Source organism: Phycodurus eques, chromosome 4 (assembly GCF_024500275.1).
Source record: "Phycodurus eques isolate BA_2022a chromosome 4, UOR_Pequ_1.1, whole genome shotgun sequence".
NCBI classification, from domain to species: domain Eukaryota; kingdom Metazoa; phylum Chordata; class Actinopteri; order Syngnathiformes; family Syngnathidae; genus Phycodurus; species Phycodurus eques.
The window spans coordinates 21,863,996-22,008,174 of NC_084528.1; positions in this window are offsets into that span (position 1 = coordinate 21,863,996).

Genomic DNA, 144,179 nt, shown 5'->3' on the forward strand with positions numbered 1-144,179 from the left:
AGTGCGTTGACTCGTTTCCTGGCAGGGAGCCAGAGCGCCTTGTTCGCTTCCAGAGCGTTGGCACAGGTTGCACGATTCACATGCCAGCGCACCGTTGCATCAGCAATAATCTCTCAAAGCAAACAAGAGACGAGGAAAGGGGATCAGGGTTTTGTTAATAGAAATGCCTTTATACCAACACCTCCTCCCATCTTAACCACCTCCACGCCAAAACACTAGTATTATTCGAATGTCTCCCTGTGATATGCAAATGTTCCACTAATCCTTTATAGCAGTATCAACATGTATTGTCGGGATGGGACATCATGTCATGTATCATTTTATTTTATATCATGATACAGTATCAATAATAGACCTTTTCATAATGTTTAATAATAGGTGGCAGAACGCTGCTGACCTAAACTGAAATTAATGACAAAGGGGTTTCAGGTATAGGGTTACACCACCAAATATTCCCAATTTTTATTTTTTTAAATATTTCCTTTAAAAAAAAAAAAATGACAAAAATCTAAATTAGTCCAGTGGAACCTTTGGGTGAGGAGGATACATCGAGTGGATTTCGTAAATTGTTGTACAGAGAATATTGACTTCTATTAAAGGGACATAATGGGAACCTAACCTGCAGCATTGGTTTGTAGAAGACAATGTATTGCAATGTTTGGTGGGTTTGTCTTTGAGTAATTTAGCAATACATAATGGCGAGCCTGAGAGTCGTTGACCACACACTACCCATTTTAGCGTCAAAAGACCATGTCTGTGCGATTAATTTGAGGCACAGAAAAATCAACTAATTAGCTGGTGTTGGAATTTCCAGCACGTCTAATTTTGAATCAACTTACCTGTTGAAATGTAAATTACAGCCAGCGTTCCATCTCCGTTGAAGGTAAGTAAGGAATCAAAGCTTTTTGACTGACACTGTAAAACTAAGGCTAAAATCATTCATTCAAGCCATTTACCCTGTCTGCATAGTAATCAGGTAATACTGTATATCGATATAACCATGTAACTGAAAGAAGCAGTTGTCTTACAAATTCAGCAAGATATGAAGGAAATAAAAAAATATATAATTGAGCCAAAAATGTTTTATTTACGACAAATAATGTATCCTTTTGTTCATCTATCTATCCCAGCTACATATAATGACAGGCAGAACAACTTGTCTTCCTCTCGTTGGCGGAAGGTAAAAACTAACCTGTGTATTCACCTGTTGCCATTCAGACAAAAGAATTGTAGCTTTTTGTTCAAGAGTCCCGATTTCACGCTATGTCAATTTGTAAATTTAGACAAGATTGTCATTATTTCACTGTATATACTTTTTTATTTCAGTATGTTTTTGTTTGGTGGTGTGCTGTGAGATTTTTCCAATGTAAAATATGTTCCTTGGCTCAATAAATGTTGGGAAATACGGCTTCACATAAAGCAATGACACAGACATTTTTTAACTCTTAAATTGGCGTCCTCATTTTAATTTAACTGATTTCACTCAGTTTGGACAACCCTGCTTTATGTCGGTCTATTTGCACTTTAATAGGATTGAGAAGCCAGTGCTCCAATGCATTCAGGTTGAGGGAGTTTCAAATTAGTTGCTGCGTCTGAAATTGCATTCCTGACCTAAATATAGCCTTATTTGTTTTGTTTTCCCTAATATGCCCTCGCATCAAACAATAGAATACTAACCTACATAGAGAGTGCACACACGCTGCAGATGATTCAATAACGTCGCGAGGTACTCCTAGTGCATGAGATGAAGGCCAAATTAGCTGAGTTGTATAAGCAATTATTGGGGCACACTGTGTACCTAAGCCCCCCTAATAGGTATGTAGAGGAGGCATTATTCAATTAGATTGGCGGCGAGGCAAGCGGGCGCACGGGCGACAGTGCCGGTGTCTTCTCCTTATGAAACAACCTATTTAAGCTAAATCAACTCCCACTTAAGAGCAGCGGTAATAAGCGCATGGCGGCGCTTGCCGGCCCGCGGGGGCCCATCCGTCATGGCGTAATACGGGAGTCGGAATGAGTGATAATGCCTCGTCCTGCTCCAACGACTTAGCAGCCGCCGTCGCCATTGCTGCCGCCGCAGGAATAGCTCTTGCATGCAACAGATAATACACAGTGTGGATGATGTTTGTGTGGGACTGCAAGTCTGTGCTTTTTGACAGTTTACAAGAAATGCTCGTGTGCAAATACACAGGATCCTTGGTTTATGACAGTCCCGACATGCTGCTACTAATGGTAGTCAGTGTAGTCTACCATGCTTTCACAATTCACCAGTATTCCCTCACATTTATTATTGTGTTTAAAAGCCAAAATGTGAGTTTAATGCTTTGTTCTGCTTGTGCAAAGTGCTAGTGAGCATATTTGTTTGCCCATGTGTGATGTCACATCAGTTTGTGCTAGTGCTATTTATGCTAGTATACTAGTTAAGACTATTGAGCCTCACGTGAAGGTGTTTTGTTTTTGTCGAATAATTTAACGACATAATACAATTGTTTGTGTTCATGGGTTCATGACTGTGTACATCAGAGGTATCAAACTAATTATTGTCCCGGGCCGCATTGTAGTTATGATTTCCCTCAGAGGGCCGTTAGAACAGTGAAATGTTTAATCACCAAATCTTATTATTAGCATTACACAACTAAGTGAGGGACAACTAGTTTTGAAATCAGAAGACAAGGATAATAGTTTGTTCAAGTATTGTTTAAGTTACTGTAGAAGAAGGGTTTGGTAACAGAAAAATGCAATATCTCAACATTATTGTTTATTATTATGACAATTTGTAATTTGGGTACAGATTTTAGCAAAAATCACGGAAGTTGACGAGCATGATTTGCTTTCGCGGGCCACATAAAATGATGTGGTGGGCCTCATCTGGCCCCCGGGCCTTGAGTTTGACACCTATGGTGTACATGCTGGGTATATGGTGTAGGTGCTTTATGATCCTCTCTATTTTAGGTGCATTGCTGCCATCTTGTGGCATCTATATGCAATTACAAACCCGTTTTATGGGGGTGCCAATTACTTGTAGATTTTCACCATTCACAGCAGGGGTCAGGTCGACCCCTCTTCCCCTCGAATTGCGGGAGTTCACTCTACTTTGTGCAGTGTCAGTTACCCACGTAGTTTTCAGTTCATCGTTTTATCCAGGGTGTAGCCCCCCAAAAATGGACATAAGTGTTTTTCGTGCAATTGTATTGTTCCACTTTAATTATGACTTTACTACTGCATTAGCATAGAATAGTTATAGACTATGGCGTGTTCTGACTTACAACAGGTGTTTGATGCATGAATGGAACATTGCATTTCCTGGTCTAATGAAAAATGTATTCAAGCAGTCGCCTTCCTCATGCTGTTCACATATTGACATCACGAGACCAAGATGACAGCTAACAATTGATCAGCAGTACCTTGCCAATGGCTTCACACAGGATGTTCCCAGAGGGAAATGACCTCAGGGCTTACTGTCACAGACTGTCATAAGCAATTGTCAATAGAGAGTGGAAGAGTCACAGAAAGGACATTGAAGTAGACGTCCTTGGAAATGTTCACTGATCAAACACCTGTTGGGAATTTAGCCGTTCTGCCATTGTTGTTGTGTAAAAAGTAATCAAACATTGAGCAGTTAGACATGCGCATTCAAATTAGAAAAGGTCAAATTCAGTTCACCTTTAAAGGTTGTAGTGCATTTTAGGGTTGTCATGAAATTTCACTTCATACTCAAACGTCCCCTAACTTTTTGAAAGAAGTGTAATTTAATGATTAGAAAAGTGAATGTGAAAAGAAGCTAGACTAAACAACAGCATTGCACGTAGCAAAAAAATATTTCACAGTTGGTGTTGCATTGTATCCAGAAAGGGAACAAAATGGCAAACACAAAAGTGCTTCCATTCTGTGTAAACAGGAACACAATTAATTGCATTTAAAATGAAAGAAAAAGAAAGAACTGCAATTTGCTAAAGGTAAATTCGGCAAAAATGAAAGTCTCCCAAAAAAACAATATATATATTTTTATAAATCCTGTGTATACATCTTCAATTCTTTTTAGGAAAATTCAACATATTTAACGTTTCAGACAATATTGATATATTGTACGTGTCGCTAGCCCTGATGTCTGCCAGCCAGTAAGGCTGAGCTGTGCTGTATTTGTTTACAAAGTAGACGTATTGCAGAGAGATTTTTTGAGGAAAAAAGTTAACATCCTGAATGTGTGAATTCATGATAAATTACAGCCGTAGCATTCCTGAAAGAACCCTAAAAACCTCAGCAGCAAATGCAAACAGGGGAAAAGATGTTGACTATTTTCCGGTTTTGAATCATGAATAGCTAAATGAACAGATGAAAACAACAACAAAACAGGGACTGAATGGTGGGAACAGAGGAGGAGGAGGGAAGGGGGTGTGGGGGAGAAGGGTACCCAATGAGCGTCACGTTTGAAACGTTTGAGAAATTTCACGGGCATCTTTCTGTTTTTGTTGACGACGTATTTGTTTGCCGCATCGTGCTCCTTCTCTGCATGGCTCATCAGTGTGGCTGTTCATGGGTAATGACTCCCACTGTGGCAGGTCCCCTTTAAGGTTTAGGTACCCAATCTCCCCCACCCTGGTCACCCTCCTCCCCTCCTCATTCTGCAATGCATTATTCATGGTTTCACAATCAAATGAGGGAACAACGGTTGGTAGCACGAGACGTGGTGCATGGCTCTTCCTCTTCCAAAAGTCCCCCGAGGTGCCCCAGTCTGCTACCCCCCATCTACTACTCCCACCCCTCCTTGACAGTTTATTTGATGGGGTGTGGGGTCCAGACACATTGACTCAATCCCTCCATGCTGCGCTGTCCACCAGTGACCTCCCTTACCCTTTTGGGGTACTCATTACTTCCTGTTCATCGCCACGGGGTACACTCAAATTGTCTGGCACATTTTTTTTTTTTTTTTGGACAAGAGGTTGCTTCGACATCACTGGCAAGCTGTTAAACCTCTGAAGATCAGTGCCAGCTAATGCTACGTTTTAGATTACATGTATTGATTGTACCTTAATATGACAACCTCTTCAGGGGTCTTCTATTCTAACATGAACTAAAAAAAAAATACCGGTAAAAACAATAGAAACATGAAAGCTTTTTTTTCGCGCAAAATGACTGACTTCCCGCATAATTTTAGGCATGAGTCCTTGAGACTTTTTTTGTGCGTCCTGTTATGATAGTCAACGGGGTGGCGACCTTTAATACTCAAAAAGCTATTTGGACTGTCTCCCACGGAAAAAAACACTAGTAGCCCCAAGACCCTTTTGACATCGCAAGAGAGGATAATATTTATTTCTTTATTTTCCTGCATGTATAAGAAACTATTGTGTGCTGCATTTATTAAATCAATGAACTGCTACTGAGAACGCAAAACCTTATTCCTGGATGAAACCAAAACATTTTTAACTCTTAAAAAAGACAATTGGTTGAAGCTTACTTTCACATAAAATAGTGTATTTTTTTTATTTATCTATTATTCTTTCTTGTATTTATGAAATTAAAGCCAAACTTTAAGTGTCCACCTGCAGCGAACCCAAACTGCTGTTTCCTTTTGTGGTCTGTCATCATTTTATCGTGCGTGGAGCTCTTATACTTACTATTATACTTAACAATGTCAAACATATATTTGTAAAATAATAGCCAATTAAAATATTTATTTGACCTGGTGACATGATTTTCGCTCCTGAACCTCAGCGCAGCGTCGCCACATCTAGGCAATAAAACATTAGCTGTCATCTGTAAGGCTGTAAGTGATGCTTGTTTTTAATATCATTCATGTAGCATGTAGAATTCAAGCTACGTAATATATTCTTCATGTTTAGAACTAGGCAGCACGGTGGCCGACTGGTTAGCACATCTGCCTCACAGTTCAAATCCGGCCTCGCCTGTGTGGAGTTTGCATGTTCTACCCGTGCCTGCGTGGGTTTTCTCCGGGTGCTCCAGTTTCCTCCCACATCCCAAAAACGTCCATGGTAGGTTGATTGAAGACTCTAAATTGCCCGTAGGTGTGAATGTGAGTGCGAATGGTTGTATGTTTCAATGTGCCCTGCGATTAGCTGGTGACCAGTTCAGCGTGTACCCCGCCTCTCGCCCAGAGTCAGCTGAGATAGGCTCCAGGACGCCTGCGACCCTAGTGAGTGTAAGCGGTACGGAAAATGAATGAATATTAGAATTAAATTTGAAAAATAAACAAGCTAAAATAAAAACTAATTGGAAAATAAATGAGTATTGTTGAGTTGGTGAAGCCGCCCAGTTCCCAGCATACATTGCGCCTTGCAATGCTGAACTTTTGCTGTTCTAAGTACGTTAATCCTTTTCATCCATGTTTGTTACCAGTTGTTCGTTGAATGTGTAGCTTATTTAACTGTCTGGTTATGAATTACGTTTCACTTTGTTTTTATGAAACCCTGACTGTTGGTTGTGTGCAATACAATGACGTCCCGGTCAGTTCCGCAACAAACTAAGCATAGTTTAAAAATCGCTCAATGAAGTCTTCTATTTCTGTGCGGTAAAGGAGCTGTTGTTGTTTTGTAGGACTCAGCAGTTCCACAGCAGGAGGATGAAAGCGCATGCGGTCTCGTTGGGTGGGAGACCAATTCGAGAATTCTTGGGAAGTTTGGAAAAATTTGCCAGTTTCACAGATTGACCGCAAATTGTCAATTATAAGAGGATGCACGAAAAAGTCTTAGGACCTATGCCCTGAATTGAACTGGAATAGGAATCAAATAGATTCTCGGGCTTGTATTCTGAAAAATTACCGAAAAACTGCACAAAACCAGGCTTAAAAAACGGAAAAAAAAAAGTACTGGGGAATGTATTATTTAGTTTAATCAACATTATCTGCCAATAAAACAGGAAAATTTAAAACAAGTAAACATAGCTTGCCTCAAACCCCCCCACTGATGTCTTAAAATGAGTGTATTTATATTACCTACATCTATTGAAGTATGGTACTTATTTTGAGCTTAACTCACACATTACAGTAATAAAATCTGAATATGAACAAGTTGAAGTACTTTTAGATTTCTATGGGAAAGAAATGCATTACACAAATGAAAAGCTCTTATGCAAAAACTGCCTGGGAAAAATAGAACTATCTTGGCACACGAAGAACAAGAGTATTTTGCTTTGATTGGAGATACTTCATCTTGAGATTTTATATTCTGGAGGAAAGCAGGTATCCCAGCCAGATGGGCACTGCTAAATTGCAAAGCTGCTTTTTTTTCTTTCTTTCTTTTTTTTTTTTTTTTAACTCGGCCGTCTAATGTGGGCAAGAGTGGTTTCAAAACTTGAACATTTTGAGGATTCTTGGAAAGTTATAAAAATATATTAAAACATAATCTAATTGAAAGCAAGAACTTTATGGTGTATAGCTTAAAGCCACAGCCATATTCTCTGTCGGTGCGCAGATCACCTCAGCTTTCCCAGCCCAGAAATACCCCATTATGCTCCTCTTATTATCCTCATTACTGAGGCTGCAGGAGCGGCGCTTGCGTCCATCGCGGCTTTCTAATGCGGGGTCTAATGGTTCTGACCCGTGCGGGACACAGGTGGTCCCCAGAACTACCTTTGATTGGGTGCATTTATGAAGCCACTCTGGCGATGGAGAGGGTCCCGGTGAGTGGTTCGTGTGTGGAGAAGGATCCGTTCCCAAGGACGGGAATCTTGGCCCTGTGGCTGCAGCTTTGTTCTGTCTTATTGCCTCAATTAAAAAGGTTAATTTAGAGCGGGACCCCATTCAAATCTGTCATTAGCACCGCGCGCCCTAACCACGTGGGCTGAGAGTCACATTGGATCTCGCCATGCGATATTATTCTCATATTTTGAGAAAGATATTCTCACGTTACAATCATGAAATACTTAATATACTGTACAGGACAAAACTATGGATGAAATGTGATTTTAAAATAATTTTAAACTCAAACCTTTGCCTGAACGCCAAAACGTTATCTTGAAACTCTCACCCAGGTTTGCAACCCTAATTTGAAATCCTAACCTTTGCTTGAAACCCTTATCCTTAACTCTACTTCAAAACCTTGACTCTGGAATGAAACCCCAAATAAAACGCTCTCTTGAAACCGTACTTTGAAACCCTAAATCTGTCTTGAAACCCTATGTTGAGACCCAAACTGACTCCAACACTGTCCCGAAACCCTAATTTGTAACTTTCACTTGAAATCCTAACCCTGTCTTGAAACCTTACTTTCAAACCCTAACTGTGGCATGAAACGCTAACTTGAAATCCAAACCAGTCTTTAAACCTTACTTTCAAACCTTAACCCAGACTTGAAATCTTAATTTGAGACCGTAACCATGTTTTAAACCCTAATTTTGAACCCAAACCTTGTTATGAAACCCAAATCTTTAGCTTGAAACTCTAAACTTTGCTTGAAACCCTCACCCTGTCCTGAAACCTTACATTGAGATCCTAACTGTGGCCCTAAATGCTAATTTGAAACCCGAACCCTGTCTTAAAACTTACTTTGAAAGCTTAACCTTGTCTTGAAACCCTACTTTAAGACCCAAACACTGTCCTGACACAGTCAAGACTGTCACTAGAAATCCTAACCCTGTTTTGAAACCATACTTTCGGTCCCTAACTGTGGCCTGAAACGCAAACCGCTCGTAAAACCTTACTTAGATACATTAACCCAGTCTTGAAACCCTACTTTCAGACCATAACTGTGGCCTGAAACGCTAACATAAAATGAAAACCCATGTCTTAAAAACTTACTTTGAAACCATAACCCTGCCTTGAAACCCAAATTTGGATCCCTCACTTAAAGTCCCAATCCATGCCTTGAAACTTAACTTTAGCTTGAAACCCCCAACCCAGCCTTAAAACCCTAACTGTGTCCTGAAATCCTGATTACGAACCTTAACCTGTCTTAAAACCCTACTCTGCCACCCTCATTCAAAACACTAATCTCATATTGATATGTAATCTAAGCAATTCATCCTGCTATTTTAGTCCCACGCCCAGTATATACTGTACTTCTCCCCACACATTCGTTTACACACTAGAGCTGTTGCTTCTTTGCATCCCCACCATACAGCACACATTTATTATTCATGGCAATCAAATAAGTGAGCTGCTTGAAGAAAGTTAGTCTCTCTCTCTCTCGCTCTCTCTTTTTCTTCTTTCTCTACTCGCCACCTGCGTAGAATAGCTTTCATGGCGGCAAACACTGTGTGGCGGAGCGTTCGGCACCGGCAGCAGGCGCCGCTGCTGCCCGGCCGCCGTCCCGCCAGCCCTCCTTCCTCCCCCGTTTTGGGGAAATGAGCAATTCTCTCATTGTAATAATGCGCTTCTGTCATCTCCCCATTATCGGCGTGATAAAAGATGAAATATTCAGGGAGGCTGGCCTCCTAACCTGATCTGGGCGCGATATTGGGCCTGTGGAAAATGAGTTTTATCAGCTTTAATATACTCCTTGGCAGACTGACCCTTGAAATTAAACATTATTACAGAGCGGATATTTAAAAAAGCGGGGCCACAAATGACATCAAAATGAAAATATTAAGGAACATTACGGCTCCATCAAGTGGCGTTTCTCCCGCCTTCCCTCCTCTCTGCCCCCCACCTCAACCAACCATGATGCTCTTGGTGTCACTGTTATCTGTGTGCGTGTGTGTGCGCACGTTGGGCTGGCAGCGGAATAATAACAAATTCCGCCTGTCCCGCCCGCTTCATACGTCTGAATAAACTAATTATGGCTCCACGCGCTCATCACCTGCTTTATTGAGAATGCAGCGCAGAGGAACAGTGTGTTTGTTTGTACGTGAGTGTGTGTGTTTGTGTGTGTGTGTGTGTGTGTGTGTGTGTGAGAGAGAGAGTGTGTGTACGTGTGTGTCTGTGTTTGCATGCCAGGAAAATGGTAATAGTGCACAATCAAACCGGTGTTTGATGTGTACACGACACACAGCAAGTGATAGTCACGACTGTGTATGCTGTGCATACAGGACAGTAAGTACCATGAATTTAGTAGCATTTTGCACACAAAAGTGGACTGGTAAGAAGAAATATATTTGAATATATTATTTATATGTATTTTATTTGACTGATTTGATTTAGTATATTTTGATACCAACCCCAATTTTGTTATTTTTTGAAAACTGCAAACTTTACCCTTAACATTTGCTTAAAATGTTTACCCTGGCCTGAAACCCTAAAGTTCAAACCATAAACCTTCTTTGAAACTCTTCTTTATATCCCCAACTATGGCTTAAAACCTCATATTTTTCAAACTCTAATTCTGGATTATAACCTTAATTTGAACTCCGAACGCTCTTCTGTAACTGTACTTTGAAACTCTAAACTTAGTCAGTCCAGGGATCGAACGGGTATGAAATATTTAGTCATCACTATGTAATCATCCAGATAAACTAACACGTGGAGTGAGCTGTGTGTGTGTGTGTGTGTGTGTGTGTGTGTGTGTGTGTGTGTAGAGGAAAGTCATTTTCCCTAATCACTTTAAACATAAAACCCACAGATGTGCGCTTCCTCCTCAAATGCGCAGAAAGGTGACGTTTGTCCTGCGAAGTGTGCGCTGATTTGTCACTTTGTGACGGGGTGGTGGCGGCGGTGTATGAGCAATGCAATAAAAGGCGGAGGAGAGATGTGATTTGAATAGATTTCACAGGAAACGGGTCCTCAGGGCGGGAGTCGGATGAGTAAGCGGTGTCCCAGAGGAACGAATTAAAACTTTACTTTTGGTCACGGCGAAACCCCGCCAGTACGCCCCTTTCCCTCCCTTCTCATACTGCTACTTGGCTTATCATCTAAATGTGTGTGTGATGACTGATGTGTGTCTTTGCTCACGTGTGTGTGTACTGCCACGGAAAAGAAGCAGACTCCCCTTCACCCCGAGGTTCTAGGGGTACGCACACACCTCCCTCGACCAAGCCCAGATGAGTATTCACAGCAGCATGTCCCTCTTCCAATGGAAAACTAAGCATATCCACACACTGTTCTGTATAGATCTAAATTAGTGTCAGGGAGGAGTCGGCTCCCATCACAATGTAATAGCAATTTGCATAAAAAACTTTGTACTTTATTTAGGTTTGTTTATTTACTTAAAATGTTTCAAGTGAAGTTTAGGCGTTAGGGTTTCAAAGACGAGGATATGGTTTCAAATTGCGGTTTCAAGCCAGAGTTTGGGTTTCAATGTAGGGTTAGGGTCACAAGCAAAGGTTAAGGTTTCAAATTAGGGATTGAAGCCAGGTTTCAGGTGAGTCGTTTCGAGTGAAGGGGAAAGTTTGGAAATAGGGTTTCAAAGAAGGGCAACAGTTACAGTTTCAAATTAGGGATTTAAGACATGTTTAGGGTTTCAAATTAGGCTTTAAATCAAGAGTTAGTGTTTCAAAATATGGTTTTAAGCCAAAGTTAGGGTTACTGATGTCATTACTGTCAGTTTTTATAAAGTACAATATTATAGTGCTATTTTTCCTCATTAAAAAAACTTTTTAATTTATTTTTTTTCGGGGTAGGGGGCTGCAATGGATTAATGGCATTTTCATGAATTTCATTTTGTTGTTGTTGTTATGGGGTACAATTTCGAGGTACAATGAATTTATTCAATTTCAGAAAAAAGGGTGTCAAACTCATTTTAATTCAGAAGCCACATTTACCCCAGTTTGATCTCAAGTAGGCCGGACCAGCATATTTGTAGCCTCACAAGCTATAGATAACAATTCCCAATTTTTCCCTTTTTTGGTGCAAATAATAAATAAGCATATTTTCCAAATATACTCGTTATTATATATAAATATATACTATATGAAGTAGGCTTACTTTGCTCCTCAAATTTGTCATCTTTTAGACTTCACAAGGCCATCAATATCAGGTGTCAAATCTTGTATAGCAGCCAATTTCTGAATGTCATTTAAGTGGTAAGTGGTAATTTAAGTGGTTGTCAGTGCGCCCTGCAGTGGACAAAATTAGCAACAGTTTCTTTTATTGAAAAATTACAGTTAATGTGTTCTTCAAGTTTCACACTTTGCTGAAATTTTCCCCACGGGCTGGATTGAATCCCTTGACGGGCCGGTTCTGGCCGTACGTAACATAACGAAATGGTGTAACATAACAAAATGTGGAAAAATTGAAGTGTTCTGAATAGTTTCTGGATGCACTGTTTGTTTTAGTCAGGCACGCAGAGACGGGGGGCTTAAACCTTAAACCTTGCATTGTGTCAAATGTGTAGCTAAAGAAAAGCCTATATTATGAGGCCAAGCAAAGGCACAAAAACTGGGATAAAAGCGGGGAAAAGAGGAGGATAAATGGGAAAAGGAAAATGCGGGATAAACACCACGGGGGTTAGTCGCCAGGAGGGGAAAAACACAGCAGAGTGATAATGGTTTTCTCTATCCCTTCTCCCCCACTCTCCCTCTCTCTTTTTCCCTGCCACTTGATTCATTATGCTGATATACACACTATTTGCTTCCTGAGCGAGCCCCCCCCATTCGTAGAGCACACACACACACTGTGAAACACACGGCAAGGTGGCGGTGCGGCTGCCATAAATATAGCAAATGACACAGCCCGGCAGCTGAGCAAGGTCAGCCCGGGCCCGGGATGACAGTGCCGAGGGCGCTGCACCGAGCTCTTATTAGGAATGCACACGGAAAGCTCATTAGGACGGACCCCAGAGGCCCCTCCCCGCCACCCCTCCTCCCAAGCACACGCACACGCAAACATATAGAAACATTGATCCATTTACTGTTCAATTGCAAAGCGGCAGTCCACATTCACGCCGCTTCCGCTTTATTCCATTTTGGGTCTTTAAAGAGCTACAGAAAGCCAACGAAAAAGCATATGTTGGAGTACCCTACCTTAATGTCAGGGTTCAGTCTTTGATATTACCTCCGAACCTTGAAAATTGGACTTTTTTGGGGGACTCTGTAAATTGAGATGGCAATTAGGAGACGTGGCATCTGTAAAGCAGAAGTTCTTATGAAGGAACTCAAAGGAAAAGTGTTGATATTTGTCTCATGCAACATTCCAATAATGTACGTCAGCGTGTCTGTCGTAGGTGTAATTGTGTGTGTGTGTGTCTGTGTGTGTGTGGCAGGTTGACGCACATGTGTGTAGCAGGTATAATTGTGTGTGTGTTTGTGTGTGCGTGAACTGTAGACTTTAGAATTGTGTTATGGTTATTTGTGCCTGTAACCACCAGGTGTGCTTGTGTAGCAGTTACGGTACATGTGCGTGTGTGTGTGTGTGTAACAGGGAGACGTATGCGTATATTGCAGAGTCTGCGAGTGCGTGTAGCAGCTATGTTGTGTGCGTAACAGGTAGATATGTGTGTCTGTGTAACAAATGTGTTCATGCATGAGGTAGGTACTGTCGGTTTGTGTGTGTGTGTGTGTGTGTGTGTGTGTGTGTGTGTGTGTGTGTGTGTGTGTGTGAATTGCCAGTAGAATGTGAGTGCAAGTGAACAGAGAGTACTTGGCTCATGCTCTGGACATGCCTGAGAGACTCTGTGAGTGTTGCACCCACCCAACCCCAGCCCTTCCATATACCTCCCATCAAACACATGCTGGCACGCACGCACGCATGCATGCACTCTCTTGGCCATCCTATTCCTTCATTTCTCCTCCTCAATACATTTTTTTATTTAATCCTCATGGTACCTCCTGCAGAAATTGATTAAATCTATCAGTTCTATTCCCATCTCCCCTTGTGGGTTACAAACTTTATTGATCCCCAAGGATTTTTTGGGGAAAAGTTGAAAGCACCTCCACTGTGTGCCACCGTGCCCCTCTTTGCCACTACACACCGCATAGAAAATGCATTGAAAACTGATTGTCCCCCATGCCAACCTCCTCCCTCACCTCCCTCCTGCCCGGCCATGGGGCCGGCGGTTGTGGGTTGGAGGGGCGATGTCAGTCTGGCAGGCCCCGGGGCCCGTCAGGCGACTAGTGGGCTGTGACGGGCAGCAGCCCCGCATCCCTCTCCCCGCAGTCTGGCGCCCGCTGAGCCCAGCTTGCCAAAGTGACCTCGCTCAAACTGTGAGCGGGTACTAGAAGGAAAATAAATAATCATAAAATAAAAATCATCGTTCATGAAGCCAAAGTACTCCCTGGGGCTGCTAAATGGACAACGTGACGGCTGAATGGACTACAATGTGGGTACCCCTCACAGTACAATAATAATAGGCAAGTGCATTATTAATGGTTAACACAAAGTTGCTGACTCATGCTAGTAAGTGCCACAAATGTTACATGGCTTTGATCTATTTTGGTTGTGCAGCAATCTCATTGTGAGAAAATAAGGAGAAAATTCCTTTTTACTGCTTCCAAGGAGCAGGTTTATTCGCAAGATTACGCAAAAGTGAACAATCTCCTCAGCATTTTTTTTTTAAAGGGTGGGGGACCAAAAAAGAACCCAGTGCAGTCATCAATAATTGTTTCTGCATGATAGTGTTTAATAAAGTGGAGTCCAACCATAGCTTGAAAGTGGCTCTCAATCTGCACCCAGGTAGGCTTCCAAGTCATGGGCAGAGCAACGTGATACCATAATGTGAACGTGAAAGTGAGAACACGCTCAAGAAGCTGCTGTAGGCCAAAACTCACACCTGGACGCTCACGCCAAAACTGACTCCAACGCCTGACTTTACTCACTAGGCCACGCCCCATAGAGGCACACAAATACAGTAGTGCCTTGACTTACAAGTTTAATTCATTCTGTGGCCACACTTGTAACTCAAGACGTGTATCTCAAATCATTGTTTCCCATTGAACTGAATGGAGTGCTTTTAATCTGTTACAGCCCCACATTGTGTTCCTTCTGGTGTTCGGGTCTTGGCTACAATGGGGCAGTAAAATATAAAGACAAACAACAACAGTTTCACAACTTACTGAATAAGATGCAGTAGTATTAGTTGTTTTTTTTTCTTCCAGATGATTAAGAATATATGCCTCTGGGTATTGTTGTATCTTCTGTCTACATGTTGCTTCACTGTGTGTTCAAATATCCGTTATTTATAAGTTTCAGTAGCCCATCTATGTCATTTTGCATTGTGTGTTAGCATTAAGCTAGCGGATATTCCTAAAGCAATGCTGTTGTTGTTTTCAATACACATCTGCCAAACTTCTGCTCTTTTGAAGTGAGTTGAGTTTGATATTCATATCTCACAACTTTGCTCTCAAGTCAAAATAAAAAAGTTGGCCACTGTACTACGTGGCGCAGTTATTAGAATTTATGTTTGTATACAATATAGTGCGATTTAGAAAAACTAAAAAAACAGGCCCCCAAAAAAAGATGTTTTTTGGGGGCCTGTAAGGGATTAATAATCGTAATTTAAATAGAGAAAACTGATTTGATTCAAATAACTTTTCATAACGTGTCCCTTTCAACGCACTTCCTTCCTTTCCAAACAAGCAGTACAGCAGTCGTCGCTTTTTGGAAGTTCCTCTCCGTTCTCGAGGAGCTCGGAGGGAGGGGCGTCACAATACTGAAAATAAAAATTAATGTGGCAGGAAAGAGCCAGGTGCGCACTACACAATTTCCCCACCGCCGCCGCCATCTCTGGTGGCAAAAACACGAAACCGCCGCCCGTCCCCTGCATCCCTGAGAGGGGCATGCAGCGAGGTGACAGCATCAAGGAGGAGAGCTCACAGTTTGCTGTTTCCGCTCTTTGTTGCAAATTCTCCTGACTTCACATCCAGTTCAAGTACTCTTCGTGCCTAAAGTGTATGCGGTTGTGTGTGTGTGTGTATATGTGTATTCCTCGCAAGCCCTTATCCCCCCCCCCCCCCCCACCCCCCCAAGGTGCCCCGCCCCCTACCTCAGCCCTGCGGAGATGCGTCGGGGTCAGGGAATATGGGGAGAGGAACAGAGGGAGGCCGCACTCGACGACTTGAAAGGAATTCTAATGAGGCGGCGCCGGCACAGTCGCTCTCGCTGCTGCTGCTGCTGCCTATTCCCACGATAACAGGCCCCAAACCAATAGCTGCATTTGAAGTCCCCTCGTTTTTAGGGCTTTGAAAATGTTGCCAGTGTCTATTAGTGCGCTTCTTGTTGTTGTTTTGTTGACTGTCTGTTGTGTGTGTTTGCCTACCTTCCTCAGCAGAAACCGTCCCTGGAGCTGATTGGCTTTAAAGTCTACACCGAAAGGATGTAATTATTGTAAGCTATGACCACACTATATAATTTTTTAAAAGTAAAATATTGTATAATTACTGCAGTCCAGTGGTGTGCTTCCACTTTAATTAATATTAAGAGAAGCTTCACAAGTCGTGACCAGATGGAGGTAATTGTTTGTGTGCTGACAGAACTCACATTTGTTGAAATTCAAATTATTTCTTCCCCCCATTCAAATTGAGACACAGTAGTTGTGTTAACAATATTTTCCTCTGAACCAACTCAGTTTTTCATACCTGACCAAGTCTGTACCAGGACTCCAGTTAATTTTCCCCATTTCTTAAAAACATGAATGTCTCACACCTCAATTATATTGACAAGTTTAATCTATGTAGTAGCAGAAACCACAAATTTCCTCCTAAACTTCTGTTTTAAGAAGTATGTCCACCATTAGCAAGAATTGAGTTGAATTTACCCATTTTCTTCAAATGGATGCCTTACTTCAATTAAATGAATTGACAAATGAAGTCTTTACCGTTGCTGTTTCTTCCAGTACTTCTCAGTTTTCATACAATTTGTCCAACATTAGCAGGAATTCAGGTAATTAGCTCAATTTGTTAAAATATGAATGCCTCACCTCAATTAAAACAAATTGACAAATGTAAACACTGCAGTTGCAGAAACTACAATTTTCCTCCAACACAATTTTCATACGAGTGTCTCTTACAAGCAGGAATTCAGTCAATCAACCCAGCCAATCTCATCTGAATTAAATGCCAAATTTTTTCCTCACTTAAGAAATGTGTCTCTAATTATCTTCATGATGACATCTGTAAACTAAAGTTTGCAGTTTAACGATCAGGTGATGCTATATGTGACATGAACAAAAACTGCTGACATTTGACACGAAAGGAATGAGTTGTAATGTGTGATTTACATTTTTGGAAAGAAAGACTTGTAGAAATAAAGGCCTCCTTTCAAATGAATATCAGAAATTTCCCCAAATATTCCCACACTTTTGTACTTAGTTTTCTTGGTGGGTTAAAAAATACAATGATTTGGCCCTTTGCCATAATGATTAATAAATTTGGTAACAGTAACTGTCTGAAATTTGTACCGGTCTGTCTGATTTCAAATTTGACGTTTAAATCTATTATTATTTAAAATATTTTACCATTAATCTGTTTACAGTTTCATCCCTACTTACCTCAAATTAACACCCTGATATTTTCTCTTGGTGGGCAGAAACAATTCTATGTGCATTTGGAGAAATAAAGGCCTTCTTTCAAGTAAATGCCTTGCCTCTAGAAATGAAAAAGTATGAAATATTCCTAAAATATGCCATAGGCCACTTTGTAGGCCCATAAATACTTAATAATAATCATTATTCATCTAAGATATCCATGTACGCATGTAAATAAAATTCTTAAATACCATTCTAAAAATACTCCTTCTCAAATAAATGCCCTTGGTCCTCATTTGAGGAAAAATGGTATGTGTAAAAAAAAAAAAGTAATCACTCATCATGCAGCACACGAAGAGTGGCTAACCTGGCCATATTTGGACACTTGGTCACTTTAAAGGAAAATAAATTGGGTGATTATGGATGAGACGAGTGGGGTTTGCGCTTACTTAGCTCTCTGGATTAATTTTAATATCCACGACCTACCCACCAAATCCTACCCTCACCAAGCCCTTCTGTGCATGTGCACGCTTTTTGACAACCTCGGCATGCGTGTACAACAACGCCCCACGTGAACCCAAATGTCTTTTATTTGTCAGTCCGACGCCTTTTGCGCAGTCAACTGAGCGCGGCCGCATCTGGCCGCCCTGTTCGGATGGCTGACAGTGGCGCCTAAACTCGTCGAGCCCTCCCCTAGTTGCGGCGTGTAAACAGTAAATAATAAACAAGTGTGCTAATGCATTATTGAGGGAATACTTTCAGCAACTGGGACAGCATGAAACGTATACAACGCCCTCATCCCCCCCAACACAAATTTTCAAACTCATTATGGTTGGTGATGCATGTGTTGTTCAGGCTTTCATATTTCAACGTTTTTAACTTGAAAGTCTCATTTGTCGATGACCACAATGTATTTAAGAGGATGTTAGTGTTAGCTGCAAAGTTATTCAGCAAATATTCCTGCCCTGAACTTTGCAAAAGTTTTTTTTTTCTAATTTATTAATTTTTTAAAAACAATGTCCATAAAAGTGCATGGATCAGGATACATGGAGCCTCCCGCACCCCCCCCACCCCCACAAAAAAATGTTTTTTAATAAGTGAAAGTGGCACTTAATAATATTGTAATTGGTTAAAAAACATGGAGTAATGACATAATTTAATAGAATAATAGGATTGAACAGGTTGTGCATCATGAATTAATGATGCAGTCCAATTCATTGTGCTGCTCCTGGTGTGCCCACCATGGCCACTGGGAGGCAGCATTACAGTTTAATACAGTCATGCAGATACAAACACAGAAGAATAGTAATTCTACTACTACTGTAAGTGACTCAGTAAGATGCATTAATATTAGTCATTTTTTTGTAGGGGATAAACAATATATGCCCGTGAGTATTGTTATATTATATGTCTATACGTGTTGCTCCACCATTTGTGTTCAAAGATCTCTGGCTTGTAAGACTTCTACTATCGATGCTAACTGTTAGCATGTCAATAACATTTTGGAATGTTTGTTAGCATTAAGCTAACTGGACTTTCCTAAGGCAAAAATATGTGGTTGTTTTAAATACTTGTGTAATTCTGTTTGTTTTATGTTTAGTTTGACAGTAAACTTCCATTGGGAGTGGCATTAAACAGATTGAAGTCTCTTTTTTGATGAATTGTTCAATATTTACCAAACTGCGCTGGGTTGAATTGAATTCCCTACCACCATACAGCGCTCATATCTCACGGAAACCAATGTAGTGTTTTGATTTTGAGCGTACAGGGTTACTTCATTTGTGAAATATGCCAGATTAAAGCCAGTGTTAAAAACTGCTGCCCTTAGTGCATAACAAATGATACAGAAGAAAAAGAAAAATCGTAAATAAATGGATAACATGATTACAGTTGTCATTATTACTGTAATTCATTTAAGCGGTCCCCAACCTTTGTTGTATGCCATAAATCAGTTATATTCACATTTATGGTTTTATGTTGATAAAATAATTATTGGAAAAGTAAGTATTCTTCCTCTGTGACCCAGTATTACATGTGTCGGCCCAGTGGTTGTGGACCACCAGTTAGAAATAACTAATAGCTGTTTTTAAGCCTGATTGTTGGAGACTTGGGTAATGAAAATCTCCATAGTGGTGGCTTAAAATCCTTGTTGTAAAATCATCTATGCTACATTTAAAGTTCTTGCTTGATGCAGTTGTAGTCAGAATAATAGTCGTGTGTTTACAAAGCGAGAAGAGCTTATATTTCCATACACGCAAATGCATTGGGAATACTATTCATATCAAAACATGAAAGAACAACTCATCAGATGTGATATTTAAGTTTATGGACTTAATGCAACACAGATGTGAAGCTGTTGTCATGCATATGTATTGGAAAGACTTTACATTTTGTTACATATCCCAACTAGAAAGTTGAAAAATTATCAAATGTGTTATTCCTATTAAGTTGGTGGACTCCATGCAGCACAGATGTGAAACAGTTCTGTATTCACAACACAATGGTATTGGGAAGATTGAACATCCAATTGCAATTCCAAATATGAAGACAAATTGATCAGGTTTCTTATGCCTATGAAGTTGGCAGACTCCATGCAACACAGATGTAAAGCAGTTCTGTATTCCACGCACACAGATGCATTGGGAGCACAGCACATTGTATTCTAAATCAAAACATGGAAAAAAATGATCAGATTTATTATGCCTGTGAAGTTAGTCCATTTTACACAGCAGTTCTCTATTCCATCCATACAAGCAAATGTATTAGGAAAAGTGCACATTGCATTGCGTATCAAAAACAAAGACAAATTGATCAAATATGTTATTGTGGTCAAGTGAATGGACTCGGCGCAACACAGATGTGAATCACTTCTTTACTCCGTACAAACAAATGTATTGGCATCACCTGCACATACAATTCCAAATTAAAAAGCATTAAGGTAAATTGATCATGAAGTTGGTGATGTCTGTGCAACACAGATGAGAAGCTGTTCTGTATTTCCAAATGAAAACATGGAGACAAATTGATCTGATTTGCTATGCCTGTAAAGTTAGTGGACTCCATGCAACACAGATGTAAAGCACTTCTCTGTTCCATACACAAACATACAATAATCTTTAGGCTGTTAAAAAACATACCGGTGTTTTTCAAACTCAATTGACATTTAATTGTATAAGCACTTTCTAACAACTGCTTCACATCTGAGTTGCATGGCCAACTTGTGGCAACTGTGAGCTGCTATTCCAGCCCAGGACCATTATAAAGCATTCCACAGTTCCTTATGCATTTCTGACATTTTCAATTTTTACTACGACCTTTCTTTTGCATTCGTAAACAAACCTAATATGCAAAAAATATTAAAGTGACTTCACAAGTGTTCTCCACATACTACTTTCCCTACAAATAATTGCATATTGCTTCCCGTCTTGTCCCGAGCTATCATCAGAAGTGTGTTCAAAATTAGTCGTGTAGCACGAAGACTGTTAGCACACAAGCACAAAACAGCGGCAGCCCGACCTGCTGCCGAGCGTGTAAATGGAATATCCTCCTCCAGTGGCTTATTGAGCAGCATAATTACGTCGCACATATTGAATTCCGCTAATGTGCCAAAGGTAGCTCTTATTTAATACTGCAAACTCCCTGGAGGAGGGCTTTGGGAGGGTGATTTCGAGCACACATCTCCTCGCTTTGTAGCCCGGGCTGCTGCGTGCGTTAGAAATATGTCACTTGTAAATGTGGCAAAAGCGTACCTGGGACCCGAGTCATAATTCTGTGATGGTCGCCTGAACCAAATGTGATTATTTGGCCTTCAGCGTGCCATATATTCACGTGGTGACTCGTTCATTTCCAGGCATATAAAGCATTCCGGCTTTTGAGGAAAATTGATAAGGGATGCCAACCCTCTTCGATTTAGCTTGGAGGCTCCTGGAAAATCAGTCCAACTCCCGTAGACATTACGGCTGTCTAATAGAGCCTCCCGATTTACCAATACTATTGCACCCTTTGTGTGGAATTCAGATTGGATCTGCTTGCTGATGTAATTTATGAAGTAGTGTGCCAACTCGATACCTCACATATGTATCCGGACATGCTGACACCAGTTGGATTATTTGGCTGCATGGGTCAAGTGATACAATGGGGATATGCGTCATGGATTGCAAAAACAAAAAAAAAAAGAAAGTATGGAATCGGATGTTTTCAGATCGGAATCAGGTCTCCAATAGGTATTGGATCTCTGCAAATGCAGTGTAAACTTGACGCCATCGACATAAAAAAAAAAAAAAAACTCATCAAAAGATATCTGCTGTGAATCTAAACTATAGTACAGACAAGTAATTATTAATGTGTGGTAACTTTAATGGTGTGTGAATGAGTCACTGCCTAAGTACAGTTCCGTTGTACAGTATGTGACTTTAAAGTTCCATATTTGCATTTAGTCTTTGAGAAACTGTTTTTAAAGATTGAGTTACAGTTGGTAAAACAATGTATACTTCTGGGCAAAACATTATAATTGAATCATTAGAGTACTGTTATTTTGTTCTATATTTAAGTGCAGTGTTAATTTTCACTCTGTGCACAATGTTAAAGTGGCTTACAATAATATTAAATATGCTTTAGGAATAAAACCTCAGTCTCGTTTTTGAGGAACACTAGGCCTTCTGCTCTATAACGGTGGTACTTGGAGAGCAAAGTATTTTTTTCAGGTGGTACTTGGTGTCAAAAGTTTGAGAACCAAATGTGTAGACAATGAAATATAGTCTCAGTATGCTAAATTAGAGGTCTGTCCATCATTGAATAAGCAAATTGGAGATGGTAGACAGTGGAGTAATGTGGCGGTTACGCTCATTTAAATTAATAGGGGGTGTTGTTGGCCCAGGCCAACAAAATGCTAGGGCACGTCTCAGATATGTATTAATAATGTATTATTTTTACTTCTGTGTTGTAGCTGCCCAAATTATGAAGTTACTTATGTACAATTTGGTTGACTTTGAATTCAAGTTGTCCCATCAGTGTAAACACAGCCATATCGTAAATGTGTCACTTGAAATGTCTTTCCCCAAAAAATGGATTTCGGCATTAAATCTGATATTGAGCACTTGGACCTGTAGTGTAAATCCAGCCTTAAAATTCCAAACCTGAATATTGTCTTTAGTGGTACCGATGTATCTGTCAGGTACAGTATCGATACCTAAGCCATCCCATAATGGTACTGTAAAACCACCAATGACCACCGGCAATGAATTTATCGATTTCTGTTACCCATGTTGATAATTTCGCGCACTCTCAGTCATAGATGACCACCATCAAAGTGTCTGTAGTCTTCAAATTAATTTTCCAAAAAGAAGGCCTTAACGATCCTGAAATACGTCATTGATTGGTCCTACAAATGACACAATAAACCACATTCTTATATTTTCTTTTAAAATCTTTTTAAGGGACAAATGGGACAATTTTCTATTGAGATCAGAATGAGTATAGGTATTATATTTGTGTTTAGCTAGCAAATACAGTTGTGTTCAACCACCTCACAGGACAAATAATACTTCCAGTAGTATCAAAAATATTGTCCCCCAAATCAGCACATAGGTCGAGGTATTAATTAATATCTCACATTACTTGGAAAAAGAGTAGCTTAAATACTAATGTTACAAGACGGTTGTCAATTTTGCACGTTGTTCTGGTGCCCCTTTGGGACAAAGTCTTTATTGGTTATGGCTTGTACAAATCATTGAATGAAATTAGAAGAGATTAGGGGTGGCTATGTCTAATTTTCATGAAGGAACAATCACCATGTTTAGCCTGAGGGCTTGTTCTGTATATCATAAGATGTGTCTTTGGAGAGTAGTACTGACGTACGCCTGAAGATGGCAGCCAAAACCTAGTTAGTCGTGGAAGCTGCAGGCCTTTTTTTTTTTCTTTTCTTTTCTTTTTCTTTTTCTTTTTTTCCCAAACCATATTCCTCCATAGGTCAAATGTGGTTTTGTATTTATTGTAGGATCAGGCTTCAAGATGGCTGTGTGTTTGTTTCACTTAAAGCACATAAGTCAACATTGAAAAATGTACATTTAAGCCATGTCATGTTTAACTAGAATGCATATTCAGGCGTTTGTGTTAGCAGGCAAGATGGATGACATCTCAAAATTGAGGGTAATAGGTGGACAATGTTTCTTTTTATATATTTTTAGATTGATAGTGTACAGCGTCTGAAATGCAAACGGCTGCGTATATTAGAGAACAAAAGATAAATCTATGGTTTGGATTAAATACATTTGTTTTGTGTTCACTTTTTCTCAAGTTTTTTTAAGTTTAGTGTGGAAAAGATCACGCTAAATTGTATAAGAGCATCACTCCTTCATCATCTTAAGTCGAGATCGTGCACAATGACAATTTTGATGATTTTTAGGTCGAATATTACCCCTTTCAATTAAAGTCAGTAAAGGCCTGAAAATCTGATTACTCCAAAGCTCATCCTTCAAAATTTACTGCCATGTCTTGGCTGATTGTATTTTTTTTTAGTGGCAGTGCTCATTCAAAACAATGGCCAAACACAAAAAAAGTTACATTAAAGACAATATATACCTAACTATCCTGTGGTGCGATGTGTTTTGAGTTATTTTTACCCTCGACAAAATGCTCAGAAAGCAGTCTGCCAACGTAAATGTTTAATATTTACGATCAAAATCCGATGTTGGGTGGGTTCAATACAGAGCTCGGGAAAAGGAACAATCAGTCAATCAGGACACAAGCTGACTGAAACATAAGAAAAAAATTGTCAGGGTATCTACGGATTAAGTAAAAAATGAAAGGCTTAATTATCCTTAAAAATGATATTTATTCTTGGTTATCCTTAAAAATGCCTTGTTGGAGTCTTTATGTTTCGTTTGCAGTAGTTTCTGCCTGCAAGCTGTATGTTAAAATGAATAAACAAATAAAAATGTCTGATACTCCTGTGAACAGCAGTCTTAAATCTGATGAAAGTGCTGTAAACCTGCAGACGCCTGTACAATCTGCGTACAATGTACGATCTCTAAAGCGGGGTACATGTAGAGTATACCAATTTTTAACTTCTCAACCGATTGTTAAATTTTGAGGCCCAACACATGTCAAGGAGAAAAATGCATTCCTATTGCTCCTGTAGTGTGTAATTTACTACAGATGACCAACACAGCACATCACACACATACATATACGATACTTCCACTGACAGTTATTTTTGACACCACAGTCACTGAGTCCCTGTCTTGGCCGAAATCAGTTCTAAATGTTGAACATTGTTTTTCAACTGCTTTTTGAGCCGATTGGGGGAAAACATTATTCTTAACACACCCCACACCACAGGATCATCGGTCAGGATAATTTTTCAGACATCGGAGAATTGGGCCTTTCCTGACTTTGATTGCAAGAGAGGAAAATGCACAAATTCGGCCCTATGATCGGAATGCGTGTACACCACTTTATGATTGTCGGCCAGACCATTACCCGAGGGTTAGGGTTTACTCTTAACGCATCCCACGCCCAAAAAATAATCGTTTAAAGGATAATCTTTCAGAGACATAAGAGAATCCGGCCTTTGCTGGATTGGATCGGATCAGAAACGTTCAAATCATCGGTGTGTGTAGCCCGCTTTACACATTTTTAAAAAGATTTGAAGCATCTTTGCATGTGTAAGCCCCACTTCAGACAAAGGGGGATGGGCGGGGGGTAGCTGTGGAAACAATGGGAGGTTTGGGTAGACGGGGAGTTGGGAGGGGGTCGGGGGTGGTGTGTGAGTGAAAGGGGGGACACACCCAACAGATGAGGGGTGGCGAGAGAGACGGAGAGGTCACAGAGGGTGGCGATCTGGCGTTCTTTATCCGTGCAGGGAGTCTGGGTCATGTCTGCGCCGTCACGCTCCACCGAGGCATTATTGACTGCTCAAATTGATACCCCAACAATGAGTGCGGGCACCTCATACGCAGCCTGCGTTAGGGGAGGTGTGTCAAGGAGAAGCAGGGACGCACAAACTGCTGGTATTTTAATGCTAAGGACACAATGGGGTGGGCAGCTAAAAGAACACGTGGGAGGATGCCCCCCTGTGAAAGGGTCAGAGTAAGGGTGGAGGGGCCTCTTCCTGATCCAGATCAATAAATGAGAAGCCATGCACGTATAACAGAATCATTGCTCTCCTCAGGGCTCAAGGGGCTGTGATACTTTTATGCTTTGACACCTGTTGTCTCCATCCTGCTCAATCTCTAGCTGACTTTATCATAGCTGAGGAAGTCAAACACAATTTGGCTTCAGCCGTCATAAAACGTACAGGCAGTGTGCGTTTAAGTAACATTTTAACATTCAAGTTTAAAAAAACAACTTTGGGTCGAGCCAAACGGACAGTGCAAAATTGTAAAAAGTTATCATCATCACGAAAAGGTATGAAATAATGATAAGGTAATGAAATTCCTTGCCATTAGCTGCAAAACGTATTAAAAATGTAGGAAACACTGTTTCTACATTAGCTCTATTGATTTTTTTTTTCTTCTAGTTTTGCTGTGGAAGTTAATTCTCAGAGAAAAAAAAAACTGTGCAAAAAATAAATCAGTTTCAAAGCTTGTTTGGTAGCTAGCTACTAATGTTAGCAGTAGTACTCGGTATCTTATTTCCCGTAAATGTCAGCCTATGCTCTTATTCGTTCACATGGTCTTCTCTCAACAACCGACGTGGAGGTTGGTTTAAAAAAATAAATTAAAAAAAAACACAAAAAGTCAAACGCTGACGTAAACATTTATCTTTGGATGGTAGCGGAAGTGAACGTCTATGAAGTTAAAATGCCTTAAATGTTAAATAATTAAAACACTTGGCGATGTTCTTTTATGAAGGATCTTATTTACAAGTACATACATGTTCTGACAAAAGGGACATCTGTCCAAGAAAATGTTCACGTCTGTCGATTTTATTTTTATTTTTTATTTTTTCTCTCCCCTCTCCATATTTTCATTATCAGTTATGTTTGTTATGTTCTTCTATGCGTCTCATTCGTTCACATGCTCTTCTCTGAACAGACCTTGTTGAGTCTGGCGAAAAAGCTAATGTAAACATTCATTGTTGAATGCTAGCTGAACTTGACTCGGATGAAGCACGCTGACAGATTCGACAGCCATTTCTTTTATTTTCTTTCTCATTTAAAAAAAAAAACACTTATTCAGTATTCCAGTTTTAGGTAACGCTATCTTACTTATGTAAAAAAAGACACTCAGATTGTCAATGTGCATCCTTATCATCAATTACAATGCTTCTCCTTTGTCAAATATACACTGTGTTCCCTGTGTCTTAACAAGACTCCCCACCATTACCACCACTGACCCCCCCCGCTTCCTTCTTCAACTCTACCTCTTCTGTTGTACCCTCCTTTCATCTGCCCACGTGCAGTCATATTCACCAACTATTCACTGGCGACTCGATACAAACAGAGCAATTATTATCAGTCATGCTAATTCATCATTCGCGCGCTCATTCTTTCCTCTACTCTAGGGACCTCGCAATGGTGACAAACTTCCCCTTTTATTTTTATTTGGCCCTCTTGGAATTATTTATTCTTCTTCAGACAAATGAATACTTTTGGGGGGGCCTCAACATGCCTGAAAACTTAGTTTTATTTTGTTTTGGAAGTGTGTGTGTGTATCTCGGTGACCATATTTAGGGTTCACAAACATGACAAAACTCACTCAGAAGTGCCTCCTGGAAAGTTTAAAAAAAAAAAAAAAAAAAAAAGTCCCCAACACCTTTCTCATTGAAAATATGAAACTGGGTGGACATTCCCAAAATGGGACTGGAAGTTGGCCAAACTCCTGCCAGGAATTTCGCCCAAATGAGCCCAAATCGGACACAGATATCCTCAACAGATAAACAACGCTAAATCACAAACAGAGAGCGTGATTATTTTGATTTGCCATGAAGAAGGGGGCACAACAGGACACACGAAAGTGTCGGAAGGACTTATTCCCAGACTCGAACAGGAAGTTGGTCATTTTGGATTAAAGCAGATATGATATTGTGGGTGAATTCCAAGGCATTTGCCAAAATGAACAGGTATTGTAGACAAAAGAATGATGCAAGTTTGCAAAGGTTTTGAATTATTATTATTATTATTTTTTTACCAAAGTTAAAAGCCCCCCCCATGAGTTTCTCTTGTCAGCATGAAATGTCTATCATAATAGGATGGACGGAAATGTCTGCCTGGATTCGTACCTGAAATTGAAGAGGATGTTTTGGATTAAAGTAGACATTTTGGGTGCATTCCATGTGCTTGTACTTCAACAAACTCCTTCTAGAGATTTTGAGTTCCAATCGGACGCAGATATCCTCAACAGATAAACAATGCTAAATCATAAACAGAGAGCATGGCGTCGAAGTTCGATGATTATTTTGATGATTTGCCATGAAGAACGGGGCCCGTTCATCGCTTCTCTGTAGCTTTAATTATTATTATGATCATCATTATTATGACGATTTCATGGCCTGTTTAAAGATGTAACGCGGCCCACAAAGCAGTGCTTTTAATGACCAATTAACAGGAGCTCCTCGGAGCGCTGCGGCCTCGTGGAGGCTTTGCTAGAGTAAACAGGGGTGCGGGCGGCGTGGGGATTGGGGGTGGGGGGGGATGTTATCTTGTTACACGCATACAGTATAAGCATCCATGCATACACACCAGCAAAAATAAGCTTATTAGAGGAGCAGTACTGTTTACCAAAACCTTGAGAGTCAGTCATAAAAACTGACGGAAACTCTGACGAAATGGCGTGGAAGAGCGAGTAAATGAGCGGAGCCTGCATCATTAGCATTGCTCAATAATGTAGCTGGGGGGTAAGGACAGCAGCACTCAAGGCCACGGGGCTTTCTGAGAGGCTAATTTGGACTTCGTCTTGTTTACGTACTCCCACCCTCAAGACGACTGAACTCCTCGAAGGAAACAAACACAAATGAGTGGAGGCTCCTGACGAAATCATCCATGAGTGATCAAGTGTACGGCGAAACATGTCCGTAAGTGCCTTACTGCGCTAGCTTCTCCCTGCTGTCATAATTAGTAGAGAGAGGACCATTTCTGGGACACTTGAAAAAGCGTCATAACTGCCATTTACAAACCAAATCTTTACCAAATCGGGTAATGACGTCAATAGCCAATGATATCATTCATCCATCCATCTTCTAAACTGCTTATCCTCACTAAGGTCACAGGTATGCTGGAGCCTATCCCAGCTAACTGCGGGCAGGAAGCAGGCTACACCCTGAACTGGTCGCCAGCCAATCACAGGGCACATAAAAACAAACAACCATTCAAACACTCACGTTCATACCTACAGACAATCTAGTCTTCAATTAACCTACCATGCATGTTTTTGGGATGTGGAAGGAAACCGGAGTATCCGGAGAAAACCCACACAGGCACGGGGAGAACTTGCAAACTCCACACAAGGCGAGGCCGGGATTTGAACCTGGGTCCTCAGAACTGTGAGGCGGATGTGCTACCCAGTTGTCTACCGTGTCGCCCAATGGTATCATGATACAGATATTCTGTGGGAATTGATATTTTTCAAGAAAACTACTGTTAATGCTACTTATTAACATGACAAAGTATTTGATGACAGTGATTGTCTACAGTGTTGTCTACATACTACAACAGTATATATAGCAATATATATATATATAGCAAGAAAACGTCTTCTTTATATTCTATTTAATTACATAATTACTGTATGTTTTTGTAATTACAATATTTATAGTGGGATTTTTCGTATTAAAAACATATTACAAACTTTTTGGGGGGAAGGCTGGAACAGACCAATGTCATTTGCATTTATTTCAATGGAGAGAGATTGAGTGTTCTGGTATGTGAGTGGTATGATCTGTGTGTTTGAAGTTATGAATGTGTTAACTGAACAAATTAAACTCGTATCTCAAGGCACCAATGATGACAGGACACAATACATTGTGCACTGTATTGGATATATTGGAAGAAAATCAGCTACAGCAACATAACGATTCCTCGATTGAATTGCATCTCTTTTAGCTTTGGACTCCGACAAAAGAAGCAATGCTGCAAAGTTATGTATTGACTCTGATGACATAAAATGAGTTATATCTAACCTTGTTAGGCTCTGCAGTACAGTAAACAAATCCTGCTGTGATCAAACTTTGTTCCACGAACCTAACAATGCTTTGTACTGTCATTCCTGTAGCTCTTTACCTTTTTGCTAATCGCTAACCGGCGTTGTTTTGTGTACATATGCAAGCCTGCGTTTACATTCTCGTCACAGACGCTTAATCAGCACTCTGCATACGCACACACACACACCGACACCGTATTATCTTTCTGTCGAGGTGTTGGGGGTGATCAGACAACCCAGTTAATAGGACGTTGTGCGTTGATTGTATTTGTTTTCCATTTGTCTCTCGTCTTTTGAAGACGCCCGGCGGTAATTACGCCGCTAAGTGAAAGTGAAACGGGCGAGTCGCGGGTCGAGCGTCGTATGAACAACACATCGAGGATGACAAGAGGCTCTGTGGAACAATGCAGAGAAATGGTAATCCCCCATCACCGCCGCCTTCACAACCCACCCATTAGGAATATCCAATTGTAACAGCAAGACAAAAACAGAATAGGAAGGGAATAATACATGCGCGCCTGACTCATGCCAATGTATTTACCATAATGAAAGCATGACTTTTTCTGTTGAGGCGGCGGTGTGTGCGCGTTAATATTGTCAAACAAATAAAGGGGAGGTTTAAAAGCTCATTGGGAGGTTGTTAAGTGGGAGTAAGGAAGAGAAAAAGCACAGAAAATGACAGGAAATTTTAGTGTCACGATTGACAATCATTCGTCCCCATTCTGATTATGAAATGATAGATAAAAGTACAGTTAAAAACCTCCACAGTCGACACCTTGACATTGGTTCCCCACACGGCAGACGCAAGTGTGTGCGGCAAGTCGACTGCTGGCTTGTATTTGTGAAAGCAGAGCCCAGTGTGTAGGATTAAAAAAACAAAAACAAAAAACGAGCGACAGTCAACACATTTTAACTCGTAAAGGCAGCAGTTCATACACTGTGTTTATGTCGCATCAAAACCAAATGCCCCATCTTCATCGAGGAATCAAACGTCGGTTGTCAGGAGCTAATGATGTTAGCTAACGCTAATCGCAAATCTCATTGCGGCTTCGCTTAGCTTGCGCGAAACCACCACTGGCTAGTTCACATTATCAAATGATTGGCTAATTTAGTCCAGTGGGAGTGTTTTTTTTTTTTATGTCATAGAATAGAATATAATTTATTGTGACTATGCACATGTCCAATGAGCTTGAAAGCAGCTCCTTCTCCAGTGCAAGTACAAAATATATTTACAACAGAAGTTAAATAGTAATGCAAGAAGAAAATGAATAGAATTGTGGCCCAAGTGGGAGAGTTGCACAGCATACGGATTGTTGCACAAACACATGGAATATTGCACAGTACACAGACGTTCCGAATACATTTTAATATGGCACAGTGGGTAAATAAAAGTAGTGCAGAAATGCACAATTTTAGTTGGCAGGCAGACCCAACTATTTGTAGTACTATATACAAACAATAGTTAATCTATATGTCCCCGTTAAGTACGGTGTCAAGATAATGTAACGACTGTGAAATATAAATGTAATAAAGTTTAAATACAGTAAAGTAAAACTACTCATACTGGGGTGAAACACTGGTATTTGAGATGTAATATTTCTGCCTTCGAAGGTAGTAATATCAGAGCCGTAACACAGGCAGGATGTTGCCCGTGTGTAAGGGTATGCCACGATGCCGGGTGGGATGTTTTACAACTGGCAAGTGTTTTATACATCACACCAGATGCTGGCACTCATCTAATTGATTGGATGTTGTGTAAAAGTGCACACAGTTCACTTAATATTCCGCTTCACTGAGGTCCATCTTAAAGGCAAATGTTGGGTCTTCTGTAATGGCTGTGATGCGGTCCTTCTGCTGGATATCAAAATTGTCCAGCATGTCTTTTAAAAGATGTAGTATCAGCCTTCCAATGTTGTAATCAAGACTACGCCACAACAAATGATTAACATTTATTAATCTCATTGACTAGCGTGAAATAGCCAACTAACAGATGTGATATGCGATTGTGCAAACACAGCTGGAGCATGTTACTGCTCCACTTTTAATTAAATACCAAAGCAGTCAATGTTCGAGAGACAGAAGCTATTGACGGATATTGCGATAGGTTTTGATGGATGACTGCGTAATTATTGAACATGTATATGAAGAGGACATGGTATGCTTGTGTACTGGAAAGGAGTTCAATGTCACTGGTTTAGTATTTCCTGTGTTAATCAGCAGGCAAAAGAAAGCTGCAATGTGTAATATCATCAAATATGATTTACGAAATCTGAAGAAGTTCTGAAAAAGATACAAAGATGTGTCCTCAGGGGGGAACAAGGACCCCAAAGAACACTCCAAGAACCAGGACACTCAAGGAACAAGCTGGCTAAGAACCAAGACCCCCAAGAAAACCAAGACAACAAAAACTAAGAAGACAAAGTCACCAAAATGAACACATGAAAACTGAAGAAACCAAAAAAACAGTTCAACAAGAACCAAGAAATCAGGACACCAAGACAATGAGACACCAAAGATAAAAAGAACCAAAGAAGCCCAACAACCAAGGCACCAGCACACCAAGAATCAAAACCCCAAGAACAAAAACAAAAATAAAAACAAGACACCGAAGCGAACCAAGAAACTAAGAAAACAAAGACACTCATAAAGACTACAAAGATAACGATGAACAAAGACACCTCAGAGAACAAATGCAACAGGACATCCAATACACCAAGAACAACAAGAAAAAAAGAAATCTCGACACCAAGATACAAGACAACCAAGACACCAAGAAAAAACAAGATCCAAGACACCCAAGCGAATAAGACACCAAGAAACCAAGACACAGCAGGTTGGATGCAACCTGCTGTGTCTGGTTCTCCACTAATCGCCAGCCACTCTCTCCAGCAGTGACCTCCAGAATTTAGGAAATCGAATAACCCAAAATGAATCACTGCAAACATCAACCCAGAAAGTCATAAAAACGTATAAACCAGTTCTAACTCAATTTGTCAATTATTTTTGGGGAGATTCTTTTGGAGTGTCTGTTTTATTTGGAGCACTATTAAAATAAAACAGGACTTCCTTGATTCCTAACATGTGAACAGAGGATTGAGGCAGCTTGCAAATACGGAGTAAGACCCTTTATCTCCATCTCTTTCCTTGCATGTGCCTCTCTCTCTTCCTGGTCATGCTAATTGCTCCCAAGGTCAGAGTCTTGGAACCCCCCAACCTCCACCCCATTGCCTGCCCTGGCTTTGAATGGCATGTTTTGATCAGGTCTAATTTGATTGGTGGATGCCGTCTGCGGGGTGGATAGGGACGACGCTTTACAGCCCACTGCTTTTGATGTGTGTGTGTTTGATGCGAGTGTGTGTGTGTGTGTGTGTGTGTGAGCGGTATGTGTGTCAGGGCGATGCATGTCAGGTTATAAAGTGTCGGCGGATGAGAGTGTTACACGTCATCAGGGATGTGTTTTTTGAGCCGTGTCAGTGTGTGTACAGGCGTGTGTGTTGTGTCTGTGGGTGCGTTTGTATGTGTGTGTTCTAGAGTGTGCCTGTTGTCATGAGTGAGGGAGAGTTTTGAACCTGACGTGAAGCCCAAAGCAATAAGACGTGGCTTGAAGTGAGACTTCACGAATGCTCGTTGTCATACACACGAATAAACAGCATAAGTAGCAGATTCATAGTCTGCTTTAAAATGTCTCCTTGATTAAAACCACTGATACGTTGGATTTTGCAGCAATAGGCATAATAATCACTTAACCAAATAACCGATCGTTGAGGTTGGATTTACCCTACATGGTTCAAGTGACAACATTCCAAGTTTGCTTTCAATTGGCACAAGTTGGATATGCCTCATGGTATCTTAAATCGGAATCTGGCCTCTTCCAATTGTGGATGAAAATCCGATACCTATGAATGAATAAATAAATAAATAAATACAAAGAATCAATTTGTTTGTGTTTTTCCCAAAGGGCAAATCAAGGAATTTGTCCAATTTTGTGGTCGATATACAGTATTCTCTTGTTCTTTACCTCTACCAAGGAGGTTATGTTTCCATCACCAGCAGGATTATGCAATGAACATACGTTACCAATTTCTTCTAAACTGCAGTGTAGAAGTGAGGCATTGGCCAAGGAAAAACTGACTAAACCTTACTCATCTAACCTGTTTCCCTGAGTAGTTCTAAAATGTCCATGGGCTAATTTGCCCTACTGCGTATTTAGCTGTAAAAGGATTGAATAATTAAGAAAAAATACATATATACTTATGAAAATAACAAAAACAAGGCCAGCAGAACAAAATTTTGTAAAAATGTTCAAATATTTTAGTTTGGTTTTTACAGTTTAAAACGGCTCAAACTGTTCCACAACCAAACAGGAAGTATAAAGTTCCACTGCTGTTTATTTATTTATTTTTATTTTTTTTTGGTTTTGCTAATATCGTGAGATTTCCCTTGATCGAGCAGTGGAAAATAAATAACCTAAATGACACACTTCAATAATATCTATTAAATAAATCTATGAAAAATGGGGTACAATTTGGTGGTGAACCAAACTTTGTGTAGGTCTGTCCTCTACGAACAGCCATTTTAGTGTATTTAGCTTTCCATTTACTCAGAGTATGATGAGGTTCAATTTTGATTGGCTATTTCAACCCGCTGCAAAGAGTATTATTGGTTACATTGTGACGCAAATAAAAATGTCTTTCACATCAATTGTCCCATAAAATGTCTAAAAGTAGGCACGCTGTCATTAGCAATTTAGCTTGACGTCATAAATTATGCATCTTCATTTTTCGACTGGCAAAAAAAAAACAAAGTATTTACATCTCAGTGGGGGGAAAATGCAGCACCATGACTGATTTCTTTTCTCAACAATTATTTTAACATCTTTTATAATGTCCAAAATAGAACGTCGACTGTCAAATTGAGGACGCAGCAATTTAACTTACCTCCATGATGATTTGAATTTGTTTCTTTTTTTTATTTTTTCCCACCCGCCTCTGTCCTGTTGACAACTGTTCTTTTTTGAAAGTGATCACTTTGAAATTATCATTTTGCATTGCTCCTCACTTAAAGGAGACATTATGCTTTCCCCCCCCCACTCCCCCCACAATGAAAAACATTTCTCTGACATTCCTCGGGCAAAAATACACAAAGTATAAAGAACTACAGCAAAGTGAACATCCATTTGTAACACTGCTTGAAATGATAATTTTTTTGGGGGGGGGTCGGTTCTGTCTCATCCAAATGGGCACTGCTCACCCTGCCCCCCACGTTTAGTGCCCTTTCTTTGCCAGGAAGACATGGGGAGGAGCTGGGGGGTTGCGATCAGGAGAGCGACTACAACTAGACTATTCGAAGATCGATTGTATTTTCCCCCTTGGAGGGAGCACTTCGTCATCAAACTGTCGAATTACATTTGTCAATTAGTGTAGCGGATCAGTACATGTGGCACTTATACTGTTGCAGACATATCACCAAACATAAATAAACCCTCCCTCATGCCAAACACTTAACCTTTGATGTTATACCATCTAAAATGAATTAAAAATCCCTCAATTAATTAAAAATCATCAAATTTTGTTGTACACTGCCTTGACAATAATGATTGTAATATATAAAAAAAGAAATAGTGTGGATTGTTTGTTTTTAACATTGAATTTTTCCCCGCAAGGAGATTTAGCCAAATACTCAGCCACAAATTTTACATTTAATCCATGTAAAATTGTATTTAGCCAGAATATGCTATTTAATATGTTAAATGTCTTTTACATTTTTATTGAATTTGTCTATAATTGTCACATAGACAACTTTGGTGAACATTTCTGCCCCTCGGAAGCTTGCATTGTAAGCTAAAGCTAATCTGTGTAAACAGAAAGAATGAAATCAGGTCTAGCTAACAAGAGCTGTCCCCTGGTCTACTTGCCAATGTTATCCCCCACCCTCACCCTGTCCCCACCGGAGAGAACGTGAACTATGTACAGTAGGAAGTCGGTCGGGCGCATTTCTGGCGTCTTGACAACGGCACTGATCCGGCCCCGTTATGAGTGAGATTGATAGGGCCTGTGATCAGGGACGCAGCGCTTGCTCCTGCCGTTGCCGGCGAGATGGATCACATCACGCCCGGCGTGTCCTCCGCTTCCAGGATAAATGAACAGAGGGGGAATCTATCACTCCCTGAGAGGGAGGTAGTCAGGGGGTGTCAGAAGAAGACTTTTCTGACGAGGGGAAGTAGCAAGGTAGAAAAGTCGGGGATGGTGAGGTAAAATAGATGGAGGAAATGGCTACTGGGTTCTCCCTCTCCTCACAGGTTAGGTGTTGGGTGGGGGGCTGTTCTCATGTTGGGCTGTCAGCCTGCCATTTGTCGCGGTGAGCGATCGGATGCGCCGTCGAAACCATCACTCACCAGCTCTGTGTGTACGTGTGTGTGTGCGTGCGTGCGTGTGTGTGTGTGTGTGTGTGTGCGTGCGTGCGTGCGTGTGTGTGTGTGTGTTCATAGAAAACAATCTGGACAACAAGCTGTGTTTGTGCACAAACAGGAATATACTGGATGTAGTTCCTTGAATAAACAGACCGCGTGCCTCAATTAGTCACAGGGTGATCCCTGTAGGACACGTTTGTGTTTTTTGTAATTCCATTACCATAGAACAGGAAATTAAATTTACATCATAAGAAATTATATTACAATTCATTACTTTTTTAATTAAGTCAAATAAACGCTTCCCTCAATAGACCTCTACACTTTTTGATCAGGGGAAACCCCCCCCCCCAAAAAAAACAGTAATAACTGCAATTATCTCAGTTTGTAGACGCTATCGTTCATACACGGACATTAAATAATTAAGTTTTGATCCCGTTTTAACTACATTGCTAACCAAAACAGCTGCCCCGAAGCAGTCTCCAGATTCATTAAAGAGTGGAGTCTTTTGCTAAACAGCATCTTGAATGACAGTTAAATTTTTACACTGGGACATGAGCTCTGCTGCTTACCAAAACAGCAGCACCGATGTTAGATATATTTTAGTAGTTATCATTTATTTGCTTAGCTTGCATTAGTATTTTGCATTAGTAGCTTGCATTAGTATTTTGCATTAGTAGCTTGCATTAGTATTATGGACAATATTTAGATAGAAAGATGTCTCGCCTTCAAGAAGATGACTCAGCAACATTTGATGGAAGGGCGCCTTGACCAAGGACGTGATCGGATGTGGTCGGGGACGGGACAGGTGTCGTCTGGTCCTATGTTTTGTGTTGTGTCTTAATGCTTAGAATATTATGTCTTGTAGAACCCTCCTATTTTCAAATAAATGTAGGAGCGACGGGGGAGATTGTTTAGAGCGTGTTGAGAGGCTGTAACCTGAACAATCTCCCATGCGCCCTCCTCATGAGTAAAATGACCAACGTCTTCATTCCTTTTGTGTTTATTCATTATAATGTTTGGTGAGATAAATCCAACAACCGACCAAGCAGATAAAGAGTCAGTCAGATTAAATTGTGGAGCAGATTTTCTAAATGATTTAACTGCCCAGTATTAATAATCTATAGTTTTGTGGAAACAGTGTCTTTAACAACAAATTGTTACACACACACGCAGAAAGTGTTAAATGAAAAAAAAAAGAGAAACTGCAGAAATGTAATTGTCTCAGATGAGTTAAAATGCGGACTATTAACAGAGTTTCCTGCGCAGTATTAAAGATGATCTTAGGGACATTTAAAGATTGTTACATGTGGACAATAAGGAGTTCACTGCAGAGAACGTTTAAAATATGTTGCTAACCAAAACAGCAGCACATTATCAGATCAATTAAAATATGGTGTCTTAATGCATGTTATGAATGAATTCTTTAAGACTTTAACTTTGTACGGTTTCTATATTGCAGATTTTTGTGTTGGTCTTTAAAGTAACGGGGGACCACTACAAAAGGTGTGAGTTTGAGACTTGTAATTCCAGTTAAAGTTTGACACTTACAGTCCACTTTAAATGGTTCGGAGAGGGATAAACCTTTACCCGTACTGACTTCAGGTTGTTCAAAGGTTTCGAACTAACGATTATGATGCTCGACAACCTGCTCTCCGAAGCATCTGCTGATTCCAGTTTTTGTGGATGTTGAGTTCCAATTCAGTCCCTTGAGATAGACACTCCCTGGCTTTGCGCGAATGCCTGCTCTAGGAATTTGGTGTTTTCATCAGTGGCGGTAGTAGCAGGCCTTCCGCTGCGTAGTTTGTTAATAATAGTTTGTGTTTAAAAAAACTGATAGCGTAAATTGTACTACACATTGGAACAGCGTGACAGTCATAAAGCTTCACAAACTGACGGTGAACCTCAGTCGGGGACAAAAAAACTGTCACTGTCAATTGGTGTACCAAAAGCAAGGGGGTGATGAAAACTACAAAGCCGAAGCTGTCAAATGCTGATGGCTTCACGGCTGAAATGAAATTTTTTGACTTCTTCCATCACTGATCTAGTGGTCCCGATCAGTGCCTCTGGCCTCAAGACTCCCTGTGTGCTGCTCATTTGGCCTGGCCACAGATCTTGACTTAGTTACGGTTGCCTGGCAAATGGCACCTTATTGCATTAGGCCACGGCTTATTAAGCCAACGCTCTTAAAATGCGCTTTGCTTAACTGGGTGACAGCTTCTCAATGAGCTCGTCTTGTGAGGCACGTCTGAGATAATTGCCGAGCCAAGATGGTTTGAATCGGGGTTGTTTTGTTGGACTTAGTTGACACTTGTCACGGATGCTGTGTCTGCGCCAGTGAGCACTGCGTGTTGTTATTGATGTGATCTTTGCATATTTCCCAGCTAAATTGTCGTTCTTCCACCATCACCAGACTTGTTGTTCCTCTATACGAAGACTGACAGCTTCAACGCCTGATTGGTGAGTTCTCCACTACCTCGGCCTCCTCCAGTAATCCCAACATGACTCTCAACATGGCTCTCAAGTGCCGCGTTCCCTCCTCTCCACGTACGCCGTGATTGCCCGATGCCAAAATGGCAGCGGCGGCGGCAATTTGTGGCGACCCAACAAAGGAATGTTGTAACAATTAATCACAGGGCGAAAACTGGCGAAGGCGGTGGTCATGTTCATTAAGTGGCGAGCGCCGAGGACAATTAACTGCCGTCGGTGAGGGGTTGTCGCCGCAGATGCCGTAATAAGTCACCCTGCTCCGTTTGACACATTCTAATGACTGGACAGCATGTGATATCGCGTATGTATGGTCAAATACTTGATGAGCCATTTAAAGCCTTGTCTTCAATATCTTTCATTTCCTTGGCAGACTTAATTTTCTCAAGACGCTGTTACTCTTAACCTTTTGATTTAAATATTTATTTTCTGTCAAAAGTTGAACATGACACAACGTTATACAACTGTCAGACAAAACGTACAGTATATAGACATAAACGTAAATAGTTTGTTCGCATCTTTGCATATCTAGAAATGCTCTTCATATTGTAGAGGGTGGGGGAGGGGTGGTCAGATCTCGCTACAATATTATAGAAAAGTACAATTAGCTCAATTTAAAATATGATCTGGGCTTAAAAAAATTAAACACAATGGAAAATACTTTTGTCATCCCGGTTGAATCAACTGGGTTTTAGGTGGGCGGTTCTGCTCACAGCCAGATCGTGCATGTGGTGCATGCAGCTGCCATATCGACAAACACGAACACCCCGCGCCCCTGTTAAACTTCACTGAAAGTAATACCGGTTATCTGAAGCCACCACTGTTAGCTAATCCCAATGTGTGCTAAAACTGCAGCTCTTCTTACCATTTGGCTTTGGTATGATAGTGCTTCCGTGCAGTCTGTCTGGCACTTGACATGGCAGATCTTCTCCCAGTCTAGCTGCCAAGTCATGGGCAGAGGAAGGTTTTGCTCCTGAGCCCCACTGTTACATCACAGTCTGATTCTGGACGGCTCGCTGACAGACGCATTTTCGGAAGGAGGCAAATAATAAAAGATTGACTTAGTGCTTTAATTTCACACTTTGATGCATGGGCAGGCACTCCAAAGATCAGACTATTTTTATACAAGCAATTAAAAAGTCAAGTTTGCACATGTCTCCATTAAACACATAACCTGTACATTTAATACGTTTAATGACAGTTAGAGATATGAACAGTTTACATTATTTGTTGTAGGAATAATCAGAAGCTCTGTGTAGTTCTAAGAAGCGTCGGTGTGTTCTGAAACAACAGACAGAAACTTAAAATCACCCCCCAAAAGCAAACCTTGTCGATACAAAAGTGGAAATACCATGGCTCTAATTAAGCTGATTGGCTGTGCTCGTCCTGCCAATCAAACTCCGCCGTTTTCCACGGCGTGACGTGAGAATCGACTTTAATGGCGCCAGCGTGTGATTGGACAAGTACTCTGCAGCCTTTATCTGTCAATCAATCAGTGTGGAGTTGAGTAATTCTGACCTTTTTTCACCAGCTCGTACCTCCCCCTCCTCGTATTCCCCCCTCAAGCTGCCAGGCGTGAAAATAATAGATGCTTAGGACGCCTCGCTGTTTTAAAAAAAAAAAAAAAAAATTCTACAAAGCAGAGGATCTCTGTGTAGCTCTTTTGACATGAGAGAAAGAAAAAGAAACATCTCAAGGTACCTATGCTCTCGAGGAGTGACAAATAAACAGTGTGGGCTCTTTATCACCAAAGGAAACAGACAATAGTCACACAGGTCTTATTTTAGTCACTGCCAAACCTCCTTTTCTTTTTTATTTATTTTTCCTCAGGCTTCTTTCTTCCTTCGTCCTCTCTCAATTGCGAGCCTATTTGCAGCGTGTTTGTTTTCACACTTTTCCCCCACTTCATCCCCCCCACCCCTCGCATGTATAACCTCAGGTAAGCTCAAGTGAAAGCAGCCCGACTAGCCGCTTGTGTGTGTACGTTTGTGTGTGTGTGTGTGCGTCTGTGGGAGGCTCTGGCTCATCTCTGCCTCTGCATCCCCGTAGCCTTAATCTGTGACAGACCATTTCATAATCACAGCCCAGGGCTCTCCTTCTTCTTCTTCTTCTTCTTCTTCCTCCTCTTCCTCCTTTTTCGTCTTCCTGTGCGCCGCCTCATCCTCCCCTCTTCCCCTTCCACGCCATCTCTCCCAAAGTGCAATAATTCACAGGCGTGCAGCACCCTCCCACAGGCGGATTAGCAGGCGGCGTGTTCGTCCTACATAATCTCGGCACAAACGTGCTGCCCGCAACAGTCACGCCATAGGGTGCCCTGCATCTGCGCACCCCTTTCCAAAATGGACCCCCAACTAGCACCTGAACTTGAGGCCCGACCCACAGTGACTCGTTTTTTTTTGGGCACATCAGAAACCCCCACATTTAAAAGCACTTGTACAGGCCTGCTTAAGTGTGCCAGTGTACATCTAAATAACTCAGAGAAGGCAGTCAAAGGTGTAATTTATCATAATCAAGTGTTAGTTTTTGTAATGGAGTACTTACAGTATATCTCCAGTATTTCCAAATCTGAGCAAATCATTCAACAAGGCTTTTGGAAAGGATTATGGTTGAATTTTAAAGTTTCCAGTGTTCCACTATTCTGAAACTCTAATTTGCTATCACACTTTGAATGATACATTCTGTAGTTGTGAGGAAAATAACCTTCATTCCACATAAAAACTGAAGCTGCTTGAATTTTGGTAAAAAAAATAAATAATAAAATACCGCTAAATTCTCGGTGTCTGATGTGAAATTCCACCTTCAAATCACCACCAGTCGCCGACAGTGTGCGGCATTAGCATATTATTGAAAAAGGCAAAGGAACAAGCGTGTTATGATCCATATTTGTCGTTGCAATAACAGCTGAGCCGATTAGCAGCATTGTTACCGAGACATCATTACACTCCTCAATTTTTTGGGAGTAATTCAACCATTTGGGAGATCATGTGCTAGAGGTGATTCAGAGAAGGAAAAAAAAAAAAACCCCGTCTGTTGAGCATTCCCGCTGTATCTATATATGTAATATTACATTTATGTATTAGCTTCAGAAGCTTAAGTGTGAAGCTGTGCACAACTGCTCCGGTAACGGAATGTCAAATAGGATCCATCGCTCCATTCCAGTGCGTTCCATATAATGCTGTAATGAAAGACGAGGATTTATACCGCATTAGCAACGAGCTCCATCAGATTTACAGCCGTAAATCCATTCTGAAGCGGCCAAGTTTTCCTTCTGTAACGTTTTCCGGGGCGCTTAATTTAATTTGCCCTGAGAGTGCCAGGCTGTTCTCTGGTGTCAGGTGAATGAAATAATTTGCACATACTTTGCACCTAAACTGTGGAAATTGCCCTGTGTATTTTTTTTCTTTTAAATTCTGTTATTGGGAAACATGCATGCACCATTAGGTCTGCTAAGCCGCTGGATGCCGCATGGATTACCTGCAACGATCCCATTATATTTATAAAGCTTTACCTAAAACCAGCGCCACCTTGCTGCCTCTATTACACCCACGCTCCGCCTTTTTCCATTAATTTCCTGTCTCGCTACACCTTTAAACAGCACGCATGGAATAACGTCAGCGAGGGATCTGATTCGAATGCTGCTGGCGCCTCCACCGTGTTAAACATTCAGCCCTTCTCCAGTCTCATCCTGCTCGTATTTTCGCCACCTCAGCACAAGCCCACACTGTGGTAATCCCTCAGAAGTCGGGGCGAAAAACGAGTGACACTGGGTGGGTCGTAGCTGGAAAAAGCATGGGCTCGCATACGATATCCCGTTAAGCGGGATACACGCATACCGACAATCGAACCGAATTGGAGAATTTTGTTTCCCTTGCGATCAAAGTCAACAAAGGCCTGAATCTCGGTGGTCTCTGAAAGATTAAAATGAGCGATTATCCTGTGATGTGGGTTGTTTTAAGAATAATTTCTCCTCGATCTGCTATGAAATTGGTCGGGCTGTCTATTGTAAAAAAGGAGGGGTACATGCATACCGACAATCGAACTGAATTAGATTATTTTCGCGCACTTGTGATTAAAATCAACTAGGCCTGATTCTCAGATGTCTGTGACAGTTTATCCTGAACGATTATCCTGTGGTGTGGGGTGTTAACTGTGAGTTTTCCTCCTCGATCTTCTCGGAAAAAGGTCGGTAGCGACAATCGTAAAAAGGAGTACACACATACTGAAAATCGGGCCAAATTTGAGCATTTTTCCCTCCCCGTGTGATCAGTCAGCAAAGGCCCGATTCTTGGATGTCTCCGGAACATTATCCTAAACGATTGTCCTGTGGGGTGGGGTGTGTTAATAAGGATTTTCCCTCCTCGACCTGCTTTAAAAATGGTTGGGGCCACCAACTGTAGCTGTTAAAGCTGTTCAATATTTATCAAAAATACACACATACAGACAATCGGGCCAACTTTGTGCATTATCACTTGGGATCAAAGTCAGCAAAGGCTTGATTGTCGGCTGTCGTTTAAAAATTGTCTGGAGAGATTATCCTGTTGTCTGGGGTGTGTTAAGAGTGATTTCTCCCCACACTCCCCGATAAGCTCGGTAGACAATCTTAGACATTAAACCAAATCATTATGGGCACGGTCAACACAGAGTTCGGCAGAGCCATGAACACTGTTATCGTGTGGTGAAAAACCATTGTGAGTCGAGATATTATGTGTGTGCTGTGTTGGTCATCTGAAAGTAAGAGCAGTAAGCATGCACATGCAACAAATTCTTCCAAGGTGAGCAGGTTCTCTTTCAGTTGAAAAATTGGACAATACTTTATAAATCAGCATGTGTGTACCCCCAGTTAAGCCTGAAAGAGAGCTGGACTTGTGCTTAGAGATCCGGCGTGTCTTATGGTGATGCTACACACACTGGACTTCATTAAACCCATCATCCTGAGATGATGCTCGCCACATGTAATCCGAGCGCATGTTCACACCCCCCTCCTTCCATTTCAACTCCAAAGAGGCTTGTTAATCCTTGCCCCCCGTTGTCTTCAATGTTGTCAGGTGAGTACATGCATACGAATAAGCACATGCTAATGTTAGCTTAGCTGCCGCGTGACATCACTGCAGTGCTACACTCCACAATCGCCACTTTGCTAAAGCACTGAATTACCATCGCACTTATGTAATTTTTGATATTTATGGGCTGGAAGTGTTTTCCATACAAACATTTATGCATAATTATGACTTAAAATGTGTGGCTCTGTTGTGTGTTATCTGCAGGTTTCAGGAAGCCACTTTCACTTTAAGGATGCCATATTTGAGACGTTTTAAGCCCCTTAAAATCCCCCATCACAGAGTAATGGGCCAAAATTATAATCACAACGTTTTAAATTATTTTGCTATTGCGGGCGGACCTCGGTTTACGGCATTATCGACATTCTCACTTGCTGCCATACTTTTTGTTCATTTGAGAGTTTTATATCTGTGTGCTAAAACTGTTTGTCATACAAATAGTTGCTGTAATTATACATTTACTACTGCATTCGTGTAGCTTAGTGATAGACTATGGCTTTTTCCAACAAATTCTGGTTTCGTTGCCACCGATTGAAAAGAACTCCGTTGTAGACCGAGAACCCCCTTTGAGTTCATTATTGTGGTTGTAGTTTGCTTAGTTTTACTAGGCTCTAGTCACTATTGACGCTTGTCAGTCTTTCTTCCTAAAACTGCTTGTTGATAGAGCAGATTTGTCATTGTAACATTTGAGTATACGTGGCTATAAATTGCAGTGTCCACTTTGAGCAGTCCGTTTTGCTGCTGCCATCACTCTCCTCTTGGCTAAAGTTAACACTGTACTTACTGTTTTCCATTTGATGGTTTTATATACATAACATACAAGTTTTTTAATACAAATATTTATTGTAAATATGACTTAACTACTGCAGTAGTGTAGGTAAGTGATACACTACGGTACGTTCCAATTTACTGTATGTAAAAACTCAGATTACATGGACATCGTAAAGGAGGATCTCTTGTCACCCCTGTAGTGAATAAGACTTAATATTCTTAGTAGGTAAAATCGTGCTCTATAGCTTTTAAAGTCTGGAGATTTACTTGGCCAGTTTAAAACCTTCTACTTCTTGCCCCTTATTACAGACTTACCTACAGATTCTGGTAATTTCGTAAACTAGGGACACCCTGTTGTTGGAAAAAAATAAGAAAAAGTAAGAAACGCCTCCATCCCTGTCTCCTCTCCTCTCCTTGCCTTGTTCTCTCTCGCCGTGTCACTGTAGCTGATTTATGGCTCAGTTTAAGCGAAGGCCACACATCTCTCCCGACACCGCTATTTGTTTCTGCTCTGCTTTATTTTTCCCCCCCAACCAGGAACCAACAAAAATTAACCCTTGCCTCTTTATGCATACTGAAGCCGTTTCAGGGAACGTCGACCGACCGCTAGCTCGTCGGTGATGTGGAAAAATGACACGCCACAAGGATGCCATTAATAATGCTCACGGGCAAGGTTTTCTTGACTTGGGAGTACGGCAAGCCGTTTTTATCAGCCTAATTTCATAAGAGGCTCTTGTGTCTGAGCGGGCCAGAGGAGCTATTTTTCCTCTTATTTTATCTTGTAAACAGCCATTACTCGGAGAGCCGTACACCCGCGCCCTGGCAGTAAGTGAATATGAATTTCAAGAGCGAATCATCCTTTTACATCAGCCTGCCTTTCACAAATGCTTTGACATCATGGTGGAAACAGGCAGGCTTTTCCGTGCTTCCGACCGCAACGTAATTCATCCGCATTGCCTCGACAAGACTTCTCTGTTTCTGTTGTTGACACTGGAGATTAGATCTCGTAGATCTATCTGAAGCCATTGTTTGGCCAAATCAAAACCACAATTGCTTATTGTGAATCTGATTGTGTCGCCATTTATTGTAAATATCTAAAGAGCTTGAGAGGAATGTGTCTCACTTTCCTCGTTGGGCTATTGTGCTCCACTTACTGTATTGTGGCAGCCAAGCTTTGAGGAGTCTGTTGTTTACCCTGGTAAGCTGCCCCATTGTCTCTGCTGGGAATTCCCTTTGGGAGAGCCAAAACGTGGACCTGTTTAGCTTAGCATGGGTAGCTTCCGCTGGGATTCGGTACCAGGGGGTGCAAAAACCATCCCCTGGGACTGGGAGCCCAAATGAAATCATGGAACAATAGGGGTATGCGGTGCTACATTCGTTGGAGAGACTTGCAGGGATTCAAATTCAAATGTTAAGAAGACTTGACAAAAACATGTTTCTGTCAAGCCATAAAGCAACAAAATGCCAACAAAAACCTTCCAAATATGGGTGCACCGACTTACGAGGCTTTCGCTTTACAAACATTGCTTCAGCCTAGTACACACAAAGATAATCCGTCTTTCTCTGCCCCGATTTTAACTCTTACCGACCAAGGACAACAAAAACCAGACCATTTAATGTCTCATAAGATTATCCTATAAAATTATCCAGTGGTATGAGGAGTGTTAAGAGTGAATTTGTCCTGATAATAGGGTCTGAAACGGGTCGGGCCGATAATCTTTGATATTAAATGTGTTCAACATTTATGACAAGAACCTTTGTGTGTGGTGAAAGCCGATGACTCCTGAGTCATGACTTTGCCCCTGAATTGTAACTTGAAATGGAATGTTGCCAATCAAGAAGAAACCTGACTGAGGAACAAGGAAGAGGGTGTAAATAACAGCTAACGTCCTACCCTAAACACAAAGGATGACAACATCAGCCATTATCTTAATTTGAAAGTTATCTCTACCTCCCTCAGTCGACGATAAAGTCCACTTTCACACTGTCTCTTTATGCTGATTTTTATTATTTTTTTCCCCACGGTCTTTTTATTTATTTTTTTCTTCTAGTTTGGTATTTTTCCATGAAAAATAGTGCAAATAACACCATTATTCCCTCCTCTTGTGTGTGTGTGTGTGCGTGTGCGTGTATGTTGGTTCTTTTGTTTCCCGGGTTGTTGCTATGTTTCTTAATCTTTGTTAGGTCACGTTTGATTATGCAAGATTTCTGTTTTGGAGGACTAGAGTCTAGATTGGTGGTAAAACAGCATATGTGTGGAGTGCAGTGCAGATTATCGGAGCACACCACACACAGTACGATCAAAACTGTTTAATGCCTGACTTTTTTTATCTTCATGTGTGGAGTCTGTAACATAAAACATTTCCTACAATTAAAAAAATCCTTAAGTGTGTCCCAGGCCTAACTGACTTCAGATCATGAGGTCACTCACTAGGTCAATTTAAAAAAACAGCTCATTTCTTATACGGTGTGCGTGTGTGTGTGTGTGTGTGTCCAACAAATCCCACTGCCCCTTGCCAAAGCCATCATTTCCAAAACAAACTTGCGTGCGGTCGTATGACCTAATCCCCCGCCCATCACTGCGCGCCCCCAGCAACAATCTGCAGCAGCGATTCCATACCCGGCGACGCTGGGGGGCCGGATTACAAGACGTGCCCAAGTTCAGGTGTGTTTTGTAGTGGACGCGGGGTACTGCCAACACTGGTTAGGCTCCCAGTTGGATACGGCTTGACAGCAGTGATGCTGGCGGGGCCCACTGGGCGCTTGAGCCTAACGGTGGACCTGGAGGGGAGGGAACAACACTTGACTCACAGCTCAAGTCCACCAAGATGAGCTGTTGGTCAATCAGTGTCAGCCCCTATATGTTCCTGTTGCTTTGCAGTTGTACTGGCACACAGCTCTGTCGACTGTGAGTTTGAAATAAAAGTTTTATTCCACCTTTTTCAGTGAGATGTTGCTGTATGATGACAGCCATGTATAACGTCTTTATCTTTATTTATTTTTTTATTAAGAATATACCTTTTCAATGTAAAAGTATTTCCACAAACTGTTTTTAGACCAGAAACAATCATCTTTTGGCAAAGGCCTTCTTCAAATTGTTTCTTTGTCATGATTATTCATAGGCGAAATCAATTATCCCAGTAATTGTCTCTCTCTGTAGTGCCCACTGGAATTTTTTGAAAATTCAGCCATTGAAACAAATTTCAATTTAAATTTTTTGATATTCTGCAACTGAGGCCAGTTTCACTTTTTTTTTTTTATTTGGCCCATGTCTATCATGAGTTAAACCATGAAAAAGTTACAAAAAACAATACCTGAAAGCCACAGGAACAGCGTCCGCCCTTGGTTTGGTTCAGGCCAGCCCTAAAAATGAAAAACATTAAATGGCAGTTTGTCTCTTTTTGGTGTCCAATTATCAACCAAATTGTTGAAATTCGACGGCGTCACAGCTTTTTGCGTTGCGGTCCACTATTTAGTCGCAAGGGTAGAAATGCCAGGAGTTAAATTTAATGGAGGCGAGGGATGTAAAGTTCCTACATGCCTAAGGAGCCTAATGCCTTCTTAAGGTGAACCATTTCACCACCACGAAACCGTATTTGTATACGTCTGCGTATTTACCCGCCGAGGGAGTGGAGGTGACCTTTTCGGCGAGGAGATGGTGTCTTGCGCGAAGACGTTGCTTGCTGCATCCTAATGGTCACCCAGGGCCACCTTGCCTCTGCGGCCACCCTGATATTTGCTTTGAATGCGTGGACATTTTCCCTTCTTAACCCTCTTGGAGATATTTGCAAACAATTTGTGGTCAGCAGAAATGAAACGAGCAGAAATTATTTTTATTTTTAGAGAGACTTTTAGAGATAAGAGCAGTCATCCGGCCAAATATATTTTTTGCAATGATTTGTGATAAAAAAATTCAAGATACAAGTGCTGTCCTGGTGTCAGTGTACTCAACTGACTTTGCAACAAACAGCAGTTTGTCAGATATTGAATAATTCTTCAGAAAAGCTGTTTATCAAGCTGTTTAATGCCATTCCAAATTGAAGTTTACTGTAAGTGTAATTAAACTGAAAGTCTCTGTCACATACACTTTAGTATTCATGCATTGACCTGTGCCTTTAAAGGGTGTGGTTATTGTGAGTAACATCAGAAGCTCTGACTCCAGCTCGTGTTGGCCATTTAGTACTCGTTTAATTCGGTGTTATGCTTGGATCAGACTACAAGACGAATTCACGTCTTGCAGACGACTGCCATAAAATCTTGCTGCTTCTCAGTTCATTTAAATATTGCTTGAGGTATGTTCATGTACTTTTAATATGATACGACTCACAAGCAGGCAACAAAACATTATGTAGCGTAGCCTAGCAAGCTAGTGCTAGGACAAACCAATGTTTACCAAAGCTTGAGACAATGATTCGACAGAACGCCGGCATGTTTACGTACAACCGTTACTGCTAGCACTAGCTTGCTAGGCTACATAACGTTCTGTTGCCTGCTTGTGAGCCGTATTGTATTAAAAGTATGTGAACATACCTCAAGCCATCCTTGAATGAATGTTATCGCTTGAGCACCGGTGACGACCACCACATTTGTCCTTATTTTGCCCCCCCCCCAACAATACATTGGTGTGGCGCATTGTTGTTGTAATCACCATGGTAACGAGTGTATCCTGTCACATTGACCGGTAATGTGATTTCTGGTTGCGCCTCTCCGACAGTGTTTAATTTGACAAGATGATAAATCCCAGTGATCGTAAAAGACTGGATGCGGTGGTATTGGAATACGTCCTGTAGTGTTGCCACTGTCTGACCGATTTTAGATTTTATGGCAGTTGTCGGACATAGTGTGATCTGGGAAATCACCTGCGATAGCAAATCGAGCCAATATCAGAGCTAAAATACTGTAGTCAGATCTAGGCATTGTGTGAAGTGAAATTAATTTGCTTCATTTACGCCACATGTAACGTAAAATACAACTGACAGCTGTAAACAAGTAACATAAATACACTTACCAGATAAGCCAACTTCCACTCTCACCATTCTGTAGGCCTTCCCTTTTTTTTCAAAAAGTTCCGGATGCCCTCATACAGCGATAATTTTCTCCTTCATTGTTCTCCTCAGCAACTCCAGGACACACAGTAAATTCTTTGACCCTGATTGGCTGATGCGACACAGCGTCATGTGAATTTTTGGCTGGAGTTGGAATTCAGAGAGGAAGAACCTTTATAAGTGTGTCTACAGGTCCATTTTTTTAGCTGACCATCTACTTGTTTGTGTGCGAATGCATGAAAAAAAATCAGTTTAAAAAGGCATGTCCTGACCCGGCCCACTTTTGCCAATTTAAACCAGTACCAACGGTGATTACAACAAAACCAAAAAATTACACAAAGTGTTTTTAGCACTGAGGGAACAGGTGAAGTTCATTTCTGGGAAAACTTTTCGGAATTGTTCGCTGGGAGAATAGCATCCCCTCCTGCTGCTGTGCAGATCATTAGGAAAATGAACGATTGCAGTCGTATGTTGTGTGTGTGCGTGCGTGCGTGCGTGTGTGTGTGTGGGTGTGTGTGTGTATGTATGAGAGAGAGAGATGTTTGTGCCACCGGGCTACGGGCATGATTACTCCGCTCTGTCTCCTACTTACCTGCCGGCCCACTGACTTACCGTCAGCATACTAACTTCCTCTCACTTCCCCCCCACCCACAAACACGCACGCACAGGTATGTGGGAGGTGCTCTCAAATACATTTATTTGTCTGGATTAATCGCTACAAACCTAGTGAATGTATCAAATCCCGACAGCTGATTCTAGGCCAGTAAATGCATTCCCCTGGGGTTCCGCTTTCCTTTGGCGAGGTTGCAAACCCCCCCCCCCACCACCACCACCCAACTCCACTTATTTTTCTTCTCTTGTTTTATGTGCAGGTACCCCACTCGCAGGCAAATAGCGCAACATACATTTTAAAAGCGCATCAACGACTCGGGGGCGACACCCCCCGCTCCCCACCACAAAGGTCGGAAAAATTACAGGATCATCGATTGATGTCGGCGGGGTGGGAACAAATCTCAGCACGTGGCTGGAGATTTTTCACTTGTGCGAGCTGTCCCCCCATTAACAAGCGCATGAGATAATGTCGGTGGGTGGACACACAGTGTGCGTGCGTGCTTGTGTGTGTGAGTTCGTATCATAGCAAACGTGCTGAGCCTTACAAAACAAGGAGTGCTAATGCTAGTACTTTGTCCTCGCAGTCATACATCAGTGCAAAATATTGTTACAGTAAGACCTCGATGGTAGGACACAATCTGTCAGTGATGCATTTTCCTCATAGGAAATAAATGGAAATAAAAAGTCTATACCAGGTCAAAATGTCACTGTCATCAAGCTGCTGAATTACACAATTACTCTAACGCACAAGTGTCAAACTCGAGGCCTACATCTTTTTCTTTTTTTTTTTTGACCTCCTAAAGCAAATTGTGTGTCTACTTCATGTTTCCTACTAAAATTGTAATTTGTCTTCACTTTTGTTAACTTTGAGATATTGCAAGAATTTTTTTTTGTTAGCAAGCTCCTTTTAAAATAAATAAATTGAACAATGGTTGCATTATTTTTCTGGACTTCTGATTTCAAAACCTTTGCTGTTTGTAATTAATAATATGATGAGATGATTATACATTTATATGAATTCAGTCATAACGACCCACTGAGAGAAACCATGACTAAAAAGTGGACCATGAAAAAAAACAAGTGAGACACCCCGGTCTAGCGAATCCGTACATATTATAATTGAACAACGCTTAGATTAATTTGGTCATAGATTAGCTGTTGATTAATCAATTTTTTTTTTCCACCTCTGTGTTATATGACAGGCTGGTAGGACGTGTCGTATCAGAGCGTTTCTTTTACGAATCCGTGGAGGAGTACAGCAGTACATTATCGCTAGTTTCGGACAATGTAGTCTGTCCCTTGCTTGAAAATGGTGGATCTTCGCCCAGCCTAGCTGCCAAATCATGTTGCACAGAATCCGGTTGTGGCTGGTATTATGTATATTTGCTGAACTTTAATGTTACAAAGAGCTGTTTCTGAATTTTGACAAATCGTAATGTTACAATTCACCTACATTCAGAAACACCTCGTTCACAGACTGAAATGGTTGTTTAATTTCACACTTGATTTGTGAGGAGGCACTCCAAAGACCCAAATATATACAAGCATTTGAAAAGTCAATTTGACATAATATGTCCCCTTTAAACTCCCACTCAATGTCCAAGGGCTCCTAAAATCCCTTTTCATTAATTTAAGTACGTCACGTCGGTGGGAAGTTGATTTCTGTGGCGCATCCGTGACAGCCACTTTTGTTTTTTTGTTTTTTTTCCCCAACCATCATCATTTGAACCCACAGCGCTGTACAATGTGTTTCGAGATGTTCCGAGCACTTAAAGATAATTATTGGGGAAAAATTACACTATTGAGGAGGAAATAACCGTCCTGCCGTCTTTTGTGACGCCACCTTTTTGAGGCTTCATTTTGTTTTTGTTTGCTCGTTTGACTGAATCGGTCTCTCTCATAGGGATGCTTGCTGTAATAATTGGCCAAGCGTGGCGGATGCAAATTGCCGCTGGATTTATTAAAAGCATACCTTAAAGCAGAGAAAAGTCTTTTTTGTGTGTCAACCTCTCTTAAACTTCCCTGCGAGAGGTCAGGCACAGGCCTTCGTTTGTGGAGGAGGATTTTCGTCATCCCCCGTGCGGAAAATTGCAAAGCATTTCGAGCTATCGGAGAGGGTCAGGGACCTTTCCTTTATTTTCCCTTTATCTTCTCCCGCATGCTGCACGACCTCACGCGCATCGCCGTGCTCGTGTCTGGCCCATCCGTAAGCGATGTTTACTTTTACGCCTTTTTTTTTTCTTCCTCTTTCTCCATACCCTTTCATTCAAACGGACACAACATTAGGTACACCTAAGGAGAATGAAATGCATTAAAAAATGGGGACGTTTCAGCTTCCAAAATAGAAAAGCTCTTTTTGATTGACACCTTCAAAGAGTCAGTTCGCTAAGAATATGTAAACTGTATTATAACGAGAACTGTTTCTCATACAGTTCAACCTCTCAGGCACATTTTTCAAACTCAAGGCCAAGGGAGCCGGATATGATCCACCACATATTTTTGAAGCCCTCAAAAGCAAATAAAGTTTGTCTTCTTCATATTTGTTGCTCAATTGAGTTTTCTGTTCATTTTGGCAAAAAAATCTGTACTAAAATGGCCTTTTTATTCACTTTTTACAAATATTGCAAGTAGTTTTCCCCACCAAATCCCCTTTGGAACATAATTTGAGCAACAGTATTCATATTTGGTTTTCACTGTTTAACATTACTTCTGATTTCAAACTCAATTTGTTGTTGAATATATATGACATATACATAAGAATGAAGGCAACTTGTTAGAGCGACTGCCTCACAGTTCTGAGGACCGGGGTTCAATCCCCGGCACTGCCTGTGTGGAGTTTGCATGTTCTCACCGTGCCTGTGTGGGTTTTCTCCGGGCACTCCGGTTACCTCCCACATCCCAAAAACATGCATGGTAGGTTAATTGACAACTCTAAATTGCCCGTAGGTGTGAATGTGAGTGTGAATGGTTGTTTGTTTGTATGTGCCCTGCGATTGCCTGGCAACCAGTTCAGGGTGTACCCCGCCTCCTGCCCAATGATAGCTGGGATAGGCTCCAGCACGCCCGCGACCCTAGTGAGGAGAAGCGGCTCAGAAAATGGATGGATGGATGGATAATGGAATGCGGGGGCAATCGTGTATACATAGTGATATGAGTTGATTACACATTTATGATTTTAACAGTCATAACGGTCATCTGGGGGAAACCCGAACTACGACGTGACTCGAAATAAATATTAATTTGAAACCCCTGCTCTTAGGTTATTTCAAAACATTTTTCCCCATCAGAAATAACGAAAATTGAATTAATCTGTTCCAGTTTCTTTTTTGTTATTTTAATTGCATATCAGTAATTCCCCATATGTATGCTCAAAATGTTTATTCAAATGTCATGTGACATGTTCAAATGTCAGTGTGTTCATCCAATTTAAATATTTTGTTCTGGTAGGGGTTGCTGCTATTGGAACTGGGCAATTAATTCATTTTATCTGATTATTTCAAGTTTATTTATTAGGATAATTTTTAATTATTGTTTTGCAGCTTCCGTAGTTCATAGCACGTCTCCGCTGATGTGCATTGCTCGCACTAACATGGATGCAAACAGAGTGGAGTGAGTTTATAGAAGCATAGTCCACTAACTAAACTAGTCAAATTAGTGACTCGCAATATTCAACTTTTCCGATCCTGTGTCTAGTTTTCAAATATACGTCTCGCAACTTAGACAAACAAAGGCAATCACGAAGTCAGTTGCCAAAGACATGGTGCTTCTCGACGTGTTCTAAATTTTGACCAAAGATATGTGCCTACAAGCTGCAAATATTTTTGCTGAGGTTGCCTGCCTACCTATACTACTCTACATGAAAAAATACTATTTATTTCTCCTAATCCTAGCTGGTATGGCCCCTCACCCCAAATTGCCTGGAAGAATATTTGGGAAAGTTCTGACCCCGAAGTATCAGTAAATCCACAAAAAGTCTCAAGATGCAGCTACTTTAGAGTCATTCAGGTCTTTCCCAGGTGTCTTTCAAAGAAAAACTTGTCCTAGTTGCCTTTGGAGGTAGTATCTGAACTGTGACAAAGGCACGACGAAGCTTATGTGTAAGAGGATGCCGGAAAAAGGCAGGCCTGATGGGCAAACTTTGCCACTCACTCATTGCACTGTCGCTGTTTTAAAAAAAAAAAAAAAAAAAAAAATGTTATCGCACCTTAACTGGGTTTTGTGTAAAAGTCTAAGATGTAAATTGTTTACATCCACTTGCCGTTTGTAAATCGAGAGAAAATCCAGAAGTTGTCCATGTGATGCAGTGTTGTTGTCTGCAGTCAAAATAGGATACATCTGAGTTACATCTCATTAGACTGTGTACGGAATGGAAAGTCTAGTTTCTGCAGTTACAGTAATTGGATCATACCATTCTACAATAAAGGCGCACGTTAAAACTGCTCTTCTTGATGATCAATAACGTTTTATGATTATACGCCGAGTGTGCTTGAGTTGAGCCTTCCCACACGTTTTTGCATCAGCAGCAGAATATTAAAGAGTTGGCTCAATTGTTTCCATTCAATGAGCAGCCTCCGGGCGCCCTCTTTGTCTCTTTGGTGTCTCCAAAAAAGGCATGGTTGCTACGGGAACACAGACTGTGTCACCGGTCAGCTCCGACACTCGCCATCGATAAAGAGTCTGAGCGAGAACCATCCTCCTCGGCGCAAAACATTACCCAGGGAACAGTGGTGGGAAGTAACCAATTACAAATACTTTACTGGTACGTTATTGTGTTTTGTTTTTCAGGTATCTGTACTTTACTTGAATAGTTATTTTTTGAGGACTTTTAACTTTTATTCCCTACATTTTTAAAACAGATGTTTGCACCTTTTACGCCTTACATTGTCAAAATAGTCTCGTTACAACCTTCACAATTCACGACATAAATAAATAAATTCAATAGGGGTTGAAATCTGAAGCTCTTACGAATGCCCCAACTTACAAATTAGCAATTATTGTTTGATATTTTTTTACTTTTTAAAATGTATTTTTATTTTTTTGCTCTGTTGCGAGCCAAAATTGGAATTGTGTCACTGCCCATATGAATTGAAATACAAAATGAAAACACTCACAATGAGCATGGAGCTGATGCTCACACTGTACCAGATGTGTGGTAAACGGCCAACTCTATGGCCTGATGTCACTCACTGGGCCATACCTCTTAAAGGCAAACATTGACACACGAATGTACTATTGTGTGTGGGTGTGCCTTTCGCCCTAATTATAAATCATAAAACCAGTTTATTTCTTTACATTCTCTCTTGTTTCACATTTTTGTGTTCATATTTTACAATCCAGTGCTATTATTACTTATTAAAATTGGTTTTCAAATAATTTCAATGGGGAAAATGTATTTGATATACAAGTAAATTAAGTCACGAGCTTGTTCATGGAGCAAATTAATCTCGTAAATCAAGGTAGTATTGTGTATTGGATTTAGAGGTGTAACGATTAATGGATTAATTGACAACTAACCAATTATCAAATCAATCAATAAGGATTTTTGATAATCAATTAATCATTGAGACCTTGTTTAACTTAAAATTGTCCAAATCCTCAGAATTTTTGCCAGCAACAGTAAATATTATTAATAATAAGAAAGCAGCAAATATGAAATTTTATTTGTAATCATAATAAAGCAGACTTATCTTTGTGTTTCATCAAAATAACACATTTGCATCTTTTTCTTTTGAAAACATTTGTCAAAACTTTTGACTATTTTCAGACATGACCAAAACAGTACCTGAATCATAATCAATTTATGTGTGTGCATTTTCTGCACTGTTAATTTGAAATAATGTCCTGTTTTTGAATGAAGAGATGGAAATTTTGTATTTTTTTTTTAACCTGATTAATCGAAAATTTTTTTTTACAGATTACTCGATTTCAGAGTCTGTACTTTTTTTTACGTTTACTTACTGTAGGTAAGTACACACGTATCGGTACTTCTACTTAAATACAAAGTGTGTGTCCTTTTGTTACCTCTGCCGGGTAATCCGCGAGCGAGACGCACAAGCACAGGACCGGAACTAATGAAGAAGACTATTCAATTACCGGCTCAATTAATGCAAGTGCCCCCCAGCCAGAGATCGCAGATGAGCCGAACTCGCTCACCTCAGATGTTACCGACCACAAACGGAGAACAAACAACATGTAACGTCTCCTCAATCCTCCGCATCAGCAGTTGCATTTGTCGCCACTTTAAACCTCTCCACAGCCTTGTGAGAGGAGCCTCATATCTTTGGGTCCCCAATTTAACTTTCTTCCCAAAATCAACTCGGTTATCACCACCTTCTCTCCTTCCTGTCAAGCTGCACTAAACTTGATCAAGCGCAACAAAAAATTCCAATTTATCCAGATGCCCCCCGCACCACCCCAATCTTTGATTTCTTGTATCGATTTCATACAACTTGTTATCTTTGCTTGTTTTTTGGGGATAAATCTGGGTTGTTTACAGCATGCGATGACCTGCGGGGCCTTCTGAGATTATTCTTAACCCACTGCTTCGCTGAGGTTTTGCCTTGTATCGATAGTGAGCCATGTTTGCTGATAATTAAGTCCCTGCCAAACCTCAGGTGGGACTAGCTTCAGATTCCTCTGTCCAATTAAAAGTAGCCTCCCCGCCTCGCTTCAGCCCGCTTTATTAAGTACCTCCATTTGCTACAGAAGTTAACGGGAATGTAGTGTTTGAATTGATACGCGAGGCTTCCTTGCATGTTCTTATAAAGCACCTAAATGCCCAAAGGGAGGGACGCGCTGATTAAAGTTTTAGTGGCTTGACAACAGGAAGATAACATCTTAATTATTCCCCTTTTAAAAGAAATTAAAAATGGCAAAGGCCACAGGGGAGTTGTGGCGAATGATTTCATTTATCTGTAAAAGTACTCGTGAGGCTGTTTTATGTTGTCATTTTTTTTGGCCTAAGCAGTATTTGCCTTCTTGCATCATGTTGCATATTCTCCACTTTAGATTTTGTTTAGAGCTGTTGATGGTAATTAATAAAGTTGTCCAGGTTTGCGTGAGACTTGTACTCCTAAAACCTAGGAAAGAAGACACTTTTTTTTCCCTTATCCTCCATCCATCCATTTTATCTGAGATCGAGTCACGGGGGCAGTAGCTTTAGGAGGGAAGCCCACACTTCGCTCTCCCCAGCCACTTCATCCAGCTCTTCCGGGGAGACCCCGAGGCGTTCCGAAGCCAGCCGGGAGACATAGTCTGTCCAGTGTGTCCTTGTATCTTGTTCTTTCAGTCATGACCCACAGCTCGTGACCATAGGTGAGGGTAGGAACGTAGATCAACCAGTAAATTGAGAGCTCCGCCTTTCGGCTAAGCTCCTTTTTCACCACAACGGACTGATACAAAGTCTGCATCACTGCAGACGCTGCACCGATCCACCTGTCATTATCCCCTTCCATTCTTCCCTCACTCGTGAACAAGACCCCAAGATACTTGAACTCCTCCACTTGGGGCAGGATCTCATCCCCGACCTGGAGAGGGCACACCACCGTTTTCCGACTCAGGACCATGGTCTCAGATTTGGATGTGCTGATCTTCATTCCAACAACTTCACACTTGGCTGCGAACCACTCCAATGAGAGTTGGAGATCACGGCTTAATGAAGCCCACAGAACCACATAATCTGCAAAACGTAGAGATGCAATACTGAGGCCACCCAAACGGACCCCCTCTAAGAGGAACACGGTCGAATGCCTTCTCCAAGTCTACAAAACACATGTAGACTGGTTGGGTGAACTCCCATGCACCCTCGAAGACCTTGCCGAGGGTGTAGAGCTGGTCCACTGTTCCACGGCCAGGATGAAAACCACACTGCTCCTCCTGAATCTGAGATTCGACTTCCCGACGGACCCTCCTCTGCAGCACCCCTGAATAGACCTTACCAGGGAGGCTGAGGAGTGTGATTCCCCTGTAGTTGGAACACACCCTCCGGTCCCCCTTCTTAAAAAGGGGGACCACCACCCCAGTCTGCCAATCCAGAGACACTTACCCTGATGTTCATGCGATGTTGCAGAGGCGTGTCAAGCAGGACAGCCCCACAACATCCATAGCCTTTAGGAACTCTGGGCTGGTCCACTGTTCCATGGCCAGGACGAGAACCACACTTCTTCTCCTGAATCTGAGATTTGACTTTGCGATGGAATCTCCTTTCCAGCACCCTTGAATGGATGTTACCAAGGAGGCTGAGGAGTGTGATCCACCTGTAGGTGGAATACACCCTCCTATCCCCCTTCTTAAAAAGGGGGACCACTGCTCCCCATCTGCCAATCCAGAGGCAATGTCCGCGATGTCCATGCAATGCTGCAGAGGCATGTCAACCTCGTTTCTTCGTCCTGCATATTGGTATTCTTTTGTAAACGAAAGAAAAACCCACATCATGTGTCTCTGCTGACTGGGTATCATGCCATTACTTATGACCAATTGTCTGGTGGTGCTCTGTCCAAAAATGTCAACCACAGATGATTTATTTTGCTGTGTACACTTCGACTGTGCACTAGACACATTGGGGATTGTAGAGGATCATTAAACCAAAGCTTGATTGTCTGTTTTCTACTCCCGAATTATGCGGCCTCCACCTCTCATCCTGTGACATTTTTTCTCACTGCCGAGTCCATGGTGGAGTCTGCAGGAGCCCCATTTGCCGTGACATATGGTGAACAAGGCAGCCACGGCGAGCGAGTGGCCCTGTCTGGACCTGTGACTTAGTGTTGTTCCTCAGTGCCGCTGGCAGCACAGGGACAGAGGCGATGAAGGTGACGCGGGACGGGCCGAGGGGGGCCGAGTAGACGCAAAGACAGAGGAAGGGTGGCACCGATGGCGGCCGGATGATGGCAGGAAATTTCACTCCGGGGTTTTTCCCCTGGAGAAACACTGGCAGTCCTAAGATTAAAGGGGTAATCAATCTCAGCATGGAGCCAGCCAATCCCACAACCCTACAGCCAGGTCCGACCCGACCCTCCTCAGGTGGGGGGAGGGCTTGGGGGAGTAATGTAACGCTGACAAGTAGGCAAAAATATGGGTGGGTGGGGGGGTTGTTTTGGCTGCAGTGTATTAACAGTCATTTGTCTGTGAACAAATCTTTGTGTTGGACAGGGGGTGAATCATTGCGGCGTGAAACATATATGATTAGTGCCATCAATAAACCACCAAAGCTGGGGGACTCCCTTGATTACAAAGATGGGTGACATAGGCTTACTCTGTAAGGACTTAGATTTGGGGGACCGGAGGGTCAAAGATTATGGTCCAGCAAAGGAATGTGGAGGTTGTTATTGTGAATGTGGACGTTGGTATGATTTTATATACAGTATGTATGTGTGTGTGTGTGTGTATATATGTATATATATATATATATATATATATATATATATATATATATATATATATATATATATATATATATATATATATATATATATATATATATGTGTATATATATATGTATATATATATATATAAAACCTAACCTAACCTTTAGACGAGGGCCGAGATACGCCTTGGACTGGAACCCAGTCAATCACATGGCACATGTAGACAAACAACCATTCAAACTCACGTTCATCATATTCTTTGATGAACCTAACATACATAATTTTGGAATGCTGGAAGAAGCTGGAGTACCTGGAGAGAACACACACAAAAATGGGGATAATAACCCCACACAGGAAGTCTGTCATCTGAACCAAGAATCTCTCAACTGTGAGGCAGACATGCCAACCTGACACACCATATTTAGATGTCATTTAATAGTCTACATACTTCAATTTAGTTTGGGGTTTGTTTTGGTAGACTTTAACTGTCACCTGAAACTTTTAGTGTTCATACAGCTTTAAAGTTCTTGGCTATTAAGGAGCAGATTAAACCATTCAAACTGACAGTGATAGTGGATTGACTCCAGATTTTTGGAAATGGTCTAGACTCTAGACGAGGGTTCTCCAACCACTATATATATATATTTCACTGATCATTAGTCTGAAAGAGGTTTTATTTTGAAAATCAGGTGTATCCTCTGTTAAAATGCTCTTCTCTGTCCCGAGAGAAAAAGTAAGCCCACATGATGGCGAAAATGGGCAATGTTTAGAGAGCTTCTTTGAAATGGGGAACAGCCTCAATATCGAAACGACATCAGACAATGTCGGCAATAGAGACAATATTGTGTGGGGTGATTGCTATTGACCCATACGCACCAAAACCCACTCTGCAAAATACTGTATGTTGCAAAAAGCTTACAAATGGCCATGAAGCCAATACTGCTTTGTCGCATGGACCCCAAATAAGAAACACAAGCCTTTAGAGTTTTGGGAATAAGCAATAACATTTAAAAAAAACAATGATTACCCGAAGATGGGACCGGCTGGTTGAAGAGAAAAAAGTGAAGGGCTCCCACTAATTAAAATAACTACACTAAGTAATGACACAATGGTATGTTGTTTATTTTAATCATTTATTTTTATTTGTTTCTATGTCGGTCCGTCAAAATGTCTTCACGTGAAACTACTGTGTTGGGGAGTGCTGGTTTAGACAACCATCAGAAGTCTCTTTTGGAAGTTGCGTGCCATAGACCGTCCACACCTGCCTGCTTACAAACCCACACCTGGCTCTTTGAGGCCATCGTTTTCTGATTTACCTCTGCGCCTATTAATATCCCCACTCCTTCCTGCCCCTCATTCTTTTTCCATGTTGGAGTCAGTCTGAGTCGTGGGTAAGGAAATTAAAAAAACAAAATAAAAAAACGAAAGGGGGGGGAAAGCGTGGGTGAATCTGAGCAGAGAAACATCCTCTGGGTCTTTTTCTTTTTTTAAAAGAACTCCTCCAGATCTCATGTTTAATTCATGAAGGAGGGCTCAGGCGTGATACATCCTGGCATGACAAGCAGAGTCCATCTTTTTTTTTTTTGTTTTTTTTTAGAGGGGGTGGGGATTTGGATGGGACTGGACCCAACCAAGGGGGTGATATGTCAGTCCCCTCACTATCTCCATCAGGCCGGTCAACAGCTGGGAGCCAAAGCAAGTCTTTTTCTTGGAACGGCATTGTGGTTAATTAAACAAGTTCCCCTCGGTCAGAAAGCAGCTGGAGTGGGTTTACTCGTGTACCAGTCAATGCCAGGTTGGCTGGAAGGCACACGCCGCTGCAAAAATGAAAGCTGCTACGCCGTTCGGATGTTGTGACTTTTTGGGAGCATTTTCCGATTTAAAAAGATCCAGTCCGAGAAGACAGAGTGGGATGCGATTCTTCGCTTTCGGCTCACCCACGCGTGGCCGCGAGCATCAGTCGGCGCAACCCACACCCTTAAACCCACCAGCGCTTTATGCAGAAGCACGCGACGAACAAATTGAATTTTTGTTTTTTAAGGCCGGTCACATCCGCATCCTCGACAAACATGGCGACACGCGCAGGCAGGCAAACAAGCTGTATCATGTCGAGGGAAGATTAGGCAGCCGTGTCCGCCTTCGCAGTCACCGTGGTCAAACCCGGGGCGATTTAACAGGGTGGTCTCGATGGAGACACTTAAGAAAAGATGCGTTTGCAGTGCTTAAATCCGACGTACGGCTTGCAACCAGGAGGAAGAAGTGAGTTTGGGGAGGTGGGAAGCTGGGTACAAAATGGCCAATTTCATAGCACGCGTGTGGATTAAAATTCTGCCTTTGAAAATGCTGCGGAATGCCCATGTTCCAATTACGACCTGATGGTATGGGCGGGAGCTGTGGGGCCATGTTTTTGGATGCTTTTGCTCTGGCTTGCCAGATTGTCTAGGGGGCAGCGTTTGTGCCTTCTTTGATTCGGTGCCAGCGAGGCACTCGCAAGCTCTTGGCAAACCCTGATGTCTTCCCATCAATATGCTGGCATCGTGCGGCAGGGGTATCAAAAATGACCCAATTAGAGGATGGCAATATGTTATGACAAGCAATACCTGCTTGGGCGGCAGTGTTTGGAAAAAACGGACGTTTTGCATTACTGGTACACTTTTTCCCCATCTGTTTATCTTTTGCCCTGAATTATGGATTGTGCGCACCGGCCTTTAAAACCAGCAAAACTGTTCTCGTATATTAAAAAGTGAATTTGAAGGTTTTTCGCCAAGTTTCACCAGTAGGCATAAGAGTATCAGTAGTAGCAGTATTGAGCTAAATCTGTGGCCTCACTTGAAAATTGTTTAGATTGAATATACTTGCCAGGTCGTGAGCAAAAATGAAAAGAAATGAGATCTTCCAAATCTAAGTCCTTTATAATCCATAAGTACATTCAAAATATTCAGTCTTAATATGCACACAACATAGTTTATATTTGTAATTAGTCTGGCCCTATGCCAAATCCCTGAAAACCCTAACCCTAAAGCCATAACCCTGAACCACTAACCACAATCACATAACCCCCTAACCATAATCACCTAACCCTCACCCATAATCACCTAAACTTAGAACCATAACCCTATACCACCTGGCTCTAAATCCTTACCACCATTTCCTAACCCTAACCTTAAAACCCCAACCCTATACAAACTAACCACTAAACCTAAACCACATAACCCCTAGACCTTAACCACAATTTCCTAAGCCTAACCCCCTGACCAAATTCACTTAACTCTAAATTCCCAACCTCTTACCATAAACCCACAACTCTAACGTTAACCCTAAAATATAACTCTAAGCCTAACCCTTTATTCTAAACCTCAAATTCATGTCAAACTCAGGCCCGGGGCAAAATTTGCCCCACGTTGTACTGTATTTTCACGACCATAAGGCGCACTTAAAAGTCTTAAATTTTCTCCAAAATGGACAGGGCGCCTTATAATGAGGCTCGTCTTATGTGTGCACCGAGTTCCAAAATCTATAAATGTTGTGTGATGAGCGCTCCACTTGACTGACTGGGAGCATTTCCTGCCAACACGCTGCTTATACGGAGGAAAAGCGGACGTGGCTGAGGACAGCATTCGGCCGTTAAAGGGGGAAGGGCGAGCATGAAGGAGGACGCTAAAGGCACGCCCCCAGTAGGTATATAGCGCCGGTATGTGCATTGTGTAAAACAACATCGGCTTGGGTAAGGACCCCCGAAAATGACTGCGGTCAAGCCAGCCTCCACTTGTAAAGTAGCTATCAAGCCAACCACCCCTAATTTTGTTCATACTAGGCATTACGGTAATAAGTCGCCAACTCGCGGCGAAAGCCACCTTCAAAATAAAAGCAATAATACGGACGTCAATGCTCTTCGATTAAGGAATGCAACCAGCAAGGTTAATTTGAATCTTGAGATGCATTAAAAAATGTAGTTTATTAATTTTCTGAGACTTTTATTTTGAAATATAATATCAGATCTTCAGCAAACCTCTTTTAGTGGAGTCCTTGGTGGTCTGTCACACAGATCTGTACTTGTGTTGCGATACCAATGGGATTATGTTGGTGTGGCTTTGGCTCAGTAGATAGAACAGGTTCGAATCCCTGCTACAACTGTCCGAATGTCGAAGTGTCCTTGGGCAAGACACTGCGCCCTAATTTGCTCCCAGTGGGCCTGGCAGCACCTCGCATGGCAGCAGTCGCCCATTGGTTTATGAATGTGTGTGTGAATGTGAGGCTTTGTAAAGCGCTTTGGGCACTGTGATGATGTAGATAAAGTGCTATATAAGTGCAGTCCATTTACCATTTATTTTTTCTAAGATATCAAATAAACTACATTTTTTAATGTATCTCAGGATTCAAATTAACTTTGCTGGTTGCATTCCTTAACCGAAGAGCACTGACGTCCGTATTATTGGGAAGCTTTTATTTTGAAGGTGGCTTTCGCCACGAGTTGGCGACCTATTACCGTAATGCCTAGTATGAACAAAATTAGGGGCGGCTGGCTTGACTGCTACTTTACGAGTGGAAGCTGGCTTGACCGCAGTCGAAAACGGCACCTACGAAGAGACACGCTTACGAAGCACAGTTTAAACTGCAGGCTATCAGTTATACAAAGGAACATGGGAATCGAGCAGCCGCAAGAGAATTCAGGATCAATGAATCCATGGTTCGCAAGTGGAGGAAGCAGGAAAACGAGCTTCGCCAAGTCAAGAAGACGAAGCTGAGTTTCCGCGGAAACAAGGCGAGGTGGCCCGAGTTGGAAGACCAACTCGAGCAATGGATTAATGAACTCCAACCGCTGGACATCAGTGTAAACAGGGCGTTCAAAGTGAAGTTGTGAGTGGTGTGGGAGTGATGGATGACAGATGGCGAACACAGCTTTACTAAGACTAGGAGGCAGCGCTGGGAGAGTTACGCCACAATTTGTGAATGGATTGTGGATGCTTGGGCTATCGTGTCCGCTTGCACTGTTGTTCGAGCTTTCGTAAAAAAGCCGGCACCATTTCTGAGGAGCCGCACGGCGTTGAGACTGACTCTGACAATGACGAGAGGGAACCTGGCGTGTTTGATGGAGAACTTGCCCAGCTGTTCCTTTCGGATACAGAAGATGAGGACTTTGATGGATTTGTGGATGAGGATTGATCAAAAAATAACGTGAGTACATTGTTGAATACTTCAATAAAGTACAACCGAACTCAGTTTTGCTCCCGCTGCCTTTTTAAAAACATTGTTTTAGCGTGCATGCATGCTACCGTATGTTTTAAGGTAGCGTTTGTTTTACCATACCTGCGCCCAATAATACGGTGCGTCTTATGTATGTGTTAAATACAGATATAGACCCCGTAACTGAGACTGCACCTTTTAATACGGTGCTCCTTATGGTCGTGAAAATACGATAATTATATTTGGCCCGCAAGACCATATCAAATGTGTATTAGAGTTGGCCCGCCAGTACATAGCACATGCGCCAGTAATATTACAAATCCCAGAATGCTTTGCTAGTGTGTTGGCCCAGCAGTCTTGACCGGCGAATGCCCCTTCCCTTTCTGTTGCAGTCGTTAGCAACTATGCTCCCAGTCTCCTCGAGCAAATTTACATTTCCCATTCCCAAAAATGGCCAAACGAAAGATGGAAATGGTTAAACTTCCAAGACAGGTGGGCGGCAGATTGTCTGTTCACTAAAGTAAAAGACAGACCTGTTTGTCATGTGCGGAACACCGTGGCTGTAACAAATATAACATAATTGAATTATTATTATTTTTTAATGCCCTTTATCCACTCCTAGGGAGGGACTGTTAATAGTTTGGATTTTTATTGAAGGACATTCTTATTTTTTTGGATTGTTTTGTTGTCAAAAAGAAATTGAGATGGATAAATAGAAGATGGAAAGACAGATGAATTCATGTTATCTATTTAAATACAAAACAACAAACAAATACCACTGATGTCTTCCATCCATCCATCCATTTTCTGAGCCGCTTCTCCTCACTAGGGTTGCAGGCCGTGCCGGAGCCTATCCCAGCTATCATCGGGCAGGAGGCGAGGTACAGCCTGAACTGGTTGCCAGCCAATCGCAGGGCACATACAAACAAACAACCATTCGCACTCACATTCACACCTACAGGCAATTTAGAGTCTCCAATTCATGCATGTTTTTTGGGAAACCCACGCAGGCACGGGGAGAACATGCAAACTCCACACAGGCAGGGCCGGGGATTGAACCCGGGTCCTCAGAACTGTGAGGCTGACGCTCTAACCTGTCGGTCACCGTGCCGCCCCACTGATGTCTTTTATTGCAAATTTGATTTCTTGTGTTTATTAAATTAAAGTTTGTTTATTCCAGATTCAGTGTTTAAGCAAAATTTAAGTTTGTTGTCATATGATAAACTTTAACGCTACATTTCTGAAGAGAAAGGGAAACATGCACATCGCAGTGATTTTTCACTCAATATTGAGTTTGGCCCGCAACGTTGTCCCAATTAAAAATTTTGGTCCACTGTGAAGTTGAGTTTGACACCCTTGCTCTAATTAGTCCACAATTGCTACTAAAATGTTTATTCTTTTAGGGTGTAGCCAAAGTATGACATAATATGGAACCCATACTTCCACCTAGTGGTCACACTATTAAGTGAAAGAGATTTCTTTAATTAATTGAAGTGGCCATGAAAGAGCTCCCTTAAAACCATGCAGTTATTCATATTTTCAAAAAATTTCTTTTAAATATTGTGATATGTGTAGTATAGTAGTATGTCTATTAATATGATTAGTATTACCATTCTACGTCTATTCGAGGATGAGAGGTCTTACATTTGTCAAAGTGGTCTTAAAATGTCTTAAATCTGACTTCCTTGAACTTGCAGGGACAAAATGCCAAGTTTAATCTTAACAATCACATCCTTAATAGTATTTGCGCTCATTTGTATTATGTCAGTAGTTATTACTTTCACGGGTATATCTCGAATCAAATTTATTTCCTTCTCATGATATTAAATGCCTCAGTGGCTCCATCCGAGAAGAGTGGGGTGGTGGGCGGGGGTGCCCGTGACGATGTGGCAGCTGATAGCCCCGGGGCGTCAGACTGGTCGCTGGGGCTCGGGCCCCCTCTCCCCGGCCTCGACTGGCATGTTTAGAGCAAGCTGCCAACCCGGATGGGCAGTTGGCGCCAGGTCCATTACCAGCTGGAGAGGCTCCACGCGCCCTTCTCAGCGCCATTAGGCTCACATCTGTCACAAGCGTTACGATCTCGCCGTCGTCCTCTGTGTGTTTAACTAAAGTGACACGCTGCTGCTTTGAGGAAGTGCAGTCGCCTTGTTTGGAAACCCAAGCCAGACTCAATCAAATACTTGAGTGTTTATTACATACAAAAGTGGTTTTCAAGTACCCTCCTCAAAAAAATACTTAGCTCTCCAAGTACCACCATCGTGACGAACGATAAAATACAGTAGTGGTCATCAGAACCGTGACACAGGTTTTGTTCCTAAAATAAGTATATCTAATTTTATCGTAAGCCACTGTAAACTTGACACACCATTTGAACATTAACATTGTGTTTAAATAAAGGAAAATGAAAATACTCTAAATAATGATTCTATTCAAATGTATTGCACATAAAAGTTAAAATAAAGTACCTAAATACATGAATAACTACCACGAGTAACCCTAAGTTCCATAGGAAATAAAAAGTTGACTATTTTAGAGGGGGGAAAAAGTGTAATCTTACAAGAATAGTTGTATTTTCATAATATTAATGTGGAGGTTCATAATATTATTATATAAATGTTATTTTAACTAAGGAAGGCAGTCCTGCTCTGGTGAATTTGACATATACAATTTAATTCTAGTAATATTATGCCTTTTATTCCGGAAAAGCCTTCCAGATTGCATTTCCGACGGGGAGAATGCAGTGTATAGGGAAAAAAAAAAAAAAAAAACGACCTCCAAAATCATGTGAGGAGGAAAGACGAAATTTTGATATACACAGGAAATTACTTGATCTAAGGACCTTCAAAGAAACGAGTCCAGCTTCACATACACAAGCTAACTTTTCAGCTGTTTTTTCTTTTTTTTTTTTTGTTTTAAAAAATTTTTTTTATTTTTTTACATTGACAACTCAACCCTGGATCTTGTAGATTTATCATGATTTTCTAAGGCAGAATGATTTTTGAATTCTAATCAGGTACTGTTCAGCGTTCCAAGCCAATTGCTGTACTAAATGTGAACCAAACCATGACCTTAGAATCATGGAACATACCCAACCATTTTTTTTTTTTATATTTACCAAACAATCCAGTTTTGTACAGCATATTTTAACCTATTATATTTAAAATGTAATCATCGCTTTTATTTTCTTTGCATCTTTAAAATCTCATAGAAATGGTATTGTGTGAATATCTACATGGATTATTTTTGAACTAATGTCCACTTCCCTCAGTCTAAAGTGATTAATTTACTACAGCCTTGTAAGGTACTTGTCTATGTGGTCTTATATGTTGTCTTCTTTGTTGATTGATTGTGACCAAAGGTTAAACCATCAGTATAAGTATAGGACAATCTTTTCATTTGTTTGTTTGCCAGGAAAATCTGACAAGCTCCTGTAAATGCCTCACCCCGAAGCCTTTTCTTTCCTAATATCATTTTATCATTTTATTTTTTTATTTTTTTTTATCCACCCTACAAGCGAGCGGGATTCCTCTGCTAATTTGTACGACTGAGCGCTCCACCAGAACGAAGGACCCGACTCTGGCCATTAGCTTTTGATAGATCACTACTCTGCAGGTGCTTTCGGCGTGCCGCGGGGTGTGGTTTTGAAGATGGAGGACATGTTTTTGCCTGCTGACGGAGATGCAATACGAGCCAGAAGCAAAGGTACTAATGTCTGTCGGGTCCACTCAATCCTGGTGGCTCGTGTCTCCTTTTTTTTTTTTTTTTTTTTTTGTTCCCCTGGTCGCAGCCTGCAAGGCGCTATTACTGACGAGTGTGGCCACCAAGCATGAGTCATTAAAGTCAGTCTTTAGACATGCCTCCAGGAAGTTAACACTGGAAGGACTCACAAATCATCGACAGGCCATTTTGATGTTGCACTGGGAGTTCTTAAAGTTGTTACGTCATAGTTGGGTTTTCTTGGGGTTGCATAGTTTTTTATTTTTTTATTTAAAAAAAAATTTTTTTTTTTAAGTAGTTGTTGAGCCAAAAAATGGTCCCTGAATTTCATTTGTCATATTTAACCTCAGCCTTATCACTGGAACCTGATTGTTTGGGTACATGTTAAGTGTGTAATGGTATGCAAAAATAATTATGATATGTATCTTGGTTTTATAGTCATGGTTCCAGTTAACAAAGAAATTTGACTTCTAAATCCGTCAATGAGTTTTAATTGTGTCGCAGTCAGTAGAGGCGCTGTTGTTTCACTCAACCAGTTCCCTGTGGAAAGAAGCGGAACATCATAACGTTGGCTGGGGGAAATTGACGCAGACCTCCGCTATGGCATAGAAACAGGAGTTAAGAACATTCAGAGCGAAATGCTCCAATCCCATTAAGAGTAGCACTTTAAAACATATTGCATAGTATGAAATACCGATCCATAATACAGTACATACATAAACTGTATTAAAACAGTTGTGGTTATCTTTAACTGTGCATTTGTACTTTGTATTGAAATCTTATGTTAACATGTTGACCGCCTGGAATATGTTTTAATACGGGCAAAATGTTTGGCCAAATGATCATCATCAAGAAGGCAAAAACTGGCATTTATCTTCCATAAGCAGAGCAATTTTCGAACGCTTTCTGGTTGTGGCGCGAGGGGAGGAGGAGAGGGGGGAAAAAAAGCACACTTTGCAATTAATTGGAGTAAATCCTTTTAGTGTAGTTTTTACTGCATTTAAAAGCTTGAAACTTGACCATTAACCTCCAAATGGATGTGAAATTCGCCCCCCTTTCCCCAAGTGCGATGTGCCACAAAAAGGACGGTAAAATGAAATGAGTTTTAAAATGTTTTTTTTTTTAGGCAAACTCAATTAACGGCGTGTGTGTCCCCCCTTCTTCCTCCCCTTCAAAAAGCCCCGCATTATCACCAAGGCTGGCTATTATTGCCAGCATGCACGTCTTAACAAATAATTTCACAATGCCTTTCGACTGCCACTAACCTCCAAAAGTGGGCTCCCAATTATAAAAGCATTAAAATGCTGGTGAGGGATTTAGGTACATTACACCACTCGATGGCATTGTGGTCGCTATTATGCTATTAGCGGTAGCGCTATGTGTTAAAAGGACCTTTAATTGAGAAAATGTTGAAGGAAATGCATTAAAAACTAACACTTTTACCCTTCCATTCTCGTTCATGGCTGGTGTACCATTTTGTATTTTTTGCTTGTCTTAGTCAACTTTATTTTTCACTTTTTCAGTGCTTTGTTGCCGGAAAAAAAAGTGAATCCTCCTATAATACAAGACGTAACAGATGGGGTGGAGATTCTGGCCGCCACGCAGCCTGTGTGTCATCTGTCATTACATTCAGGTCATTGTTTGGAGCTTAGTGGCAGCGTGACTGAGTCGACCGCGGCTTGACAAGTGTGCGTTCGCTTTGTGTGTGTGTGTCATGTACATAGTGTCGGAAAATATGCTTCGTGACTCTATAGGCCCAAAAGAAGGTCAGACCAACAGAAAAGTGAGCAACTCATTTCAAACGATACAATGAACAAAGCGTGCACACCAAAAAGTCTATATAAAGTATTGCATTACAATTTCCAAAGTCCTTAATTTTGCTTAAACATCACACTGAAAACCTCCATGGACATGATATTGCCATAGTTTCTTTGGGAATCTGTATGAAGAATTGAATGGAATAAAATGGCCTTATGCACAACATCATGGCGCCATCATGTTGGTTCCTTTACGCATTCACTCAGACAACAATCTTTCCATCTCATAAACCAAGGGTGTCAAACTCATTTTTGTCACGGGCCACATCGCAGTTATGACTTCCTGCTACGACTGTGGACCTATATAAATGAAAGATTACCTCATATACTGTAATTACAGTATACGCAACACATTGATGAGTTTTGAAATCAGAAGCCTATAAAAACATGTTTTTCATCTATTACATTTCTTTTTAAAGGGGGATTGGTAACAAAAAAATGCTTGCAAATATCTCAATGGTATTACACCAGAACACAATTAGCGATTTTGATTTGCTTTCGGGGGCCACATAAAATGATGTGGTGGGCCGGATCTGGCCCCCATGCCACCACTTTGACACCAGTGTCATAAACCTTTCCGCCCGGCCATTATTAAGTCGTCATTTGGCTGATTTCTTTTTTTTTTTTTTTTTTTGCTTCTTCTTTTTCTTTATGGTTTTATGGTGATAGAAAACTCACTTCACAAAATCAGTACTTTAGCAAATAGTGAACAATTCTTAGAAATAATAATAATTATTATTATTTTTAAATCCATGAATAGGTGAATCCACGGGTGCCAAACTGCGGGTATGCGGGGTTGCACTGTATATCCATCCATCCATCCAAACATTCATTCATCTATCTCTCCATTCATCTACCCATCTACTCTTTCATCCATCTACCCATCATTTTAGCCACTCATTTGCCAATCATTCATCTATCCATCCATGCATCCATCATTCCATCCAGTACTGCAACTTTCCAACTGTTTACCTGTCCACCGCTCCACCAGTCAACCACCCATTTATCAGTGTATCTATTGTTCCACTTCACTCCATCTATCCATCCATCGAACTGCAGGCTCTCTGAGCCTCCGATGAGACATGTCATTATCGTTGCCTTTTAAGAGTTTGGATTTCTCATGCACGTCTGTGGCCTTGCGCCACACATGCTCAGGTGGGGGAGAGGTCATGGCTACCACAGGCTGCCAATTAGGTATGTACTGTATGCATGAATCTCACTTTAAGCTATGCTGTGACATGACACGTTGCCTCCATGTTGTGTGTTCTCCCCATATGTTAGAGACTCGTCCATATATTAATAAGAACTATTGACTGGAAGGCGAATCAAGCTCAAGAGTTTGAAGCCGACAAACCTGCTGAAAAAAGTGCAACAATTCATCGATTATTCAAACAGCTAATCGATTATCAAATTAATCAACTGTTTTGTTGATCAGTTTAATTAAAAAATAATAATAATTGTTTGCAGCCATAGTATTAATAACCTGTAATTGACGTGTATATTGCTTACCAGTAAGTGTTGTGTATTTGGTTTCGTTTTCATCATTAAATAATAACGAACAACAATAATTGGTTAATGAACATCCATCCATCCATCCATATTCTTTACCGTTTATCTTCACTAAGGTCTCGGGATGCTGGAGCCCATCCAAGCTATCTTCGGGCGGGAGGCGGGGTACACCCTGAACCGGTCGCCAGCCAATCGCAGGGCACATAGAAACAAACAACCATTCACACTCACCTTTACAACTACGGGCAATTAAGAGTGCTCAATCAACCTACCACGCATGTTTTTGGGATGTGGGAGGAAACCGGAGTACCCGGAGAAAAAACAACCCAGGCACGGGAGAACATGCAAACTACAAACAGGCGGGGCTGGGATTTGAACCCCGGTCCTCAGAACTGTGAGGCACATGTGCTAGCCAGTCTTTCGCCGTTAATGAACAGTAAATGAAAAAATAATATTTGCAATTAGCTTTAATGCAAAATAAATGTATATCCCGATAGTTTATTAATTGATGGAATATGTGATAGATTGAACGATTTCAAAAAATATTTGATAGCTGCAGCCCTACCTGTTCATAGGTTTGAAGTCAAATGACTGCATTACATTAAGAAATCAGAGGGGAAACAGCACGTTGTCTCTTCATAATTGTATTCCATAAAATTCGGACACAATTGTAGCAGTTAAAAGGGTTTATTTAATCTGCGGTCACTGACCTCACTGCCAGGCACGATTGTGATGAAATAACTGGTCTTCCATTCCTGGTTGTGTGGTGTATTTTCACGTTGTCGATAGCCACTCCCGCACAAATGTATTGGTCGATTCCTTGATTATTGACATAGACTGAAAAGATTTGGATTAGGGCTGCCGCTAGAGAATATCTATGGAATTGATTACTCTATTAATTATTTATTTGAATAATTGAATAATCAGATAAAAATTTAATTTTGAAACTTTATTCCAAAATACTTTGTTTCTGAATACTTCTTTTTAAGTGATTACTGTTGTTTATTTGGTATTGTGTAATGAATAAATAACAAGCCATATCACACGAGAGGGAGTGATGTATTCAACCTTTTTGAAACTGAAAGCTACTTCTTGGGTACATGTTGGCCTACCACTATGATTCACAATACACTTCATACTACGGCTGCCAATAACAATTATTTTTGTAATAGCATGAACGTATTATTTTTTTTCCATTAATTGATTATGATTCAGTTACTGGTTTAATCCAGAACATGTTAGAAAATAGGAAAAATGTTGATCATTGCTTTCCAAAGTAAAAGCACATGTTTACAAATGTCTTTTTTTTTTTGAAACACAAAGCTAATCAGTCTGCATTCATGGAGGACTACAGAAATCTGAATATGTAGTGCTGAGATCAAGAGAAAAAAAGTGTTTTTCTTCTTTCTTTTACAAATCTTTTTGGGAAGCTGAAATGGATGAATGGCGTTTCCCTTCATTTCAATGGGGAAAGATGATTTCAAATATGTGTTTTGAATCACGAGCATGGTCATGGAACAAATTAAAATCATATCTCAAGGCGCCACTCTAAAGTGACATCACTCCACCACAATAGATCAGTTCTTAACCAGTTGTGACACGTAAGTGCATGTACATAGTTTCTTTTGTAGAGTGATATCGCCAACTATTGGCCTGGCATGCATATTACACTTTTTTTACATTTAATTTTTTTTAATATAAATGTACCGTGAGTGTGTGTGTAAGCATGTGCGTTAGCAGTTCCTTTCAATTGGTTGTGGGAGATAACGCCTCTTTCAGTTCCTTCATCTTTATTTTACCCCACGTCAAATCGGAGGGAATCGTTACATTTTCTGTTGTCCCCTCCCTCCCCCAGCTTTGCTTGCCCACCCTCTTCCCCTTCACACTCCTTGTCTGTCAATGAAAGACACGGTTTTGCCACGAGGCATTGTGTGTTTAGCGGCGGTGCCAGCAACTGCCATTCGGGTGCCGGGGAAGGGGGCGAGGACGGGATCCCCCCCCCCCCCCCCCCCCCACATACCCCCCTGCCCCCTTTGAACTGCTGCCAAGCCTCAGCCAGCTTGCACCTTCTTTAATAACTCCCCCCTGAAGGCATTTACTTCTTTTTCACTCTCTCACACTCTCTCCTTTTTCTTCAACTACACCCCCCCCCCCCCCCCCAACATCCCCTTCGACGCCACCACTACGTTCTCCCATTCACTTCCGCCCTCCCACTCCTTGTGTGTGTGTGTGTTTTTTTTTTCCTTTGGAGTAACTGCTGTTTTTACGGGTGAAAAGCCTGTGATGCTGATAAGAGAGGTAAGGCTGCTTTAAACTGACAGCCTGAAATCACATCACTGTGAGGGAAAAACACACATGGTTGAAGTGAGATTTTGTTGACTTTTTTTTAAGTGCTTCTAACATCAGCTTGACATATCAATGTTTTCTTTTGTAGTTGTAGAATTTTCCCGACAGTGTTTAAAAAAACTTGCCTTACTCTTGTGGTGTATGCTCATCGGATGGTTTCTTCTGTGTGTAGCTTATCAGAATCAGAATCGTCTTTATTTGCCAAGTATGTCCAAAACACACAAGGAATTTGTCTCTGGTAGTTGGAGCCGCTCTAGTATAACAGACAGTCAATTTACAGAACACTTTGGAGACATAAAGACATTGACAAAAAAAAAATTGTGCAAAAAATTTTTGCAAATTGTGCTTATTATTGGACAGTGTATTTATTGGTGTTTTCATAGCATAATTCACACTGCTCAAACTGTTAGTTACACTAGTATGCATTAATTTCCTTAAAAAATACTTTGGCTTCTTTTTATGAAAGTGCAGCAACACTAATAGTTTTTTTATTTTTAGCAAACTGCAAAGTTAGTAGTTTGTCTTTGTTTTAGGAAAGTGCAACATCAATAATTTGTCTTTTTTTTTTAAAATAGAAAACTGCAACAAAAGTAATTAGTTCTTTTTTTACTGGGAAGTGCAACAATCAATACTTTGTCTTCTTTTTAGGAAAGTGCAACATCAATAGTTTCTATTTTTTTTGTAAACTGTAAAGTCAGTATTGTCTTCATTTTTGGAAACTGCAACATCAATTGCTTTTCTTTTTAGGAAAGTGTGAAATTCATCATTTGTCTTATCTAAAAATCAAAGCAACAACCATATTGAGCAATAGTTAGTCCTCTTTTTGGGAAAGTACAACATCGAGTTTCTTTTTTCTAAACAAAGTAAGCTGTTTTCATTTTAGAAAAAAGTGTAACAGCAATAATTTTTCTTATTTTTTAGGAACGTATGAAGACATTCTTTTTAGGAAGATGAAGCTTACTTTTAGGAAAGTGCAGTCAGGCACTTGTCTTAATTTTAGGAAAGTGCAACGCCAATAATGTGTCTTCTTCATAGGAAAAATACATCATCAATAGTTTGTCTTTTTGGGAAAGTGCAACATGTATACTTTCTTCTTTTTAGGAATGTATAACATTGATACTTAGTCTTGTTTTTAAATAAGTAATAAGTTTGTCTTTTTAGGAAAGCGCACCATCGCATCAACATTTAGTTTTTCAGAAAATATTATGTTGTTGTTTCATCTTCTATTGACGGTGTGTTGAGGCTGTTGTTCCTTCTTTTGGAATAAGTGTCACGAAAAAAACAAAAGCCACAAAAAGCCAAAGTAAAATCCACAAGTGTCCGACGCACCACTGTGGGCAGGCATGTGTTTACGAGCCCGCAGAGTCAGTGTGTGAACCCGCAATGTGTCACTTGGCCTGTACAACACCATGGCCCCAGGACAGGCAAGCTGTCGAGGGGGGAGAAAGGCAGACTAAAAGCACACAAGGCAATGGCATAGGTGTCATACAAAAGGTGTGTAATACACCGTGTCACCTCAAAGGCGAATGGTCATTAAGGCTATATAAGCTCCTTGACGCTGGCATTTATTTTGTCACCAGGGATTACTGGCTACAGAACTCGCTGCTATTGGAGAACATATTGTTTATTTACAAAAAAAAAAAAAACACTCTCTTTAAATTTCCCCATTGTATGTTTTATTTACAGTATGTACGCACATGGTGTTGTGCTGTACTAAAGCGCAGAGGGAGGGGTGGAGATGAGAATGTAAATACAGCCTCCTCCTCCTCCTCCTCTTCGTCTTCCTCCTGCATGAGGGGATGACCTTGCCCAGTGTAATTAAAGTGAAACACCTTGACTTGTCACCATTGTCTGGGACAGCTTAAATCTCCCTAATGTAAATGGAGGCTGCTGACGTGCTGCCGAGGCATGGCCGGCCATGGAGGAGATACAAGCGTTGGTGATCCATCTCCCCCCAACCCCGTATCTCCCCACCCCACCCGACTGTACAGTACACATGCACACACAAACGCACACATTTGCTATTTTCCCCCCACTCACAATGTCGATTTCTGACACGAAAATGTACACAACTTCTCTCTCCTCTGTCTTTTATAAACAACCCTAACAACCTTAGTAGGGTCGTATTAAGTACGGGACAGGAAGCTTAATGGCACTCTAGCCATACATCTGGTCTGCAAACAAACACAGTGCAGCTCAGCCTCTGTCTTGCAGCTGTCTTGGCGAGCCATATGTTTTTGCCAGTGTCCCAAACCTGGTAACTCAACTGTCATGGTGAAAACGCATACAGTACTTCTACTCTTTCCCGGCCGGGCTTTTCAGATGGAGCCAAAGCAATAACAAATGCTATAGTTTTTGTAACATAATAGTGCACACAGTTCAAACTGTTACTTGTTGTTAATTTCCTAAAAACAAGACACACTTTTGATTTTGCACAAAAAAAAGTAAGCTTTTTTTGTTAAGATTTATTAGATATTTTTTAAATGTTATACATTACATTACATTGAAACCAGAGGATTTGGACAATTTTGAGTTGAAGAGCGCCTTGAAAAAAATTATCGATTATCAAAATAGTATGGATTAATTTGTTAATCGATTATTTGTTGCACTTCTATTGTATACCTTGTTGTATATATTGTAAACATTGGAATAATAACCCTAATGAATACCTTACCTCTAATAAATGCCTGGTAATCTCTGTAAATACCCATGACCACTGTTGGGCCGCTTCACTCCAGGCTCATTTGTAGGCACTCTTGCCCAAAACAAAAAAAACGCCTGACTGAATGCCACATGTGAAAGAATGCTATGCTCCCTCCCTGTGCCAACTTCACCAGTTGTCTCCTCCCCGTGCCAGGCTTCTTTGCCTGACATGCCCCACCTGGCCAGTGGGCAGCGTGACAAGAGCCAGACGGCCCATCAAGTCTTTGCGCTGAGTGTCCTGCCCTCTTGCCCCTCAGTCCTGGGCCAACTATTGTCTGGTATTTTTCTCAGGCTGATGTCAGCAACTGTGGGTGGTGCCAGGTAGCCAATGTGCCACTGTAATACTATCACAAGTGCACTGTAGCCAGAATCACCGAAAGTTGCGTTTCTTGGTGTGTGTTTTTTTTTTTTTACCTTTCAGATGGATTTCTCATAGTTGATGTTCAGCCGTTAAAATGACGGCACAACGAGAAGGAGACTTTTCTGCCTTCTGTGGAGTCTGAATGCTAATCCTAAAAACAAAGCTAAACTACAAAGCAATGTGCATCTTGGACAAGGTTTCCTTTTACTTCTGCCGCTTAACTCACATGTCACGAAATGTTGAGCAACTCTTCAACACTTGAGCTTTCAACTCCACAGTAAAAGTCAGCTTTACAGTTGCTCCATCAGCTGCCCTGGCTGCTAATCGCCATCCCCAGATGCAGTGTTACCACAAAATTATTTTCAGCATCTAACCCCCTTACCATTTTCAATCAAGACCCTTTTACACCGCCTCTAAGTGAATTTGTGTAAATTTTGATGCCTCACCTTAACTTTTGATGACAAGAAGCGCTGTGTGCCTTTTAACATTCTCACTGGTCATAGTGCAAAGAGAAGTTAACCACTATAAATAAATAAAACACTTGACTTTAGCCACATTTCTACTGCCAAATTTCAGAACATTTTCGTTTTTGGTACTTCTTTTAAGTTATATAGAAATAAAGTTCTGAAAGTGAGTATGAAAAAGGCACCGGTGAATAAGCCTTCAGTTCCAGCTCCATTGCGGCTATTTTTTTGCTAGATCTCTGCGTGAAAGTTTCCATCCTTGTGTGATTGAAGGATTCTCTTTGACAGGGATGGGAAACGTCAGCGATGGAAGGTGCCACAATTTTGCGTGCTATCAGGGGTCCACATGGGACCATGCACTGCATAACTGAATGTATGACAGAAATGCCATTTTAATTATGGACAAAATATGCATATGTCTATTTCTATTGAACCAATGTACATCACAGTATCTTAATATAGTTCATACTCAAATGCATGTATAAATGATCCTCTCCTCAACAACAAAGGGTTTGAAGCAAACTACAAATGAACTACATATTGTGATATAATTTTTTTTTTTTTTAATTATTTTATTATATTTTATTAATCCCCCCTTACCCAATGCAAAGGGCTCTCGTGCATACAAATTACTTTTTAAAGGTGGCACAAAATTGCTGATCAGCAAACCAACATTCAGTGCAAGAACTCATTTTGTGCATTTTTTTCACCAAAATCAACTTACTGTAAAGATTTTAATATTTTACTATGATGCTGCATATCATCTATCCATCCATCCATTTTCTGAGCCGCTTCTCCTCACTAGGGTCGCGGGCATGCTGGAGCCTATCCCAGCTGTCATCGGGCAGGAGGCGGGGTACACCCTGAACTGGTTGCCAGCCAATCGCAGGCATATCATCTAAACTCCCCAAATTAATAGGCCAACTTACTCACCTGTAGTATTTGAAAGTAGAGGTGCAATAATTAGTCTATTAATTGACAACTAATCAATTATCAAATTAACTATTTTGATAATCGATTAATAAATTAGACACTGTTTGACTTGAAATTGTCCAAGTCCTTACAATTTCAGTCTCTCAACAGTAAATATTCTCAAAATAATAATAATAATTATTAATATTAATAATATTCTTTTACTCCTCCTTAAAACCAGACTGATGATTTTTTAATCACAATAAGACATTTGCAAATATCTGCTTTTACTTTGTAAAACAATGACCAACATTGGTCCATTTTCTGTCATATAACAGCGCAAACCAGTGACTGAATCTTAATCATTTTGTTTGTACATTTTCTGCACTTGATTAAAGGGATGGAAATGGGGAAAAAAAACATTTTTTAATCCAATTCGTCAATGTACGTAAACAATTGATGAACAATTAATCGATTGTTAAAATAATCGTTAGTTGCGGCCCTAGATGAAAATGAGTAGCTTTACATAATTGTATTTTCTTGTTTGGTTTTGTAGCTTTTGTCTCGTAGGGAGGTTTTTGAGGACCCAAGTGCAGGGAGGCAAGGCAGGAGTCTCCAAAAAAAACATTTACTTCCAAAAACAAAGGCAAACAAGGATCATGGAAAAAGCTAATTAAACAAGGTCCCAAAAGTCAAAGTAACAAAGAAAGACTTGAATAAACCTAAAACACTACTGGCGACTACGACGTGACAAAGACAGCGACAATGAACCAACAAGGACTGAAAGAAACCAGGGAACTAAATACACACAAATTGACGAGATGGCGAGGAACATCTGGGTAAGACACGAGTGGCTGGAGGGAGCTGGTTGGTCGACACAATGTAGAAGGTTGACGAGAACAGGGAGTGAACAATAACTAAATGAGTACACAAGACATGAGAAACACGGGACACAGGGAAAACAGTGAAACACAACCAAACACAACCCAAACAGACCATGACAGTTTTATGCCTTGTTATAATGTTAAAACATTGTCTGACCAAGTCGGTACATTTAGTAGCTTCACGTTATTTTTATTTTCAGTTGTATTTTAGTCCCCCCCCCCCCCCCACACACACACACACAACAGCCACTAGTTGTGATTATCTTGAGCTCAGATGCTGCTTATGACATCTGCGTTCACTTCCTGCCTTTTTTCTGATGATCGGCAGCAGAGGACAGAAGGGAAGAAGGAGGAAGGTGGTGTAAGGGTGTGGGGGGACAAAAAACAAGTGCAAGATGAAGGCCTTCCTGGAGGCTACAAAAAGAGCTGTATGCTGCGGGGGGAAAAGGCAGGGGAGTCCTCGACGGGGCTGATGAGCACACAGACAAAACTTAAGAAGGAAGAAGGCATTCCTCACAATGGTGAGCGGGCCCCATGCCCTGCATCAAAGAAGCCGGTCAGAAATACAGAAAGGGGGATGAGAGGTGGACCTGCTGGGAAGTCCAGCAATCACGGCGGTAAGGGGAAGGAGGGAGCTGAGTGGTCTATGGGCCCTGGCTATTCATTGGAAAAGTAACTGTGTGCTTGCAGCCAGGCGCCGTCAGAATGCATCAATGTGTGGAATGGATTCTGTACTGGTTCTGCTTAGCACAACTCCATGTGTGGTCTGATGCTAACACTCATGCTGCCAATGGGAGGGGGATACGCTAAAGGAAAAAAATAAATCTCCTTGATATTAATGAGGAAAATGTGGAATTCCTCAGTAGTTTAGATTGCATATTTTCCCACCATATCGTATTTATTCTGACTAACCGGAAAAAAGGCAAGTGTTACTGGAAGCTCAGAGGTAAATCTCTTCATATTGAAATGCATTAAAATAAAGTCTGCTATTAGTCCAACACTCTTCATCTGCTAGAGCGGCTGCATTGATGTGCTAACTTTAGCAGCCTTGGGAACCTCACTCCATTGACTTTCCCCCACCCTGTTCTGTCAACAATGTATAGCTAAAGGACTACTAAAAACGAAGGGGTGAGTCTTGAGAAACTGGCAATTTGAAATTGGGGCAATGTACTGCCAGCAAAATCATGATCCAAGCTCAAAGCTAAATCTCTGTATATTAAAATGCATTCAAAAATGTATTGTCTGCTATTTGCTTTGAGCAATGTGTCCTGCAATTCATATTTGTTGGCGCTATTTATTTTTTTATCAGGCAAATAATGTATGGCCCTTATATAAACCAGTTACAGCCAGTGAAGCAGCATTTTGTCCTCATTACTTCCACACCCAAACGCAGCATTTTGTTCACATGGGTCAGTCAGGCTATCATCAGTATTTCTTGTGACGTGGTCACGCTGATTACGCATCCAATCGGAAGCATATATACTTTAATAAGGGAGTGGAGCGCTGTAACACCATGGCTAAGCGACGTGGCTACCTTTAGCCGTCTCATTGCTTTACCCTGAGACAGGACCATGACGATATTGAGGCACTTGTCATACTGCAATATCGTGAATATTGTGACATTCCTAGGCAACGACTAAAAACTAAGGTGTGAGTGTAACTTGCAATTTGATATTGGCACAATATTTTGCCAATGGTGTGGTGATCTAGTATTTGCTGAGGCTCAGAGCTAATCCTCTGCACACTTCAAAGTATTGTCAAGAATTATTAGTGCCGCGACAGTCCAACTGAAAACACTCCACGTCTCTTAAAGGCGTATGCAGACGTATTGATGCCATGACTTTACCAGCCAAGAAACTCACTCTATTAATTTCAACAATTGTGATTTATTTTGCTTATAATAACAAAATTATTAGCATTATTTTTAGCAGAGACAAATTACAATTCATAGCTTGTGCTAGTGATGTGCATGGCAGTTCATTTTAGTGTACTGAATCAGTAGAATTAGTTCATTCAAAAGATTAGTTCACAGAATCGTTCAGTTCTTTTTCACAGAATCATTCATGTGCTTCCTCATTTAGTTCATGATTCAGCCCTGAGGTTCACGTTCACTCAATACGTTCACAGAAGGACCATGCCTTGTTGTTGTCATTCATTGTAAACAAGGGAGACTGGAGAAAAACAACAAACAAACAAACAAAAAACTTAAGCTATCACCTACCTATCTCTCTCTCAGCAAGCTCTCGAACACCCTGCTTCGGTCCTAGCTCGTGAACATCCGTGCGGCGAGCTCAGCTACCGCACATACCCTTCTGCGTCCCTTCTACATCCCCACAGGCTCTCGCCCGCCAGCGAGACTTGTCTGCATTCTACCGCGGTGGCCGGCGTCATTGACACCAGCACCCGGGCTTCCTGCTCACTCACCTTTCTGTTATTGTCATCTGATTAGTGAAAAGCGTCTTTGAGTGTCTTGAGAAGCGCTACATAAGTTTCATGTATTATTATTATAATTATTAAATAAAAATCTTTAATAATTGCATTTGAGACACAGAGGGGATGATATGTATGTGTACATATATACATGTATTATTTATATACATTTTAAATATATGTGCTTTTTTTCATGTGCTTGACTGACTCAACATTAGTCGTTAGCTTGGAGAAACGGATGCTAGTGAAAGCATCCCACCCGAGCAGAGGTGGGTAGTAATGCGCTACATTTACTCCGTTACAGTTACTCAAGTAACATTTTCGCTAAACTGTACTTGTCAGAGTTCTTTAAATGCACTGTACTTTTTACTTTTACTTGAGTGTTTATGTGAAGAAGGATCGATACTTTTACTCCGTTACAATGTTCGACATGCCGTTCGCTATTTTTATTTATCCATCGTTGCGTCTGCGTGTCTATTTTTAGACTCCATCTTCGACTTCCGCATCGGGCGCCCGTTGCGCCAATCAAACGTGAACAGTAATGTCAGTTGACTCCAATTCACCAATCAGACGACACAAGGCAGTCACATAGCCGCGCATGTCGCCTTGGCGAGCCAATCAAAATGACTCATTTTGGGGGAAAAAAACAAGCTGCGCGAGTGTGTTTACAGTCCAAAAAACAACAGCTTTGTCATGCAGCTCTTAAATTGTGTTAAATTGTGACTGCCCAAACTTGGATATTTCAGCCCACTTCTAACTTGAGAAAACACCTTGCGGTAAGTTGCAGATGTTTTTGCTGTTGTTTTAGCAGTGGATGTGGCAAAATTAGCACACGCACACATACACAGTAACTCAGTCTGTTCAGCAAACAGCTTCTTCATGAAGTAATTTAAATGAATAAAGCAAATAATATTTCTTTTGGCCACATGTGTCTAACTGGTGGCCCGGGGGACAGATCCGGCCTGCAACATCATTTTATGTGGGTTGCGAAAGCAAATCGTGTGTCGACCTCAGACTCATTATCCCTCAATTTGTTGTGTATATGTCATTATATGAGATAATATTTTATATGGGTTCACAGTCATAATGGCCCTCCGAGGGAAGCCATAACTACAATGTGGCCCGTGACAAAAATGAGTTTGACACCCCTGCTTTCGGGCCCAGTGCATGTGTTGTTGGTTTTTTGGCAGTTTAAAATTTCAATGGTGGCAGGGGTGTGTCGACTCCCATATATTTTATATATGTTTTATTAGATGTCCATGCTCTGATCTAAAAAAAATAAAACTAATAAAATTAAAAATCAGAAGTTACTCACAAATTACTCGAGTAGTTTTTTCATTGAGTACTTTCTTACTCTATTATTTTATAGTAACATTGCTCTTTCTTGAGTACAATATTTTGCTACTCTACCTACCTCTGCTTATGAGTATGTTCACTGCATATATTGTTCCTTGCGCGAACGAATCACTCATCGTACTAGTTCGGTCAACTTCCGCCAGAGTCACTCATGGCACGACAGTTCACCGCATACGTACTAGTACGTCTCTTCTTGGCGGATCGTGAACGAAGACGTTCAACGAACGGAATAACCAGTGGCTGACAGTACATTAAGTTCATTGCTGCGCAGTGCTGCCTGACGCCGGCTGCTCATTGGTCATCCGCCTGGAATTCAGAATGAGTGACAGTACGCCGCAATTCTCCTTTGGCGCATCTGAGCTCAACTGAAAAAAGAAAAAAAAATCCCACTGTTGTGAATCACGTCCCTATTTTTGTATAATATTTATTGATACAGTACAATTATATACAATTAATATAATATGATGTAGTCTCTTGTAGGCCTGATCGATCTCGAACGCACATGCCGGTCAAATCAACAAATAAAGTGTATGTGAAAATGTCTGGTTGTTAAATTAGTTTTGTTCCACTGATAAGCAAACAATAAGACAAACAACACTTGACAAACAAAAAAAAGTATAAAAGTATAATTTACTTGCGAATCAGTATTACAGTGATAATACTAAACAATACAAATTGTAGTAGACAGAGAAGATATGTACGTATAAAAATATACGTTATTTTAAATTTCTTATTAATCTTTTCAAATAAATCTCCCCCCTAAACTCACTGCTACTGCCGCTTCAACTTGCCTTTCACTGGCGAATCCAGCTCGCATGTTGGGCTTCTGTCCTCTCATGACTTTATGCGTAGCCTGTTAAAATTATGGAGACACCGTTCGATCCACGCCCCGTGTGTGTGCTTGTTTTCATGTGTTTGACTTACTCAACATCAGCCGTTAGCTCTGAGAAACGGCTGCTCGTGAAAGCTATCCCGTGAAAACGAACGGTTAAAATCACTCAGGAGTACATTCGCCTGAGAAGTACGTCATTCCTTGCGCGAGCAAATCACTCATCGCACTAGTTCGCAGAGAACTTCCGCATGAATCACTCATGGCAGAACAGTTCACTGCATACGTACTAGCATGTCGCTACTTAGCAGACCGCGAACGAAGAAGTTCAACGGATGAATCACTCGTGGCTGACAGTGCATTCAGTTGACTTTCAGTTCATCAGTGCATTCAGTTCCCTTTGGTACATTAGTTGAATAGTACATTCAGTTTGACCCTCAGCCACCTGCGAGGTGCTGCCTGATGTTGGCTGTTCATTGGTCATTCGCCGATAATTCAGGAGTGAGTGACAGACCGCTACAGAAGTTCCGTTTCCGCTCCCAGATGTTTCGCTCACGGCGGTGGGCAAGCTTAATGAGCGAATCATTTTATAAACTGATTCAGTTCAGTACATTCAATAAAAAGACGCGTTCTTTTGAACGAAAACGTTCGCGAACGAAATAACACTAGCTTGTGCATCTTTGGCATGTGTCAGTGTCAGGGTGAAACGCTTATCACAATATAGCAGTGCGAAATAATCAGTGGCGGGAGTGAAAAGGGTTAGCTCTGCTTTAATAAAAGTTACCTCAGCTCTCCTTCCACCTGCTGACATACTGGCTGTGATATTCAAAGAGTGGCGGGTTGCAGCAATAACATTTAACTTCGCCAATTTCTTATTGCCTGTCAGTCTCTCTAATTTGATCCGGCATCGGACAGTTAGGGCGTCGGACGGCCAAGTCGCGGCGCATATTGGCACCGCGCAAGACTGGCAGCTAATAAAAGCCATGCTTGGTATTTACTCCCCCCTTTATTTATTTATAATATATCTCAATATTTTTATTATGAATATATATGCATTTAGGCCTCACCCGTCACTCCGTGTGGACCCACGCATCATAATACGCTATTGATTTTCATACCGGACAGACTGTATATCGGTTTAATTTCCAGGCCTTATCACATCCACTCTGTGATTTCACATAAACTCTTGCTTTTCCCCCCTGCTTTTTATTTTTTTCTTCCTCGTTATTACAGTAAGTCGGTATAGGAGGGGAGGGAACATTTTTTTTACAGCGCGACAAGGTGTTATATATGGTAGGGACTCATTAGGCTCTATCTTGTCGTTTGAAAATCCTTGACCAAGGGCAGGTGAAAACTGCTACATACTGTAATGGCTGGTTGTCTTCCAAAATGTTCTAATTTAGCAGCAGTTTCCTCACTGAAACTACTGTATTGTAAAGTGTTTTATTTTAATCTTTTAATTCTGTCGTCATCATAAAGGCTTTATTAAGTATACAGGCAATGTTTAAGGCCCCTGTAAAGTAAGAATTAATTTCTCTGTAAATCTGACACACCACAGAGAAGAGTGTTGTTAACAACCCTGCCAAACCAATATCACACCAGTCCCCCAACTGTCAATCAAATACTACTACTTCAACTTGGAAATGCTACTTCGTCTAGCATCCTTAATGCGTACACATAACTATATGTTTAAACTGGGAAAATATATCTGCTTAAAGCTTCAGATGGCTGGAATATATCCAAATGCATTGTTGTGGGGCTTATCCAAATTCCTACAACGAGGCACTCTAAAGCACGCCAACCCGAAGCCCCTGCCTGCACACTGGCTGTCATGTCAGACTTCATTTTGCTGTATGTCCACAATTAAGTTGTCAGTGTTTGCACATTTTCAGCAATAATCCCCAAATATGTAATGTATTAAACATAAAAATCTCTGATTCACTTTACATTTCTAACTGTCAGAGAACTGTGAAGCGACTTTAACCACTGTAAAACAAAATTAAAATACATGAGACAAATGACTTGCGAGTTTGCTCGCTACTCCCGCATGCATTTAATTAAAGCCGGAAAAAGTTGCGGCCAATTGACAACGTTGCGAGCTGGTGCTTAATTTGTGAGGATTGGTGCAACATCGGCAAATCCCGAAGGAACCGTCTAATATCGTAAAAGAAGCATATTTTATCTTTCCGATACGTCCTGGGTGTAGTTGGCGCTGAGTACGTGCAGTTTTTCCTCCGTAGCCGACCTCGTTGTAAATCTAAAATCATTAATAAGTTATCCAGATTCTAGACTTGATTTTTTTTTTTTTTTTAAATGTTCTCCCCCTTTCGCTTTCCTCTCTAGAGAGGACAGGAAGGACGTGGCTCCTCGCTAACTGCCCGGCTAGCGAGTCCTATGGAGGGCTCCTCCCTCAGCCTTTCCATCCCCTCGGCCCCTCATTCCCAACCCGGAATGCGGGATGATAAAGGGATGGAGGGATGAGGAGGGAAGAGCATTGGGGATGAGAACGAGGCATAAGCGGCGCGTGTATGCGAAAATATGCGCCATCAGCAGGAAAGGGGCCTGAGTCAGCCCGTTTGCCTGGGCCTCGCCGCATGCAAAAACACATAGAGGCAAAGTCCATTAAAAATGGATGCTACGCGATAATCACATTCGCACTTAAAATTTAATATTGCTACGGAGCGGCTGACAAAAGGAAGGCGGCGTAGGGCCGTGTGATTATGACAGTGTCGTCTGTGCTGTACTTCTTTTTACCTGGAGGGTTCTCCTTCATTTGATATCTGGAGGGGATACAAGACGAGCGCTAGGTGCTTCATGGCACCTAATTGTTGCATTTAAACTGCACCCCCCCCAAATAAATCCTGGTTTTGATGATGAATGATGAATGTATTTGTAATTGCCATTCATGATGTCTGCTAGACAGTGGCTGAGCTGCACTGAATTTGTTTCTAGAGTAGAGTAGTGAGAATTTATCATGTGTGTCGTGAGAAAATCTCCAATTTCACTTAATTGGTCTAAAAAAGATTTATTTACTAGAAGTTATGTATCTTTTCCCACAACCCTCATGAGGATAAGCTGTACAGAAGATGGCTTGATGGATGGAATGTATCTTCGTTCATCTATCTATGCCATAGGTGTCAAAATAAAGCCCTGGTTGATTTCAACGATCTAAAAGAGGCAAAGACTCAGAATTCACTTGTTAACCAGTGTATTTAAAGAGTCACTGATATTTGTGAGGACACCTATTAATTGATCAAGCCCATCATTTATGCTGCCTATTGCCCTCACAATATCTTCTTCTGACTCTAGCACATTCACTGAAAAAGAGTCCTTTGAATTTACTTAATTTAAACATGTACATTGGTTGAACAGGATAAAAATGTTAAAATTACATTTATTTTTTTTTTTTTTTAAGAAGAGGGGTAAATAATGTCATCTCAGCACATTTTAATAATGTGCAGCTGATATCCATGTTCAAATGAAGTAAATTCAAAGGACTCTTTATCAGTGTGCACGGGTGAGGACACGGCCAGTCGGGCGGGCAGCAGCAGCCGGTTGTTGGAGCGTAATTGTGTCAGAGACGCTGGGGATGCTGGAGGAGACGCCAGAAATGGTGGACGAATCCACCGCGTCTGTGGCACCAGAGACACTGGGGATGGTGGACGAATCGCCCGAACATGTAGCGCATGGCTGCGACTGCACTGATAAAAAGAGTCCTTTGAAATTACTTAATTTGAACATGTACATCGGTTGTACATGATTAAAATGTGTTAAAATGACATAATTTCCTCCTCCTAATTTTTTAAAATTATTATATATATATATATATATATATATATATATATATATACACACGTGTGTGTGTGTGTATATATATATATATATATATATATATATATATATATATATATATGTGTGTGTGTGTGTGTGTGTGTGTGTATATATATATATATGTATATATGTATATATATATATATATATATATATATATATATATATGTATATTTGTCTTGATTTTATGGATGTTTCAGTGTTTTCATCTTCAAGGGTGCTCACTACAGGCAAGAAAAGGAACAGCTTGAAGCCTCTTTATTTTATTTTATTTGTTTGGGAAAAAATCTGCCAAACTGCTGCTTGGTGTGAATTGAGTTGATTTGAGTTAATTTGCTAAGGAAAATGAATGTTATTCTTGGCCAAACATTATATATACTGTATATGTACTGTAAACATTTTACTGTATTTACGTGAGTGCTCCACTTGACCTGGTGTCCTTGCTCCTCCTTCTGAAGGTCATATAGGAGTTCTTCAAAGGCACTCCAACAGTCATTTTCTCTCTTAGCATTCAGGCAAAAAGATATCTCATTTAATCTTTTCCACCCCACCCCTCCATGCTGCCTTTGAATTTTGAAGGAAAAAAAAAAAGCTTCGGCATCTTCCCGGGACAATGACGGGTCCTTGGAAGTAGAGGGGCGAGATGAATGAGAGCCGCGGCGATGCTTTTGCGAAGTGAGCGCACAAAGAAAAGCAACGCAATCGAGGGGAAGCGGAGGTCGACGGCTTGGTATTTATCCCGGTTAATATGCGTGGCCATTTTCCACCCGTCTTCAAATCATTGCCTTCATTTCAAATAAACATGTTTATAGGCCATGTAGTTACCTGTGGTCTGTATGTACGCGTCACCACATACCCCAAAATTGACCAATCACAGTGCAGCACAAAATGCTAACATCATGCTACTAACGTGGGCAGTATCATAGCATAGAGATTTAACATTCATGTTTTGATTCTGCACAGTGATTTTGATATGTGATAGAACGGTACAGATATTTGATATTCCATGGAGGTCTACAGAAATCAGATATTTACTGTCGAGAGGCTGAAATTCTGAGGATACAGGCCATACTTCCAATAGATGCCCGATACTTTGTGTGGTTGTGTAACAATGGTGTGTGTGTGTGTGTGTGTGTGTGTGTGTATATATTTGGAGCAGTAAAATGAATAGACAAGTGTCAAACTTGGTTGAAGCCAGTAGTACTACCTGAGATTGAAGTTTCTTCCCTCTCCCTTATCTGTATCTGGGTCACAATATGTGGAGCAATTTCAACAGATGGGCTACAGAGTAGTCCTCAGGCGAACAGAAGTTACTTTCTCTTTTTCTTACTGTCACCACCCTTGCACCCCGTCCTACTGCCGCAAAGTATTACATCATCACAAGTTTAGGTAAGGAAGACTGGTGTGCACGTCATGCACATTATACGACTATGTATATGAACATATGTAGGGTCCCTGTAGGTGCTTAAAATACTTGAAAATACTTGGGTTTTAATGTGCGCGTGGTGAACTGGTATCTGGTGTCTCTTAAGTTTGCAAAAAGGCTTAAATGTATAAACCCTAAACCAGTAATAAGTGTATTATATGTCCTTTTCAGTTGTAAGTGCACATTTACATTCAATGTCTTTTGCAGTATTGAAGACACATTATATTTGCATATTCTAATGCACAAATTAAAGCATTTGCAGGAGTCTAAATATGGACAAACTAAAAAGAAAACCTGTGTATTACCAACAATATCTGGGTTATTGGACAGGGAAAGATTGAGCTAAAAGAAATGTTGTTTGGAACAATTACAAGAATACACTAGTGATGGGAGTCAGAGTAATTTACAAAACTCTATGAAGTTATTTTTGAGAATAGTAATATCACAACACAGCGAGGTACAAAGGGGGTTGTTCAAAAAACATGAATACTGTATTGCATAATGGTTAATGTTCAATTATATTTTGCAGCTTCTATATTATGATTGTGTTTTTATACTGTTCAGTAATACTGACATTCACCAATCTTGCCGTACGGATATTTAATGGTGAATTAGTACTGCCAAGTGATATCGAAATTTTGGGCTATATCAACATGTCAAGAATTTATGTTGGTGTATCAACACTGCTATTGATATGTGGTATCAGGGTGTTGTGTTGATATTTGATGTCTTGCGATATGATAGTCTCTACCTTTGATTTTAGGGTACCGAAACTGTAAAGTGACATTTTGTGATATGGCTGCTGGTCTATCAATACTGTACAATGATTTGATATTTCGGTATTGATTTGAATTTATGTGTGGATCACTGTGATGTCCCGTTATCAATGTTTGATGTCAGTTTTACAACAGTGGTATTATTATTTGTGCTTTTGCAGTATCTATATTTGATTTTGACTCATACTATACAGTAATATTTTTCGATATCACGTATCACTGTTATGTTGGTGTATCCATACTGTACACTAATATCAATGCTTTGTGATTATTGTGGTATTTATATTTGAAGTTGGTCTACTGATACTGTACAGTGATATTTTGTGATATTGCCATATCAGTATTGGATATGCGTGTCGCTATTGTTCAGAGATATCGATTCCATTGGTCTCATCTTGAGGTAACAACAGACATTTGTGTCCAGTCTGCTCAGTAATTTTGTTTCATTCACAGTCATTGCAGAAAATCCTGCTTAACAAAGAAAGGGTGTTGGAAATGGAGGCAATTGTTTGGACAATGTCTGGATAATTCTGCCTTGAATTTTGCCCAGGCTTGTCTTTTAATGTTGAGTGCTCTGTCTCTATGTGCTGCAGAAGTTTTGAAGGCTTCATTGGCTCATTTACGACCCTGTCACCACATATTGGGGGCTTGCTGCGTGAGAATCAACTGTTGCGATAAACCCTGTATTTTAAGTAGGACTGCTAATTATTGTCTCTTAGCCCTTTAACTATTCTCTCGACCTATCAGTCGAGCACACTAAGAAAGCAAATAATCGTTTTTTAAAAATGTATTTCTTTATTTTTTTTCCCCCAGGACCATATACGCCAACTCAATAGGTCATATATTTAAAATGTAATGTTTACAATTTTTAAATCATATTTTGTGATTGTAGAAATTAAATAAATGTATGCTGTTACACCCCACATAGATAAGATGAAGATAAACTTTGTATAAAATAGTCACTCTGGTAATATTTTATATTTTTTGCAGTATTTCCATGCATTTAAAAAAAAAAGAAAAAAAGAAAACGGCAGGGGCATACTGTATGACTACAAAAATAGTGATTCCAATCGCCCCAAAGCTTTTCAACTGTGTATGTCTTTAGAACAAAATTTATATTCGAAGAGTTCCATTGCAAAAGCAGACGGCTCCATTGTTTGTGAATTGAGTGAAATCCTGGTTTGCAGGTTTAAGCTAATAATTGTTATTTAGGGTATTCTGAGTAAATGCAAATTCAGCAATTAGGAGGCTAATTTGGAAGAAAATCGAGCTTAATGAAAAAGTCTTTCAAAGAGGTCTTTGATGTCATTTCATCGCAACACAAACAAAGTACAAACTTCAAAAACAGACAAGTCCAAAATTTCCACATAACTGCATAATTTACTGAAATGATAAGCTTTATGCTTTGTGAACAATAATTAATAACAGGTTAGTTTACGAGAACTACAGTCTCTTGAACTGAGCCTGAAATTAACCCTTAACCCTTACCCTTCAAAGGAAGAGAAAAGTCACATTAATTGCACCGAGTGAGTTATCTTCTTTGTTGTTGCTATCCTCAAGATCCCGTCGACCCACTTGATTGCCACCAACATCGGCGAAGGCTCCTTCTACCTGATCAGTAACGCCAATCTCACCAATGGTCGAAAGTTATCATATAACGCAGTGTGTTAACAACAAATCATTGCCGCAGACATGTTTGAGGAAGTATGTGACGAATACTTAATAATCTAAATACCTATGGGGTTTGTGATTGGCTTCAATGTATTGGTTGATATAAAGGGTTGAACGCAGCTTTCTTTTTCTCTGAAGTTGTAGGCTCTTCTTCTGTCTCATTCATTCGGTCTTTTCCCCTCCAAAGATGGTTGTTTTTTTTTATTCAATCATTTTCGCTAGCTTGTGGGCTTTAATTTTACAACTGTATCACACGACGAGCAGTGTGACGTGCACAAAAGGCACAGTCGGATACACCCGATTTCCGAAAATACACTTATTTCAGACAGTATTTCTTGTTCAATCTCTACAGTGGCCTGCATGTGCATGCTGGCGAGACAGCAAGACGTACGTGGACAGACTGAGGCAGAGTGCACGGGGGGCGGTGGGTGTTGGGGGGAGCCATATAATGGAGAGGCTCCACCTGTTTACACTCCTTTGCCCCTGAGCATTCTCCAGCGCGCCCCTTTGGAGGGCACTCGTTTTAACTGCTCTCATCGGCGGGGACCACCAAAAAACAAAATAAACCACAGCCATGACGAATGGGCAAGATATAGCTAGAATAATAGCAATACAAGTAAATAAAGGGAAAAGAGTGTATCACCAGTGAAGCACTTCCAAATAAGCCTTTCTAATGAGGAACACTGTAAAGAAAAGTAGGGAGGAAGACGAAGAGGGTGAGGGGGTGGCGAGCAGGAGGGTTTCGTGGTGTAAAAAAGAATGAACAAATGGGCTGAATGTGTGCACTGAATCACTTTGTTCTTTTTCCCGCCGCTGTACAATGACCTGTGTTTGTAAAGCGCCGGATGAAGACAGTAGCGGGCTAGAGGAAGGGGATGAAGTGTTTGGCTAGTGGGAGGCCAGCGGGCTAGACACCAGGCTTTTGTGTGCAAATTTCCCATCAGCGCCTTACCAGTTAATTAAGAAGGTCAGTAAAAAAAAAAATAATGTAGGAGGCGGGCGTTGTGGGTCCTTAACGAGCTGACCACTCCGCATGAATGAGGGGTTTGTCCCAAACTAAAGCAGCGAGAGGCCAAACAATGTCGGTGGCAATTAGCGAGCAGTTGTGGGAAGCCAAAGGCCTTTGGACTGAGCGAGCCGAAGAGAGAGAGGAAAAAAAAAAAAAAAAAAAGAGCATACAGTGACGGTAATAAACATGCCGGGATTAATAGACGCTGGGAGGCGGGCAAGGGGACTGGGGAGAGGCGGGTCATGTTGCCTTCACCTCTGCAGGCAGCGTTGCCTTGACCCTGCTGCTGGATGAGTGCTTTGAATGCACAATACGAGTCGAAGACGGCGGAGGCCTGACATCTGTATGCTCACGCTACACCTCGTGTGCTCTCACAAGCCCGGTTGCTCCGAAGAATCAAATAACATATTTCGAGCTTTACTTCTACTTTATTTCACCGTTACATGCCTCGTTGTGTCCAATTGAGAGGTTATTGTTTTGGGCTAAGAATAAGTGGGGTAAGAAGAAGTTTTCAGAAATTGTAATCTGCATAACAGAGATGTGAATGAGCAGAGCCTCCATCAATCATTTGTTATGGCATATAACAGTTTTATTAAAATATATTTAAAATGATTAACTTTCAATTGCCATATTTAGTGCAGTACTTCCTAAATTTGAAAGAAGTGGCCTTAAAAGGGTCTTAAAATATTTTAAATATGGCATCCTGCCTTAAAGTATTTTCTTTGTTTTCCTTCAGCTTCACTGCATGCGCTTGGGGTTTTCAGGCTGGAGCTCGACATTTATGCAGATGTTTGATCATTATCCAAAACATTGTAGTTGTGGAAATTAACAGCCAAAGCAACCATTGGCTTTATCTTTTTTCAGTGAAAAAACATTTCCAGTAAGAATATATTGAGTTAAAAGGACTTTGCAAAAATGTGCTTTCTATGAAACCTTGAAAGAATGGTGGCATATGGACGACAGACAAACATTGAATTGCGGTTATAATTGTGAATTGCCCGAAGAATTTATTTTCACAAATGTATATATATTGCATAGATCACCCACGATCAAAATCATCTAGCATACTAGCGAGTAAGTAGACGGACAAACAATTACGCTTCTCTGCCTTGGCGGAGGCCTGCGCTACCGAACGTCCTTCCAGTTGTCTCTTGTGAAAATTCCCTGGCCAGAAGGGCCCTAAATTCTGTAAAAGTCAACTGCCTAAGCAAGATTGTGGCTGGCTCCAGGAGCTGTCCTCTGCTCCTGTCTGTTACTGTTCTTCATTCTTGGCACAATGTGAAGACTCCGGTGCTCTTTGTTTTATTCTAAATCTTGGAGGTGAAGTGGCCCTCTTGTCACTCTAATCGCTGGCAGAGAGACTGTGTGTTCTCTGTAGTGCTCCTGGACGCCGATGAACATCCCCACAAAGAAGTGGAAAACTGCTTTGTGTGCAAATAGAAAAGCCCACAAAAGCAGGAGCCTGAGATAGTGTCAAGTAAGAATGCCGTTGCCCTACGGTGGTCGATATGAATTATATTTTTAATATGAGGGCAATTTTCGGGTCACTCGGTGGTGGTCTTTGACTGGAAAGCCTTCAGATTTGGGGGCTTTGAACAAAGTAAAAGGTGAGGTCATTTGGGTGTTTGGGAAGATGGTCAATGAAGGGCATGAGAAATGAGAGCGTTCCACATTGTAATTGGCAGTGAAGATTTGGGGCTTTCACAGTACTTTAGTCGTACTTGTAGTCTATGTACTTATTAGTCAGATTAGTGGTATTAGCTATCAGTTTTACAGTGGCGACATAACCCAAATACTGTATGCGTGTCTGAAGTTGCTCGATCACTAATTTCAGCACATATTTCCATAAAAAAACAATGACATGGAAAACAGTAAGTACAGTGGTAACTAAGTTCATTGTGCGTTGTGGCATCAACCCAAAGACTGCCAAGTATCCATTTTTTAGGACATGTCCGCCAGATCAGACCTCCACTCCCCTTACCCCTCCACTTGCAGCTCCTGCTAATTGGAGGCCTATAGCCCCCCCACCACCGCAACCCCTCCATCCCCAAGACGGTGGGGCCCAGGTTACTGTAACCTTGGTTGCCAGGGATCGGCTGCTCGCCTTCATGTGACCGGCTATTCATCAAAAGGGATGGGGCGGCATGTGCTGCGGGCTTGGTGGTCGGCGAGGGGGCAGTATATGCAGCGCAGGGAAATGAGCGTCCACCAAGACAGCTTCCCAAAAGGGTAACAAATCACCCTGCTCGCCCTAATCCACTGAGGAGAGGGGGTGCTGGGTTTTCTCGATGGGATCATTGGCTGCAGAGGCGCTCTGGCTTGATAAACTTAATATTTGAGCTGGGGGTGGGAGCTAATGCTACATGTTAACGTACTATAATAGATCATACCCTGACTGTTTGTATCTCGGCCGTAGTGAGAAGGGTCTGCCGCATATTATCATGCAAGGCTGTAGCTATGGAGGGAGTCTTATCAGCAATATCCCCACTGATCGATTATTGCACAGGGACGGGTCATCAATCATCTATCATCACATTGAAATCTCCGCAATAACCATAATCTAGCCGATCAGATTAATTGATTGGTATTGTAGCACCATTTAGCTGAGATCGGATGGCGGTAACACTGGAAACGTTGTCAGGATATAAAACATTTCCAAATGAGCCAGTGTCAATCTGTCCAGCAAAATTCATCATCCTCAACCCTTTTTAACATGCATACTGTAGGTCAAGCACAATAGAACTCCTCTTCGTTGTGTTTCTTGCAAACTCTTTCTTCAAGGATTTGCCTTTATTTCTTGTTCTGTAGATCTTTTCCAGGTGACTCTCGGACTTCCTCTGCTTCTCTTGCCTTGTGGGTTCCAGTTCAGGGTTGCAAAATTCATGGAATTTTCAAAGTTGGAAACTTTCCATGGGAATTAAGAAGGATTTATGTGACTAAACCAGACATTTACAAAATTTAAGGTTGGGTGTTAATAGGGAACTTAAATATACATTAATTTGGGGAATATTTATTTCGCATAATCCTGATTTTAAACAACCAGATTTATTGCAAGCCGTGGTACATTCACTTACGAGTGCCGTCATTTTCTTGATTCAAGAGCTGCCGCTTATTTTCTTTTTTGTTTTGTGTTGTGAGCCAACATTTTAGTTACATGCCAGCTTTGTGTGTTGTGCAAAAAAAATGGAGCATTTAAGGTAATGTAATGCCTTCGCATGTGGGTAGAGCAAGCCATTTATTTTGCACAGGGGTGATGCCTATGAGAAAACAAAATGTATGTAGTTATGCTTGAATGATACCTTTCCATTAAAATAATTCACGGTTAACTCCAAGAATTCCCATGAAAAGTTTCCAAACTGGGGTCTTTCCAGAATTCCCCATCTCAAGTTGCCATGAAATGTTACCAGAAATTTTGAGAAGTGTGTGGACAATCAAACCACATTTGCAACGTAGAATTTGAACCTCTCCATTTTCTTGTCTTGTTCTTTCCCACAGTTCTTCGTTTCTGACTTTGTCGGTCCATTAGATGTTGAATATTGATCACAATTTATTGGGAAATGTCTGAAGCTCGTGTGTTGTTGACTTTGTTGTTTACCATGTTTTGCAGCCATAGAACAGCGCATATTTAACATCATTATCGAGCATACAGAGTTTGGTGTCTTCTGTGATCACTTTGGACTACTGCTTTATGATAAAATAAAACATAACCGGTGACTGGGTCATAAATCATCTGCCATCTCATTCAAATCTCTGCAATACCCGTAATGTAGACGATCAAACTCAAAGATCGATATTGTAGTGCCATTGAGCTCTAGCGGATCGGATGGCGGCAACACTGAAAACGAAACTTGAAACATTTCCAAATGATGCGACGTCTCCCAGTACAGTAAACCCCCCTATTTCCGGGAGATATACAGTAAACCAAGCCTTGTCGCAAATTGCGACATACAAAGATCTTAGTCTTTCAGTCAAGATCAATAACTTTAAGATACTTCTTTGACAACGATTACTGTCCTACTTTCCCATTCCCTTTTAAATGCATTTGGGAATAGCGAACCACAAGTAGGCACCTTAAAATGTTTCCAAACTAGCTGCCATCACACAGTAAACTCAAAAATATATGAACGACAAAATTCAAACGCATGCAGCAAAAAATAGCTGTGTAAAATAGATCTACGCACCCCTTGCCACCCTACCAATTCTGCACTTTGAAGCAAAGGGAATCCCATCCATGCTACAAAGCAATATTTCATGGCGCGCATTACAACGTAATTACCCCTGATCTCGCGTTTGCGATGACGGGTTTCCTTGCCGTCGGAGAATAGGAGAGCGAGTGGCGTGTATTCAGTGGGGAACACAGGCGGGCGCTAGTAGCACCGTCGCAAGCGCAATCTCCTCGCCATAGCACCTTAATCATCCTGGCTGGCTGCCATGTGCATATAGGGAGATTTGTGTTTGAGCTGCTTGTGAGTATGTGTGTTACCTTGTGTGTGTGTGTGTGTGTTCTTTCACCTATGTTGTGCAGAGAGAGTGTGAAAAAACTCATCCCTCCAATTCCCCCGTGAAGCCCCTCCGCACCAATTTCCAGCCATGGGCAATCACTCACTCTGCGCGCGCACACACACACACACACACACACACACACACACACACACACACACACACACACACACGCACACACTCTCTCTCTCTCTCTCTCTCTCTCTCTCTCTCTCTCTCTCTCTCTCTCTCTCTCACACACACACACACACACACACACACACACATCCATCTACATAGAGAGCATGATGAGATCCTCCGTGGGCTCTACCATGTGACCGGCGCTCGTCATCTACTGTACGTTCGGCACTATTTGAATATCACAGTCACTCGGGGCGGGGGTGGCGCGGTATGATCTACATACACTTAGGATACACGGGTGATCTCTGAGGAGCAAATCAAAGATACTCCCCCACCCTGCTCCCCCCACCTCATGATGTTTCCCTTTGAATTTGAGAAGAATCTGTCATTGGTGTGCATTATGTGATGAGGTGATACGTCATCCACTTTAGATGTCCTTGCACCTGGATTGGAGGCACTTAACTGTATCTCACAAAGCACTGAGTGATATGGACAAAGCTCCCTGACAGATATTGGGTGGGTGGATTCAAGAGATGAGGGGGTAGGATTCCGTGAAACCAACAGTATCAAGATACTGTAATTGTAGAATAATCGATGCACGTGATGCATGTACAGTGAACCCACGGATTCTCGGTTCACTATTTACAAAAATACACCTAGTTGCGTTTTTTTTTCTGTGGGGCCACACAAGATGCCACCAAAGCCCTCCCTAAACAGGAAGTATATTGGTGATCCATCTCAACTGATAGACAAACTAATATGTTGGGGAGGAGCTGCAATACGTTTACTCTTGGTTTTTAGTGGAAGTTACAGAGAGCCTTCACCACATGTACACACAAACACTTCCAAGGCACCTAAACTGTCCCAGCTTAATTCAACCACTGTAAACCAATTCCCTGCTCAATATTAAAGACAATCTCACGTGATGCGGAGGAGGTACTTTTTACGACAGTTAGCAGTAAACTCAAGACGTGGCCGCTCACGAATGTTGTGTGCGTCCATGTTTTGGTCGCAACTGCAATTTCAATTGACATCCATTGTAGATACACTGCCTATTCAACTCTCTAGAGACAACAACAGTACTGCTTTGATGGACTGAGGGTGGATATTTCCTTAGAGTTGCACAACATGGAAGCTACCTTTTTAATCAGGCCCCCTCTCCCCACTCCTATTTCTTCATCTGTGCTGATGTCAGCACATTGGCAAGCATCAGAGTGGATGGCCATGAAGGTGGAGGGTCAGTGTGGGCTTGTGAATAAGATCCCCGTTATAGGACATGTTTGGTGCGTTTCATGTTAGCTAACGTGAAGCACCAAAATTATTGGTACACTTCTATTAAAGTTCAAGTAAAAAAAAAAAAGCATGGTCACTAAAGTAACTGACATTTTAAAAGAAATATGTACTGAAAATTAACTAATATTAATTGATTTAAAAAAATAATAATTCTCGTCATCTGACAAAAAAATTAGGGTTCCCCTAACTTCATAATTGTTACACATAAAGTCACCCTGTGCCGAATGTAGCAAAGCAGCCCCAGAACCTAACAGAACTTTCTCCATGTGTCACAGTAAGCAGTGTTCTTTTTATTATATGTGTGGGCATCTTTAGCAGAGAAAATTTATTTCATCATAGTAAAAAAAAAAAAAAAAACCTTCAAATTGAATCCCACCGAAGAGTACCTGGAATAAATTTGCTCTGTAGTTGTTTATTGCTGTTGTTTGCGCTCTGGTCACAATTATTTTTATGGCTCATGTTCAAATTGTGCATGTATGTAGCAGTAGTTGACAGCTCAACGTGGACCAAAAATGATATGGCCTTTTTCACTTTTGATGAATTTATGGCATTTGTCCTCTTAACAGCATTGGTCATAGTCAGCAAATGATATTTTTACTGGTAAAATGTTTTTTTAGGGGACCTCAACATGCATGAAAACATTTTACAAGGGTGTGTAGCCTAGTGAAAATATATGCATTATAGCGGTCCTGAATAAAACCCCAACAAAAGCACCCTCTGGATAATTGGGGGGGAAAAATCAGTCCCCAACAACAGTTTCCCACAATCTGTATGGAATTGGGTGGATGTCTATCATAACAGGGGACACAAAAAAAGTCTTAAGTAAAATCTGTCCAAAATTGAACAGGAAGTTGGCCATTTAGCACTTGATGATGCTGGATGGTCTCTTCATGACAAGCAGTCAAATGAGTTTGGTGTTTTATTATAGTAATAGCTTACTACTTTTCTGTACAAAACCCAACCAGACTCTTTTATCACCTTATCACTTATCATCACAGTCTGTAATAGGACCATATTCATATTACCATATTTCAGTTCATGTATCGTACATATCATGTACTATTTATAGCGAGATATGGACTGTTGTGCCCAGTAGCAATGAGTCCTTTGTGTGCTAAGGTTTAAGAGCATCCACCTGTATTTATCACAAAGGCCAAAGCACTTATAATGGGGACACTGTAAAGCCGTTTAGTGTCGCGTTCACATTAAGAGTTGGCATTAGGAAGGGGTGGCTGCAATGTCGCTTTTTTCTCTCCACATTTATTGATCTGACCGTCTTGATGCCCAGAAACACCCTCACTTTTTTTTCTCTTGCTTTCATAGGGCTGTATATTATTTGAATTTTATTGATTGCCAACCACACGTAGAAATGTCTTTATCTCTCCAAGCGTATTAAGCTACCTAAATTGTTGACTTGATGCATACGGTAAATACGTCATCCATTATTTTGCTTTATGAAATAACCAGCAGTTCTTCTGACGTAGTCCTTTGGTCCTAAACAGTAGTTTTTTGTCTTGTAATATACAAGAAAATGACACTGGATTCTGTTTTATACAGAATAGAGCTCTTTGCCCAGTCTCCATTAACCCTGATAAATTTATTATATCCTAAATTTGTTGTATCAACAAGGATGTTAGCCTGGACTCACGAGAGAGACCGTATAATATCAAACACTGTTCGGCAAATATATTTCCACTTACACTTTTTAATTTTCGAGATATTTTTTGGCTTATTTGTGCATTAGACTGAATTGTATTCTGAATAACCCCTTTTGATTCTACTCTTGCTAGGCCTGTCACGATATATATATATATTTTTAAGATGATATCGTTTCCCAAAAACGATCACATTAAACGATATTGTTGCCGTTTTTTTTTTTTTATTCCTCTGAAATCATCAAAACTAAAGCCTGCCCTCTGGCTGTGGTTGGTCCGTTGAAGATGAGCCCTTTACCTGCCAATCAAATGTATGTTGACGTTCGGTGTAGTCAACAGGAGTTATGTCACGCACTTCTGGTTTTAAGGACTGATCCCACCTCAGCTCTTCTGGTCGGTTGATCTGTACGCCAAAGGACTGAATTATTTACAGTTTATTCAAGGCACACTGAAAATTTCACTACAAGAGACAACACAAACAGTGACATGTTACGAACATCTTTAAGCAAAGCAAACAACAGCACAATATTAGCTTGGTTTTTCCTCCTTTCATGGTGATTTCAAGTAGCAAGCCATTTTTTTTATGTGTGAGGCCGGCCACTTGATTAGGGACAGCGAGCAAGACAGCAGCCAACCGCGCATGTCGTCGCTGTGCTTTTGTAAACTAATCATTATGAACTCGTATCCCGTATATAAAAGAGGGTTTCGTGCTTTGTTTGTGGAAGGCTAATAAATATAATACTGAGGAACATATACCAAAAACCGAACATTGGGGGGAAGCCAACAACCGCAGTCATTGTTTTACTTAACTCGCTCTGAGAGCGTAGCAATCGTATGTGCCCATCCTGTGTAACATTGCGTTAAAACGTCGGACAGTACGTACACCCGGAAAGGTGTGGCTTGACACTTTTTGGCTGACTGGCTCCAAGTCAGCCGTTGATCATCCACAAGCTCCAAAATAGAATAGGCAATGTGTTGCAATATTTTTGGGTGGCATAATGTTTAAGCCATCAGAAAAATTCTCCTGGTCTCTCTTGATTTTGAGAGCAGAAACCTCACTCAAAGGCACATTTAAAAAACAAAACAAAAAAAACAACAACATCAAAAAGACAAAAGTACACATCAATGATCAACTATTTTATTTTATTTTGGGAGCATGCTGTTGCATTGACAGATAATATTTACTAAAATGTAACCCTGATGCCATGGCGACTCTGGGCCTCGGAAGTATTTGCGGTGGCGGAAATATTTTCCCGGAAGTCTCGCCCCGTCCGTCAGCTCACTAGCGGCTAATGACACAGCCGTCCAACTCTGTCAGCTCACTGTGTGATCCGCGCCGGCTCACCACAACAATAACAATTTAACAATTCCCCCCACTAATAAACACTGAGTAGAGTTTTAAATATACACGATTGGAAGAGAAGCGTTAGTGGACACATTATGCAAATTAACGTATTTTTGTAGCTCCCTGTGAATGAGGATCTTTTTAAAAACGTTGTAGGTGCTCCAGTATGTACAACTGGATCATTCTCGTATTAACATACCGTAAATGCTCATTTGTGTTTGCCTTATGTACCTAAATAGTTGGGGAGTAATGGTACATGTATTCAGATTTTTTTAACATTTGGTACAGTATGGAGGTGCACTGCGAGAGAGCCTACCCAAGTGTGAAATTAAGGAACCAAGTAAATCTTTTCTCTGTATGTTACGGAAAATGTGTCCATGAGTGAGTTTTTACAAATTGTGTTGGATTGTGATGTAAGAGTATGCCTAATTTTATTTAATATCACATTCACGCCTACTATCTCCGCTCATGACTTGGAAGCTAGGCTGGGTGAAGATCAACCACTTTCAAGCGAAGACTGCCAGACTCCACTGTCGCAAACATCAACTTGTCGAACTCAAAAGGTAAGCAGAGGTGCAGTGAGTTTTGTTGGATGCACAGATCCGTGTTAGCTTCTGATAAGTGGCACATACTGCTTAGGAAGTTATCAACGCGTGGGGTTAGTTTTTTAAATTTGTAAAAAAAATTTCCTTTGGCGACTTGTCCGCTGCATGCGCCACATGTGGATATCTGCTCACTAACTGACAACGTGCAATTGGACGGCTTGGTGATGATGTGCTTCCTCCACCAGCGAAAATACAATCCATGCTGTCTTTATGGGGGCTCTTGTGCGCTTTGCTAATGTGAATGAAAAAGGCTAATTTTGGCCTTTCCACGCAGGGGTATGCTCACTTTTGTTGCCAGTGGTTCAGACAATGGCTGTGTGACTTTTTTTTTAAAAAATGTTTTATTTTTATTTTTTTGTGGGGACAGTAAATTTACACTTATACCAGCTGTGACTACTCTGCTATACAAGCTCTGACTACTTTACGATGTAGCGAAGTGTTATTTCTTCAGTATTGTCCCATGAAAAAGATGTGAGATACTGCATGTGTCCTTGAAAACCACCAACAGTTCAGTCCACTTTTCTTTTTATTTTTCGTTCCACCAGTGCTGCTGGCCAGTTGTCTCCAGCTAACTGTTAATCAATGCTGGCGAGCAGGTTAGACCATAATGGAGGATTTATCTGGGCTCTTCACACCACTTAAGTGCCCAGCGGCTGCCTCCATAACACCTTCCACCTCTGCACACCTCACATTCTCTCCTTCTCCTTAACCCTCCCACCCCCTTTCCCTCATTCTGTGCTGGAAACGGGCCTCCAGAGAGAGAGCGAGAGTTGCATAGGCGGAGGAGAAGGGGACGCAACGAGGGACAGAAGAGGTTGAGAGGGTCATTAGATGCTGCACAGTGGAAAAAGGGGTACAGTGCAATGAGGCTGGCCTGGCAAAAAAATAAAAAAAGGTTGATAGCAACCACAATCAGTCCAGACAACAAACAATCCTTTAAAACTTTTAAATGATCCATCAGGCTTATAGTGTATCAAGGACAAATGTGTTTCGTGCATTACGTCTGAGATGGAAGCTATGTTTTCGCTGCTGTTTGTCTGCCTGATTGCATTGTTTTCCACTCATGTCAACTTGGAACAACATGTGGACAATGAGACTTGAGCCAAATCACTTCAACAAAACACCCATCCATCCATTATCTGAGCTGCTTATCGCAGGAGTGCTGGAGCCTATCCCAGGTATCATATGGCAGGAGGCGGGGTACACCTTGCACTGGTTGCCAGCCAATCGCAGGGCACATATAAACAAACAACCATTCGCACTCACATTCACACCTCAGGGCAATTTAGAGTCTTCAGTTAACCTACCATGCATGTTTTTGGGATTTGGGAGGAAACTGGAGTGCCCGGAGAAAACCCAGGCAGGCACGGAGAGAACAGGCAAACTCCACAGGGATTGAACCCTAGTCCTCCGAACTGTGAGGCAGATGCTCGTCCACCGTGCCGCCTTCAACAAAACAGTTCATTTCATTCTTCTTTCAACCATTGTGCAAGGATATGCAAGGAACCAAATGTATACACTATGACTTAGTTGACTGTGGTGTGTAACAAGCTAATGTACAGTATGTTAGCCTAAAAATGATCAGAAGCACTAATGTACATTTACCACCTGAATTCCAATTTTCATTACATGAAATTCTACAAATTTATTCCCAACAGTCTTTTTTTCTTGGTTGCGCTGTTTCTAGTGGATGTTGGACATTTTTTTTTGTCCAATCAGATTTCAGCCTCTGTGATGCCATATCAATCTAATATACCCAGGGCCTTCGAAATAAGTAGTGCCGGCCAAAGTAATTTAAACTATGTATAGTAGCAATGTGACTGTTTCTTCAACCAGTCAGATTTCAAGTTTGCCTCATAGGGCCAGCTAGCTAGCCCACATTAATGTCTGCAGTTTTCCATCTGCTGATTGGTTGGTCAAAGCAAGCCAAGTTCATCTTGTGATCTGCATCTATTAATACATTTAATAATCTGCAATCCCAGCCAGCGAGAGCCTACTGCAGCGAGACAGGTGAAAGCCACCTTTGGCCACAGGAGAGCGATTAATCCTGACAAAAGTATACCATTTAAAACAAAAACAAAAACTTTTCCAGACGGACCCAAAATGCTTCAGTGTACGCTCCTTCTAGTTCTGGGCTATAGTATATAGGGTTTCTGTAATTGTGACCTGATAGAGTTTTTTTGGTTGTTGTTTGATCAAAAAACAAATCTCACTTTCTTTTAGCGATTTTCGCTGGTCAATTGAAAATGAAAAGGACAACTGATACGTGGATTTGTATCGATGATCATTCTGGGATCTCACCATGCATTTATTCGTGATGAATCCCAGGCTTAATGGTCCATAAATGTTAATACTAGTTAGCGGAGGAACGTGGGTGTAAATGTATTTACATAATAGTGTGGGATTAAAACGCTCATCGCCATACATCCGGGAAAAGCGAGTTGCATCATTAATGCCCGTAGACTTTCATCTTTGCATGTTTTGTTTACACGCTTACCTTACTTACCGCTTGTTCGGTTCATGTCCAGGGGTATGGTGGTGGTGGTGGGGTTACGCTTGTATCCATCCCTCATGCAAATTTATGTGCGAGCTTGTTTGTGGATGGGAGTGGAGGGGAGACTTAGAAGGCTGGTGTTGGTGTGTGTGGGGGGTTAGCATCGGTGGTTGCGGTGACAGAAATTGAGGGGGACGGGGTGGCAGCTGCAGGCTGCTCGGTGCACTGTCAGAGCGGAATGATTAATGAATGGCGGCCCCAGCTGAGCCTAACCTTTGGAGAACCGCACAGGACATCTGCAGAACTGTCAGCGCTCTGACAAGGACAGAGCTGAACAACCAATTATTTCGCCATCACTAAGGTGGGCTGTCAGCTTAATCCTAGCCATTCACTTAGGCAAGGACAGGCAAATTTCTCCTTTACATACGCACACACACACATACAGAGGGAGCAGGACCATGGCCCTTGTGGACACACACACACACAAGCGAACAAACAGACCCATGTGGACACACCAACACGCACGCATACACGCAAAATGGCTTTAACCCCTTCCTCGCCAGGCTCCGTGCAGGTGTAATAGGCAAAGCAGGGCGCACACCAGAGGTTTAATGATGACAAAACTGGGCTGCCCGATGCCGGCCATGCAGGGGCTGAGCGGCGGACTTGGGTGGGGCTGCCATCCGGGGGGGAGGGGCGCTGTGTCTGCTATATGTCAAGAAGGAGGGGGGAGGACAAGAAGGAGGGGCAGGTTGTGCGCTCATGTCTGCTGCCGATTTGCATGCTTCATGCAACTATAAGCTCAGTTAATAAGTCAATACTGGGCATTTTGGCATGCAATGCTATCTTGACTTGTTTTTTTTTTTTTTTTAATTTGTGTGTATTACATCACTCCAAGAAAAAACATTTTCTACAGGAGGGACATAGTTTTATAGTGATCCCCAGAGGTTCAAGTGTGGACAGGGCAGCGTATCGCAGCACACAAGAGATAGACAAAAAGACGATAAAAGTATAATAAACTATTATATACAATGACTTGTTTGGTTATCTATTTTGTATATTTTTGTTTGTTATACATTATATAAATACACCCTGCTGAAATTCTAATAGATTAAAGTGGGGAAACAATGCAAAAAGGAAAGAAAAAGACAACCAATTTGAGAAGAGATAATTACTACAATTTATAATTATATTATTTTATTTTAGTTGGACGTTATAGTGTGTGACATTTTAATTCAGTCTCACATGTTTTGACTTTGCAAACTGGTCACAAAATGTTCAACTACCTGAGTAATGTTTTATGTTAAGTCTTGCTTATACTGTATATATATATATATATATATATATATATATATATATATATATATATATATATATATATATATATATATATATATACAGTCCCCTCCAAAAGTGTTGAAACGGCAAGGTCAATTCCTTTGTTTTTTTTGTGTACTGAAGACCTTTGGATTTCATATCAAAAGATGAATATGAGACAAAAGTTCAGAATTCCAGCTTCAAGGTATTTACATCTAATGTAAATACCTTGTGTTAAACAACTCAGGACAGAGTCACCCACTTTTCAAGTGAGCTTAAGTATTGGAACAGACATGATTAAATTATTATTATTATTATTATTAATTCTATTGTGTTAAGTTAAGGTCTGGTGATTGACTTGGCCACTGTAAGACCTTTTTACACCCTGATGAAGTCCTTTGATGTGTTGTCAGTGTGTTTTCTGGTCATTGTCTTGTTGCATGATTAAGCTTCTTCCGATTAGTTTGCATGCATTTTTCTGTAAATTGCCAGACAAAATGGTTTTGTAGACTTCAGAATTCACTCTGCTGCTACCATCATGAGTTACATCATCAATAAAAACTAGTGAGCCCCTTCCAGAAGCAACCATGCAGGCCCAAGCCATGACATTACTTCCACCATGCTACACAGATGAAATTTTGGATCATAAGCAGATCTTTTCTTTCTCCATACTTTGGCCTTTCCATCACTTTGGTAGAGGGTTATCTTGGTCTCATCAGTCCATAAAACTTTGTTCAAAAACTTGTGGCTCATCTCTGTACTACTTTGCAAAATCCTGTCTGGGCTTCCGATTCTTTTTGCTGATGAGTGGTTTGCATCTTGTGGTATGGCCTGTATATTTCTTCTCTCAAAGTCTTCTTCGAACAGTGGATTTTGATACCCTGACCCCTGCCCTGTGGAGCTTGGCAGTGATGTCACTGACTGTTGTCTTTGGGTGTTTCTTCGCATCTCTCACGGTGTTTCTGTCATCAACTGCTGTTGATATCCTTGGCCGACCTGTTCGATGTCTGTTGCTCAGTACACCAGTAGTTTCTTTCTTTTTCAGGACATTTAAAATAGTTCTATTGGCTATGCCCAATGTTTGTGTAATAGCTCTGATCGATTTTCCCCCATCCATCCATCCATCCATTTTCTGAGCTGCTTCTCCTCACTAGGGTCGCGGGCGTGCTGGAGCCTATCCCAGCTGTCATCGGGCAGGAGGCAGGGTACACCCTGAACTGGTTGCCAGCCAATCGCAGGACACATACAAACAAACAACCATTCGCACGCACAGTCACACCTACAGGCAATTTAGAGTCTTCAATTAATGCATGTTTTTGGGATGTGGGAGGAAACCGGAGTGCCCGGAGAATACCCACGCAGGCACGGGGAGAACATGCAAACTCCACACAGGCGGGACCGGGGATTGAACCCGGGTCCTCAGAACTGTGAGGCTGACGCTCTAACCAGTCGTACACCGTGCCGCCCGATTTCCCCCCTTCTCTCAATTTCAAAATGGTTTGCTTTTCTCCCATAGACAGCTCTCTGGTCTTCATGTTTGCTTAATAGCAAATGCAGTTTTCACAGGTGAAATCCAAACCCCCAAAAAACAAGCACGATCTAATGTTTAAGCAATCAATCTAAAAGGCAACACCTGAGCAACTAGAAACACCCATCAGTCACATGTTCCAATACTTTTGCTCACTTGAAAAGTGGGTGGCTTCCAGCAAAAGGTGCTCTGACCCAAGTTGTTCAACACATCTGGATGTAAATACCATGAAATAAAAGCTGGAATTGTGAACTTTTGTCTCATATTCATCTTTTGATCTTAAACTCAAATGTCTTCAGTATAGAACAAAAACAAAGGAATTGACCTTGCCCTTCCAATACATTTGTACTTGGTAGGGCATTTTATATGAAGATATATATATATTTTATGTATTTGATAGAGAATCATAGTATTCAACATACATTTTAATTTAGTCCAGAATATTTTGTCTTTGAGAGCTCGTTGTCAGGAAATATTCAGTTTTATTTTGTTTATTTTAGCAATTCTAAAAATTTATTTTGAATTTTAAATATTTTTGTTTATTAGAATATGAGCCGTAAATTCAGATAAAAACATCTGTAGCAGGTGTACTCAATTAAAATTAAGTGACATAGTTTTTATTTACTGAATTATCCCCCCCCAAAAAAAAAAACAATTCTGAACAGTATTTAAGAATTTTACTTCCTTTATTTCTGTTTTCTTCAAAGGTATAGGTATACCTGTATTATCTGTATTCATATTTATTTGTGTATACACAAATTTATGACCGTAATTACCAGAATGTTACTAACTTTACCTTAAATCATGCAAAAAGCATGTTAAATTAAAGGTATTATCACAAATAATCTCATATTTAATAATCCGATTCTTAATCCTTTAAAATTGTTGCTTTCCAGTCTGACCAGATGAACGGATTTGTATATATAAAATAGCCTTTTCCCCCCGCATTACGCATATTCCCTTGATAAAATTGCAGTATTGAGGACTTTGTGTTTTTGTGTGTGTGCATTTTGTATGTATGTCGCGCGGAGTGCGGCACTTTGCAGAATTGGGTGCTGATGGCAACTATGAGTGACTGATTGGGTTTTGATTGAGGCGTCCCTGCAACCTTAAGAGATGGAGCGTGCATGGGAAGCCCATTGACAGGCTGCTGATGAAGCCCCAGTAGAGGCAGGGTGAAAAGGCAGGCAGGCAGGCAGGGAGAGAGAGGGAGATTAAATAGAGAGAGCTCCAAGAAATTAATAACAGGATAAGAATCAATTAAGTCAATTGACCCGACATGCATGTTTATAGACGAGCGGGTTGCCTTTTGTTTGTGCTTTTGCCAGAGAATCATACACCTGCCAAACAAAAGTCAATGGCCAGAGCAATATGCAAGTCATGCATTTTCCATCTAAAAATGCAAATGTGTCGGTTTCAGAGAAAGCCAAGGAAAGACTCTCCAGAAATTTCAGTAGAACAAAGGCTAACCTGGAGTGTGGGTGGACACATGCCTCGACAGGTTGGGTTGACTGGTGGATGGAGGTTGTAGTGACCAATAGCATAACACCTGTAAGATATGAGTTTTGTGTTTCATGGCAAATCATCAAGCTAGCCACTTTTCGCAAATTAGCCATCAATGAGCTTTTCCATTGCACCCGGTCCAACTTTGGTATCAATGGGGTGAATTTCCCTAGCAAGAGTTTGTTCAGGTATGACCCCTGGAAATGGTTAAATAGTCATATATTTATTTTTAGACATCCTGTCATGAGAGCATGCATGCCAAATAAGCATATGGGCCATTATCGGATTATGCCGGTGTGATAATCGTGACCAAAACTATTTTGGCTTCATGGTATTGCAATAAAAGCTCTAAAATGTATTGTTTTTAATGTTTGTGTAAATAACAAAGTTTCTCCATTGAATGCACTCAAAACTTCTGTAATTAAGTGTTGGCCATCTGTTTAGCATACACTGTTCAAATTTGTTGGCAATCAGGTGAATACCCTTTGGAGGAGTTTAAGGTACGATGCCTGGAAATGTCCCAAATCCTAGAAAGATTTTATCTTCTTACCAAATTCTCCTGTGCGTTGCACAACAGAGTTTCCCTATTGATTTTTCTGAGTCCTCTTTTGTGGGCTTAAATTCATGAAAAAAATTGGTTATTTTTTGATCAGGATATCTAAAAAGGAGATTTTAGTATTGATTTCAATAGGTTCTGCTTAACATACGGTAAAACAACAAAGGTACCTGCCCACTCCCTGAGTATATAGTATTCATAAACTCGGCTGTCTCTTACTGGCTGCCTTTTAAACTAGGTTAGTGGACCAGTGAGGAAGAGAAACAATGAGAGAGACATGGTTAAAAAAGAAGTAAGACTGAAGGTACAGTACAATAATTTTTCTCCTGCTCCCTGCTGTGAACCTCTTTATGCCGTGTGGATGAGTTTGAGTGAGTGTTTTTTCCCCCCCATGTGTGTGTATGTGTCTATTGTTTGAAAAAAAAGACAAATCATCCTTTTCTAATGTTTTCCCACTACCATAATTCCACTGACTCCCTATGATGAACTACATAATTGTCTCTCTTCAGTCTCCTGCCCTGGGTTGATTTAGGAGCCAAATGGCAGCCCATTAGCATGTGAGAGTGACTGCAAGGCCGACGGGGGTTTTGTAGCGGCCCCGCGGAGAGAAGGCTTTCTCCGCATGTCTTCTGTGATTCTCCGTTGGCATTGAGAGTGGAGCATCAAAGGCGACGACTAACTATCCTCGCCCTCTGTCTCCTTTTGGCCGCCGGCTCCGCGCTGTAATTTGCTCTGGCTCTTGTTCTTACCCAGTCTCTCGGTCTTCTCACTGGGCTCGTGACTGAGGTTTGGGGGGGGGGGGGGGTTGTTGAATGACAAGGTCAAAATGAATCTTCGGCTCGCTAAAGACGATTATGTCTCAACATGTCGTTACTCAGAGGAGTGGTGGACCCCGCAGGGGACCTTTTGGGCCAAGTGTCATACAACGGAGGGCGGGGGCGACACCTTAGAGCCATCAGAAGCTGTGCACTCAATTAGTTTGTCGGGAGAGTGAAATGTATACCTTGTCTTTGGTGCAAGAGATAATGGAGGTGTTGGGTTTGTACGGGACCAGTCATCCAGCACAGACTCAAGAGTAGCTGCTTCTGCACATTGAGAGGTGGATCAGGCATCGACAAAGGATACATCCTGGTCACCTCGTTGGTGTTCCCCGTGTATCCAACTGGGACGAGGCCTTGGGGTAGGCCTCGGGCCTGGATGCTGGATGTCTCACGGGTGACTAGGAATGCCTTAGTGGAGGAGATGGCCTGGGTCTGGAAGTCCAGGCCCTTCTGGGACCCATATCAGCGGAGGAAAATAATCGCATTGGTTAGTCCAACGAAACCCAACCTTTAACATTCTAGTCTAACCCAACTGATATGCTCTAGCAGACTTTTTACCATGTGAAATCAGAAAATATATAGGTGGTACACCAGGTAGGACATGGAGGATACAAGAGACTGTGGTGCCTGCCACCGTGGTACACTACTCCAAAACAATTGTCACGACAATCTCTTACAATGAGGGCCAGGAGGCAACACATTAGCACCATCAGAAGCTGTGGAGTCAATTGGTTTGTCAGGAGAGTGGAACATACACTTGGTGCAAAATAAAATTGGGTTATTAGATTAGTCACAGGAGGAGCACTCACTCTTAACCATGCGGTAGGGAATCAAAGTAGTTGGTGGTTCAGGCATCGACTATTGATGCATCCTGGTCACCTTTCTGGTGTTCCGGGCTTATCCGACTGGGAGGAGGTCTTTCGGTAGACCTACTGTAGTTCATGCTGAAAGGACTACCTAGCAGCTTGGCCTTAGAGGAGGGGGCTTGAGATGGCAAGGGCTCAAGACGGCAAGTCTGGACCTTCCTACTGAGACCACTGCCCTCCAACTCAGATCTGTTTTGGATTTGTGGATGAATTAGTCCACTTGAAACCTGATTTTAACAATGTTAGTCCAACTGATATGCTGATGTTGATGTTGTAACCTGCTATTATTCAGAGGGGCGGTGGACCCCGTGGGCTACATATCTTAAAGTAGGGTGTGGGAGTGACACATTAGCACCATCAGAAGCTGTAGAGTCAATTTGTTTGTGGGTAGAGTGAAATGTATTGCTCAGTTTGGGCGCAAGAGCCAATTTTATTATTCGGTTGAGGAGCTCAGTCAAGTGCGAGGGACTCACATCAGTTGGTGGTTCAGATATGGTCATCACCCTGATGGAATGTTATGCCATGTCCAGCTGGGAGGAGGACTTGGTTTATACCTAGTTCAGGGTGGATGGACAGAGCTTAGATTTGGGAAGTCCATACTTTTCAGTGAATGGCACAAGATGACACGCTCAGTTAGTGGCATACTTAGTGTTATTCATTGGATTTATTTATGGGTCAGAAGTTTTGTTATACAAATATTTATATAAATAATTGTGACTTTACTACTGTTTTAATGATAGACTATGGTGTGTTCCAATTTACATTCAATCTTGGGTTACCTTGCAGCAGTAGGAATTGAACTCTGTTCTATTTGTTGCTTTATTTGTTTATCCCTCACTACTTTTCTTTCTGTTTAAATTTTGTGGCCAATAAAAGAAAGATGATGTTTTTTTTTGTTTTTTGTTGTCGCACCTTTTTACTACACTTGGAATTTTTACTGTGTCGACCCAAACCGAACCGGGGGGGACATTGTTTACGGACCTATTTGGACTGGAGAAAGCAAATTACAGAAATCAGCCTTGTACCAAATTTGTGCAAGGTAGAAACCTAGTTCTTAAGTAAGTCTTAGTTATTTCACTTTATAAGCAAAAGCACTGCGGTTTGGCTCCAAGAATATGTCTGGGGGCTTCACCGAGGGAAGTTGAGTCTCCTCCTTTATCTTAGTCCCCCCGACTTTTCTCTAAGCCCCCGTACTTCATATTCAGCAGCCCGCGGCTTGAGCCTATCTTGTCTCCTCCCTTTTTTCAATTAATTCTCTTAGAGCGGCGACACGCAATATACTTCAACACGCTTCCCTAAATGGAACTTGCGCAGTATATGCATGGTGGCATTTGGCGCGGGGGTGGGGGTGTTAGGCTGTGGGGGCCCTTGTACAAAATGAGCTAACAAGCCCGCCGTGCCTCGCGACGACCGAACGCAGCTGTTGGAGTCACAACACATCTAATACACATTTCATCACTTCTTAAACAAGCCATCAGCAAGTCTAATGCTCCAGGATGGCGAGCGCCGCTGTGATACATGTGCCTTCAAAGCTGTTTCTTAAACATCAGCACTTAGTACTCAATCCCCCCAAGTCCCCCACCACATAACCTAACCCATACATTCAGTAAGCAGTGCTGATAAGTCACATTTAGAATTTTTCATTACTCAGATTTATTAAACCAACAGAGGTCCAATTGATGCCACTCGTCACAAAGCTCTAATTAATGTGACCCCCGTCACTGCCGCCTATTCTGTGTCTGGCACCCTATCTGCATGGCAAATATGGCTGAATACGTATCACAGGTGGACAGCTCAGTTTTTTCACATTTTTGAATGGAGTAAAGGCAGACAAAGTGTCACTCGAGTGAGGGCGTCGTATTCATCCCTGCGTGTCTGTCTCAGGGCTTAAGACTTACTCTCTCATGACATCTTACCATTTTAAACCTTATTTGGTTTGCAAAAGTGAAACTAAGCTCTTTTTTTCCCCCCTTCCTTGTGTAGAATTTTTGGACAGCAAAGCCCTAGACCGAGATAAGGAGGGGTATAACTTTTGGGGATTGCAGGAGGGATGTGTAAGGGAGGTCACCGGGGATGAGATGGACGCAACAGCTGGGGCACAAAGGGGTGGAGTTTTTTTTTTTTGGGTGAGTGGGCCGAGCCAGCAAAGATACTCCATGGATTCACTCCGGAGAGAATTAAAGGAAAACTTCTCTGCTGTGACCGACAGGACACAATCCCATGATGCCCGGCAGTCTCTGTGGCACTCACTCCCCTCCCCTCCCTTAGCCCCACCGTAGTCCACAGTAAATTGGCATGGGATGATGAGAAGTCAAGATGTGAGAACAGACTGTCCATATATTATTGGCTTTCTTGGTTTTCATGCTGTGTATCACCCTTGGAGAAGTTGTGTGAAAGACACTTGATTAACACTTTTGAACTTTTGACCCAAATTGTGTCATTGAGACTTCTATGTCTGATGACTTTTTGTTCAGGACCAATGGAAAAAAATATGTTTTACATCAAAGTCTGTCCTAAAAATGCACCAGAAACGAGCCTTGGCATCCGAAACATAAATGTCTTATCTTTTCGGTACTTGTCTTCACAGTGTTGTGAGCGTATTATTGTTTATCTTGAATGGGGGTGGTGTGGTCTGACCATGCAGGAATTACTTGTTTGAAGGACAGTTCTGTCAGCCGAAAGAGATACTTGTTCTCAGCTTTTTTTCGTTGGCTATAGCTATATTTTTTTTCCAGAACACATGAGACCAGGGAGGATCCCATTATTGACAACAAGTCATTTGGTGGACTTACAGGGTTTTCATCAGACATTGAAAATCTGCCGAGAAGTAAAAGAAGTCAAATTATACCACTCTGTACATTTGGTATGGTTATCTATCCATTTTCTATAGCGCTTGTCCTTATTTGGGTTGCAGGTGAGCTACAGCAAATCCCAGTTTACTTTGCGCGAGGGGCTGGATACACCCTGAATTGGTCGCCAATAAGGCAGATAGGGAAACAACCATTCTCAGTCATACCTAAGGGTGATTAAGTCTTCAATGACGCTAACATACATGTACATGCACATGCAAGATCCAAACAAGAATTCCAAACCCTTCACCTCACAACTATCAAATCAAATAAAAATCTAAATTTATTTTTAGAGAACCTTCTCCTACAATGATATGCATTTCAAAGTGGTTTACATAGTTAAAATCAATCCCCCCACACATCCACACAGATGCATACATGCACACACACACACACACACACACACACACACTTAAAAGGTAAGAAAATAATAATGTAATGACATATGGCTGGGCACAGAGAAATCAAGTGGGAAACGCCATCACTGGGAGCCGTCTGCATTGAGATCAGACAGCAGATAACAGCCACAGGTTACTGGCATGGAGCCCTGGTGTAGTGGCGTAGGGAAAGCCACAAATGGATACTGAGGACGTCATGAGGCAGGACCATGGCCGTGATCAATTTCAGCTTCCAGTGCAGAGGGCTCCTTCTGAAGAAACACTGAACGATGCTAAAAATAATCAAACATACATAAAATAAAAGTGATTTTAAAATTGGTGTAATGTGTTCCCACCTTCTGGTCTTCGTCAGGATGCATGCTGCTGAGTTCTGTAGTAATTGTAGGGCTGATAATGATTTTTTTGGGAAGACCAGACAGCGGGGCAATAGTCAATCCGACTAGAAATAAAAGCATGCATTAGCATTTCTGTGTTTGGCCTAGAGAGAATGGGGTGGACTCTGGCTATATTCTTTAAATGATAAAAACCTGTTTTTGTTATGTTTTTGATGTATGGAATAAAATCGATCTCAGAGTCTAAAATAACGACTACATTTTTCACCAGTGGGGAATGTTTTAAGGACAGCGCTTGTTTGTTTAGTTAGAAGTTTCTCTCTTCGGGCCTCAGGGCCAATGCCTAAAACTTCAGTTTTGTGCTGGTTAAGGTGGAGAAAGTTTTCTGCCATCCAGGATCTGATGTCTAAAGTACAGTTTAAAAGAGCATCCACTTGACTGGTGTCATCAGGAGACATGGAGATCTACAGCTGCATATCCTCAGCGTAGCTGTGGAAGTTCACTCCATGCCTCCTGATGATACTGCCAAGAAGGAGAATATACAAATTGAATAGGACAGAGGCTAAAATTGATCCCTGCGGCACACCGCGTTATTTCATGGATTTTTGAAGAGCGTGAATTTAGAACCATAAAGGTTCTATCAGTAAGGTAGGATAAGAACCATTTGTGTATGATACCAGAGAGATCAACCAGGTGTTTAAGTCTGTTTAAAAGAATTGTGTGTCGTGTGAGGCACACATTAAACACAAGTACACCATGCTGCCCTGGTATTTCTTATATATTTGGCAAATACATGCCAAGAAATATTACCAGAAACCTGTATTTCCCGATAGTAATAACTCCTGGCACTCCTCTTATCACAAGGATAATTTTTGGAAAGTTTGTCATGACAGCTAGGGGCCGAGGTAAATGAAAGATCTGTGCTCATCTGCCGACTGAGGGATGAGCGCGGCAGGACCGTTTAAATGTGTCTCAGCAAACACTGTTAGGCCCATGTAAACAGCACTCCATTGATCAGCCACTATTCATGATCAGCACGTCTCGGGCTGCACTGGATTAGTCAACATACCGACCTCCTCCCCATGTTTGCTCCAACCAGGCCAATTTCAATGCCAAGGCCTCATCGGAACACCGCTCACGCTCGAGGGCGAAGAGAAACAGAGATGCTCGTGCAGAAATATTGAACCGTCAAACTCTGGGAGCTGCATCCGTAAGCCTCTGTGCAAACTATTTTAACAACTTTGCCGTGATGCAATGCTCTTTATTTACTCTGACAACTGTGACAGGGTGTCACACCATGAGCACCGAGCCGGTGTTGCTAATAGCCCCTCGGACTACAGCAGTAGGTTAGTCACTCGCTACTGGAAAAGAGAGTCAGAGAGTGACAGCCACAGGGATGGAGAACGAGTGGTGTCCATGCATGGAGGGCAGCTTCATTGTGGCCCCCTATTTTCACTATTACATTATATACATCCCCCTCAAGCTCCAACCACCACCACCACCTCCTTTTGCATGGTAATTATTTTCCAGCCCAAAGGTAGCTGCAGGCAACATCAGCCACTGCGTCAGGGCCTAGCGCATTAGCTGGCCGCTGCATTATTTATTTGTGCACGGGCAGCCGGATGGATACCCCAAATCCACAGAGACTGGGCAAGAGGAGGGGTGGCGGCTCCCCTCTCAATGTCATTGTGTGAGGCATTCTCTGCGCCCCCCAAACCCCACCCCCCAACCCAATGCCTCGCCACAGAGTGGCTCAAGGGCAAAACGGCACAAGACACTTTACGTGGAAGTCCTCGTTAGGTACGTAATGTATTCTTAAAAGCAGGTCAGAGGTCTGCTAACTGGTCCTCGTTTATGCAAGAGGCAACCGTTAAGGGTTCGCTGGATGACCATCTAAAGAGTCCTTCAGGACACTGCTGAGTGCCAGGTGAAATGGAGGTTCACTCAGTTTAAATTGCCTTAAGGCTCTCAGTGCACTAGACGGCCATATGTAGACAGTCCACCCCTGGGTGCTGTGGGGAAAATAGGTGTTTACACCGGTCCCAATAAAGGGTTATTACACCGAAATAGCAGTGGGTTAGCCCAGGTCAAAACATGTCAAGCTGGCACAAAAAGACAACGCGACATGGCTCAGCGATTGTGACGTTTGGGGACCTAATACCCCAGCGTGCCCCCGTCTACTCCCCCGACTGGCTGGTTCTGTCCGACATGAAACCACCATGACCTGTCAGGCCCACACCATCGCATGGTAGCGGCTGCGATGACAGCCCGACCAGTGTCCCTGTCACGGCTTCTCATACACACGAGCCCACCATGTGCGTGTCCGCTACAGCAGTAACTCCCGCCGGCGCCCCCCTCATCCCCCATCCCGCCCCACCCGGTCTCGCTCTCCTTGTTCCTCGTCGTGTCCCCGCTTGCCAGCCGGCTCGTCCGCATGAGACGCTCAGATGGCCTCGTGACATGACAGCGACATGGTATCGATGCTCCGCGGAGCACCTGCAAGGCCGAAGACGTCAGGCTGGCTCTATAATGAAAAAGATCCACAACACTCTTGTGTTCCAAGACTGATTTACTTTCCTTGGTAACCAAAGTTTCTCAATGTCTTGTGAAACAACCACAGACAAAAATGCTCAAGGCTTGTATAGCCACAAAGGCCTCTCTATAAATCACCTGCAAAAAAATGGCTGGAATTTTAGAGGCTTAATGCTAGACAGCCCTTAAGTATCATCCACAACTGAATTTGAGGAGCTATTCAATAAGTCAGCCATTCATTTTCTATGGTGCTTGTCCTTTCCCAGCATTGTCTTCGGGCGAGAGCGGAGTACACCCTATACTGGTCAACTGCTAATCGCATGGCATATGTAGCCAAACACCCACTCATATTCACACCTATGGACAATTTAGTTTCTTTAGTTTTACTTTAGTTTTCAATTTATTAATGTTTTTGAAATGTGGAAGGAAGCCGGACGACCCAAAAGAAACACACAAGCGTGGGGACAACATGCAAACTCCACACAGAAACGTCAAAGCCGAGATTCGTACCCACAACAACATAACTGTGCTGCCCAATGTGTTGCCCAAGTCTTCTCACATTCGATATATGTGAATTGTAGCCAAATGCTCATTGTGGATTCGATTTGTGGTTTGTCACTACAGACATTTGGATCACGTTCAACTTTTGTGTTAGTAACAGTACTTGGATTTTTGAAGGGTTTTTTGTAGATTGAAAGACAGGCTCATTTGCTCTCTCTTTATTGGACCCTAATTGTTTTGTTGGACATATTTTAGTGTACTTTTTTAGAATGGGCCCCATTTCCCTTGTGTAGTGCAACATGCTGCTGCCTTTCATGCAAACAGATTTGACTCCCAGCCAGTGCGCCAATATAGACGGTTTGTGTCAGGAATGGTGTCCTAGCCACAAAGTTTTATAACTATTTGTTTGATTTATTTGTAGATTTTAATTAATGTAAAGCGCTTTGTGTTGTATTGTTTGTATGAAAAGCGCTCACAAATAAAGTTTGCTTGATTGATTAATTTCTTTCAGCGTTTCGGCTTTCGGTTTACGCCCTTGGGTTTTTCCGTTTTGGTTTCGTTTTCGGTCACAAATTTTCATTTTGGTGCATCACTCATATTTTTGTATTTTTTATTTATTTATTTTATTTATTTTATTTTTTTGTTAAATGATTTTTGTCATATTTTGAGCATTATTGTTTTGGCTCTCATTAGATGAATGCAATCCTTCCAGCTTGGATGCAGTTCAATGCAATCTTGTACTTTCGACAGCAAAGTAGTTCCATTTTACCTCAATTGCCACGACAAAAGACACGACAGAATTTATACCATTTAGTCGACGACTCGATAAATGCGCCCCTCCGGATTACACATTCAGTATCATAATCAATGCATTCAGATCAACATCATTACCATGCATTTCTAGTCGGGTTACCAATGACTATTGTGAATACCCTTGTCAGAATGCATACCTTTTTAACAAATCCAAGTTTCTATATGAATATTTAGTTCATTCGTGAATATTTATTTTGCTCGTTCAGCTATTAAAGACACAACGAACAAATATTTAATGTCACCGAATGACAAAACAATCTGAAAAGATGACAGAGAAAAGAAGTTTCAGTGATAGAGACAGTTCCACTTTGCCCTGGCACTCTCCCTAATGGGAGCCGCCGCCACCGGAGCGATCCGGACAGCCGGGACGGGACGGCCGTAGCGGCACATCGCAGGCGGCCGACCTCCCAATTATTTTTTTGGGCTCATTTTTTTTCTGGTGCCGCTTGCTTTCTCGCCGTTAGGCTGGATGGAGAATGGCGGGAGAAAATGTAGCGCAACACTGAGAAATGCGCTTGACAGGGCTTTTGATCCAGCTGACTGTCACAATGAGCAACGAGGTTCCACCCCGGTGCGTTTACATACACACACGCACATATATATTTAAACTGTATGCATTGTGTGTCATGGAAAATGTACACAAGTACAGTATGCCACAACACAAACACTGTCAACATGTCAAGGCCCGGTAGTGTGCCATTTACTCATGTTGCATAATGCATGTTAGCCCTCAACAAAACAAGCAACACACATTGTCTTATTCAATAATAATTATGAGTTCAATAGAAGGTCTTGCTTCACTCAAATGTCCTGTTCTCTTCCATTGAAGAATTGATGGACCTTAAAGTCCCTGTTAAGTGACTATTTTAATGCTATTTTAGACACCACAGAGAATAAATTTTAATGAATAAAAAAACCTATTGTAGGGCACATACAGACAAACAAGCATAAACCGAGATTCGAACCTGTAACCCCAGAACTGTGAGGCAAATATGTTAATCACTAGGGTAACATACTGCCAACTACAAAAGTATTTAATGAAAAGTTTTGGGAAACAGAAATAATTCTACTCAGATGGCTTGATAATTGGCGTCAATCACGTCATGATCAACTTTGCTTCCGCGCTGTCACCGCTCATCTAAACGACACACAACAGCCTATAATTTGCCTCAAATGAACGGTATCATTGGCGTCTTTCACTCATCCTGTTGCTTCAGCGTCATTCACGCCTTGTCGATAATCGATGTCGCTCGAAGATTAACTGTCTGTCATTTGAAATCAACCAGTGAAGTCAAAAGAACTTTCCTGCACCGATTTCGCTTTAATTCTACTTCCTCAGCAGTTAGAGGAAAAAGAAGTAAATATGTAGGAAACCTGTAATGAATCTCATTGTATCACATCGTTTCTTCTTCATCTACGCATTGCCGAAAGGGAAACGCCCTGTGCCTGCATATGCAGCTTCAGCACTTTGTTTTGCTCTGAGGTAAAAAAATAAGATTATATAAATGAAGATTACTCTTGTTGTAGCCATTTTGTGCCTAAAAAAAACAGTCGTGTGAGGTGACAACGTCGCTAACCGCTACGCTAACTGCCCGTGAGTCTCAGTCCTTAGAACCTTTCCTGCATTTGTGCATTCTATACAGCAGCAATCGTCGCTCCCCTTTAATTACAGTAAGTACAGCGGACCCCCCGGGTTTATTTGAACAGATCAACCTAGCGGAGGAACCAAGAAAATGCTAATTAGCCTCCTAATGTTGCTGACCGCGCTGGTTCCCCACCTCAGCACTGCTGAGTTGTATTGACAAAAAAAAAAAAAAAGAGAGGACAATAGGAATCTGTATTCAAATGATGAGCTCAGCCAGTGCAGGAGGACATACAATCCTGTTTATACATTCTAAAAGTATTGGAACGGTGAGACCAAGTGCTTTTTTAATTTTTTTTTATTTTTGGAGACTGTAAACATCTGAGTTTGACATCAGACAACATTTAATTTTTTTTTTTTGGGGGGGGGGGGGAGTGTTTACATCTGAATGCAAGTAGATAGCGCCTTTAGTTTGAAACCAAAATTTTTTCAAGTGAACAAAAGTCAGCGGTAGCAAAATTACTCATGTTCTGTACTTAAGAAGTACAGGTGTGTAAAAAAAAAAAAAAAAAAAAAGGGACTGCTAAAAGTAATGATTCGACTCCATGTAAAAAAGTACAGACTGAAATATACTTAAGTACAAAATTCAAAATGGATTTTACTGTCAATTATATACAATTGACTCTATGCACGCTACACTTCCGTGTTTGGGATCCAGCAGCGTGCTAACTTCTGGTTGCCAGGCAAATGCATAGCAACAACAGTGGTAACGTATTGAAACTCAAAACCGAGATGACGCTGAACAAAGCGGCAGACTATAGTGTTCACTGGAAGAGCTGTCCCTTCATACTTAAACGATTAAAAACTTTGCATGTACTTACGACTCCGAAAAATACCATCATTGAACTATTGAATATACAGTACCTACTACGTCTTGGGGCTGGCCTGGGAACGCCTCAGGATCCCCCCCAGAAAAGCTGGATGAAGTGGCTGGGGAGAGGGAAGCCTGGGTCTCTCTGCTAAAGCTACTGCCCCCGCGACCCGACCTCGGATGAGCGGTAGAAAATGGATGGATGGATGGATGGATAATACACAACCCTACATTATAACACATTTAAAAAATTAGGTTATTTTTTCCGCCATATGGCGTCCCACTATCATGAAACTTAAGGACAGTGTAAACACTTACGCCGCCTTATCCTTCCACCGGAAGTGCTTAATGCGTTGCCGTCCGTATGGTCCCTACACATTTTTTAAACCAAAGGTTAACTAATGATAACTGAAAAAATACAGCTTGTATGTGGTTTCTCACATTAGATTGAACATTTTTGAACACCAGAAACTGGAACCGGTGGTTATTAGGCTGGCACAAGACACGAAGCATTTGCCACTAATCAATCTTGGAGCTGATAACATCAAAACCTTTCTGTCAAATAAGGCAATGAATGGAGAATCTCTGGCTTCTCTGGTAGAACGTACAGATATCTGCTTTGAAATGTAGCGAGTAAAATTAAAAAGTCATCAGAAAAACAAAACACTCAGGTAAAGCACAGATACCTGAATAATCTGCTTAAGTACTCTTGCAAAGTATTTGGAGTTTCTTATTTCCCAGCAATGGCAAACGTTTTGGATTGTGTGACTGACAGTTTTTTTTGTTGGTCAAATGTGTCCTATTACATTGATTATTCAACCCCCAAAAAATAATTTAAAAAAAACAAGCAACTTTATTTCCCGCTAAGAAGCAGACATGAGCGGCATCATTTCACATTGTTTTGCGTATGAACTGAATAATGATAAAAACATGATGCCCATTTATACATAGCAAAAACAGTTATTTATCGATGTGTTGGAAGTTTTTGACCCGAGGTATGTGCTATTCTGTATGTACGTGGCACATGGATACATCACCAAACACAAATACCCCAAACCTACAGACAGGTATGGTCTGGTGTCCAGAATCCAGCTGTCGCTTGAAAGTGGCACTCAATCTTCAGTCAGCCTAGCGGGCAAGTGGTGAGTGGAGAAACTTTGTGTGGGGTGGTTATTATATAAATCCATTCCAGAAATAGGCAGATGATAAAATATTTACTTGGTTGTTTAATTTCACAGTTGATTGGTGCTGTTGTTTGACCGATTTTTTTATTGTATTTTTTTTGCTTTGTCTTGCGACCAAAAATTTGACATACGAGCACTGTATGCTGGCACGGAACTCAACTCAACATATTTCACAATAAGCAGCAAGCATCATGGCAACATCAGCGTCATCAAGATCATCAAGCAGCATCAAAACAGACTTCCAGCTATTTATTGCCACTCCTGGTTGAAACGTGAATTACATATTGTTAATTTAAAACAGAACAACTTTGCCTTAAAGTCCATTAGTTTAATTCTAGCACAAATTGAGAAATACCATAGACAGGCTAACGAACCACATCGATGTGGCGGTGTTATAACACATGTAGACTGATACTATAAAAGGACTCACAGGCATATATGGTTTATCCTCTTGAAGAACGACTACTATTACTACAGCTTACTGTGGAGCTGAACACCATCTCCATGTACAATATATCCTTATATCTGTCTTATACGTCCCCCAGGTGGCTGATGCCCGCACAACAGTAGCAGCACAATATCCATTGAACTGAAGCAAAAATAACTTTTGTTTTGTTTTGTTATTAAGTTTAGTGTGATAGAGTGCTATTTTTCCAAAGGTTTTTGTTGACTTTTTTTGGGAGGCTGTAATAGGTTAACGGCATTTCAATTCATTTCAGTGGGTAAAGATGGTTTGCGATAGGACTGTTTTGAGTACCGAGTGTGGTCAAGCCAGTTTCTCGAGTCATCACTGTATTTGTATACAAGTTGTTGCTGGATCCATTACAACTTGTGGTGCTCAAGTGGAGTGCGAGGGAAAAGGCTTCTAATACATTCCATACTTGTGTTTCTGTGCGGTGTGTGTGCGTGTGTATGACTGGGAATCGGGATCAATACTATTGACCTGTTTACCTTGGTGCTGGTTTACCACTTGAAACATTAAAAGCAGACTATTAGTAATTCTCTGGTCCTGCTTTTTACTGATTGGATGGCGTGGACTGGGGTAGGGTGGGGGTTATGAAGAAGGGGGTCTGAGGGGTTAACAGTATATATTTATATATAGAAGTAAATCAGACCCGAAGTGTAATCCTCTTGACTCCAAGCTATCAGATTTTGCCAGTGTCTGGCCCCTCGCCTCACATTTGATGTGGTCACTCAAGCCTATCGGGGGGCCGCGGGGCATTGTGGGGGCTGAGCAACGCCTCCGCCGCCTCTCCCCCGACCCTCGGGCGCTTCTGTGCTTGTGGCCCCCATCGCCTGCCTTTAACCCCCCTTCGCTCCCGTATTTCTTAAAATGCTTCATGCTACCACCTTTTTTTTTTAAAGTTGTTTGTCCATCGATTTCTCATCCCTTGGCCCCTCGCCACCCTCCCACCCCCTTTTGCAGGAGGGGGGGCGGGGGTGCAGGGGTCCATCTTGCGTTTTTGTTGATGCATGCTGATTTATTTACTTATTTCAAGTCACTGTTGGCAGGTAACAGCTTTCATGGAATCCACTTTGTACCATCCGGGACCAACTCGCCGCTCTCTCTGCTCTCCGACCGTGTATTTTTTTTAATTCCCCCTGATGTCGGTGGGTTGCGGTAATGTCTCCCAAGCCCACCTGAGGAGGTGATTGACACCTGGCCCTTGCTGTGGAGGCCACTCCCCCCCCCCCACACACACACAACACATTCCTGCCTCTACCCCACTTCCTCAGTGTTATCTACAGGCCTCTCGCATGAAATGATGCCTGCATGGTTAAGTGTGAAGGAAGGGCAAAGGGGAGGATTCGGGGGGCACCGTGTGTGTATGTGTGTGTAGGCGAGGCTGATGAAATCTCCCGGGGAGATGGTCCTCACCCCCTCCCCCCACATCTAACCCTTACATTTCCAAACACTCCACTGTTTCGCTTCCTTTTCCTCGCTCTCCTACACCGTGTCCCTGCTGGTTTATGCATTAGTATTCATAGTGGTTGGACTGTGTTTGGAAGGGAAAGGGGGAGGTGGGGGGGAGTTCCCTTTGCCAGCTGCTATACCGGGATTGGCTGTATAATGGCAGCGGACAGTCAGACAAACAGGAAATGCTTGGGAACACATGCAAAAAAAGACCAGCCGTGAGAATTAGGGAGCAATTAATCTGTTGGGGAAAAGCGGCAAGAATGACATTCACTAAGAGCGAAGACCTCTGCCAAGTCCCGCCAGGCCCCAATTTTGGATCGCCACCAAATGGTGCCCCCGCATTGATCCTGACTTGCTGATTAACGGTTGTGTTTTGTCATGAAGATTGATGCAAGTCACTTAGGAATTAGGATTCTTTTTCTCCGCCACTACTCACACAACATTATTGTTATCAAGAGTCGTGTAATATTTGTTGCATTGTTTGACTTGTTTCCTGAAATTTCTATTCAAATTTTGGCATTCATTATTTTTTTCATTTGGTGCAGTAATTTATTTATTGTAAGTAATACAAATAAAGATATTAGTCAAAAATATTTTGCACATAGTCTATTTAACATTTTTGTAATTTCTTACAATTACATTAAGTATAGATAATTTTAAAATGATTTGTTTGATTGAAATGAGTCAACCTCCATCATCATATATGTTTTAAATCTCAGATGCCCTCCAATTGTAATTGGTTTTAATTACATGAATTATGAATGATATATATATATAGTAATTACCTTAATTATAGAAAATATAATTTTCCTTAATTTAAAAATGATTTGTTTAATTGAAATGAGTCAACCTGCATATATATATATATATATATATATATATATATATATATATATATAGTAATTGCATAGATTATAGATAATAATAGACATAATCCAAGTGGCAGTCTATTTTAGATGGTCAGGTGTCAGTGTCTGCACATTGGATACTTCCAGGAGGGGACAGTAGAGAGCAGGGAGACGCCTCCCCTTTATTGAGAGGAGGAAGAGGAGGACTGGGGGTAAAAGAATGTCCTCACCTCACAAGAACACGACCAGGAATGGAGGTTGCTTGTTTTGCGTAATGAGCAAGATGTCAATCACTGGTTGAAATTTGGGAAAGGCACACTTTGTACACTAATCCAGAGGTCAGGGGCCGCGCTAACCTCCTTAATCATGCAGATGAACCTGACCTTGGCCGGCCTTGGCTCTCGCTTGACTCCCCCCAATCCCCTCCCCGCCTTACCTTTATCCCCGTTCGCCCCACCAGGCCGACCTTGCTTTGCATCTCTGATTGTGTTACGCCGTGTTTCGCTATCATCAGCAGACACCGAACGCACCCTGCAAGCACCTTTAAAAAGCTTTTTTCTTTTTTCTTAAAATAATCAACATAATTCAGATAAAGCTGAATATACGGCGATGTAAAGAACACCAAGGAGTAGTGGGATAAAACAATAAGGGTCCTTGGTGTTATTACAATGATGTGTGTTTAGCCATGAAGAGCCTGCTTCATTGGAGGGGTGGGGGGGTGGGTGGCCTAAATTAAGAGGCTGACCTTCAACAAACACCCCCTCTTTGTTCATTAGCCACGTGCTGCTTATCCCCCCCCCCCCTAAAAAAAAAACACTAAGCAAGGGCAGAATGAGGCCAGAGTCAATGATGCACTACTAGTGAACTGATGACGACATTTTTTTTGAGTCTTCTTTGAAAAATAACGCTCCAGAGTTTGGATTTCAAAATATTCAAATCAACTTTCCCCCTTAAAATTAGTAAAAATGCCATTAATCTGTGCCAGACAACCAAAAACACCATTTTGTAAGAAAAAATCACACTGTATTATACTGTATAAAAACATACAGTAATAAAATGTAATGTAATTAAATAAACTGGGTTTCCTTCATTTATTGACTGTCAGCTCTATTTCCAGCCGTTTTTGAACAATTTGACTTAGTTTTCAAGATCCACAGAACATTGTGTTCTGTGAAAATATCAGCACCAAAGAAAGAGTACACTCTCTTCGTTCACTAGAAAAAAAAAGTTTGTGTCTCGCTATTTCTGTTCTTGAACAATCAACTGTAGACCTGGGTTGGTTTCACCCAAAACACTGGTTACTAATCAAAAAGTGGAGAAAAGGAGATTGAAAAGAAACAGGCAGCAGAACAGTGATTTTGATCCTCATGTTTTTGCTTTTGTGACACATCAAACTATTTAAAAAAACAAGACTGAGAAAGGTCTTTTGATTGCAAAATCATTTATTTACATATATTTAACTATGAAACGAAATGTGAGCGATGACTACCTAACGCAGGGCTTTGAGTTGAATGTCAGCTGTTTCTTTTACATTCCGTTAGTCATTCAGTCCATCTTTTCTCACGATCGCAACACACTTTGTACTACCTTCTGCAGCACATATTCCGTATATAACATACATATACACACACTCTCTTCAAGTGGAGGTGCCTAAAATTGTCTGACTTCCAACATGTTGGCATTTTGGAGTCACCCCTCAGTCTTAATCTTTAACTCATAAACTGCATTGATTTAAAATCCAAAGCGATGCAACATCTCCCACTAGAGGGATCTTTAAGTCATTACAGTGGTTTACAAACTGGAATTTTACAAACTGAACGAGACCTTCTTTCACCTAGACAACGAAAAACGTACTTAGCAAGCCAATACGTCGGTGGCAGTACACGGTTAGATTCCAGTTGACCAATATAAATGTCCACCACAGTGAATGAGTTTAAAAGTCAGTTTAACTTTATTGACATTCTGCGTTAAACTTATTCTACAGTGGATCCCCACATACTCACAGTTCATCAACCGCAGATGCACCAATATGCTGTTTTTATAATTTTGATAAATTTTTTCCCAATTTTTAATTTTTTTTTATTTTAAATGTTTTTTTGTTTTTTTTGGGGGGAACCAATCTCAAAAAATGTTTATTGGCGGTTTATTCCCACTTATTTAAGATATTTGTTTTTATTTTTATTTTTATTTTATTTTTAAGAATTATAATTTTTCAATGCAGTTATATTGGCCATCAATTATCTGCGGATTTTCTGTATTGGCTTTCACTATCCTCCGCCAATAGCAGGTGTCTATTATAATGAGTCAAGTTCAGCAACTGTTGTTTTCTTTCCAGATTCCGCTGGCGCGACCGCCTTTTAAGAAAGACTTCTGTGGATTCTTCACCTCAAGTCTGAAGGTAAGTCCTGTTCACTGACAGTTACAATACACTTCAAGTAAGCGTGTAACCGGGCAAATTACGGAGGTAAGCAGCCAGAGCGTATTCAGAGCATATTCAAGTGCTGATACGACGGCTCGGTAGTGGATGAGGAGGGTGGTGGTTGGCTGGTTGGATGGGGGCTGGGGGGGTAAATAGATGAATAAAGAAGAAAGAGGGGTCGAGCATCACAGGCCGTGGTCGATAGTGTCAAAAGCGGATGACAGATCTTAAAGAATGAATATTGATCTTTTCAGGGGGTCCTTTACTCAGGCGACCTGCAGGAGGTCAGCCGGTGTAATTAGACCGGTGGATGTCTGACTCTGGACTGGGGATGGGAGGCATGATACTGTCAATGTCTGGAGGTCCTGGCCAACCAGTTTGTACTGGTTTTGGCTGTTAAAATGTTCATTTGTGCCACTGTACTTTTTGAGTTATTAAGGATGATTTCATAGGGCAATCTGAGTTCACCCAGGCCGCATTTGTGTTGGATTGTGCCGTTATAGTGTAATTTCTGATTGTACTTTTATGGCTTTAAAGATAGGACAAGATTTTTCAGGGGATGACATCATCCTACTAATTTCATATACAGTGGTGCATTGAGATGCAAGTGACCCGATTTACGAGTTTTTTCGAGATGCGAGCAGTCTTTCGACCAAATTGTTTGCTTTAACGTGCCGAGCAAGTGTGGGATCCATGCGCCGTACGGTGGCGGTTAACTCAACTCATGTCACAACAAGCAGCAAATTGATAGTGAACAATTCATCTGAAAAGAGGCTCCAAACTGTTTATTGCCACTTCCAGTTGTAGTGTACTGTCAAACTTAACATAAAACAAAAACAGTTATACATTGTGTATTCGAAATGACCAGATACCTTTCGTGTTTGCGTTACAGAAGCCCAATTAGCTCGATTATAACAAACAATGCAAAACTCCGTAGACTGGCTGGCCAACGACATCTGTGCCAGGGTGTTGTAACCCTTAAGCAACGAATATTTCATCACAAATCCTGGAACAACACAGGTAGATAAATGATATAAAAATACTCACAGGCATATATTATTCAACTTCTTTGGAGAATGATTAATATTTTAGTCGCTTACTGAGGGGTTTTGACCGTCTCTATGTATATCTGTATGTCTGTATTATACTGCCCCCGAGGTGGCCATAGGACACACAATAGAAGGAGTAGCACAATGGTCAATGAAGTGAAGCAAGAACAGCTTCATTTCTTTGCATTCTATTTAAGTACAATAGTACAATATAAAGTACAATATTATAGTGTTTTTTTTTTTGTTTTTTTTTAATTGCAAAAACATTACAAAACTTTTTTTTGTGTGTTTGTTTGGTTTTGTTGGGAGGCTAGACCGTAGTCATGGAACGATTTAAACTTATAGCTCAAGGCACCACTGTAACATCTCTTAATGGAGACATAGTATGCATATTTGTTTTTACAAATTGAAACAGTTATTACACTTCAAAACATGTCAAACCCTATTTCTTGCCTGGCTGAAATTGCGTGTTTAGAGGGGACAGTCCTGTCTCATGCAAATGATCCACTGCTCACCCCGTCACCCTCGACTTCGGGGCCAACGGTGAGTGGGGCTTGTGTTACTATGATGACCAGGTGTTGAAATTAGTCGGTTGCAACTAGGTTAGTGGCTCTTTGTTCTCAAGCAGCCTAAAGTCTGAAGAGAAAAGCAAGCCCCCATGAAGACAAATATTGTATTTCCACTCACCGAGGCAGTACTTCATCACCAAGCCGCAAAATTACACTTATGCTTATATAACTGCGGCGGATGCGGCGCATGTGGCGGACGTGTGCTCAAACACAAATACCCCGTGCCTTAACAGAACATTAAAGTATGTGCCGGTTATCAGAAGCTAACGTTAATCTGTGATAACTCTGCAGCTCTGCTTACCCTTTTCCTTGACAGAATAGAGGTTCCATATAGTTGCTTGAGAAAGGCGGATCTTTTCTCCAGCCAAGTTGCCCAAGTCATGGGCGTGCAAAAAAATATTTAGGGGATTTTTGTTCATGTCACCTGTCAAAACGGGTGAAATTTTCCCTGAACTCTATGTAATGGTTGAAATATAGACTCTCTACATAGAGTACATTTACATGTGCTCTATCTGTGTTGCTGTGAATGACTGAGCCGTAATATTAATGTATGTGTGTGTGTGGTTGTGGTTGTAATATGTGTTTCAGTGACTTCACCCAGTTCTGATTTAGTGCTCCTCAGGCTTGGTCACAGGCCCGTGAAGCACACGCTCACTTTCCCAGCCTTGCGTCCTTTGTCCTCCTCGAGACGTTCCCGCTCGGGGTTGACCCTCAGTTCAGCCCCTCGTATACAAACCGCCCCACTGTGCACGCACTCACACACACACAAAACCACACAACCACACAGGTTTATGGATGGAGATACTCAACACTCCCACGTTGGCAGACAACACCGCCGCACCAGTGTCGGTTGTCACCGCCCGGGGACGTCTCATGGTAAGGTGAACTTGGAGTGAACCTGCTCTAAACATAAATAACATCGTTCTATCATCTCCCCACCCGCTCTCTCTTTTTCTTTAGCCTCTGTCTGTTTTTATTTTTTTGCCTTCCGGTTCTAGTTCCCTCACTCTTTTCATGTGAGCGCGAATAGAAGCTTTAACGCCACTGGATGCCACACGGCTCCCAATACACACATACATACACACATTCAACCCTGGAAGCACCTGCGTAAGGCCATTGAACGTGACAATGACGCTAGCATCAAAGCCATGTTCAAAGATTGGATTTTATTAGATGTTGTATTCATGCTTTTATACTGCTTCATTAACGATGGAACCTTTTAAGTTGAACGCCGCTGAGGTCGTACAATCTGTAATTTAGAAAAAAATAAAAGGGGGGGCCATACACCTCTAAAACGATGATTCTCAAATTGTGCTTTGTGAGCCATATCATTTTAAAATGTGCATATGTACATATGGGGACAGTTGCGCCAATAAAACTAATAAAGCTCAGCTTTGGGCCAATTAAAACCTCTGATGTTTTAAAAAAAACTGATGATTGTGAGGTATAATCATGTAAATCTGAAATCCACCCATAAATATAGTAGGCCTACACTGGACCCCAAAAATCTGCAAATACTGCTGCTCCTTATAATGGGTAAAGGAAAACAATAATAAAAGCTGTCTTTATTTTGAGAATGTATAATTTATAATTTTTTTTTAATTCCCTGCATGAATTTCTTCTTGTGACTTTATCTTGGGCAGCACGTTGGGCGACTGGTTAGCACTTCCGCCTCACAGTTCTGAGGACCGGGGTTCGAATCTCGCCCCCACCTGTGTGGAGTTTGCATGTTCTCTCCGTGCCTGGGTGGGTTTTCTCCAGGTCCTCCGGTTTCCTCCCACATCCCCAAAAAATGCGTGGTAGGTTGGTTGAAGACTCTAAATTGCCCATAGGTGTGAATGGTTGTTTGTTTATCTGTGTTCAGGGTGTACCCTCCCTCTCAACCGAAGATAGCTGGGATAGGCTCCAGCACGCTCTTACGTTACTTATGTACGTACTTATGTAACTTATGTACGTTATTGTACTTAGCATTAGCCCCCCTCCCCAAAGTACACACTATGTGAAAGCGCACACAGTTGCAGCAATGTCCTTCCTTTGCAGGTTTCTGTGTTTAAATTAAATAAATTCCGGATCTTCTGTTATGGTTCTGTTGCGCCAATTCCATTGGATGTTGAAATGTTAAAATGATACTGAATACATTGCCTGTACATGTCTGTATAGTTTCAGTGTCATCCCGGTCATGTTATTCCGCAAAAGTTGAATTATAGCAACTGGACTCCTCTTGGTTGTTGGAAGACTTTTCACCTTTAATCGAAATAGAGACAAAAAGGAGGAATCCAAACCAAAAATTTAGAATTAAAAAAGACTATTGGAGTAAAGGTGAAATGTCAACAATCAAGCAGAACCCAGTTGCTTTGATTCAGAATACTTTGAATTGAAGTAAAGTGCACAGCATCTTGGAATGATGTTCAACCTTAGAGGTTCCACTACACTTCTTTCTTTTGTCTCCCTCCGCTGTTTATATTGCAAAATCCACATTTTTGGCCTCCACTCTTTATCTTTCTATCTGGTCCCGATGCTCGTACTTGCTGTTAACACAGGAGGCATTTATTGGTAGTCCATTCCCATTAGTGCTGTTTACCTGTCAGGGCTGGCTGCACTAATGAGAGAGCTTTGGGGAGGGGAAAAAAAAAAAAAAAAGGAGTCGGGACGGTTAACCGCTAATGGATGTTTACAGCCTCCCTGGATACCACCACTCTGTTTGCCGCCACCTCTGCCGCTAACCGCTATCCGCCATGTAGCTAGCACAGACACTCCTGCAGGCTAATTGGTACTGCACTGAGAGGCCAATCTGGGCCCTATTTGATTATCAGGGGGATTAAGGTGGGTGGAGAGATCACAGTTAAGGACGGAGCCAGATAAGTAAGGGGAGGAATTGGGCGGTAGCATTTGGGGGTTGCCGGATCGATAACTCCGATACAGGGGGGGCACGGGACGGGCTGAGTGCAGACGTCGGGAGCTAAATGGAGGTTTGAAGGGGGTACGCGCGAGGGTCGTAACGTCAAAAGGATCTCTGAGAGTACTATTAGTGGCGGCGGTGAAGGGTAATCGTGCCATTAGAGCTGTAAGTGATACTAAATGGTGCAGGTATGGTTAAGAAAGTAGCGCACGTCGCGAGGCCGGCAATGCAAATTGTCGATCAGGCGTCTTAATTGCCGGCATATCCTTGAGAAAAGCACCGATAATTGTTTTCGGGATGACGGACGAGCTCGAGCTGACTTGCCAAACTCATTTCATCTGGTTTCTCGAGGCCGGCAAAGCGCAATGCTCCGCATACCTCCGGCTAACAATATGGATCGTGTATTGCTCTTGGATTTCATGCTCCCCCGAGAATATCAATTTGTGCCTTTATTAGATTATAACAGAAATCTAATAAGTGGACAGATTAACCGTGGAAGGTATTTATCTGTTTATTGAACGGTCCATGCTCGTAACCTCCCTCCTCCTTAGATCCTTGGTGTCCTCTTCCTGTATCCCTGACTAAAGAGCGAGGCTGAGTAAACACATGCTGAACTAATATTCACATTCTCGTGATGACTTACAAAGTTCAACATTCTGACAAAAACATCATTAGCCATGTCGTCTGCTAGCCAGAGGCTGAGCTTCACTGTGTTTGTTTACAGAGTAGATGTGAATTACACTGTCTCTGATCAAACATGCTGCTGTTTAGCTCCTCGGTGTTCTCATCCGGCATCGCTACAGAGCTAAATGAAGTAGATGAGAGCAGGTAAGATATTCTACCACGGGTAGCTGACACACAACTACTCTCATTGCCACAGCTACAATTACCAGACAGTCCTCCAGTGTCTCATTGGGTGTCTATTAAGCATGTAGGGTAAGTGGTTGGTTGGTGGGGGTGCGCCAGGCTCATTGTAGTGATAGCAGAGTTTAATTACTTCCAGCCGGCGCCTGTTGTAAAACATGCTGATAAATGAGCCAACAGGACAGCGCATCATTATTTTTCGACGGTGCCAAGGCTCTCTGGAACATGATGATTAGAGCGAATAGGAAGTGCCCGTACCTGTTAGAGTCTGAGAGAACGCACGGCGAGACGGAAAGGGACGGCGAACGTTTCGGTTCATGTAGCTTAGTTGTTGGGACGGAGTGATGCCGAAACCGTCCTTTTAACTGTACGCTTCTTTACTGTACCGAAAAATAGGAGTTTGAATACATGTACTGTTACCTAGCATCAACGTGTAACAACATGTTCCTCAAAACTTACATTTTTATTGATCTTTAGGTTGATGTCAGCATGGTTCATTTTATAATGCCTAATGTAATCACTTGATTTGGACCCGCACGCATCAGACTTGATTAAATGAAAATATGCCTTTGTCACTCGTTTGCTCAAAACATTACATTCATTACCCAAAGTTGTCTGCACTTGCTTTAAGTCAAAGTATTGACTATCTGCTTTTGTTTTCACTCGTCTTAGTTCGTCTTCAAATAAGGTGTCCGTCTATGCTGAAATTTTTTTTACTTCAAAATGAATTCTCCTTTAAAAAAATGACAATTAATATAGAAAGCCCCTATTCAACAGTTTTAAAAATCTCAGTAATGATGAACAACGCTGCAAAATTTTATTTTGTAAAGTCGTTGATCAATTTGTCATTAGCATTTTTGCATGTTAGCACAGTAAACATCAGAATGAGCTAAAGCAACAATAATCATTTGGTTGTGCGAGGTATAACAAAAAATTGCATTTAAGGAATATTATTGAATGCCTTTAAAATAACTATTGTGATACAAAGTTGATCAAATTCGCCTCTAATTAGTGGTTGAAGTCTTAACTTTGGCTTCCTTTAAGCAGTAGAGGTAGGTAAAACGTGTTTTAGGGACAGTACGGGTGAGCGGTGGAGATATTTACTTTTAATGGAGAGTAGGACTGCAACAAATTTTAATAATCGATGAAACAGATCTTTTTTTTTTTTAATTGATGAATCAAATTTAAAAAATCATTTTTCATTTCCATCCCTTGAGTCAAAAAAACAGGACGTTATTTCAAATTGACAGTGAATAAAATGCAAAAACATGCACTGATTATGATTCAGTTACTGGATTGGGCTGCAACATGTCAGAAAATAAGCAAAAAGGGTGACCCTTGTTTGCCAACGTAAAAGGAGATGTTTGCAATGGTCTTATTTTGATTAAACACAAAGATAAATAGTATGCTGTAATTCAGGACTACACAAGTCTGAGACTATTTACTATTGAGAAAATTGACATTCTGAGGATTTGGAAAAATTGTAAGTTAAAAAATAGTTCTCGGTTAATTGTTGCACCTCTAATGGAGATACTTTGGTTTAAAACAGGTTGTTTTAAAACACATTTTCCCTTGGATGATTTGTCACATACCTTTTAACAGTACATGTAAGAAAACAATGAGACTCATATGTTAAAATGACAAAAGTCCACTCCATGACAAAATCGTCATGGAGTGGACTGACATAGTTTTGACTGCATATTACCTTAGGTTACTTACCTCAGGTTAACCTCTGCTGAGCATTATTCTCTCCGGTGCAGCTCGTGATCACACGCTACTCTGCATATTGTAAACAAACACACACATTCAGAGTCATTAATTTTCGACTTTTTTAGCAAAGGGGGCATATGTGGGCCCACCCCATCTGATTAATTATGTTCCTCCTACACCATTATTAAATCGCTGAGGCAAATGTACCACATACAATAAATCCCTCTCGGCCCATTATTAATCAAAAAGGCAACGTAAAAAACCAAAAGAGCGTCGGCTGGGCAGGTAGCGGCACAGTGCTAAATCAACTTTATTGCACGACGAGCAGCTTTATGCATGTGCTCAAAGGGCGGCCCTCGCCATTGGCGGATCGGACGCTTGGCTTCTGGTCAGCCGTCGTGACCTTTCGCGTCATTGATTTGGCAACTTCACCGGGGCACGAAGGTGGACGAGATGCGAACAAAATAGACTCTGGGCTGGACAAGTGATTAAAAGTACAGTACTATCGACAAGTTCTATCAGACAAGTACTATCATTGTTTTATAAAGCTTTTTTGAAGCTTATTTTTCAGAATGAGGGCCTATATTCTCCTAAAAACTGCATTGTTTAGGAAGTTGAACTTTTTTTTAGACAGATCCCTTAATGGAAATTATTAACTATATTATTATCATCATACGTTTCGTACGTACAGTTTACCCACACAGTCACAGTTTGTCTAAAGGTCTTGATTTGGTTTTCATAAAATGTCTTAAAATATTAATAAAATAGCATAGCTCAAGTGACCTACCCCCATATATCAGTTTTGTACTCATCATATAGCATTAAATTGAAATGAAAATGAAATCATGCTAAATTGTGACGCTAAAAAGCTCATGAGACCAATTTGAGGTGAGGTAGAGAGTCTCTGGAAACCACATGATAGAATAGAATATAAGCGACTACACTTAGAATAGTCGATATAGTATAATCAGTTGAGAATTCATCATCACCAGCAATACTATCAGCAGTGTATATGGCAACTTGACATGAAAAAATGTAGCTGTGAATGTGAACAGCAGCAAGAGCTGCATCATGTTGGATGTGGCAAAGAAATGTCAATTAACAAATATCAGATATCTATATATCAGAAGATGAATGAAATAATTACCGGCAATACTATCAGCGGTTTATGTGACAACTGCACATGAATAAGAGATACTATGTATACAGAAGTGAATGTGAACACCAGCAATAGCAGTGTTGTTCAGTATGTAACGAATAAACTATACATCGCAGTCAATCAATAGTCTACTGTATATACTGTATCAGACGTTGAGAAGGAAATAATTTTATCTAATGTTTGGCAGTCATCAACTAAGATATTAGCTAGTTTTTATTCACGTCGTTTCCTAGCATATCGAGCGAGAGTGACAATGTTTTGAGTATGGTAGCCTGGTTGGGCTCAAAAGTGCTGATGCCCGATACGCTGGCTGCATAATGCATGCGTGTGATTAATAGTGCGTGAGGGCAGCACAAGAGATGATTGCGTTATACCATTTAGCTTCACCTTATGTTAAACACTAATTGATTCCAATGAATTTTAAACGCTTTCTAATTGGCGATTAAAAGCACACCAAAAAGGGTGGGGAGGCAGGATCGGGTTCGGGGAGGTTGCCGAGCACGCTCGCCGACGAGAGTTTAAAGGGCATTGTCCTCTTAGCATCCGCAAGTAAATGTCACAGTTGTCTGTTAATGTGTCAAGCAAATCAAACATGCGCAGTGGTCGAGGCATGCTAAGTGACAAGTGACCTTGCTGCCGTGATGGAAGACCGCGCGCGGCCCCTTTTCTGATCTACGAGTTGGGAAACCCTGACTGGTGCCCGTCTTCAGATAGACGCCCGAGCAATTAGACATGAGATGGCGACTGACACTCGCTCCGCTTATCAAAACGCAGCTCCGAGTGTGCTCATGAATCCAAATGAAATGCGGCGCGTCCAACTCGAGACATGCAAAATAATCATCATAACAGAGGTCAAAAGAGTTGAGAATGCTAGCACACTACCTAAAGTATTCACAGAGCGCAGACCTCAGCCAATGCTTCAATGTTTGGACCCTGAAAAAATCTGTCACATTTTAACACCTAAGAGGATATAAAGTTCAAATTGCAAATTTGAGTTCAAATTTTTAAAGAGAATTACATTTGATTAAATAGATGTAAAATGAGATTTTTCTTGAAAGGTTTCCACCCTAATTTTATCCCCCACCATAAAAGCAGTTTTAAAAGATCATAACTTTTAAATACAATGATACAAGTTTTTACAATTTCATTTAAGCTTTTTGTTCTTCATTTACATTAAAGCGATTACAACTTAAAATGATCAAATGTCAACCAATATTTGGACCTTAGAATTTTAGATAAATTAACTGTAAGGAAAAAGCTTTTTTTTTTGTTCATCCATTCTGAAAGTTAAGGAGAGATGACAAACTCATACCAGTTGAAACAATACAAATAAGGGTTCCCTGAAATTGACAAAATACAATATATCCATCTTCTGAGCCGCTTCTCCTCACTAGGGTCGCGGGCGTGCTGGAGCCTATCCCAGCTAACATCGGGCAGGAGGAGGGTACACCCTGAACTGGTTGCCAGCCAATCGCAGGGCACATACAAACAAACAACCATCCGCACTCACAGTCACACCTACGGGCAATTTAGAGTCTCCAATTCATGCATGTTTTTGGGATGTGGGAGGAAACCGGAGTGCCCGGAGAAAACCCATGCAGGCACGGGGAGAACATGCAAACTCTACACAGGCGGGACCGGGGATTGAACCCCGCTCCTCAGAACTGTGAGGCAGACGCTCCAACCAGTCGTCCACCGTGACGCCACAATATATCCAAAACAAACAAATACATCTATTTTCTATTCTTTTCTTGCCCCTAGTTACTTTGTCGGATGACCTTCCTGATTGGATGTCTCGCATTGTGCATGCACAAACCTGATTGGGTCATCTGTGAGCTATTTGACCACATACGCACACACCTTACATCCATTAACAGGCCCCACAGTGTTCCATAATGTTCGGCATAGTCAAGCATACAACTAAAGGTGAAGCAAAATGACTCGACAGAAGTGCTGAACCACAAAGAACACATTGAAGGGCATGTTCACTGTCAACGGAGTCCCGTGGAAGCCGCTTCAATTAACATACAACTAAACGGCTCCCCAGTTATCCGCCGTGTGCGCTACAACTCCCCACACTTTTTTTTTAAACAGTTTGTTGGAGGATGACATCACAGTAAGTTATTAATTAATTAATTTGCCAACAATGTATACTCTAAGTCAGACTTTTTAAAAACAGGACGTAATAGTTCATACTGTATGTTGATTGTGTAATTAAACAGTGTTGACAGAAAAAGAATTCCAAAGTTAACAAATCGCAAGTTCATTTTGTGCTTATTTTCCATGACTGCGTACCGGTCTGAGGTGGTTGGTTTTCCCCCTTCGAAAACACCAAAGGTTCCATCAGTTGGAATAAGATAAGGGACAGTGGAGTCCAAGGGGCTGCTTTTATTCAAGAGGAGATTCAGGCCTCTTCAGCAGCAAAGTGGAGACTCTGCAGTACATAGATTAAAAAGTCGATGCACCCCTGGATCTTTGTAACGTATAAAATGAGACCAAGACAAATCATTTCAAACCTTGCTTCCCCAATAATGTCACCTATAACTGGTAGAACTCAAATTATTTTTCAATAATCTTTCCGAAAGGGAAAATAAAAATAAACTGAAATAATGTGGTTGCACAAGTGTGCACACCCTTATATAACTGGGGATGTGGGTGGGTTCATCATTAACCAATCACTTTCAAACTCATGCTAAATGGGGGTCAGCACACACCTACCTCCATTCAAAGTGCCTCAGATTATTCCCAAATAAAGTTTAGCTGTTCTAGTAGTTTTTCCCTGACGTTTGTTGCTTCTTGCCACATCCTGATGGTTTTGTGCTAATACTGATTGCTCCTCTATTTAATTCCCTAAACCTTGAGCAAGGCCCCATTTCCAGCTGAATAAAAAGAGCCCAAGAGCATATAGTGCTATCACTACCATGTTTCACTGCACATGTGGTGTTCGTTTGGTGATGAGCAGTGTTGGGTTTGCACCAAACACACGTTTTTTAATTATGGCCAAAAAGTTCAACCTTGGTTTCAGAATTTGGCAGAAACACTTCTACCAAATCTACCAAGCATTTGTGGTAAAATGTGTAAAGATCCAATGAGACCAAGATTAAACTCTAGCATATACTGTATCTTGTGATTATGTGGGTTTTTGGCTTTTTCTTTTTTAGTGTACTTTTTTCCCTCAAACACAAAGAACCAATGGTGAAAGCTAGCCAAAGATTGTGGTCAACCACATGGTACCTGGTACCGTGCTAACCATTACCCCACCATGCCCATTTGTATCCAAATAAAGTCAATTTTCCATGATATGTCCCTTTAAAGTGTATAGAGGCACACAATGAATACCTGATATTACCATTGCTATTACCATTATTAGTAATTGGTCTGAAAAGTATTGTTTATTGATGACAAATTATGTATATTCGTTCATCCATCTGTGCCAGCGACATATGGTGACAGGAAAACCAGTTAAATGCTCTTCCACGAGATGGCAAACCTCTTCCAATTCACACAACTGAATAATTGCATTGTGTTTAACTCAACAGGTCTCCATTTCACACTGAGTAGGTACATTTGTCATTATTATTTCAGTATACAGTGGTGCCTTGAGATGCGAGTGACTCGACTTACACATTTTTTTGAGACACGAGCCGTCGATAGGGTGATTGTTTTTTTGTTTGCTTTAACTTGCGAGCAAACATTTGCGATATGAGCACCGTATGGTGCCAAGGAACTCACCTCACTTCACAACAAGCAGCAGTTAGGAGAATTTCTTTTCAAAAAAGTGGCTTGAAGCCATTTATTAGCATTACCAATTGAAGTTGACTGTCCAACTAAACATGAAACAAAGGAAATCCCATGTTATGTATTTAACCAAACCACATACAACTTACAAAAGTCTGCCCACTTAATGCTAAGACACAATGCAACAGGCCATAGATGGGCTAACGAAACTAGCATTGATCTCACGGCTTTGAACTTTTTCTTGCCACTCCCAGTTGAAGTTTGTCAAACTGAACGAGAATGAAAAATTAAAACAGCCACATAACTTTGCCTTAAACTCCATTAGTTTAATTCTAACACATAACGAGATACACCATAGAGAGGCTAATGAATAGCATTTGTGTGGCAGTGTTCTAATTATTTAAGCAATGGATATTTGAACAGAAACGGTGCAGCAACACATGTAGTCAGATATATATGGATATATATATCCTTATGTCTGTTATACTGCCCACAGATGGCCATGACGTGCACTCCAGAGGGAGCAGTGGAATATCTGTTGAATGAAAAAAATGTGACAAAACCTGTTTAATGCTTTATATTCTATGTAATTGTTATTACTGTATCTTTTTATAAAGTACAATATTAGATTGCTTATTTTCTTTATTAAAAAAAAAACATAAAACGTTATACCTTTTTTTTGGGGGGAGGGGGAGAACAGATTAATGGCATTTCCATTAATGTCAATGGGGAAAGAGGATTTGAGTTAATGTTTGCAGTTACTAGTGTGGCCACGGAACGCATCCAATTTATATGTCAAGGCACCACTATATGTACTTGTTTGTGACATTTGGTTGTTTCGTGAGATTTTTTTGAATGTAAAATGTGTGCCTTGGCTCAATCAAGGTTGGGAAACACTGCTGTACATAACTGCAAATGATACCATATATCGCGATTCCGATATTTTGTCCCCCCGCTACTGTGAGCGATATCCCAGCATCAACTTACTGCCTACGAACACGCATGCCATTCAGCTCCGAATTCAGTGATAAGAAATGCAGGTGCACACTGGCAGAAGGCTCCTCACATTCCGTGCAAATTACCAACCCAAACAGCCGACGCTCACGTTTTTGCACTCACACACACATACCCACGCGTGCACACGCACTCACACACTTACGCACACACACAGGATACAAATTTGAAAAATCCCATTTACTGTGATGCTACGTGACTGAACATCGCTAGTCTAGCGTGGCCCGCCCGCTCTCTACCCGCAGTAATGCCGCGTGAGATTTGCGATGCGGCGAAAGAGAGGAGAGGGGGAGGACTGGGGGGGGGGGGGGGGGGGGGTGTAGATGCATATGGAAAGGGGCCCGGGCGCCTCGGATCTTTCGGTCATGCACCCCATTAGGTCGCGCTGTTGATGCCGGCGCTATCAAAGCCCGAGTCAGCTGCTCAGCAGTGGACCGTATGCCTGAGCACACCGGTAGAGACAGGCCAGAAATCACCCGACACCGCCGGGATAGGCCTATTTATTTTGTAATTAGGATGTGTGAGGAGAAAATCTGAAGGTAACCGCCGGGTCACAAAACCCAAATAAGTTCACCTTTTCTTGCACACACACATACGCACTTGGCTTTCTCTCTAATGGTGCATTTTCTTCGAGGATTTCAGCTGTGATGAAGCGTTTCATCATGCAAATGCATCTCTAGACTGTAGAATTAAGAAGAAAAAAAAACAATCTGGAGAGGATAATTTGCCCTTAAGACAAACAGAAATTCTGAAAATGCCCGGAATAAATGGGCTGAATGAGTCAACATGCCGTGTTGTGAATAGCCGCTAATGTGTTTGGGTTTGGAGATAACGCACAAAAAACAAACCGACAAAAAAAGCCAATGACAGCTTTCACTTTGGCTTGCCGTCACCGATGAATCCCGCCGCTCCGTCGGCATTGTCTCGGTGCGGCGCGAGGGCCACTCGGCTTTTCCCCGCGCTGCCAACACGCGCGTATTTGCGGAGGTGAAGCTAACGCGCTTAGCCGCTGTTTTTCCCGCCTCGCTCATTCTTCGCCGCGACTTAGTGCTGGTGCGGATTTGCTCCCTCCGCACCCGGAGCGATGCGCCTGAGCAGGGACGCCAATTCAATACCGTCCCTTTCTGTGGGCGCTGCTGTTCAGCAAAGTAAGATTTGCTGGGGGGAGGCTGATACCTAGCTTCCTTATTTACGCTCCCCCTTTTGATTTTTCTTTTAATTCCTTTTCTTCTTTACCCACCCCCCATCCTGTGTCTCATCCTCACACGCATCACCCTGTTTGCTTTATTCTTAGATGAGACACTTTCCTCTGCAGTGAACTCTTCTTGACTTACACACATACTGATTTTTAACATTTTAACCAGTTTTTTAAAATGCAAGAGACCACAGACGGAGAGGAAAACATCGGTATACGTTCTTACTGCCTTCAGAGTGTGTGGTGTGCATTATAGCACACCACACACAATGATATGTAAAATATTGAGTCTTTTTCCTAAGCCAGATGTCTGTCAGAGTACCAAGACTGACCTGTGGGAGGCAGCACTGTGCCACAGGTATCCAGAAGAAGGAAGTTGCAGTAGAAGAAATACAATAAGTTAGGCTAACTGGTATCTTATCCGGTAACTACATACTGTAATTGATTTAACATTTACGATTTTTCCAAGAAGATCAAGAAGGTACATTTGCTCATAACACACCCCAAACCATATATACAGTATGCATTTGGTGGTTTGCAGTTATCAAGCTTACGATGTCGTCCGGCGGTATATCCGATATTTTCTGCAGTTCCATTGGTAGATATTCAATTCAAATTTTATTTTTGGCGACATTTGGAAGAGGCTCGATTCTAATCTCTGATTCCATGTGCTTTTTTCTCTTGACACTGCTGTGGATTTGTCACTTAAACTATATCAATAGTGTAACTCCAGCTCAAATGTCCGAGTATGATTCAGTGCCTTTATCTGTTTTTTTTTTTTTTTTTTTTTGTCTGTTTACATTTTAAGTGACACACCGTTATGCGATATCACCACGCTTCCATTTTAAGACAGAGGTGGCAAACAAATTTTTGCTGCGGGCCACAACCGTAGTTATGGTTTCCCTCAGATGGCCGTCATGAATGCCAAAACATGTATAGTAAATGTTCAATAAATACATAAACACCCAAAAAAATTATAAGTATATTTGAAATCAGAACCCAGTAAAAAGTTGTTAATTCAGTTCATTTTGAAATGATTTGATTTGCTTTTGCGGGCCACATAAATTGATGTGGCGGGGCAGATGTGGCCCCCAGGCCTCGAGTTTGAAAGCTTTGTTTTAAGACGATGTCGTCAAGCTCGCATTGACGGGTTATTTCCAATCTGGCCTTATTGGCAGGTATTTGATTTGAAGTGACGGCGAGACAGCAAAGGGGGACACTGAGACAATAAAAGGTGTGCGTAAGTGACAAAAGGTTGCTCATCCTATTGCCACCGTGGCCTTTATCCCTTTAGCGTAGCATGTCGCTTTTAGGTCTGCAAGAAGACTCCGGCGTGAAATTCTGGCTAAGCGTTGCGCGGGAGCGACGGAACATGGAGCAGGGATGAGCCGGGATTAGGGGGAGGCCCGAAAGCGCTCCCTTTATCTGCGCCTTGTAGGGCGTCCCGCCAACTGCGCGACACGAGGCCGGTCGGTGTCCGCTCGCAGCAGGGACGATGGCGTCCAGGCTATGTGTTAGCTTTGCGAAAATCCCTCCACCTCTGGATCCCTATTTCAAATCCTTACCTTCCATCCTGTCCTCCTCTCTTGGTGTTTGTTCTTTCGGTGATCTCATCACATCAGGACTTTGTTTTGCAGCATGTGTCTGTAGTGTCTGTCTTGGCTTTACATAAGCTACGCATGGTCTTGAATTTATTGTCCAAGCTGTGCCTTTTGTAATAGTCCGATGTCAAGGGCCACACACATGCTGTCCTCTGCTGAGTGCTCCTCATCCCAACTTTTTTTTTTGTCCTCACCTTAATGCCGGCACGCTTTTCATCCGCAGTCAATAGCTATTGAGCTGTTCATGAAGGGGAAATGACAGGTAGTTCATAACTTCCAAGGCCAATCAATACGTACGTTTGACACGCTCAGCTCGTTCCTTAAGGCACCACACGACCCCCACCTCTAGTTTATCCCCCAGCACTACCTTTTCAAGTGCCGGATGCCTCATTATGTTTTGTTTCAAATACATTTCAAGAAAGTGGTACGAAAATGTTCTTAGGGATGATTAGAATCCAGTTAATGTCAACCATTAGTTTTGATCAGCGCTGTACAGAAATTAATATAAAAACAAATTTCAATAATTAAAGTGTAGTTTACAGTGGTGCGAAAGTACAAAACTGCAGAATGGTTCAAATCTTAATCGTTGCTGTCATTTTACAGCATTTTTTCATAATTCTATTTCATAAAAACACACTACAAACAACTGCTATTATAGTGTTTCCCATCCTTTACTGCGCCAAGGCACATATTTTACTTTGGAAAAATCTCACCAGCGTCACAAAAAGCTACATTGTGGTACCTCGACTTACGAGTAACTCGACTTGCGGGTTTTTCGAGATATGAGTCGTTGCTCGGCCGATTATTTTGTCCGTCTGTTTTGTTTGGGTTATGAGTGCTAAATGGTGGCAGGAACTTAACAACAAGCAGCAGATAGTTACAAGTTCTTCAAAAAAAGAGGGCAAATATTTTGTTGCAAGCTATTTATTGCGATTCCCAGTTGAAGTTACATAAAACAAAGAGAATCGCATACAGTGCTTACAAAAGGCCACTAGCTTAATGCTAACACACAATGCAAAAGGCAATGTTGCAGTAATTATAACTGTTTAAGAACAGGATATATGACCACAAGCAGTGCAGCAACACATATAGACAGACAACACTACTACTAATTTTAATTATTCAAACTTTTGTTACTTTTTGT